General features: G+C 44.4%; 6 protein-coding genes and 1 long non-coding RNA gene across 9 annotated transcripts; all 7 read left to right on the top strand.

Moving 5' to 3' along the window:
- Positions 1–3,666: 3,666 nt before the first annotated feature.
- Positions 3,667–21,158, top strand: SLC26A9 (solute carrier family 26 member 9). The gene is made up of 21 exons (XM_059487992.1): positions 3,667–3,791; positions 4,387–4,526; positions 4,670–4,780; positions 4,944–5,119; positions 6,328–6,492; positions 7,635–7,787; positions 8,109–8,191; positions 8,828–8,975; positions 9,624–9,737; positions 10,139–10,216; positions 11,650–11,745; positions 14,780–14,886; positions 16,640–16,709; positions 16,789–16,881; positions 17,296–17,412; positions 18,215–18,366; positions 18,424–18,559; positions 19,157–19,211; positions 19,598–19,743; positions 20,538–20,615; positions 21,111–21,158. Exons 1-21 carry the CDS (start codon positions 3,667–3,669, stop codon positions 21,156–21,158), a joined length of 2,391 nt encoding a protein of 796 aa, XP_059343975.1.
- Positions 21,159–24,260: 3,102 nt separating this feature from the next.
- Positions 24,261–44,335, top strand: PM20D1 (peptidase M20 domain containing 1). 2 transcript variants are annotated; one of them, XM_059488045.1, is made up of 13 exons: positions 24,261–24,456; positions 26,252–26,338; positions 26,991–27,223; positions 28,307–28,393; positions 30,609–30,742; positions 31,172–31,291; positions 32,048–32,123; positions 32,321–32,382; positions 32,622–32,700; positions 33,704–33,775; positions 34,796–34,964; positions 38,759–38,858; positions 39,942–44,335. In XM_059488045.1, the coding sequence occupies exons 1-13, from the start codon at positions 24,261–24,263 to the stop codon at positions 40,069–40,071; spliced, it is 1,545 nt and encodes a 514-aa protein (XP_059344028.1). In that variant the 3' UTR covers positions 40,072–44,335. The 2 variants fall into 2 exon arrangements, with proteins under 2 accessions (XP_059344028.1, XP_059344029.1); XM_059488046.1 differs by lacking the exon at positions 24,261–24,456 and adding an exon at positions 25,317–25,373.
- Positions 44,336–51,964: 7,629 nt separating this feature from the next.
- SLC41A1 (solute carrier family 41 member 1) lies at positions 51,965–73,385 on the top strand. Its single transcript, XM_059488001.1, has 11 exons — positions 51,965–52,068; positions 52,363–53,435; positions 57,460–57,567; positions 62,089–62,160; positions 63,315–63,459; positions 63,552–63,698; positions 64,728–64,875; positions 64,948–65,027; positions 66,513–66,647; positions 68,532–68,680; positions 70,827–73,385. The coding sequence occupies exons 2-11, from the start codon at positions 53,100–53,102 to the stop codon at positions 71,010–71,012; spliced, it is 1,506 nt and encodes a 501-aa protein (XP_059343984.1). The 5' UTR covers positions 51,965–52,068; positions 52,363–53,099; the 3' UTR covers positions 71,013–73,385.
- A 2,065-nt stretch (positions 73,386–75,450) lies between these two features.
- Positions 75,451–84,902, top strand: RAB29 (RAB29, member RAS oncogene family). Its single transcript, XM_059488009.1, has 5 exons — positions 75,451–75,578; positions 77,891–77,962; positions 81,114–81,295; positions 83,086–83,207; positions 84,656–84,902. Exons 1-5 carry the CDS (start codon positions 75,455–75,457, stop codon positions 84,771–84,773), a joined length of 618 nt encoding a protein of 205 aa, XP_059343992.1. The 5' UTR covers positions 75,451–75,454; the 3' UTR covers positions 84,774–84,902.
- LOC132083170 (uncharacterized) lies at positions 84,842–89,180 on the top strand. Its single transcript, XM_059487737.1, has 3 exons — positions 84,842–84,869; positions 87,401–88,721; positions 89,133–89,180. Exons 1-2 carry the CDS (start codon positions 84,842–84,844, stop codon positions 88,534–88,536), a joined length of 1,164 nt encoding a protein of 387 aa, XP_059343720.1. The 3' UTR covers positions 88,537–88,721; positions 89,133–89,180.
- A 9,078-nt stretch (positions 89,181–98,258) lies between these two features.
- Positions 98,259–119,982, top strand: NUCKS1 (nuclear casein kinase and cyclin dependent kinase substrate 1). 2 transcript variants are annotated; one of them, XM_059488097.1, is made up of 8 exons: positions 98,259–98,503; positions 109,980–110,029; positions 113,626–113,731; positions 115,790–115,845; positions 116,113–116,265; positions 117,825–117,977; positions 118,979–119,128; positions 119,702–119,982. In XM_059488097.1, exons 1-8 carry the CDS (start codon positions 98,487–98,489, stop codon positions 119,899–119,901), a joined length of 885 nt encoding a protein of 294 aa, XP_059344080.1. In that variant the 5' UTR covers positions 98,259–98,486; the 3' UTR covers positions 119,902–119,982. The 2 variants fall into 2 exon arrangements, with proteins under 2 accessions (XP_059344080.1, XP_059344081.1); XM_059488098.1 differs by having other exon boundaries at positions 98,260–98,503; positions 118,982–119,128.
- A 2,490-nt stretch (positions 119,983–122,472) lies between these two features.
- Positions 122,473–129,095, top strand: LOC132083182 (uncharacterized). The gene is made up of 2 exons (XR_009419900.1): positions 122,473–125,291; positions 125,676–129,095. It is a non-coding gene; the product is annotated as an uncharacterized LOC132083182 (long non-coding RNA).
- The last annotated feature ends 7,848 nt before the right edge of the window (positions 129,096–136,943 follow it).

Here is a 136,943-nt window from a genome sequence, read left to right as displayed (position 1 = left end):
CTACAGCACTGATTTTTAATCCCTAAAATTAAGAAGCAGCTGGCTGAATGGGATATTTGTCCATGTCCAGCACTGGGATCAGTTTGGGCCCTTGTGTCACGCTTAAGGCAGGGGTCAGGTGGCTCTGCCACCAAATTTTGACTCATTCCTTGGACTGGAGCTGCTGTTCTGTGCCTACGTCAGTGCAGGAAAGTGGCTTCGTGCCAGGGGCTCCTATCAACACCAGGCAGGAACCTCAATGTGACTTTCCTCTTCCCAAGCACAGCTATCACCAGCACGGGGCAGCAGATAAGGGCTCCCTGAGTGTGTTTGCAGAATGAACTCTGGCAGAAAAGGTCTGGGCCTGGCATGCACAGCCTGGCCTGGGCCTGGCAGGGCTGGGAGCCGCCAGGCCTGGACCCAGGGGACACCCATGTCATGTTGGGACAGTGTTGGTCACCCACATCACGTTGCTGGAGCAGAGCAGCTCTGCTCTCAGGTGTTGTTTGCTCTGATATCACATCCCATTTGTGTACCCAATGAGGTCAAATCTTACATTTCTGAGCATCACTCACTGCAGGGATGGGCAGCCTGAACACTTGTGAGCTCCTGGAGCTCCTCTCCCACACTTTGTCCTTTATTTCCACGCTCAAACTGGATGGGCGATCTGGAAAAACCTGGTCCCTGCAATGCAGCAGCTGTCTGGCACTCCGCTCTCCCCTCCACACTCATGGAATTGCTCTAAACCAGCTCTGCAGCTTGCCTTGGGCTCATCCCAGCAGCTCCAGGCCCAGCTGGATTTGCCTTTTGTTCAAGGAGCAGCTCCTCGTGCTCTTCACTGCCCAAATCTCCGAGGTTTCAGCTGCTGTTTGATCTGGGCAAGGCTGTGATAAGCCAAGTCAAGAACTTGACTCTGTCCGGGACGCTGACATCACGAGCCTGTTTGTTTAAGATGGAATTTAATCATGGGGATATTTTTTCCCCTCTATACCCGCTCTGTTGATTATTTTTTTCCCCTGATTGCCAACACTTTCACTCAGCGGGGGAATTTCATTAAAGAGCTGGGATTTAATTGGCTGCTTGGGTCTGTCCAGTGGCAGAAGGGATGGAGACCAGAGAGACCACCAGGGATTATCAGCCCTCAGAAACTATTGCTGAGTCTGGATTTACAAAATATTCACCAAGGAGAACTGGAAATTCTGAGCAGAGCTGTGGGGCTGGGAGGAAGGCTGGGAACAGCCACAGGATCCTGGGAAATGTGGGGAAACCATGATTATTTATCAGAGAGGGCATGAGGAACTGGGAAAAGCCCAGGAGACTGGTCAGAGCTGTTATCCAAAGGCAAAGCTTGTCCTGGCTCTTGGAGGGGAATCTCCCACTGGGGTGGGATTGTCAGCCCTCAGAAGCTGAGTCTGGATTTATAAAATATTCACCAAGGAGAGCTGGAAATTCTGAGCAGAGCTGTGGGGCTGTGAGGAAAGCTGGGAATAGCCACAGGATCCTGGGAAATGTGGGAAAACCATGATTATTTATCAGAGAGGGCATGAGGAACTGGGAAAAGCCCAGGAGACTGGTCAGAGCTGTTATCCGAAGGCAAAGCTTGTCCTGGCTGCTGGAGGGGAATCTCCAGGGGAAAAGGAGCGGCAGGGGTGCCCTGCAGAGGGCACTGGATCAGGCACCGGTTCGGGTTTCCCCTTTGGTCCCGAGCCCCGTGGGCGCAGCTCAGAGCTGGAATCTCAAACACCGCACGGCCGGGGCAGTGTCACAGCAGAGCGCTCCTGATGGCCCCTGTGATCCCTAAAAGGGTTGATGACCTCCCTTTCCAGAGCCATTAGCTGCTATTTGCATAATGATCCTGTTGACCTAAATTCTCCCCAAAGTTTCGGCTCCTGCTCCATCCTTTCCTTCCTGCCCGGCTCTCCGCAATCCCCTCCCGTTCCCCACTCCGAGGCACAGCCAGGGCTCTCTCCAGTCCTGTGCAAGGACATTTTGCTCATCCCAGACAGGGGAGGGGAGGCTCTGGCGCATCCAGATCGCTCTGTAACCTCTCAACAACCTGGATGGTGCTTCTCGATGCATTCTCCTGCCTGAATCACCAGCTTTTCCCACCCCCTCTTCTCCTCCTGTGTTGGGCAATGACCCATTTAGATTTACACCAAAACACAAATAATTACCGAGGTGCTGGCTTTATATCTGACCACATCCTCCCCTCCCAGCCCGGGGTGATTCCCCCTCTCCTGGGCACGGGAAAATCAGGGATGTCTGGGGTTCATCATCCCTTTGCTGAGACCCAGATACCGGGCAGGACAGGTCTGCCGGGATGTTTGGGCATCTCCATCACTGCCCATGAGTTAGCAGCAGTTATCACCCCGAGCATCACTTCCTAGAGGAGCCCGGGCTCTCACCCACGGCCGGGAGCGTCGGGAAGGTTCTGGAATGCTGGGCAGCGTGGCAGGAACACCTCGGCAGGGATGCAGCCCTCAATCACCCCCTGTGCCAGTATCAACCAGCCTGGCAAAGCCTCGGTGGTGAAACCGAGCCGTGGGAAAGGTCAAGAGCCCCGCCCGAGGCAAAAAGGCACTGCCAGAGCGGGGAATTAACAGCTCTACCCCTGATGTGGGGTTAACCCTAACCCTAACCGGGGATTAACACCCCTAACCCTAACCCGGGATTAACAGCCCTAACCCTAACCGGGGATTAACACCCCTAACCCTAACCCGGGATTAACAGCCCTAACCCTAACCGGGGATTAACACCCCTAACCCTAACCTGGGATTAACACCCCTAACCCTAACCGGGGATTAACACCCCTAACCCTAACCCGGGATTAACAGCCCTAACCCGGGATTAACAGCCCTAACCCTAACCGGGGATTAACACCCCTAACCCTAACCCGGGATTAACACCCCTAACCCTAACCCGGGATTAACACCCCTAACCCTAACCGGGGATTAACAGCCCTAACCCTAACCGGGGATTAACCCACCCTAACCCTAACCGGGGATTAATGCCCCTAACCCTAACCCGGGATTAACAGCCCTAACCCGGGATTAACAGCCCTAACCCTAACCTGGGACTAACACCCCTAACCCTGATCTGGGGTTAACATCCCTAACCCGGGATTAACCCCCCTAACCCTGATCTGGGGTTAATCCTAACCCTAACCAGGGATTAACCATAACCCGGGATTAACCCCCCTAACCCTAACCTGGGGTTAACCCTAACCTGGGATTAACACCCTTTACCCTAACCTGGAATTAATGCCCCTAACCCTAACCTGGGATTAACACCCCTAACCCTAACCTGGGATTAACCCTAACTCGGGATTAACCCTAACCCTGCCCTACCGCCGGGCAATCCAGGGTCCCTTGGCACGGCACCGCTCATTAACACCGCTCATTAGCCCCGCTCATTAACACCGCTCATCAGGCCTGCTCATCAGCATCACCTCGGAGGAGCCGGGAGAGCAGCAGCCCCTGGAGCTGGGAGAAGCCACTCCCAGGACCTGCCTCTCTGCCACGGGGAAACTATTTAGGGTGGAGGAGCAGGGGAGGGCTCCAGACGCTGGAGGTGTCCGCTCTGGGCCAACTCCAGCCGCATTCTTGCCTTTGCTATTTCTATTTTTTTTTAATTTTTTTCCTTTTTTTTTTTTTTTTTCTTTTTTTTAAAAATCCAAATGATGCAGAGATGAGCCAGGCCAGGCCTCGCTATGCCATCGAACGTGCTGCCTACTCTGTCAGCCTCTTTGATGAGGAGTTTGAGAAGAAAACCAGAGCTTACCCCGTCGGGGAGAAACTGAGAAACCTTTTCAGGTAACAGGGAGTGCTTATATTATCATACCTCTCCAATTCCAGACTTAGTCAGGAATTGGAGGGGTATAATTTAGACTGGGAATCCAGATCCCATTTTTATCCTGGGGAACAGTGCTCTTCAGGGGTTTGGTGGATGAAAGGTATGGGAGAAATGCAAATTGGGCTGAAGAAAATTAAATTAGTGTCTCTTTTTTCAGCACAACTGGGTGCATTTGGAATTTGGGATCCCGTTTCCCTGTATTTTTAATAATGGGAAAAGCACAATTGGCGATGTAGGCATGTGTGGATTATTTTATTATGTTTTCCAGCTGAGATTTCCTTTTCTCAGCTGTCTGATTGAAACCAATACCACCTTAAACAAAGGCTAATAATTCTGTAAGCAAAGGTTAATAACCCTGCTGATGAGTTCCTTGGAATTCTATCTCCATTCCTCAGAAGAAGGAAGGAAATAATAGAGGAAAGAGAGGGCTCAGAATCTGGTGAGGGAGAAAGGCTGAGACATTCCCGGGCAGATCCTTCCTTATTTCCAGTTCTCCTTTCATTTTCAAATTCTCCCCCCTTCAATTCTGCTTTCATTTTTGCATCTCCCTTCCAGATGTTCAGCCTCCAGGTTCAGGCTCACCCTCTTCCGCCTGTTCCCCATCCTGGGGTGGCTCCCCAGGTACAGAATCAAGGATTACATCCTGCCCGACGTCCTCGGGGGGCTCAGTGCGGGGACAATCCAGGTGCCACAAGGTGAGTGGGGGTCCAGGAGGGAATGACAGCTCCAGCAAAGCTCTGCAGGCGATGCTGGTGCCCAGTTGGGATTTGTGTTTTACCGGTGACCCCAAGCTCTCCCTCCAGCCTGGAGCTCTCTGTATTCTCCTCGTGTTTTGCAGGGATGGCTTTTGCCCTCCTGGCCAATCTGCCTCCTGTCAACGGCCTCTACTCCTCCTTCTTCCCCCTGCTCCCCTACTTCTTCCTCGGGGGCATCCACCAGATGGTGCCAGGTGAGGAATTGCCTGCTCGGGACAGGGAAATGCTGCCTGGGGGTTTGTGGGGTCGCCGATTCTGTCACCCAAATGACCCTGACCCTGCCAAGGGCCGAGTGGAGCCCAGGAGCTTTCCAGGAATGCCCGGAGGGAGCTCCTGACCTCCCCGTGCTGCCCGCAGGGACCTTCGCTGTCATCAGCATCATTGTTGGCAACGTCTGCAACGAGCTGGCCCCGGAGTCGGACTTCCAGTACTTCAACCAGACCAGCAACGAGAGCAGAGTGAACACCACGGCCCTGGAGGCGGCCAGGCTGGAGATCTCTGCCACCCTGGCCTGCCTGACAGCCGTCATACAGGTGAGGGCCCTGCTGTGTGCCTGGGAGCCAGGCTCTCCATGGAGCAGGGATGGTGGTGGCAGAGGTGCTCAGAGAGGACAAACTTCTGGGTGGATGACGGCTCAGAATAGAGATTTTGGGGGGTTTTTGGTCTTGGGGTGGAATTCTCCATGTGGACAATCCATTACCCCTGAGTGGGGGTGGATTATGGCTCAAAGTAGAGATTTTTGGGCATTTTTGGTCTTGGGGTGGAATTCTCCATGTGGACAATCCATTACCCCTGAGTGGGGGTGGATTATGGCTCAAAGTAGAGATTTTTGGGCATTTTTGGTCTTGGGGTGGAATTCTTTATGTAGACAATCCAAGAATGGCACTCGACCCTCAATGTGGTTGGATGATGCCTCCAAGTAGAGATTTTTGGTCTTGGGGTGGAATTCTGCATGTGGACAATCCATGAATGGTACTCTTCGCCCTGAATGGGGGATCAAAATAGGGATTTTTGGGGATTTTTGGTCTTGGGGTGGAATTCCCCATGTGGACAATCCAGGAATGGTGCTCAACCCTGATTGGAGGTGGATGATGCTTAAAAATAGAGATTTTTGGGGATTTTTTGGTCTTGGGGTCGAATTCTCCATATGGACAATCCAAGAATGGTACTTAGCCCTGAATGTGGTTGGATGATGCCTCCAAGTAGAGATTTTTGGTCTTGGGGTGGAATTCTCCATGTGGACAATGCATTACCCCTGAGTGGGGGTGGATTATGGCTCAAAATAGAGATTTTTTTGGGATTTTTGGTCTTGGGGTGGCATTCTTTATGTAGACCATCCAAGAATGGCACTCAACCTTGAATACAGGTGGGTGATGGCTCAAAATAGAGATTTTTGATCTTGGGGTGGAATTCTCCATGTGGACAATCCAAGAATGGCACTCTTTGCCCTGAATGTGGTTGGATGACGCCTCAAAGTAGAGATTTTTTGGGATTTTTGATCTTGTGGTGGAATTCTCCATGTGGACAACCCAAGAACGGCACTCTTAGCCCTGAGGCGGGGTGGATTATGCCTCAAAGTAGAGATTTTTGATCTTGGGGTGGAATTCTCCATGTGGACAACCCAAGAATGGCACTCTTAGCCCTGCTGGGACACCCCTGTGTGTTGTAGACCTGTGTGTGCTCTCCCAGATGATCCCCCTGCCCCACACGGGCCCTGACCACATCTCCTCTGCCTCTCCAGCTGTGCCTGGGCTTCCTGCAGTTTGGCTTCGTGGCCATCTACCTGTCAGAGTCCTTCATCAGGGGCTTCATGACGGCGGCGGGGCTGCAGATCCTCATCTCCGTGCTCAAGTACGTCTTCGGCTTGACGGTGCCGTCTTACACCGGGCCCTTAGCTATCGTCTACGTAAGTGGGGGCTCTGCACAGCCACCTTCCCCCCCACCCCTGCCCGGGAAACGGGGCCCAGGAGAGCAGGGAAGGGTGGGGGGAAAGGGGGATCCCTGCCCCAGCAGCGTAGGTTGGATGGTCGGGGAATGGTTTCTTACAGAAAGGGTGGTAAAGTTCTGGAATGGTTCTGGAGTTGCCATGCCTGGGGGTGTTTAAAACAAGACTGGGCGCCAGGGTTGAGTTGAGGTGTTGGGGCTGGGATGATCATGAAGGTCTCTTCCAACCTGGTGGTTCTGTGATTCTGCGTTCCCTAGCGTTATCTGAGCTTGGATGTGTTTAAAACAGCCTGGATGTGGCACTGGGTGCCAGGGGTGAGCTGAGGTGTTGGGGCTGAGATGGATTTGATGATCTTTAAGGTCTCTTCCAACCCAGTGAGTCTGTGAATTCAGGGAATTCAGGGAATTCACAGGGACTGAGGAGGTGGTGGAGTCACCATCCCTGGATGAGTTTAACAAAGCCTGGATGTGGCGCTGGGTGCCAGGGGTGAGTTGAGGTGTTGGGGTTGGGTTGGACTGGATGATCTTGAAGGTCTCTTTCAACCTGGTAAATCTGTGATTCTGTGTTCCCTAGCCAGGATTATCTGAGCTTGGGTGTGTTTAAAACAAGCCTGGATGTGGCACCAGGGTTTAGTTGAGGTGTTGAGGCTGGTTTGGACTGGATGATCTTGAAGGTTTCTTCCAACCTGTTCATTCTGTGATTCTGTGAATTCTGTGTTCCCCAGCAGCATTATCTGAGCCCTGCCTGTGGTTTTAGTGAGGATTGATGGAATGGGACTGGGATCTGGGGGCTGTGAGCTGTGTTGATTTGCAGCAGCAGTCTTGCAGAGTTGTCAGCAGCAGGAACGTTTCTTCTGAGCAGGTTTGGCCATTTCTGGGATTTCCTGTGTCTTGCATGGGTGCATCCTGTGCTGATGCAGCCAGAACTGCATTAAACCACCAGGCCAGGCCCAGGGCTGGGGGCTGACCCCTCAGCAGAGCCTTTTTAGCACTGCTCACATCTCAGGGTGTTGATTGTGGTAACGAGTGCTGTCCGTTGTTCTGTCCATGTCGTCCAGGGTGTCTGGCTCGCGGTGACCCCTCCTCCTGTTCTCTCCCCTTCAGACATTCATTGACATTTGTAAAGGTCTGCCCCAAACCAACCTGGCCTCCCTGGTCTATGCCCTGGTCAGCTCTGTGCTCCTGATCCTTGTCAAGGAGCTCAACCTGAAGTACATGAAGAAGATCCGGATGCCCATCCCGATGGAGATCATCATTGTAAGTGACACCTGGGCTGTCCCTGGAGCCTCCCCTGGCCTCACAGCCCCTGCTCTCAGCAGGGCCACCGTGTAGAGCACCTACACAGTGAGTGTGACATGGTTTGGGGTCACAAACTGGGCCAGCCCCATGCTCATCCCTGCCCTGCATCCTGGTGATGCTGATGGTGAAGGAAATAACCCCTACTTGGACTGTCCTCACCTTCCCCAGCCCAAACGTGGTGCTGGTTTTGTTCTGTCAGCTCTGGGAGCGTGGCAGGGTGAATGCCCGGAGCCAGCCCAGCTCCCCCTGCTCACAGCCCTTCATTCCCTGTCCCTGCAGGTGATCGTGGCCACCGCAATCTCCGGCAGCTTCAACATGCCCGACAAGTACGGGATGCCGATAGTGGGGAAAATCAGCATGGGGTAAGAGCTTGTGCAGCTCTGACTCACCTTCCAGAGAGTTTTCCTTCCTCCTCCTCCTCCTCCAGCCTGGAAAACACCTCACTCTTCCCTGCAACCCCAGAATCCCCTTCCTGGAGTGTCAGCATGCCCTGTGACACAACCACCCCCATCCTCTGCAGTGTGGGCAGGGATTGTGTCACCCCTGAACCCTCCAGCCCTTCAACCAGCACCGTCTTGTGACGGTGTTCGCAGGGGTTCTTGGATGAGGGAAGAGATGAGAATGTTGACTCTATGTTCAGAAGGCTTGATTTATTATTTTATGGTATATATATATTACATTATAACTGTACTAAAAAGAATAAAAGGTTTCTTCAGAAGGCTAGCTAAGAATAGAATAGAAAAGAATGAATAACAAAGATCTGTGGCTCGGACAGAGAGCGAGAGCCAGCTCTGCCGTGAGTGGTCACTAAATCTGAACATCTACAGGAGATTAATCACAGATCCACCTGTTGCATTCCACAGCAGCAGACAACCATTGTTGACATTTTGTTTCTGAGGCTTCAGCTTCTCAGAAGGGACAAAATCCTAAAGAAAACGATTTTCACTTAAAGATGTCTGCGACACTGCCACAACCTCTCCCCTGTGCTCTGAGTGCAGGTTCCCAGAGCCCACCCTGCCCCTGGTGAGCAAGTGGAAGGACATGGTGGGCACGGCTTTCTCTCTGGCCATCGTGGGCTACGTGATCAACCTGGCCATGGGGAGGACCCTGGCAGCCAAGCATGGCTACAACGTGGACCCCAACCAGGTATGGCGGGGCTGGGGCAGCCAGGGGCTGCTGCCTTTGCTGTCAGGCGTGAAGGGAAGAGCTCGCAAAGACGTTCAGACGTGCCGGGCTCGGAGCAGACGTGCTGCTCCCAAGGAGGCTCCGTGGCTTTGTGCCATGCAGGGGGCGAAAGGACACGGCAGAGCCCCGGCCTGTGTGCTGGAGAGAGGCTGGAAGAGGGAAAGGAGCTTCAGGCTGGGCTCTGTGCCTTGCTCCCCCTCCAGACTGAGTGTTTTGGCAGCTTGAGGTGCGTGCGCTGCTCGGGGAGCAGAGAAAGACCTGGATTCCTGGTGTGTCACCCAGATACTCTGAGACAGAGGCAGGCCATTAAATAATCCTCTTTTGTCATCCCTGGCACGGTGGCAGCTTTCAACAACAGCCACACATACCACATGGAGCCCTGCCCTGAGTGTGTCAACAGATGACAACGTGTTTATGTGGAATTGTGCTTCCAGGTTTCCCTGCTGCACCAGGGCCTGGCCCAGATCTTACTGGAAGGAAAAAGTCTGGGATGCACTGCAGGAACCCAGAGCCTGCCCTGGCCACATAAACCAGCCTCAGGCCCTCTTGCCATGTGTGTCAGCAGGAAGGGCAGCTGTCCTTTCTGATTCATTCTCCACATCTCCACAGGAAATGCTGGCCCTGGGCTGCAGCAACTTCTTTGGATCCTTCTTCAAAATCCATGTGATCTGCTGTGCCCTCTCTGTCACCCTCGCCGTGGATGGGGCAGGAGCCAAATCCCAAGTTAGTTCCTCTTCCTCCTCCTCCTCCTCCTCCTCCTCCTCCTCCTCTCCTCTCTGCATTCCCTCTGGATCACAAAGTGCTGTAGCTGCCACACGTGCAGCTCTGGAGAAGTTTCACACACAAGTGCTTCGGGCTGCTGCTGTTAAAGCAGAATTTCCTCCCTCCCCAAGCCCATTTTGAGCCCTGATTTGGGCACAGAAGCAGAGCTCTCAACCTGCAGCCCCACTCTGGACTGGGAAGTTTGGGGTTATCTGTGAGATCTGAAAACCCCCTGCCTGTTTTCAGAGGCAAACATCCTCTCCCATAAAATGCTGCAGTGCCCAGTTGTGCCCCTGACCTCACCCAGGGGAGCTCTGAGAAGCCCTGCTGTTTGCAGAAGTGATTTTCTTCCCTCTTTGCAGGTGGCAAGTTTCTTTGTGGCTCTGGTGGTCATGGTGACAATGCTGTCCCTGGGAATCTACCTGGAGCCTCTTCCAAAGGTAACACAAACATCTGCGCAGGCTGAGCCATTGCAACACCCATCTCCACACCCAAACACGGGCACAGCCTGGCTCCAAAAAAACCCTGATGCAAACAGAAGCACGGGACAGTTTGTTCCTGGCCTGGGGAGCTGTCTGCTGGCTGGAATCACACAATCAGTCACACAGTTCCAGGCTGGTTTGGCTTGGAAGGGACCTTAAACCTCATCCCTGCCACGGGCAGTGACACCTTTCACTGTCCCAGGCTGCTCCAAACCCTGTCCAAGCTGGCCTGGGGCAGGAATGGGGCAGCCACAGCTTCCCTGAGCAAATATAAATGTAAATTATGGTGAAAGAAGCATCCAAATGGCCCTGTTCAGATCCAGGCGAGAGCTTTGTCAGCATCACCCTTGTGATGGGGCAAATTAAATTATAGTGAAATAATCGTCCAAATGACCCTGCTCAGATGCAGGTGAGATCTTTGTTAGCATCCTTATACTCTTGTGATGGAGCAAATATAAGTGTAAATTATGGTGAAATAATCATCCAAATGACCCTGCTCAGATGCAGGTGAGATCTTTATGAGCATCCTTGCACCCTTGTGATGGGGCAAATATAAGTGAGCAAATAAGTGTAATATATATATAATATATATAATAAGTGTAAATTATGGTGAAAGAATCATCCAAATGACCCTGCTGAGATGCAAGTGGGAGCTTTGGAGCATCACCCTTGTGATGGGGCAAATATAAGTGAGCAATAAGTGTAATATATATATATATATATATATATATATATAATATATAATAATTGTAAATTATAGTGGAAGAATCATCCAAATGACCCTGCTCAGACCCAGGTGAAAGCTTTGTGAGCATCACCCTTGTAATGGGGCAAATATAAGTGAGCAAATAAGTGTAATATATAATATATATAATGTATATAATATATTATATATTATATATTTTATATATAACATATAATATATATAATATAATATATAATATATAATATATAATATATAATATATATTATATATTATATATTATATATTATATATAATATATAAGTGTAAATTATAGTGAACTAATCATCCAACTGACCCTGCTCAGATGCAAGTGGGATCTTTGTGAGCATCACTCTTGTGATGGGGCAAATACAAGTGAGCAAATATAAGTGTAAATTGTGGTGAAAGAATCATCTAAATGACCCTGCTGAGATCCAGGTGAGGTCTTTGTCAGCATCACCCTTGTGATGGGGCAAATATAAGTGAGAAAATTGTAAATTATAGTGAAAATATCAGCCAAATGACCCTGCTCAGATGCAAGTGGGAGCTTTGTCAGCATCACCCCTGTGATGGGGCTGGCCCAAGGCAGGCAGGTGCTGCAGGAAAGCATCCACTGCCAAACGTGGCACATCCAGGTGTGGCTGACACCTTTCCCTGTCCTCCACAGTCCGTGCTGGGAGCCCTCATCGCTGTGAACCTGAAGAACTCCCTCAAGCAGCTGGCTGACCCCTTCTACCTGTGGAAGAAGAGCAAGCTGGACTGTGTGAGTGCCTGGGCTGGCGGGAGGCATCGCCTGGCCAGGGCTGGATGAGCGGGACAAACCCAAGACAGCCTTCAGCGGGGTTCTGGGGCTGTGAGCCCCTTGCAGGAGGAGAGTTTGGCTCTCTGGGTGAGATGGTGCTGCCCAGCTGAGCACGCTGCTGCTCAGAGCACATATCAGAGAAGCCTGAACTCTTACCTGCTGTGTTTAAATGCCAATCAAGAGCGGAGCCTGTTTGCCCAGAACTCGCCAAACCGGCCCTGCTCAATGTCTGCGAGTCACGACTTAAAAACTCACACAATGGCCCTCCAGGGCGAGGAGAGCCCTTCAGAGTGATAAGGACTCCAGGCACTGGTTGATGTATAAACCCAGGCAGGGGGTGGCGGGGGAGTGGGAACGGAATTTGGAAATGTCTGACATAAAAAGAGAGTGTTTGAACAGGACTCCCACGGCTGAGTGCCGTGTGTGGACACGGAGCCAATATCCTGTCAGGGCCCAACAAAACCCCTTATCAGGGCAATCAGGAGGAGTCCATGAAGAGCTTTCCCAAAATCCTGCTCAAACAAGTGCTGGGGAAGAGCTGGGTTATCAATTTGGGCACATCTCTGAATGGGTTTTGCTGCTGTGGGGTGAGAGGGGAGCTCTGTGGGCTCGGGCAGCTCAGCTGCTGCCCCTTTACCAAGCACAGATGGACCCCACAGGCTTCAGAGACCCCAAAACCTGGGCAGAGCCCTCAACATGGACTGATGGAGATGGATGGTGCTGCCTGAGGAACATCCTGGCAGATGCCAATGGAGTGAACGGGATTCCCCTGACCTTAATCTCCTTGGAATTTGAACTAGATTCAGTGTCCTGGCCCAAAATGGGGAGCACCATTCCTGGGTGATGTCAGAGCATTGGTGTTCATCATCTCAGTGCTGGTTGTGTTTCAGGACAGCTAATTTCAACCAATTCTAATGATGGATGGATGCATGGATGGATGGACTCATATTCCCATCCATTTTCCTCATTCATTTACGCACAAAATTAACATAAATTAAGATATTTAAGTCATCAAAGTCACCCTAATTCATCCAAGGTCAAAGCTAGCTTTTATTCACGTTGAGGATGGGATTAAAACAAGCGGGTAATGATTTTCAGAGGGGATGTTTCAATGCAGGGCAGGACTGATCTCATATGGAGTGAGATGCTTGAGTGCTAACAGATAAAAATGACAAATGGCAGAGCTCTGAGCTGGAGTGGGGCAGGTTTTGGTCTCCTCTGTCACTCCAAACCCTCTCTGTGTTCAGGCCATTTCCAGCAGGTGCTCAGGCAGTTTTCAGAGAGATTTCTGATTTTTTCTGAACTGCTCTGGCTGATAGCAGGAGCTGCTTAGGGCTGGAGCAGGGAGCAGCAGATGGTGGGATCTGCAGGAGCCCCTTCCTGAAGAGCCAGAATGATCCTTTTTGGGTAGAATGAGTGGGGTGGGCGCTCGAGCAGCCATGGAGAAACACCCTGGCTGCTTTTGTGGCTGAAAAGGAGCTGGGGCTCCTGGCAAACTGCCCAGCAAGGACGGTTCACTCTAAAACATGCAGCGACGGTAGCGTTAGAACAGCTGCAGAATTCAGGGTTTGGCCTATTCATGTTGAGCTGGGAGGGTCTGAGAGCCCAGGATTGCAGCACAGAACCATTCCCCATCCATTTTTCCCATCCACATTTTTCCCCTCTACTTTTCCCATTCATATTTTTCCCCTTTACTTTCCCCCTCCATTTCCCCCCTCCATTTTTCCATCCATCTTCACATCCACTTTTTCCCATCCATTTTTCCATCAGCTTTTCCCATCCATTTTCCTTCCTTTTTCCCATCCATTTTTTCTTATTCATTTTCCCATGCATTTTTTTCCCATCCATTTTCACACCCAGGTTTTCCATCCGTTTTCCCCGTCCATATTTTCCCCGTCCATTTTTTCCATCCACTTTTCCTATCCACTTTCCCTCCTTTTTCGCATTCCATTTCCCCATCCACTTTTCCCCATCCATTTTCCCCATTCATTTTTTCCCCTCCACTTTTTCCCCTACCTTCACATCCACTTTTCCCCATCCATTCTTCCATCAGCTTTTCCCATCCATTTTCCCTCCTTTTTCCCATCCATTTTTCCCATTCATTTTCCCATGCATTTTTTTTCACCCAGGTTTTCCCCGTCCATATTTTCCCCGTCCATATTTTCCATCCACTTTCCCTCCTTTTCCCCATTCCTTTTCCCCATTAATTTCTTTCCCTCCATTTTTTCCCCTCCATTTTTTCCCCCTCCATTTTTTCCCCCTCCATTTTTTCCCCCTCCATTTTTTCCCCCTCCATTTTTTCCCCCTCCACTTTTTCCCCCTCCACTTTTTCCCCCTCCATTTTTTCCCCCTCCATTTTTCCCCCTCCATTTTTCCCCCTCCATTTTTTCCCCCTCCATTTTTTCCCCCTCCGTTTTTCCCCCTCCGTTTTTCCCCCTCCGTTTTTCCCCCTCCGTTTTTCCCCCTCCGTTTTTCCCCCTCCGTTTTTCCCCCTCCGTTTTTTCCCCTCCGTTTTTTCCCCTCCGTTTTTCCCCCTCCGTTTTTTCCCCTCCGTTTTTTCCCCTCCGTTTTTCCCCTCCATTTTTCCCCCTCCATTTTTCCCCCTCCATTTTTCCCCCTCCATTTTTCCCCCTCCATTTTTCCCCCTCCATTTTTCCCCCTCCATTTTTCCCCCTCCATTTTTTCCCCTCCATTTTTTCCCCTCCATTTTTTCCCCTCCATTTTTTCCCCTCCATTTTTTCCCCCCATTTTTTCCCCCCCTTTTCCCCCCCATATTTCCCCATCCATTTCCCCATCCATTTCCCCATCCATTTCCCCATCCATTTCCCCATCCATTTCCCCATCCATTTCCCCATCCATTTCCCCATCCATTTCCCCATCCATTTTCCCATCCATTTTCCCATCCATTTCCCCATCCATTTTCCCATCCTTTTCCCATCCATTTCCCATCCATCTCCTTCCACATCCCCACGCTTCATCTCCTCTCTCCCTGCAGCTGGTCTGGCTCGTGAGTTTCCTCTCCGCGTTCTTCCTGAGCCTGCCCTACGGCGTGGCGGTGGGCGTGGGATTCTCTGTGCTCGTCGTGGTTTTCCACACCCAGTTGTGAGTATCTCGAGTACCTCGTGGCCCCCAGAACCGCGGCAGGTGTGCCAGGGGCAGGAGGAGGGACGGGTGATTTTTTTAGGAGCGACCTCTGGCCCGCGGAACGCGTGGCAGGAGCCCCGGGGAGTGCAGGTGTCCTGGCCGGAATGTGCAAACAGGAATGGCAGGCGCCAATTTACTGCCTGCATTCCCGCTCCCGTGCGCATCCCAGGGCAAGGGGGAGCCTCGAGGGATTTGCTTCACCCCACACAGTTCCCAGCTCACAAAAGGAATTAGTCCTTGTGGGAACCCAGCGCATTCCTCTGGCTGTCCAGGATGGCCAAGACCCCTGACAGGGGGCTCAGAGACCCTGGCACAGAGCCCAAAGCACCTGTGGGTTTGGTTATGACCCATGGAGCAAATTACCAACTTTACATGAAGATCAGCAAGCCACAACAGTTTAGGTAGAATAACAGTGAAGGTATCACGGGGTGGAAAAGTAGATTTTGGGGTTTTTGGTATGGGAGTTCAGGGGGCAAGATGGAGGGATCTGGGTGTGTCCAGCCTTTTTCCTTCTTCTTCTTGGCCTCCATCTTCTGCTGTGATGTTGGCACTTTTAGATTGGTTTAGAGTAGAAGCTCACTGTCTAACACGGGTGATAGGTGTTGGAAAGTAATTGTAAATATTGTACACATAGTTTTTAGTACAAAGACATAAAACCACCCCAAGGGCTGGAAACAATTGCCAGCTTTATTTGACGAGTTACAAGCCAATAGTGAATTAATAACAGGGTGAAAATGTAAAATTCTGGGATTTAGAATGGGGGTTCACGAGGCAAGATGGAGGGATCTGGGCGTGTCCAGCCTTTCTCCTTCTTCTTCTTGGCCTCCATCTTCTGCTATGATGTTGGCACTTTAGATTGGTTTAGAGTAGAAGCTCACTGTCTAACATGGGTGATAGGTATTGGAAAGTAATTGTAAATATTGTACACATAGTTTTTAGTACAAAGACATAACACCACCCCAAGGGCTGGAAACAATTGCCAGCTTTGTGTGAGAAGTTACAAGCCACAAGAGTTTGAGTAGAATGATAGTGAATTAATCACAGAGTGAAAATGTAGCATTTTGGGGATTTAGAATGGGAGTTCATGAGGCAAGACGGAGGAATCTGGGCATGTCCTGTTCTTCTCCTTCTTCTTGGCCTCCATCTTCTGCTGTGATGTTGGCACTTTTAGATTGGTTTAGAGTAGAAGCTTACTGTCTAACACAGGTGATAGGTATTGGGAAGTAATTGTAAATATTGTACAGGTAGTTTTTAGTATAAAAAGATAACACTGCCCTGGGGGCAGGCAGAATGCCGGGACTGTCTTGCTGGACAGACCTCGGCAGGGCAGGAGAAAATTTTTATAGATAATATACAATAAACAACCTTGAGACAGAGAAATGAAGAGCCCTGACTCCTTCTTCAAGCGCTGGGCTGGGAAAAGAGACTTTCTAAATTTTCTCGGAGTCACTCTGACAAGATAAAGATCCCAACAAGTCCTGTCTGTGTGCAGGGCCCTGGTGTGAGGTGCTCTCACAACTTTTAATCCATTAAAGCCCTTTCTCAATATTTCCCAGTCTGGCATCTCAAAATGCTGACACTTTTTTTGCCCTGTAGACTCTGCAGGGGTGAAATGTAAGAGTTTTCACAGAGCAAATGTTGGAATCCTGGGGTGGAATGTGGAGCAGAAGCAGTTTTCTTTCCCTTAATCCTAATCCCTTCTTTTCTGCAGCCGCAACGGCTCTGCCCTGGGCCAGGTGACTTCCACTGACATCTACAAGAACCCCAAAACCTACAACAAGGTGAGCTGCAGATAAAACACCCTCAGAGAAAATGCTGCTCTTTGCCACTGTTTGCTCTGAGCTCCTGTCTCTGGTGCAGGTCCATGAAGTTAATGGGATTAAAATCATCACCTACTGCTCGCCGCTGTATTTCGCCAACTCAGAGATATTCCGGGAGAAAATCATAGCCAAGGTGAGCAATCCTCAACAAATCCCTGCCTGAAGCCAGTCCCACACCACCCCTGCTCTCTCCTGTGTTGCTACACAGGGTTAATTAAGCTGTGGATGATCATGGACAATGGTCACATCCACTCTCCTCAATCCTCTCCCTGATCCCCAGGGCTGTTTGCAGAGCTCATTTTAGAGGTTGTGCCCAAATCCTGGCAGGTTCCTCCTCCAAGCTCTGCCAAAACGGGGACATCCTGCTATTCCAAGTCTCTTCCTGCATGTGCAGGTTCCCTGAGTTCCAGGAGATGTTTGGATGCCATCAGGATCACCCCACTCCAGTGCCCAGCTGGTGCCCCAGGCTGGGAAATGCCAGGGAAGGAACAGCAGCTCCTGGCTCTTGGAACAGACTTTTTAAGGGAAAAATTTCTCTTTCCCACAGACAGGGGTGGATCCTGGCAAGGTGTACTTGGCCAGGAGGAAATTTGTGAAACAGCAGGGGAAGGGCACAGCACAAGCACCAGCAAAGCTCCCAAAATTCCTGCTGAAGGAGAACAAGGTAACTCAGCTCTGAGCTCCCAAAAGCGTCCCTGTGTCCATGAGTACAGCCCCAAATCCCATCAGACAGCTCCTCTTGACATGAGATTTCCTGCACTGTTTTCCTGGCCACATTTCCTATCTCTCATCCCCTTTCCTCCCCACCTACATCTCCATTCCTCCCCAAACCTGAAGGTGCAGAACTGGGAATGACTGGGAGGCTGGAGAGGAGTCTGCAATGGGAACATGGGGAACAATCTGCAGAAACCAGGCAGCTTTGGCTTCTTTCTCTGGGGCTCTGTCAGCAGTTCAGCCCTTTCAAAGCCCATTTCTCAGTCATCCCATTTGCTTTGCAATTCTGAGCAGTTTTGCAATAAACAAATAATGTAAATTATCCTAAATCCAGCCCCAAGGGACAGCCAAGTGTGACTGTGCTCACAGGGGTTCTTGGATGAGGGAAGAGATGAGGATCTGACTCCATGTTTCAGAAGGCTGATTTATTATTTTATTATATATATTACATTAAAACTAAACTAAAAGAATGTAATTGGCCATTAATTACAAACATCTAACAAGGGTCAATCACAGATCCACTGTTGCATCCCACAGCAGCAGATAACCATTGTTTACATTTTGTTCCTGAGGCCTCTCATCTTCTCAGGAGGAAAAATCCTAAAGAAAGGATTTTTCACAAAGGATGTCTGCGACAGCCAGGCTGGAGTTAGTCCAGATTAAAACCCTTCATATCAGTGGGCAGAGGGGCAGTCACCTGCCAGGACCCCACCTGTGCCCTGCCCTGACTCTGCCCCTCTGCTCTGCCTCAGACCTTGTCTTTGCAAGAGCTCCAGAAGGACTTTGAGAGCGCCTCTCCAACAGACACCAACAACAACCAGACCACTGCCAACGGTGCCAGCATCTCCTACATCACATTCCGCCCTCCTGGCCCCGGGGCTGGGCCAGGGCAGAGCCCTGGGGAGCTGGGCAGCAGCAGCAGCGCCCTGCAGGGCACCAGCACCACCCTGCAGGGTGGCAGCACCCTCAGCGTCCTGCCCGCAGCAGACACCGACCCTGTGCTGGCAGCACCGCCCTACGTCAGCTTCCACACCATCATCCTGGACATGAGTGGGGTGTGCTTTGTGGACCTGATGGGCACAAAGGCTCTGAGCAAGGTGAGTTCTGTGCAGGGACCTTCTGCTGTCTCACATAAAGGTGTTTATGTGACTCAATTCACAGAATTCACAGAATCACTGGGTTGGAAGAGTCCTTAAAGATCGAGTCCAACCCAGCCCCAACTGAACCTCAACTGAACCCTGGCACCCAGTGCCACATCCAGGCTTGTTTTAAACACACCCAGGGATGGTGACTCCAGCACCTCCCTGGGCAGAACATTCCAGAACTTTATCACCCTTTCTGTGAAAAACTTTTTCCTGATATCCAACCCAAATTTCCCTTGGTGCAGCTGGAGGCTGTGTGCTCTGGCTGTGTCAGTTCCTGCAGACAGAGCCCAGCCCCAGCTGAGCACGGGCACCTTTCAGGAGCTGCACAGTGATGGGGGCAGCCCTGAGTCTCCTTTTCTCCAGGATAAACACCCCCAGCTCCCTCAGTCATTCCCCACAGGGTTTGTGTTCCCATTGTGTGGCTTTTCCTCTTCTGCACCTCTGATTTTCTCCTTCAGCCCCAGCACTGATAAAAGTCTTTATTCATAAACACAAAGCTGGAGCAGCAGTGGTTTTAATCCTCTCTCTCTCCCATCTCATCCCTACCAGTTGTGTTCCAGTTACCAGAAGATTGGGATCAAAGTGTTCTTGGCAAACGTGCATGGTAAGAATCCCCAAAAAACACATTTCCATGGGATCTCCCCCCATTTCTGAGCTGCTGACAAACAGCAAATCCTTTTCTGTTCTTTATTCAAACTGTGAGATGTCAGTCCTTTGCTGGACCAGCCCAGAACAGATAAAAAGAGAAAACAGAAGAAAGGAAAGAGAATCATTGTTCTCTCTGTGTGTGAAATCAATGCTTTCATTTGGGAGGTGACAAAGCTGAAACATCTCCACACTCAGCATGCAGGAAAACAGCTCCCCACACTCATTTCTGCTGCAAAGCTGCTCCTTCTGAGCCTTGCCTTGGCTTAGAGGACCCCAGACCAGCCACGCACACCTCCAGAATTCCTTCTGTGCTTTCTTCATTCAGCTGTCTCCTTTCTCCAGCCCAGGTGTACGACGACATCAGCACAGGGGGAGTCTTTGAGGAAGGAGGTCTGGACCCAAGTCACATCTTCCTGACCATCCACGATGCTGTTTTGTTTGCACTGGCCAGTATCAGAGAATTTGTCCACCCACCCATCTTGGAAGAGGTAAATTTGCTCCCCAGCCCACAGGATTCTCCTGTTTGGCTTCCAGGCTGTGTCAGCACAATGAAAAAATAACATTTTATTGCCTAAAATAACATTTTATTACCTAAAGAAGCTTCATGTTTATCTCAAGTGGTAAAGGCCTAAATCCAGGACATTATTTAATATTCCAGTTGTGTATGGGCCAAGCACCTTGGGATGGAATGGATTTCCATGGGAATTCAGAAGTGTCAATATTTTAGTGTCAATTTGTTGTACACAAACCTTTGGCTGAGAGATGAGTGCTGTGCCAGCCTGGAAGAGCCAGAGGAGCTGTTCCAGCACTGTGCCCTCAGTTTGGTGCTGGTTGGAACAGGCAAAGGCAGAATTTGGCCCCCAGTGATGAAGAAATGAAGGCAAAGCTCGTGCAGCTGGAATAGTCCTGGCATCCATGAGTGCTCCACTGGTGGGAGGAGAACAGCAGGAATTCTGAGGCAGGAATGTGGCCCATGCTGGTGGCACGGTGTCAGACAGGCTCTGTCCCCAAACAGGGGTTGGTTTATTGTGTACCAGCTGGAGCTGGCACCAGTGGCACCAGTTATCTCCCCAGGAGGAGTTCAGGTATCTCCTATCAAAGCAGAGCAATAGGAAATGCAGATAAACACCTGGAGATCAGGACATCAGGACTCCTCCTGTGTCCCTTCTCCTGGCATTTCCCTCAGACCATGGGTCACCTTCTAGGCCCGGCTTAATCATTGTTTTCACTCCTTCTGACCCTGCACTCTGCTAATTTGTGGAATCAACTCTTCCCTGCACAGAGGCCGACGCAGACAGAGCTCTACATCTACGATGAGTCTGTGGATGAGGGCAGTGCAGAGTACAAGAACCTGGAGGAGGTGAGTTGTAGTGCCAGGGGTCCCTGCAGCCATGGGAATGGGGCAGAAATTAATTGGGATTGATTAGACGGGAAATCATCTGGAAGTACTGCAGTGCTTTGGAAAGTTAATTGCAAACAGAATTTTAAATCCCTGTCTTGAGGAACTCTGGAAGGCAGCAGGATGAGGGGCAGGTAGGTCACCCCACAGGGGAGCCCTTCAATCATTCTGGGCCACACAGCTCAGGTTCAGCCAGACCTGAGGGGAACTCAGGGAACCAAATTTGGTTCATGCTCAAAAGAAGAGTCATCAGTGAAGATTTTCAGCACAGGCTTTGTAAATGCTGCAGCATTTTCACCCACATGTGGGCCTTGGGAGGAGCTCCCCTCCCTTCCCCATGCTGTCCATGCCCAGCTGGAAGCTGGAGAAGGGCCGGAGCTCCTGGGGGTGTTTGTGTGACAATGACACCGAGCTGTGGCACCAGCCCTGACCCTGCTCATCCTCTGTGCCTTTTAGGAGATGTTTGGGAGCATGTTCCACTCAGAGACCCAGACAGCTCTGTGAGCACAGCCAGCACTGGGCAGACCCTCCAGAGGAGACTCCTCCAGACCCTCCAGAGGAGACTCCTCCAGACCCTCCAGAGGAGATTCCTCTCTCTCACCTCTCCATGGAGAGCTGTGCTTCTGCCTGGGGATGCAACAGGTTTGCAACGAGGCCATCACCCTCCAGAACTGCCAGAACCTCTCCTCTCCCTGCTCTACTCAAGGCAAACTCTCCAGAGGAGACTTTTCCAGAGGAGAATCCTCTCTCCCACCTCTCTGTGGAGAGCTGTGCTTCTGCCTGGGCTTACAACAGGTTTGCAATGAGGCCATCACCCTCCAGAACTGCCAAATCCTCGCTGCTCTGCTCGTGGCAAACCCTCCAGAGGAGAATCCTCTCTCCCACCCCTCCATGGAGAACTGTGCTTCTACTTGGGGTTACAACAGGTTTGCAATGAGACCATCACCCTCCAGAACTGCCAAATCTTCTCTCCTCCATGTTCTGCTCATGGCAGACCCACCAGAGGAGACTTCTCCAGACCTTCCAGAGAAGAATCCTCTCTCCCATCTCTCCATGGAGAGCTGTGCTTCTGCCTAGGGTTACAACAGGTTTGACATGAGGCCATCACCCTCTAGAACTACCAAATCCTCCCTGCTCTGCTCGTGGCACTCAGAGCAGAGGACTCTGAGCAGGCAGAGCCGGCTGGGGCAGCAGGAGCTCAGCAGATGCCATCTGATGGATTCTCAGCTGGAGGGGACATTCAGCCACGCCTTTGTCCCTCACCATTCTCCTGCCCACCTGGAATTGCATCCCCTGGCCGTCCTGCTCCTCACCTTTCCCTCCTCCCTGTTTCCCCCACCGAGTAAAACACAAGCAAACCCTGAGAGCCTTTCAGGAGGTGTGGCAGGGCAGCTGTGCCAGCTGCTGCTGCTCTCTGATGTGCACTGACCCCCGAATTCCCCTGCGTGTCTCTGCAGCCTCTGCCTCTCCTCCTCTGTGTCCCAGCATCCCAAAAAACACTGCCTCGGACCAGTGGCACCCCAAAGACCTCAGGACTCTCTCAACAGGGCTAAATTCTGAAATATATATATTTTTTTCCTTACTAATAGCACAGGTTTGTACTCAGAAATAAGAATTATGTGCACGTTGTCCTGCCTGCCCAGTGGGTTGAATACATGAAAACGGATTTTATTTTAAAATGCTATTTCTGTTTTAAAACTCTAAAATATTACAAATATAAGCGAGCTTTAGTGTATGGTTTTGAAGTACACAGACGTTATTGAGCTGATTGCTGAAGGCTTCCTGGGCCTTTCCTGCAGCTCCCAGATGTCTCATTTTTAAGGAAAATAGAATTTCCTGAACCATCCTTGCTAGACAGCCACTGGAGGAAACAACAGCAGCAGCCTGCCAGTTTGGTTTTATGTAACATCTCAATAACCAAGCCACCATTTCTCTACCTCAATTTCTGACTATGTGGTGCAGGAGAGTAATAAAACCAAAGGAGGGCAGAAAACCCCACTAGCTGATGGTGATTACTTATTTTAATCTTAGACAACACTGGTTTCTCCAGAAATCTCCATGTATAGCTTGTTTTACAAGGTAAAAGCAAGAGATGAAGTCTCTTAAATTATCTTTGAGGGTGATTCCTCATGGCCTTTTGTATTGCCTGAGTGCTCCTTTTAAAAAGTGCTGATTTGGAAAGAAATTGGTGCAGAGCAACAAGAAACTGCCCTGATCAATGTTTTTGGGTCTCTGAGGTGGCATCAAATTAAAAGAGGGAAATTCCAGTTCCCAGCTCTACATTCAGGATTCATTACCGGAGGTTGATTTCCCAGCCTGGGGTCTGACAGGAAAATGCAGGAATCCTCAGAGCAGAGGCATGAAACAGATTGTATTTCCTGAACTTCCTACAAAAATGGGATGGGATGTCATGAGAAATGGTTTGGAAAGAGCAGAGGTGGCTCTCCTGCAAATCATGACCCAGGCAGAAGGAAATATAATTTCTGTGGCCAAATTCTGGGTCAGTTCTGGCAATAAATGTCACACCAGCAGGTAAATGGCACTGCTGGAGGCAATATGTGGCCAAAGTCATAATTCCCAAGTGCCTGGGCAGAGAATTAGGGGAGCTCAAAGTCACACTCGTGAAATATTTTCACTTCCAGTAAAATATTCCTTTTATTGCTCTTAAGTAACAGTGAGGCTTATGTGTTTTGGCTCTGAAGCCTTACTTGGTAAGTGCATGATGTATAACCAGCTCAGAAATGTTTGTAATTTATTTAATTTAATGTTGGTTTCGTTCTTTTTTCTTTTTTTTTTCCTTTTTTTTTCTTTTTTTTTTTTTTTTTTTTTTTTTTGATAATAAAGAATGTGTGAACAATCATTGTCATCTTCTGCTGACTCAGGGGCAGGATTACCATGGGGCAGCAGGAGCTGGTCCCATCTGGTATTTGGCATCCTGGGACAGTTTATGCCATGGGATAAATCTTCACATTCTGTTCAGAACAGCTGTAAAGAAGGGAATAAGAAGAGTTCCATCTTGCTAGCTGGTGGAATCAAGGAAAGAATTAGATATTTTGAAAAGCAGGATTTAAAGTTTGTCAGGAGTGGGACTGCACAACACAGAGATTCCCTGGGCCAGTCCTGGCATCCTTCTGCCTCACTTGTGGCCCCAGTGAGCCTGGGGTGGTTATTCCCCACAGGAATTCCTTTTATCCCCATATTTTGGGAGCAGCTCGCCAAAATATTGGGAAGAAATTCTTCCCTGTGAGGGTGGGCAGGCCCTGGTACAGGGTGCCCAGAGCAGCTGTGGCTGCCCCACCACTGGAATTGTCCAAGGCCAGGTTGGAAAGGGCTTGAAGCACCCAGGGACAGTGGAAGGTGTCCCTAACAAGGCAGGGATGGAAGGAGATGGGATTTACGATCCTTTCCAATGCAAACCATTCCCTAATCAGAGCTCCGCTCAGCCGCCACCACATGCGCTGCAAACTACATCTCCCAGCAGCCCCCGCGAGAGCAACCGGTTAATCCCGCCCCTGCCCCAATCCCATTGGTCGCTACGCTGACGGGTCGGGTGGCGATTGGCTCTCGGTCACGCCAATCAGCCGCGGGGGCGCGGCGGTGTCAGTGATGGCGGGCGGGCGGCGGGCGGTGACGGTGGCGCTGCTGGCGCTGGGCTCGGTGGTGCTGGCCCTGGCGGCCGCCGTCCTGCTCCGCGCCTTCGTCCTGCGGGCCCCGGCCGGGGTGCCGCGGCTGTGGGCACGGAGCGCCGGCACCGCCGCCCTCAGCGCCAGCGAGCGGCGGGAGCTTAAGGAGGCGCTGCGAGGTGAGGGGGCCCGAGCGCTGCGAGCCCCCCTCGCCCCTCCTGAGGGGGGACCCAGGGCACGGCGGGCGGGTGTGGAGGCGGCCTCTCCTCAGGTGCTTTCCCTGGAAGGAACCGGGTGTTGGCTGCCAGCAGGACTAAGGAAGTGATTGAAAATCTGTGCTGGGCACTGCTGAGGCCACGCCTCGAGCGCCCTGTTCAACTCTGGGCGCTGCAGTTCAGGAAGGGCTGGAGCGAGTCCAGGGAAGGGAGTGGAGAAACCTGAGGGAGCTGGGAAGGGAATGGAGGAGCTGAGGGAGCTGAGAAGGATTTGGAGAGTCCTGAGGGAGCTGGGAAGGGTCTGGAGAGTCCTGAAGGGTTTGGAGAATCCTGAGGGAGCTGGGAAGGGAATGGAGGAGCTGAGGGAGCTGGGAAGGGTTTGGAGAGTCCTGAGGGAGCTGGGAAGGGTTTGGAGAGCCCTGAGGGAGCTGGGCAGGGGCTCAGCCTGGAGCAAAGGAGGCTCAGGGGGAATTTCTGGCTCTGCACAACTCCTGCCAGGAGGGCACAGCCGGGGGGGATTTGGGATCTTATCCCAGGGAACAGGGACAGGAGGAGAGGGAACGGCCTCAGGCTGGGCTGGGGAGGCTCAGGTTGGACATGAGCAGGAATTTCCTCATGGAAAGGGCTGGAAGGGGCTGCCCAGGGGGGTTTGGAGCGCCCATCCCTGGAGGTGGCACTGAGTGCTCAGGGTGGGGATCGGGCACAGCCTGGACTCAACGATCCCACAGGGATTTTCCAGCCTCAGCGTTCCTGAGCTTCTCCTGAGCCAGCTCTTGCCCTGTGTTGATTTTCTCCACCGTTTCCTGCTTGTACACACAGAATTTTGCCAGACACCCGTGAAGGCGTTTCCAGACATCCCTTTGTCCCCTGCATAAGTCACCGTCGGGATTTTCTCCCTTTCTTGTTCTTGCTCACCACTGCTGTGCCCAGTGCTGGGCTCGTTGTGCTGTCTGACAGAGAACATTTGAGGGCTTTAGCTCTCAGCAGGGCTGGCACTGTGCAGGAAACCACAATCTGGCACCAAATGATAAAACCCTGTGTGTAAACCTCATACCTCGCTGGTTTGTAGGATTTATTGCCTAGCAAATTGTGTTTGCATTCTTCTTTAATGGGAAAATGAAGGCTCACAATAGATTTTTGTGCTAATTCATGAATCACACCACCTCAAAAGAATCCATAACCTCTGCTGGGAGCTGCTGTTTGGAAAGGCAGCTGGGGCTGAGTTACTCCATGTTCTGCAGGACAGGGCCTGGATGTTGGAGAGCCTGTTCAAATGATAGTGCAGACCAAAAGGGCCAACAAAAGCCCTGTGTGTTTATAAAGGTTAATTTATAAAGGTTCATTTTTATAGGTTAATTTATAAAGCACTGTGGGGGTGTAATAACCACCACAACCCGCTTAACTCTTGAGAAAGAGCCTTGGAGTGCCAACCCAGCTGCCTGTGGCTCTGGGCAATCAGCTCACCCAAGCAAATTGCAGCTGCTCCTGGGCAGGAGCATTTCTAAGGATATCATTCAACACTTCAGCATGAAAAGTGGAGTCAAATTGTCTGGGGAGATGCCTTGGCTGAGCTCTTAGGAAATGCTGGTGGCTGCAGCTGAAGCACATCAGTCTCTTTTTGATCATGGCAGCTCGTGCTGTGCTGTGAAATAATGTTTAAAGCCTGGAAAACCTCTCAGGAACATAAATGTGCTTCCAGTTTTGAAGTGCTTTGTTTGGTTTTGGTGCTGAGTGATTTCTGTTCTGTGTTTCTTTGAAGGGGCCATTAAAATCCCAACTGTGTCCTGGTCTCCAGAGGATTTGAACACAACTGCCATGGCAGAATTTGGGAGTTACATTCAGAAAGGTACTGAGCTTTCAGTCTTGGCAATTTCTGCTGCTCTGTTTTCATAAACAAATTGAAGAGAGCATGTATCATTCCTGAATATAAGAGATTTTTATATTTTTCCTGAAGAAATGTCCTGTCAGACATGAATGAAGAAATTTCCTGTCAGAAATGTCACACGTGTCACCTCTGTAGCAGTGATATCAATGGCCTCAAAAGGTTCAAAAGACTTTTTGTAATGATGGTTTTTGATCCTTGAGACGCTTAAATGCCTTAAAAAATTAAAAGAGGATGACTGCTGCTGCTTCAACCTAATTTTTGGCAGTTCCTTCGTTGTGCCCTGCAAAAGAGCTGCAGCACTGCTGAGCAAGAATTGTGGTTTTGTTTAGGAGACTTTTAAATCCCAAGTGAGATGGATTGGTAAAAGTGTGAGAAATTCTACTGCTGAGCAAGAATTCTGGTTTGTTTAGGTGACTTTTAAATCCCAAGTGAGATGGATTGGTAGAAGTGTGAGAACTTCTGTGCCCAGTCTTACTTACAGTTCCTGATGATTTACAGTTCCTTATTTACACCCCCCCTGCTGCTCCCTACCTGACAACTATGCAATAATGCTAAAATTTGCCATTATTGTTAGTTTTTCTTTCACATGTATCTTTAATTTTCTTTTTAACAGTCTTCCCAGCTGTATTTTCTTCAAAGTTCATCCAACATGAAATTGTTGGCCAATACAGCCACCTGTTTACAGTGCAGGGCTCTGCCCCTGGCCTGCTGCCCTACATGCTGCTGGCACACATGGATGTGGTGCCTGCTCCCCCTGAGGGCTGGGATTTCCCTCCTTTCTCAGCTGCAGAGCACCAGGGATTCATCTACGGCCGAGGAACGCTGGACAACAAAAACTCTGCCATGGTACGTGGGCCTGGTGATGTCCTTCCACACAGACCCAGCCTGGCAAGGCAGAGGGAGCTGCCCATCCTCTGGAATTCTCTGTGCTGTCTGTCTCTCACTCCTCTCTCTGTCGGGGGTAAATTCCTAGTTTGGATAAATTCCAAGTTTTTCCTAAAGATGGGGTGTTTTCACTCATTGTTCACTGTTACTGGAGAAAAGGAGAATCATACTGACACATACAGATGTATTTGGTTAAATGCCAGGGTAAAGTTTTAGGCCAGAGAATCAGTGGTTGTCCCATCCCTGGGAGTGTCCAAGGCACTTGGAATTCACTGTGGTGTCTCTTTCTCACCCCTCTTTCTGTCAGGGATAAATTCCAAGTTTTTCCTAAAGATGGGGTGTTTTCACTCATTGTTCACTGTTACTGGAGAAAAGAGGGTTAAAACTCCCAAAGAATCAGGAGAATCATATTGACACATACAGATGTATTTGGTTAAATGCCAGGGTAAAGTTTTAGGCCACAGAATCCATGGCTGCTTCATCCCTGGGAGTGTCCAAGGCACAGGGAATTCACTGTGGGGTCTCTCTCTCACTCCTCTTTCTGCCAGGGATAAATTCCTGTTTTGGATAAATTCCAAGTTTTTCCTAAAGATGGGGTGTTTGCCCTCATTGTTCACTGTTAACTGGAGAAAAGATGGTTAAAACTCCCAAAGAATCAGGAGAATCACACATACAGATGTATTGGGTTAAATGCCAGTTTAAATTTTTATGGCAGAAAATCTGTGGCTGCCCCATCCCTGGGAGTGTCCAGGGCACTTGGAATTCACTGTGGCTCTGGGGGCTCCTGTGCACTTTGTCCCTGACCCAGCTGCTCTGGATTTCATGTCCCTACCCTGGCTCCTGTCACAGCATTACTGAGCAAAACCCCAGCAGGGACTTTTCCAAGGAATGGGAATGGGAATATCCCAGTGGGAACTGTGGGGATCAAAGCTTAGCAGTGAACAGCACAAGGGTATGAAATTCTCTTCCATCACTCTGCATTCTGTTGTATTTATTCTCCTGATCACCCCCAGGGATGGTTCAGCAGTTGTGCTTTTCCTGCAGGGCATTCTGCAAGCTCTGGAGTTCCTGCTCAGGAGGAATTACCGACCCCAGCGCTCCTTCTACATCGGCATTGGCCACGACGAGGAGGTATTGTCTTTCCTCTCCTTGCCACCACACACTCCTGGGGTTTTTTCCTTAGAAAGCCCTAAGAACTTGAAGTGACACCTTCCATTGCATTTCTGCTCTAAACAAATAATCTGGCTGTTGAGGGCCATGACTCTCTGCCCTCTGGAATTCCAGACCCCACCACCCCTTCTCTATTGGCATTGGCCACGATGAGGAGGTATTGTCATTGTCTTTCCTCTCCTTGCCACAACACACTCCTGGGGGTTTTCCTTAGCCCTAAGAATTTGAAGTGACACCTTCCATTGCATTTCTGCTCTAAACAAATAATTTGGCTGTTTAGGGCCATGATTCTCTGCCCTCTGGAATTCCAGACCCCACCACCCCTTCTCTATTGGCATTGGCCACCATGAGGAGGTATTGTCTTTCCTTTCCCTGCCACAACACACTCCTGAGGGTTTTTCCTTAGAAAGCCCTAAGGAATTTTGAGCTGAGGCTGATTCCCACTCCCTTTGCTGTGTCTTCCTTCCCTGTGGAAGATCCTTGACTGGAACATTTTTCCCTCTCCCTGTGATGGGATTTGGTTGGGTCAGTGCAGTTTTCCCTCCTTGCAGCCCCTCATTGTGGGGGCAGGACCCAGCATCTCCTCATTGCATTTTATTTTGGGCTGTTGCACTTTGAGCCTGCTTTGGGAGGGGTGGCTCTGCTTTCTCCAATGGATCTCCATTTTCATTCTCCATTTTCATTCTACTGCCAAAGCTTGCAGCCAAAACTGACAACATTTCAGTGCAGGCCTAAATTGCAAACTATTTGTGCTCTACACAAATAATTTGGGTATTTGGAGGCATGATTCTCTGCCCTCTCTAGAATTCCCTGCCCTGCCTTTCCTTTTGTGTTGGCATTGGCCATAATGAGGAGGTATTGTCTTTCCTCTCCTTGCCACCACACACTCCTGGGGGTTTCCCTTAGCCCTAAGAATTTGAAGTGACACCTTCCATTGCATTTCTGCTCTAAACAAATAATTTGGCTGTTTAGGGCCATGATTCTCTGCCCTCTGTTCAGTGCAGGCTGAATTTGGTTTGCAAAGTGCAAATCCATCTGTGCTCCACACAAATAATTTGGCTGTTTAGGGGCCTGATTCTCTGCCCTCTCTGGAATTCCAGACCCCTCTGCTCCTTCTATGTAGGCCTTGGCCACGATGAGGAGGCATTGTCTTTCTTCTCCTTGCAACAACAAGCTGTTTGCATTGTTCCTCTAGGTAACAGGGCTTCATTTTGAAACACTGTTTAGCTGGAAGGTCTTTCCTGTTTTTCTTGGTTCTGTGGGGAGATAATGTGTCAGGCCCCAGGTCACGGTTCTGGATTGATTGTTTGGCTTGGAGTGGCATTCACAAAGGGTTTGGTGTGATGGGCAAAGGGAAGAGAACATTGGAGGTGTCACTTCAAATTCTTTTCTGCAAGGAAGGTGCAGCAGGAATCCCATTTTGGAGACAGGAAAAGCTGGGTTGAGTTTCACATGGTTGTAGGAAATGTTCAGGAAGAACTGGCAAATACATTCCAGTGGTACAGAGAGACAGGAGAGGTGGGTTTGGTTAGGCACTGTCAAAATATAAAGACAAATAATTATTAACAGTTGAAATAAATAGATCTGCAGTTGCTAATCAGTGGAGTTTACAGCTCAGATATCAAAATGAAAGCAGCAGTCACTGGTTCACAAAGGGTTTGGTGTGATGGGCAAAGGGAAGAGAACATTGGAGGTGTCACTTCAAATTCTTTTCTGCAAGGAAGGTGCAGCAGGAATCCCATTTTGGAGACAGGAAAAGCTGGGTTGAGTTTCACATGGTTGTGCCAGGAAGAACTGGCAAATACATTCCAGTGGTACAGAGAGACAGGGGAGGTGGATTTGGTTAGGCAAATATAAAGACAAAGAATTATTAATAGTTGAAATAAATAGCTCTGCAGTTGCTAATCTGTGAGTTTACAGCTCAGATATCAAAATGAAAGCAGCAGCCAGTGACTCATCAATAAATGCACTTCTCATCATGGCTATAAATTCATCTGCTATCAGGCCATTAACAATCTCCAATTAATTTTCCTGGAAGATTCTTTTATGCTGCTCTGGAGCTGTTCCCTGGGGGATTTCATGCATTCCTTGTGCTGTAGCCAACAGCAAGGTGCTTTCCAGTTTTCCTGCCAGTGTTTTGGGTGGATGTGATCAGTTCTCTGCCTGGACTGCACAGGTGTCTGGGCTGAAGGGAGCAAAGAGAATTGCAGCTCTGCTGGAAGCCAGAGGAGTGAAACTCTCCTTCCTGCTGGACGAGGGGAGTGCAGTGCTGGACGGCATCATTGCAGGGGTGAAGAAGCCAGTGGCCATGTAAGAGTTGTGATTATTTTATTCCTTAATTCACACCAGAGTGTGATTCATTTTCAGTCATTAATTAGTGCTAAATGACATTGTTGATGTCACTACAGAATGTTTTCAGGATGTTGGTGCTGCTGGAGCTGCAGCAGAGGCACAAAGTGCAAGGCAGGGACCTTCAGCCTCTCCTGCTGTCCATCACACTCGTGCTGACAGAGGCACAAAGTTCCTCTGAGCATTTGAATTCACTGCAGAATCAGCCCAGCCATCAGTCCTGCAGAGATCTAAACACTGTGTTAATGATTTCTTGTTGCTGCTTGAGTGGTTTTTATCATACTAAAACTATGCAAGTAGTTGTTTTTATCTACAGTCTGTGTGTGTGTGTGTTTGGAATGACATTAGTCATTTATTTGTTAATTAATTGATTAATTTATCATTGTCCAGGATTGCTGTCACAGAAAAAGGTTCAATGACACTGAACTTCACAGTGGAAAAGGAGCCAGGGCATTCATCCTTTCCCCCTAAGGAGACAAGTATTGGCATTCTGGCAGCAGCCATGTCCAGGTGAGAATTTCCCTGTCACCCACTGCCAAAAACAGTCAAAAAACCTCCTGAATCACTGATATGTGACTTCTTAAATAATTGTGTCCAGAGTCTTTTTCAAACTGCTGTTCTATATTTGCAATTGCAGTTTGGAGCTCACTTTGAAGGGCAGGAATGAAACTCCCAGCCAAGGGACAATTGCCAGGTGTCTGCAGAGTCTTTGCACTTCAGCTGTTCCAAGTGTCAGCCAATTCTTTAAAAGCAAGACAAATGCTGTCTGCCCTGATTTCCTCTGTAGCAACAGAGATTCCTTTGTTTGGGTGGCAGGATTTCTCTGGAATTTGTTCCTACCTCAGCTGGGAATTCTCCAAGCCAATGAACACAGAACAGAGTCATAACGTGACTGCAGAAATCACCTCTCTACATCTCTGTGTGGATACCAAATTGGCTAAGAAATACATATTTTAGGAAAACTGAGTTTGTCCAGACCTGGTGGGATTTGTGTGCTATTTTTCTGGATTTCCATGTATTTATAGCAGCCAGGTTTTGGGATTTTTGCTGCTGTTTCTCGAAGGAAATCTTTGCATGTGACTGGAATGCCCAGAAATCTGTGGAGCTGTGCTTGCAGTCATTACCAGGAGAGCAGAGTGTGATTGCATCTCCAATAACAGACACATTTCACAAATCAAATTCCTGACATCCTTCTGGAGCAACAGCAGCCAGAGAGTTGTTTTTTAACCTTTTCAGTGGTGCAAACTTTAACAATTTGTTTTGTAGGCTGGAGCAGAATCCCTTGCCCAACCTGTTTGGCCACGGCCCAGAGCTCATGACCATGGAGCACCTTGCAGCAGAGGTGAGGAGCCAGCCAGGTTTCATTCCCAAATTTCCATAAGAAATTGAAGAATTTAGTTGTGTAAAAAGTATACAAAAGCTGGTTTTCCTCCCAGATTATTGTTCCTGCTGGAATTGTTTTGTGTATATTCAAGTGACTCCACTGTGCTCTTGGCAAATAAAAACTTTCTGATTTTTGGTTTTGTTTCTTCCCTTTAGTTCAACTTTCCTCTCAACATCATCATGAGCAATTTGTGGCTGTTCTCACCTATTGTCAGCAGGTAAGAAAAGAGATCCTTGATAAACATCCCCAGCCTCTCACCCTTAAAAGATGAAGCCATTTCTAATCTTGCAGGAAATCAGTTATTTTATAGTTTAGATAATTCAGTGGTTTCTTGTTAATAACCACTTTGTTAATTGAATAAGCCATCATTCAGCTGTGAAATAAATTACGGTGTTTAATTTTTAGCGATTTTTAAGTTATTTGAAAAATTGTGTTTGTTTGTTTCTGTTTTTGTAGAGTCCTTGCCTGGAAACCTTCCACCAACGCCTTGATCCGAACAACCACTGCAGTCACCCTGTTTAATGCAGGAATCAAGGTGCTTCCATTTGGGTTTTTCTCCATGTAATTATGATGAGACAATTAGGACATTTAATTTCCACCCCTTTAAATCCAGTTCTAAGATCAGTGTTGGCCCTGTATGGTGTCTAATTCTTACTTCAGATCTAGCTTGGATTTGAAAATCAGTTGAAAATCTTTCAGAATTATCTGATCTCTGTCCACCTCTGTTAAAATTGTTAATATTTCAGCATAGACAATAAAATGTGGTTTGTGCATTATCCTACAAAGTATCAGAGGCAAGATTTGAAACTCACACTCACAAACACTTCCCTGACCCAGACATCTGCAGCACAGCTCTGGGGTTTGCCTGAAGTGTGTTAAATGTGCACCTTGGACTGAGAGATAACAGCCAGATCCTGCCCTGATAAGGAGGTGGAGCTGTCCAGAAATCCTGGAGCCCTGAAACACGGCCAGGATGTGTTTGGTGTGTCCCTGAAAAATCTGAGTGAAAAGGGCAGGAAAGGATGCAGTGGCTGAACAGTGACACGGAGTGGCCAGGAGGGAAGTGACACCCTGGCTCCTTGGCGTTTTTTCTAAAGATTTCATATGGTTTTGTTTAGCAAAGTTTTAAATATTCAGTCTGTAGATAAGAAGAATTATGTGTTCAATAAAAATCAGTTGTTAGCAACTTATATGTACCTAAATATGAAGCATGTAGTGTGACAATGAGATGAAAATATCACTTAAAAAAATCCAATTTCAGAATTTCTCAGTATAAATTTTCTGAAGGGAGGCAGCTTAGCTCAAGATAAAAACTTCTAGAGAAGTAACAAATAACTTAATTTCTGTTGATTTCATGAATATTTCTTTGTGTATTTATCTGCATTTTGGATAGAATTTACAGTGTAAGAGACATCACACTTGGTGGAAACACTGGAGCACCCGAGGCCTGAAGTTGTTTGAGCAGTTCTGAGTTTTCAGCTGGCATTTTATTCTGATTTTCCCTTCCTTTTAAACTTTGACCTTTCCTTTTTTTCCAGGTGAATGTCATCCCTTCCTCTGCCAGAGCCACAGTGAACTTCAGGATCCACTCAGCTGAGACAGCTGCTGAGGTAGCCCTGGGCAGAGCTCAGATCTCAGCCTTTGTGCCCCAGGGATTGTGGATCCTCTGGGATATTTTGTGCCCCAGGGAATGTGGATCCTCTGGGATATTTTGTGCCCAGAGCACGTGGATCCTCTGGGATATTTTGTGCCCCAGAGCACGTGGATCCTCTGGGATATTTTGTGCCCCAGGGAATGTGGATCCTCTGGGATATTTTTATGCCCAGAGCATGTGGATCCTCTGGGATATTTTTGTACCCCAGGGATTGTGGATCCTCTGGGATATTTTTATGCCCAGAGCACGTGGATCCTCTGGGATGTGGAATGGGTTTGTGACCTGGGACAGTTTGGGGATCTTGCACACCTCAGGGGATCCTCTGGGATACGTTTGTACCTCAGGGATTGTGGATCCTCTGGGATATTTTGTGCCCCAGGGATTGTGGATCCTCTGGGATATCTTTGTACCCCAGGGAATGTGGATCCTCTGGGATATTTTTATGCTCAGAGCATGTGGATCCTCTGGGATATCTTTGTACCCCAGGGATTATGGATCCTCTGGGATATTTTTGTGCCCCAGGGAACGTGGATCCTCTGGGATGTGGAATGGGTTTGTGACCTGGGACAGTTTGGGGACCTTGCACACCTCAGGATGTCTGACAGGCCTGTCCAGCCCAGAGCAGCTGGAAGTGTTGTCAGTACAAAACCTCTTCCCTCCCCAAGCCTTTGCTGGAAGTTTCTCTCTCTGGGAGCTTTTCTGGATTATTTGGGTGCCATAATCCCCCAGAGCAGCAGGCTGAGCTCCTGCCTGCCAGGGCTGAAGCAGTTCAGGAGCACCTTGAGCACCTTGAGAGATTTAAAAACCCAGCTGAAGTGTCAGAAGAGGAACTGACACACACTTCCAGGCTGTGTTTGCAGCCACAAACTGACAGTGCACAGACAGAGGTTTTCTGGAGAGCTGAACATCTGCAGATGTCTCTGAGGGCTGATTTCTCATTCCTTGTGCTCCTTTGGTGTGTGTGTTTCGCCCCCAGGTGCTGGAGGCAGTCAGGAGCACCATTGCTGATGACAGAGTGAAGATTGATGTGGTGGAGGCCTTTGACCCCCTGCCCATCAGCCCTTGGGACGAGCAGACATTTGCAATCCACATTTTTCAAAAAACCATCCTGGACATTTTCCCAGATGTTGACAGTGTGGTCCCAGGTGACAGCAGGCACATGATGATTATTGTTTCCTCTTCTGCTTTTCCCTTCTTTCCATTTGCTGTGTCCTCCTCCACCCCAGCTGTTAACTGCTGGAAACAGCTGCTTTTTCCTCTTTTTATTCCCTTCCCTCTCCATGCTTGAAAAGTTGTAATGTTGTTTTTTAGTAGTGGAAGTAAAAAAGCAAACAGGAAGCTGCCAGAAACAATGAACCTTGAATTGGGTTTTCTACACATACAAAGGGATCTCTTCAGGGAAGAAAGGAATTGTGAGGGAGAGGAGGAGGTCTTGCTTCAGTTCTTCTTTTATTTTCATAGCTGCCAAAGCCATTCCTGCTTTTCTGCATTGTTCCTTATAATCCCAGCCCCTTCCCTTTCTGCAGCTCCTTCCCAGCTCTGCAGTTGTTGGGTTGAAATTTGAAGTTTGCATTTTTGGGGAGGTTTGAAGTTTGCCTTTTTGGGAAAGTTTGAAGTTTGCATTTTTGAGGAAAGTTTGAAGTTTGCATTTTTGGGGAGTTGGAAGTTTGCATTTTTGGGGAGGTTGAAGTTTGCATTTTTTTGAGAAGTTTGAGGTTTGCATTTTTGGAGGAGTTTGAAGTTTGCATTTTTGGGGAGGTTTGAAGTTTGCATTTTTGGGGAGTTTGAAGATTGCATTTTTGGAGAGGCTGAAATTTGCATTTTTTGGAAGTTTGAAGTTTGCATTTTTGGGAAGTTTGCATTTTTGGGGAGGTTTGAAGTTTGCATTTTTGGGAAGTTTGCATTTTTGGGAAGTTTGCATTTTTGGGGAGGCTGAAGTTTGCATTTTTGGGGAGGTTGAAGTTTGCATTTTTGGGGAGGTTTGAAGTTTGCATTTTTGGGAAAGTTTGAAGTTTGCATTTTTGAAGAAAGTTTGAAGTTTGCATTTTTGAGGAAAGTTTGAAGTTTGAATTTTTGAGGAAAGTTGGAAGTTTGCATTTTTGGGGAGTTGGAAGTTTGCATTTTTGGGGAGTTAGAAGATTGCATTTTTGGGGAGGTTGAAGTTTGCATTTTTTTGAGAAGTTTGAGGTTTGCATTTTTGGAGGAGTTTGAAGTTTGCATTTTTGGGGAGGTTTGAAGTTTGCATTTTTGGGGAGTTTGAAGATTGCATTTTTGGAGAGGCTGAAATTTGCATTTTTTGGAAGTTTGAAGTTTGCATTTTTGGGAAGTTTGCATTTTTGGGGAGGTTTGAAGTTTGCATTTTTGGGAAGTTTGCATTTTTGGGAAGTTTGCATTTTTGGGAAGTTTGCATTTTTGGGGAGGCTGAAGTTTGCATTTTTGGGGAGGTTGAAGTTTGCATTTTTGGGGAGGTTTGAAGTTTGCATTTTTGGGAAAGTTTGAAGTTTGCATTTTTGAAGAAAGTTTGAAGTTTGCATTTTTGAGGAAAGTTTGAAGTTTGAATTTTTGAGGAAAGTTGGAAGTTTGCATTTTTGGGGAGTTGGAAGTTTGCATTTTTGGGGAGTTAGAAGATTGCATTTTTGGGGAGGTTGAAGTTTGCATTTTTTTGAGAAGTTTGAGGTTTGCATTTTTGGGGGAGTTTGAAGTTTGCATTTTTGGGAAGTTTGCATTTTTGGGGAGTTTGAAGATTGCATTTTTGGAGAGGCTGAAATTTGCATTTTTTGGAAGTTTGAAGTTTGCATTTTTGGGAAGTTTGCATTTTTGGGAAGTTTGCATTTTTGGGGAGGCTGAAGTTTCCATTTTTGGAGAAGTTGAAGTTTGCATTTTTGAGGAAAGTTTGAAGTTTGAATTTTTGAGGAAAGTTTGAAGTTTGCATTTTTTGGGAGTTAGAAGTTTGCATTTTTGGGGAGGTTGAAGTTTGCATTTTTTTGAGAAGTTTGAAGTTTGCATTTTTGGGAAGTTTGCATTTTTGGGAAGTTTGCATTTTTGGGGAGTTTGAAGATTGCATTTTTGGAGAGGCTGAAATTTGCATTTTTTGGAAGTTTGAAGTTTGCATTTTTGGGGAAGGTTGAAGTTTGCATTTTTGGAGAGGTTGAAATTTGAAGTTTGCATTTTTGGGAAGTTTGCATTTTTGGGGAAGTTTGAAGTTTGCATTTTTGAGGAAAGTCTGAAGTTTTCATTTTTGAGGAAAGTCTGAAGTTTTCATTTTTGAGGAAAGTTTGAAGTTTGCATTTTTGGGGAGGTTGTGCCAAAGCATTCTTGTGTTGAGTTGTGTGTTTGGCTCCTGGAGGACAGAATGTTCTCCAGCATGCACCAGTCACTGTTTCCAGTGATGCTTTTGGTGCAGGACTGTTATAATTTGCTTTTCCTCTCTCCTGGGGAAAGGTGGGGCACTTTTTGCACCTCACTTGTTCCTCCCCTGTCTTTATATGCATATCTACCTGTATATCTGGATTCAAGCTTTTAAGAAAATGCAGATACTCCCACAGGGATGCAGAATGTAAATGATTTTCCCATTTAATAGAGTTATGAACCTTGCAGCAGTTTAGTGGAGACTGAAGCAGACTTGCAGCAAGTTAGCAAAGTTAACAAGTGCATGCTTGTGTGTACATCCAGTATTCCAAATATTCCACACTGCACCCACTGAGGGCAGCCCAGCATTTTTTATCCATTGCAGTGTGTGAATTAATCTGAATTCCCCATCTACTTCAGATTTAGCAGCAGTGGTTTATTACAGCGACTTGATGAGGTCTTCATGGTGAGAGAGAAGGACGAGAATCTTGTTTGATGATCAGAAGGCTGGATTTATTGATATATGGTATATAATACATTGTTGGAGATTTTCCCTCAGACATGGCTTGAAGGAAAAAGACCATGAAAAAATACAGCTGATGGAGAAGTAAAAGGCAGCTGTGAGGAGTAAATTCTCAAAGCCTGTTTCTGTAAACAACAAGATTCTCAGGCATGTTTATGTAAACAACAGAAGTTCTCAGGTTGTTTTTAATAACAAGTAAATATCTTGTCCTTGGATAAGGTATGGGAAAGCAAAAGTGACAAACACGAAGGCCTTGAGAACCTTTCCTACCAGGGTTCTCAGGCAGTTTTCTCATAACAGGTGAACATTCTATCTTTGGCTGTTTTGGGAAAGTAAAAGTAAGTTTGGAGAACACAAATCTTGGTATTGAAAACAAAAGGAGGGGTTGATGTGTAATCTCTGACCTGTGGTGAGCTGGAATTTTGCAATATGGATGAAGTTAATTAACACTGTTATAAAAGGTGGCTGATTTGATCCATAAATCGGAGTTGATCAACAAAGATGGGTCATCTCCCTTCCCTTTCAACAATACATGATAACTATACTAAAAAGAATAAAGAAGAGAAGTTGCAGAGGCTGCTAAGCTAACAATAGCATAGAAAAGAATCTAAAAACAAGAGAGTTCTCTGTCACTGTGTTCCAGGGAGCTTGCCCTGTGATTGGCCCTTAATTGTACACATGGAACATGGACCAATCACAGGTGCATCTTATTGAATGCCACAGCAGCTGATAATCATTGTTTATATTCTCTTCCTGGGGCCTCAGCTTCCCAGAAGATGAACAAGTCTCAAAGAAAGGATTTCTATGAAAAAATGTCTGCGACATTTGTGTGTACATCCAGTATTCCAAATATTCCACACTGCAGCCACCGAGGGCAGCCCAGCATTTTTTACCCATTGCAGTGTGTGAATTAACCTGAATTCTCCATCTGCCTCAGCTTTAGCAGCCGTGGTTCAGTGAAGTCATTACATTCATTTTCTAAAATTATTTTCATAAGGTGGGATTTTTAGACCTTAAGTCTGAAATAAACCTGGTGGCAGCAGACCGACCCTGAGCTTTGCTTTGCAGGCACGTGCATTGGGAACACGGACAGCAGGCACTTCAGCAACGTCACCAAGGCCATCTACAGGTTCAACCCTCTGCTCCTGGCACAGCATGATCTCCCCAGGTACTGAGCTCTGCACCTGCCCTGGGCCCAGGCAAAGAGGAGATCCCTGAGCAGAACAAACCCAGCCTTGTGGACCTCCCATGCCTCCATTTCCTGCGGATTTGGGGATGGAAATTCCCTTGGGATTGTGTCAGCTGGCTCTTTATTCCTTCAAATTGAGGCAGGACACATTGAGGGGTTTGGTTCTGTGGTGCTTTGGATCCTTTGTGTGCTGCTGGCTCTTTATTCCTTCAAATTGAGGCAGGACACATTGAGGGGTTTGGTTCTGTGGTGCTTTGGATCCTTTGTGTGCTGTTCTGGTAGGTGGCCTTGTCCTGCAGATTTATCACTGAATTGATTTGAAATTTCCTGAAGTTATGTGATAACAACATCACCATGCAAAGGATTGTTTGCTTATTTAGATTTCTCATTTTATTGAGGTGCAGATGATGCAGGAGTGGAGTGTTCTGGCTGTGCAGGAATGGCCAAGAAATGGATTTTTTCAAGATTAGATTTTTAGATTTTTTCCAAAGTTAGCTGTTGAGCTCTGAGCCTTTGAATCAGAACATTTGGGTTGGTTACAGTGCAGTTTTTGGGCTATATTGCTGTGTTCTTCTGTTGGTTACAGAGCAGTTTTTGGGATATATTTCTGTTTTTCTATTGGTTACAGTGCAGTTTTGGGCTGTTTTTCTGTTGGTTACAGTGCAGTTTTTGGAATATATTGCTGTGCTTTTTGTTGGTTACAGTGCAGTTTTTGGTCTATATTTCTGTGATTTTTCTGTTGGTCACAGTGCAGTTTTTGGGTTATATTTCTGTGATTTTTCTGTTGGTTACAGTGCAGTTTTTGGGTTATATTTCTGTGATTTTTCTATTGGTTACAGTGCAGTTTTTGGGTTATATTTCTGTGATTTTTCTATTGGTTACAGTGCAGTTTTTGGTCTCTATTTCTGTGTTTTTCTGTTGGTTACAGTGCAATTTTTGGGCTCTATTGCTGCATTTTTCTGGTTTTCTTTATGAAGCCAACAGCCAAGCAAGGTGCTGCCTTTGTGCAATTGTGTCAGAAATTCCACCTGACCTAAAAAATGTCTTTTTTTTTTCTTTCAGGATCCATGGCTTGAATGAGAGAATCTCCATTGAGAATTATGAGAGGCAGGTGGAGTTCCTCTTTCAGCTGATCAAGAACTGTGACATCGAGACCCTTCCAGAGCCCCACGCCAACTCCCACGAGCTCTGAGAGATTTTTGGGAGGAGCAGCTGCAGGTGGACTCTGGGACAGGGCCTGAAGATGGAATTTTGGAATTTTGGGTTTTGTTTTATTGTGGTTTACATACAGATGGGAAAAGTGCAGGTTGTGTGATAGGAATGTGGCCAAATACAACAACTAACCCTGATTTCTGCTCTCTGTGCTCTGATGTGCAGCATTAATCTGGCACTAATTTTTTTCAGCTCTTTAAACCTCTGAAATTGGTAATCACTAAAAATCTGAGCTATACCCAGCAGCCACTCACACTAGAAGCTGACTCACCCTGTGTGCCTCTGACAAACTCCTTTTTGATGGTGAATGGATCTTTCTCAGGTGAGGATTTTTCCAGAAGCCCACAGGGAGGGTTTGTGGTGTGCTGAAAGGGTTCCTGGCACTGCTGCAGCCACACTGAGGGGTTCTTGCACTGCTGCTGGGCTCTGCTGCTTCCCAGGGCATTCTCCCCTGGCTGCACTGATTCCTGGCTCTGTTTTCAGGTACTCCAGAACTTCTGTGTTTTTGTGACTGAGGAGGTGCTGAAAACTTTCCTGTCCATCATTTTAGTGCTGATTTTGTTCCCTCTCTGACTCGGGGTGTGTTGTTCAACTGTGTGTCAGAATAAGGGATTGCAGCTTTGAATGAGGAATTAAATCCCTGTTGTCTGCTCATCTCTTTTCTCACTTTATGCTTCTCCTTTGTTCTTCTGAAAACTTAATTTTGAAAGATTTGAAACCTTTCAGTTTCTCCCAGTTCAGTGTTCACTCCCATGGCTGCAATGATTCCTGACTCTGTTTTCAGGTACTCCAGAACTTCTGTGTTGTTGTGAATGGGGAGGTGCTGAAAACTTTCCTGTCCATCATTTTAGTGCTGATTTTTGCTCCCTCTGTGACTCAGGGTGTGGCTCAGGGTTTGTTGTACAGCTGGATGTCAGAAGAAGGGATTGCAGCTTTAAATACCTCTTGTCTGCCCCTCTCTTTTCTCACTTTGTGCTTCTCCTTTGTTCTCCTGAAAACTTAAATTTGAAAGATTTGAAACCCTTCAGTTTTTCCCAGTTTAGTGTTCACTCCCATGGCTGCACTGATTCCTGGCTCTGTTTTCAGGTACTCCAGAACTTCTGTGTTGTTGTGACTGAGGAGGTGCTGAAAACTTTCCTGTCCATCATTTTAGTGCTGATTTTTGCTCCCTCTCTGACTCAGGGTGTGTTGTGTTACTGTGTGTCAGATTAAGGGATTGCAGCTTTGAATGAGGAATTAAATCCCTGTTTTCTGCTTGTCTCTTTTCTCACTTTATCCTTCTCCTTTGCTATTCTGAGAACTTAATTTTGAAAGATTTGAAACCCTTCAGTTTCTCCCAGTTCAGAGGGCTCACAGGTTTGTTCCTTCACTGCCAGTGCCAGCAATTTCCACTTTCCTGCTCAGCTTTTTGGGAATCCTGGGGAAGGCAGGCCATGGATGCTGACTCTGCTTCATCTTGCACTTCTATGTCGGCACTGAAGGCTTCAGCATTCCTTTGGCCTTGGCAGTTGGGGTTGCTAGTATTAGTTAGGCAAATAATTTATTTAATCAGTTAAAATTAAATTAATTTTATCAATAAATAGCTAACAAAGTGATGTTAACCAAGGAAAAGCCTGAATGCTGGGGAAGGCAGGCCATGGTTTAATTTTTCTCTTCCTGCCTGCCTGTGTCAGCACTGAAGGGTTCAGCATTCCTTTGGCTTTGACAGTTGGGGTTACCAGTATTAATTAGACAAATAATTTATTTAATTACATTAATTTTATCAATAAATAGTTAATAAAGTGATGTTAGCCAAAGAAAAGCCTGGATCCTGGGGAAGGCAGTCCTTGGGTTCATCTTGCACTTCTTCTATGTCGGCACTGAAGGGTTCAGCATTCCTTTGGCCTTAACAGTTGGGGTTACCAGTATTAATTAGACAAATAATTTATTTAATCAGTTAAAATTAAATTAATTTTATCCATAAATAGTTAGCAAAGTGATGTTAGCCAAGGAAAAGCCTGAATCCTGGGGAAGGCAGGCCATGGTTTAATTTTTCTCTTCCTGCCTGCCTGTGTCAGCACTGAAGGGTTCAGCATTCCTTTGGCTTTGACAGTTGGGGTTACCAGTATTAATTAGACAAATAATTTATTTAATTACATTAATTTTATCAATAAATAGTTAATAAAGTGATGTTAGCCAAAGAAAAGCCTGGATCCTGGGGAAGGCAGGCCATGGTTATTTTTTCTCTTCTTGCCTGCCTATGACAGCACTGAAGGGTTCAGCATTATTTTGGCCTTAATAGTTGGGGTTACCAGTATTAATTTAGACAAATAATTTATTTAATTAAGTTAGTTTTATCAATAAAAGTGATATTAGCCAAAGAAAAGCCTGGATCCTGGGGAAGGCAGTCCTTGGGTTCATCTTGCACTTCTTCTATGTCGGCACTGAAGGGTTCAGCATTCCTTTGGCCTTAACAGTTGGGGTTGCCAGTATTAATTAGACAAATAATTTATTTAATTAAATTAATTTTATCAATAAAAGTGATGTTAGCCAAAGAAGCCTGGGGAAGGCAGGCCATGGGTGTTGACTCTGTTTCACCTTGCACTTCCTGCCTGCCTGTGACAGCACTGAAGGGTTCAGCATTCCTTTGGCCTTGGCAGTTGGGGTTGCCAGTATTAATTAGACAAATAATTTATTTAATTACATTAATTTTATCAATAAATAGTTAACAAAGTGATGTTAGCCAAGGAAAAGCTTGGATCCTGGGGAAGGCAGGCCATGGATTCATCTTGCACTTCTTGCCTGCCTGTGACAGCACTGAAGGGTTCAGCATTCCTTTGGCCTTGGCAGTTGGGGTTGCTAGTATTAGTTAGACAAATAATTTATTTAATCAGTTGAAATTAAATTAATTTTATCAATAAATAGCTAACAAAGTGATGTTAGCCAAGGAAAAGCCTGAATGCTGGGGAAGGCAGGCCATGGATGTTGGCTCTGCTTCATCTTGCACTTCCTGCCTGCCTGTGACAGCACTGAAGGGTTCAGCATTCCTTTGGCTTTGACAGTTTGGGTTACCAATATTGATTAGACAAACAATTTATTTAATTAGTTTAAATTAAATTAATTTTATCAATAAAAGTGATGTTAGCCAAGAAAAAGCCTGGATCCTGGGGAAGGCAGGCCATGGTTTATTTTTTCTCTTCTTGCCTGCCTGTGTCAGCACTGAAGGGTTCAGCATTATTTTGGCCTTAATAGTTGGGGTTACCAGTATTAATTAGACAAATAATTTATTTAATTACATTAATTTTATCAATAAATAGTTAATAAAGTGATGTTAGCCAAAGAAAAGCCTGGATCCTGGGGAAGGCAGTCCTTGGGTTCATCTTGCACTTCTTGCCTGCCTGTGTCAGCACTGAAGGGTTCAGCATTCCTTTGGCCTTAACAGTTGGGGTTACCAGTATTAATTAGACAAATAATTTATTTAATCAGTTAAAATTAAATTAATTTTATCCATAAATAGTTAGCAAAGTGATGTTAGCCAAGGAAAAGCCTGAATCCTGGGGAAGGCAGGCCATGGTTTAATTTTTCTCTTCCTGCCTGCCTGTGTCAGCACTGAAGGGTTCAGCATTCCTTTGGCTTTGACAGTTGGGGTTACCAGTATTAATTAGACAAATAATTTATTTAATTACATTAATTTTATCAATAAATAGTTAACAAAGTGATGTTAGCCAAAGAAAAGCCTGAATCCTGGGGAAGGCAGGCCATGGATTCATCTTGCACTTCTTGCCTGCCTGTGTCAGCACTGAAGGGTTCAGCATTCCTTTGGCCTTTACCGTTGGGGTTACCAGTATTAATTTAGACAAATACCAGTAATTTAGACAAGTAATTTATTTAATTAAATTAATTTATTAATAAATAGTTACCAAAGTGATGTTAGCCAAAGAAAAGCCTGGAAGTGTGCCAGTGCCTTGCTGCAGGGACCAGTGCAGCACCTCCTGCTGCACACGTGTCTGTTTTTCAGAGCTTCAGTAATGCACTGGAATGGGTGGATGTTCTGCTCTGAATTCATACTGTGAAATGTGCTGGAATGTACAGGAAATCCCCTGAAATGTGTCCTGAAAAACACTGATGGAACTGTGATCCCAATTCTTTCCATTCACTTATTTGTTTGTGTTTGATCTTATCACTGTGGCCAGAGGGCTCCAACTGTATCACTGAATAATTGAAACAAAACTGACAGTTTCATCTAATAAAATGAGGAATGGGAATTCTTTTCTGATGATTATTTCTTCTTTTTATGTAGCTGTGAAGTCATTTCCACACCTGAGCAATCCATAAAGTTTCCATCAAAACAAACCCACCTATTTTCCAACCAGATTTAATCTTTGCTGCCTTTTCTGCACTAAATCAGCTCACCCTGGGCAGGCATTGTTGGGCAGTAAATAGTTTGCATCTTTTCTGCTTTGCTGCACTCTGTGATTTGTTCAGGCACGTGTCTGTGGCTCTTTTGTGGAGGTGTCACTGCTCCTGTGAATAAAAATCAGTTGTTAAGCAACTTCCATTTACCTAAATATAACGTGACAATGAGGTAAAAATATCACTTAAAAAAATCCAGAGTCTCAGAATTTCTCACTATAAATATTCTAAAGGGAGAGAGCTTAGCTCAAGATAAAAACTTCTATAGAAGTTAACAGGTAACTTCATTTCTGTTGATTTGACAAATATTTCTTTGTGTATTCTATTGTGCAGGCGCAGCAGAAGTGATGTGTCAGGGCACAGCACTGACTAAAACACAGCCCTGGCAGTGGGAGGTGCACAGAAGGGTTTGTTGTTGTTTTTTCTCTGGCAAATCTCTGTAAAACTGAGTTTAAAGCCTTTGCTTTGCCTGTGGCTGTAGGGGGGCAACAACAGCTGACGGTTGTGCTGCCAGGCAGAGGGAAAACAGAGAGAAAATGGGAAAAAATCCCATGGGAGAGCACAGGTTGTGAAAATCCTGACTTGGGTGGTGCTGTTGAGGTGTGGAAGGAGGAATTTCTTGCCTGTTGTGTCCTAAAGACACAAAGCATCTTTATATTCTGTAATTTTCCCCCAGCCAAAACCCCCTCAGCTCTGTTTTTGTGAGGATTGTTTCTTTAAAGGAAGAAAATTCATTTTGCTGCTGGAGGAGCAGTGAAGGGCAGAGGGTGCTGGGAGGGCAGGGCTGGGTTTGGCAGTTCCTGTGTGAGTGTGAGCTTTGGGATTGAGCTGGGGCAGCTCCTGTGAGAGTGTGAGCTTTGAGATTTGGCTGGGTTTGGCAGTTCCTGTGTGAGTGTGAGCTTTGGGATTGAGCTGGGGCAGCTCCTGTGAGAGTGTGAGCTTTGGGATTTGGCTGGGGCAGCTCCTGAGTGAGTGTGAGCTTTGAGATTTGGCTGGGTTTGGCAGCTCCTGTGTGAGTGTGAGCTTTGGGATTGAGTTGGGGCAGCTCCTGTGTGAGTGTGAGCTTTGGGATTTGGCTGGGGCAGCTCCTGTGTGAGTGTGAGCTTTGGGATTTGGCTGGGGCAGCTCCTGTGTGAGTGTGAGCTTTGGGGCAGCTCCTGTGTGAGTGTGAGCTTTGAGATTTGGCTGGGGCAGCTCCTGAGTGAGTGTGAGCCTCAAGATTTGGCTGGGGCAGCTCCTGTGTGAGTGTGAGCTTTGGGATTGAGCTGGGGCAGCTCCTGTGTGAGTGTGAGCTTTGGGGCAGCTCCTGAGTGAGTGTGAGCCTCGAGATTTGGCTCCTTGCAGAGCTCATTAAGGGCAGCTCCTCAGCCTGGCCTGGCACCTTGCGGTGCTCTGCAGAATTTCAGTGACCCCTGAGGTTGCAGCAAAGTACTTTAAACACCCCCTGCCCTGCAGGATCCACTGGGAAACACCACATTCCCATCTTTCCCCATTTCCCCATCCCTCCTGATGATTATCCCTGCTTTTCCCACGGGGCAGCTTTGCCTTTGTGCTCTTTAAGCCTCTTTATTTTATCACATTTGTGCCAGCTCGTGGTTGTGTGATTGTTCCAGGGAGTCACTCAGTGCTTGGTGTCTGCACAGATCCCTTCCCACCCCGTTTCCCTGTTCAGGAGATGTTTCTGAAAATGTCACTTTTCCTAAGTGGAGTGTGAAATTCCCAGCAATAACAACAATAACATGAATGATGCATTTGCTGTAAGATCACCTCCAAGCTTGCATGGCGTGAGCATAAAAATCTTTTCATAAAAATCCTTTCTTTAGGATTTTTCCCTCTTCTGGGAAGCTGAGGCCCCAGAGAAAGAATGCAAACATTGATTATCTGCTGCTGTGGAATGCAGCAGGTGCATCTGTGATTGGCCCATGTACAATTAAGGCCCATACACAATTAATTGTACACAATTAATTGTGTACAATTAAGGGCCCATCAAAGACTGAGCTCTCTCTGGGAGAATCAGGGAGAGCTCCTTTGTTGATTCATTCTTTTTCTATTCTTAGCTTAGCAGCTTTTCTCTTTATTCCTTTTGGTATAGTCTCAATGTATAAGACTATACTAATTATTAGACGAGAATCTTGACTTCATGATCAGAAGGCTGGATTTATTAATTTATGATACTATATTAATTTATTATTAATTTATCTATTATTTTTAAATGTTATTAAATTTTATTTTATAAAATAAATTTTTTATTTAATTTTTTATTTAAATAAATATTATTTTAAAATAAATTTTTATTTAATAATTTTTTAATTTTTACTTATTAATTTTAAAAATTTATTAAATAAAAATTTTAATTTTAATTTATGATATTATTATGATATAAAAATTAATAAATCCAGCCTTCTGATCATGAAGTCAGGATTCTCATCCATCTCTTCACCCCTGAAGAAGCCTTGCAAGGCCAGCAACAAGCAGTTACTGGAGAGAGCCAAGCACATGATGAAAACACAGATTAATGACTGCAGGAGCTGTTCTTTTTGTGTTGCAGTGAGTCACCGTGCCTGGAGCAGGGAGAGCAATTACTCTGACTCAGAGAGGGAAGGAAGAGCCTGAATTTCTGCTCTGAGTTCAGGTAACTCAGTCATAATCAACTGAGATATTATTGGAGCACTGTGTTAGCCCAATTCCAATGTTTATTACATCCATAACAACTTCATTTTTGCCCTGTTTCCCCCAAATCTGCACAGTTGATGTTTTTGTGCCAGCACTGACTCCGAGTGGGCTGTGTGAGGTTCTCAGACTGCTGAGGGCCAGCAGAGCTGGGCCCTGGGGAGGAGGTCACATCCCACACCTGCATTTCCAAAGAAAGCTCTGTTGCTGGGCTCTCTGTGACACAGCCTGGGTTATTTTCAGCCCCAGGTGGCCGTGGGGAGCTGAGGCTCAGGGCTGCAGGAACAAGGTGTTTACAGAGTTGTTTCCTCCAGCTTTGCATTTGACACTTGCAGTCTTGGCTCCTCTTTTGCTGCTCCATGGAGCTGCTGAAATCCATTTTCTGCATCAGGTGCAGTGAAAATTCCCCTGTCTCAGTGCTGTGGAGTTGGGCATGCCCTGAGAACCTGCTCGGCCACACCCTGTGCTGACAGAGAGGAGCATTCCTCACCTGCAGCTCAACCTGTGGCCCTGGATTCTCTCATTTTCAGTGCTCTTCGTGCTGCTGCACAAATCCCTGCCCATCTCTTCACTCCTTGCTGGTGCTCTGCAACTTTTAGAGAATTTTTGTCCCTTCAGTCCTGAATTCAGGCTCTTGAAATGAACCCTTTGCAGATGTGCTGCTGTGAGCTCTCTGCACCATGTGCCACCATCTGAGGGTGCAGCAGTGCTGCCCAGGGGTTGATTTTCCTGGCTGGGCAGCCTGGGGAGGGCTGTGTGACACCGGAGCAGGGGCTGGGCTCAGCTTCCCGCTCCCACAGAGATAAAGGGCTCGGGCTGCTGGGGAAGGGAGGGCCCTGCTCCCTGCAGATCCCTGTGCTGATTGCAGAGCTCGGAGCTGGGCTGGGGGGCCCAGAGGAAGCTGCAGTCACTCCTCAGCAGGAAGGAAAATGACCACATGGAAGGGTGGTTAGAGCAAGGGGGCAGGGGACAAAGGGAAAATGCTCTTTGCCACTCGGGGCTTGCTCACAGGGCAGGGGGGTCTTAAAAGTGACATTCAAACCATGCAGCTTTTCCCAGGGTGCTTTTCATGCCTCTTTTAGTGGATGTTTTTAACCCAGCACAATGGTGTGGTTTATTGCAGCCCTTTGTGTGGTTTATCTGAGCCCAGTAAATGCTCAGATCACTTGAGCACTGTGCCTGGCCTTGCACTACAGAGATGATCCCATGGAGAGGCCTGGCTCAGATATTCTGGATCTGATATCCTGATATCCTGAAATTCTGATATCCTGATATTCTGATATCCTGATATCCTGATATTCTGATATCCAGATATCCTGATATCCTGATATTCTGATATCCTGATATCCTGAAATTCTGATATCCTGATATTCTGATATCCTGATATCCAGATATCCTGATATCCTGATATTCAGATATCCTGATATCCTGATATTCAGATATCCTGATATCCTGAAATTCTGATATCCTGATATCCTGATATCCTGATATTCTGATATTCTGATATCCTTCCCCTTGGATTTTTAAATGTTGGTACTGCAGGACTGCCTTGTTATATCTAAACACGTTAATCCAAAATCCTCTTTGGGATTTTGGGAAGTGAGAGTGTCTTGGAGCAGGAAATAGGGGGAATTAAGAGATTATTGTGTATTTTTTAATCATGAATCTCTGACCTGGCCAGCTTTGTGCTATCAGTGTTTTCTTCAGGCTAATTCTGACTATAAATGAATTCTCTCTCAGCCCATAAGTGGAACAAAGCTGCCATGTGAGGCACATCCCCAGGTGTCCCTGTCCCTGCTGCCCCACCGGATCTGCTGACCTTGTGCAGCACAGGAAAGCCAGGCCCAGGTGCTCTCACATGGTCCCACCCCAGGGGCTGCCCCGTGTTTGTCACAGCAGCCCCAGCACGTGGGGGACACAGGAACACAGCTGGGACCTTGGAAAAAGGGATGGACATGGGTTTGTTTGCTTCCAGGCTGGCAGAACAGGAATTCCTGAGCTGCGTTTGTGCCCCAGCCCAGGGCCGGCTGCTGACGTGGTTCCCTGTCCTGGTGAGCTGCTCCTGCCCTGCAGTGACATCTGAAGGGACAATCCTGCTCCATGACCTGCTCAGGTTTGTTTCCTGATGAGATTCTCCTGCTCCATGACCTGCTCAGGTTTGTTTCCTGATGAGATTCTCCTGCTCCATGACCTGCTCAGGTTTGTTTCCTGATGAGATTCTGGCAAGGAATTAAGGACCCAGTTCCTGTTGCCCTGATTTTTTAAGATTTTCTAAGCCTTCTGATGTTGACATTCTTGTAGCGAACTTCCTCACACCCTTTCTGTAAATAACTCATTGTTTTGCATTCTTTTATAGGAGAGGAAAAATTTGATGGACTGTTGGTTTGTCCAGTGTCATTGGAGAGGTGGCACTGTCACCCTCCAATCCACTGTCAGTTTTAGCAAACTATAAATGTTAGTCAGAAAATAAACTTTCCCTTTTCTTCACCCTGAGAGCAGCAGCGTGTGCTCGTGTTGTTTGGTGTCCTACAGTGACAATTCCCTCAGGATCCTTGCTGGGGCTCCCCTGAGGCTGTGGTGGAGCCAGGACAGGGAGCAAAGGCACCTCTCAGGGCACTGACACTTCTCTGTCAGGATTTTTTAAGTGATTTTGGCCAAACTGGATTTTCCTGTGAATCCCTGAGGCCATTCCTGAGTGCTGGGCACTTCAGCAGCGCCAGCACCACGTGGGCACCACATTCCAGGAGACATTCCAGCCTCCAGCACAGCTCAGTGCTCAACTCCTTCCTTTCCAAAGGTTTTTTGTTGCTTTTGCTACCTGCTCCCTGCAATTGGAAACCCAATTTCCTGCCCTTTCATCCTCTGCTTTTTTTTTTTTTTTTATCTCAGCCTCGCTGGGGGAGGTTTTTATCTATTTCTGTTTGCTTGTCTCAGGCAGCTTTTGTCCCCGCAATTTCCACTTCCTGATCCGCAGCTGGGGAGCAGTGAGGTCACATTTGGGTGCATTTGTTGTTTCTGGGGAGGTGAGGGAGGAACTGGAGGCTCCATCCTGGGGGAGTGATGGATTTTCTGAGTCAGGAAGGAAAGGTGAAGGTGGAAGCAGAGCCTTGCAGCCAGGTTTGGAGAGAGGAGGATGGAGGGAGGGTTTGGAGCTGCATGGAAGTTGGCTGTGGCTGGAGTTGTGGCTGTGGATGTCTCCAGTTTTCCATGAGGTTTCTTTGCTGCTGAGAATGAGTGAAATGACCCCAAAGGCTCCTCATCCCTGAAATCCCAGAATCCCTGGATGGTTTGGGTTGGAAGGGACTTTACACTCCGTCCTTTCTAGGGAAGGAGTTTTCTAGATCCCTTTTGGGGTCTATTCCACCCCTGCCATGGCAGGGACACCTCCCACTATCCCAGGGTGTTCCAAACCCTGTTCAGCCTGGACTTGGGATGCAGGGACAGCCCCAGCTGCTCTGGGCACCTCCCAGGGAGGAATTCCTTCCCAAATCCCATCTAACCCTGCCTCTGGCAGTGGGAATCCATTCCCCTTGTCCTGTCAGTACAAACAATCCCTTCTCAGTGCTGCTCTCTCTGTGCTCTTCTGCTCCACAGGTTTCTCTCATCCTCTTCTCCCAAAGCACCAGATCTTCCAGGAGAACACCTCGCTGTGCCCAGTTTGTGACGGGAGCAGACAGAACTGGAGCAGCTCTGGGTCACAACAAATCCTGCCTCTGTTTCCTTGAGGAACGAGTGAAGCCAGCAGCTCCAGGCCGTGTCCCCGTGTCCATGTGGGATTGTGCCCTCCCCTTGCCCCCCACATTTCCAGTGTCCCTCATTGGCCCAGATTGTGTCCCCAAGGCCCCAGGCTGGGCTCACATCATCCCCCTGAGCAATAACTCGCTGCTGCCTGTTTCCTGGGAGGAAAGGAAAGGCAGGAAGGAAAAACAACGGCTCAAAATTTCCACTCATGACAAGAAAAAAAAAAAAAAAAAAAAGGGAAATAAAAGGAAAGCATGAATCAGAGGAGCTGGTTCATTCAGGAACACAGAACTCCACAGAGCAACAAGGACCTGACCTCTGTAGCAGCGTAGCAGGAGTTTGTGTGCTCTTTATTTATTTGTTGTGGGACAGTTTGGCATAAACAGAGGCTGAGTACGTGACAGTATTGCTGAGCTTCTGTTCAGAGACCTGGAACCCAGTGGTGCTCCTTGGGCTGGATCCAGCTGTGTGTCCCTGGAAGGGGGTCCCTGGAAGCAGCCCTGGGGGTGGCATTGTCGGGGTGCCACCTGTGAGCTCCCTGTCTCCAGAGGGGCACAACGAGGCTTCCCCAGAGAGGGATCCACGGAGGTGAGAGCAGGGAAAACATTGGGGGGATGGATGGATGGAGGGATGGATGGACGGACGGACGGATGGGTGGATGGACGGATGGATGGATCCATGGATCTCTGGATAGAGGGATAGATGGACGCATAGAGGGATGGACAGATGGACAGACGGAAGGATGGATGGAAGAATGGACGGCATGGTGGATGGAAGGACGGCAGCGCGGACAGGCAGCACGGACAGACAGGCGGACAGACAGGCGGACAGACAGACGGACAGACAGACGGACAGACTGACCGCTCCCGCCCGGTGTGGGCTCAGCCGCACGTGACCCACAGGCCCCGCCCCCGCGCCGCCAAAGGGGCGTGGCCTATCCGCACAGCGGGGACGCGCTCCGCGCCGGGGGCGGGGCCAGACGTGACGCCACGCGGGTCGGACCAATGGGAGCGCGGCGCGGCGGGGCGGGCGCGGCCGCCATTGGCCGGCGGTGATGTCAGGGCGGCGCGGGGCGGGGCCCGGCGGGGCAGAGCGCGGGGCGGCGGAGGAGCCGCGGGTGCGCAGCGGGAGCGGAGCGAGCGGCACCGGGCGCTACCGGCACGGCGGGGACTCGGTACCCGCACCGCGGGGCACGGCGGGGACACGGGCGGCGGTACCGTGGGGGCCGGCCGGGGGCAGCCCCGCTCCGCATCTCCGCGGAGCTGGCGGCTCGCGGGGCGCTGCGGGAGACGGGAGGAGCCCCGGGCGCGGGGATCGCCCTGCGGGTCCCTCCCGGTGCCCGCACCCCCCGGCTCAGCCGCTGAGGGTGCCCGGGGGAGAGGTGGGGGTACGGCGAAGGTTGGAGGGAACGGATGGAGCGGCTGCCCCGGGACCCCCCGGAATATCGGCTTTCCCCCGTGTGTTTCAGGTGACGGGCGAGCTGTCGGAAACGCGCGTTGTGTGCCAGGCTGCCCCAATGCCAGCCCCCACCCTGCAGCCCGGCCGGCTCCGTGAGTAACCAACCCTCGCTGGGAGCTGCTGTTGGTGCGAGTAACAGGAACTGTGCTGGCCTCGTGCTGCTGAGGAAGGAGGAGGAGGAGGAGGAGGGCGGCAGTGACACTCGCAGCCTGCTGGAAGCGCTGGCTGTGCTGGCAGAAAGCCGCAGGAGCCTTCGGAGGGGAATCCTGCAGAGGGACGGTGCTGCTGGCAAAGCCCTGGCAGCAAGAAGAGCCTGAGTGGGATCATGTCTGAAAGCCAGTCCTCTCCTTCAGTGTTCCTTTAAGTTTCAGCATCCTTTACTTCATCTGTTTTTCCCTCTGCCCCGTCACATCTGCTGGAAGAAATCTGGGAGGAGATGCACTAAGGCATCACACATCTGGGGAGGAGAGCTCGGATCGTGCACAGGGCGCTGGAAAGGAGCAGAACAGGGGGAACTGAGCCATTCCCAGCTGCTGCCGTGTCCCCTGTGCTCCGCGTCCCTGCTTGATGGGGATCGCTGCCGCAGCAGCAGGCTCCGCACTCCCGGGCGGGCGAGCAGCGCTGGCACAGCTCCCTCCTGGATGCTGGCAAGGCCGTGTGGATAAGCTGCTGGCAGAAGATCCCTCCTGGAGCAGCTGCTGGCTGTAGGCCCAGCGAGCCAAGGGTCGGGAGAGCGTGTCCTGCAGCATGACATCCACGCTGGAGCCCAAGGATCCCCCCCAGGCCAACGGGGACTGCGGGCAGCCCGCGGGGCCCGAGCATTTCCTGCGGCCCGAGGGCACCGCCGTGGACCTGGTGGTGCTGGAGTCCCGAGCCAACGCCAAAGGGGTGAGGGAGGAGGATGCTCTGCTGGAGAACGGCAGCCAGAGCAACGAGAGCGATGACACCAGCACGGAGCGGGGCCCTGAGCCCCCCTCGCCCCTCAAGGAGACCTCGTTTTCCATCGGGCTGCAGGTGCTGTTCCCCTTCCTGCTGGCTGGATTTGGCACGGTGGCTGCTGGGATGGTGCTGGACATTGTGCAGGTAGGGCTGGGGTGGGGCTGGACATGGTGCAGGTAGGGCTGGGGTGGGGCTGGACATGGTGCAGGTGGGGCTGGGGTGGTGCAGGTAGGGCTGGGATGGTGCTGGACATGGTGCAGGTGAGGCTGGGATGGGGCTGGACATGGTGCAGGTGGGGCTGGGGTGGTGCAGGTGGGGCTGGGATGGTGCAGGTAGGGCTGGGATGGTGCTGGATGTTGTGCAGGTAGGGTTGGGATGGTGTAGGTATGGCTGGGGTGGTGTAGGTAGGGCTGAGGGGGTGCTGGACCTCGTGCAGTTAAGCCTGGACATGGTGCAGGTGGGGCTGGACATGGTGCAGGTGAGGCTGGGATGGTGCAGGTGAGGCTGGGATGGTGCTGGATGTTGTGCAGGTAGGGTTGGGATGGTGTAGGTATGGCTGGGGTGGTGTAGGTAGGGCTGGGAAGGTGCTGGACCTCGTGCAGTTAAGCCTGGACATGGTGCAGGTGGGGCTGGTGCTCCCCTGGCACTCTGCAGGGCTGGGTGGGATAAAGGAACAATGAAGGAATAGCCAAGGAATGCCAAGGCTGCAATGAAGGAATGCCAGGGCTGCTTCAGCAGCAGGGAGAGGGAGAACAGTTTATCCCTGGTGTGCGGGGTGGGGAGGGGGAGATGGGGGAACCCTCCAGCTCCTTGTCCCAGCCCTGGCTTCGTAAATTCAGCTCAGTTAAATTAATGAGATGGAAGAGAAGTGAGGAATGAAGGAAGGAGAGGGCACTCAAAGGAGAAGGTGCGGCCTGGGAGCTGAGACAGCTGGAGACAAAACCCTTCCCTGCTGCTGCTGCCTGGTGCCACCCCAGCCCTGGGACACCCCAGGTGCCACCCCAGCCCTGGGACTGGCTCCTTTGTCCCTTTCCCACTCAGGTGCTGGCTCTGCCAGGTTAATGCTTCCCTGTGTGTGTGCCAGGCTCATTCCAGAGCTTCCTGCGCCATTCCTTGTGCCCTGGAGCCACCCAGACATGACAGGGGTGCTCCCCCTGGCACAGGCTGTGCTGGTGACTCCTAGGAAAGGCCAGCAGGGAGCTGGCAGCTGCCCCTGGATGGAAACCGAGGTGTTCCCTGTGGGAATGTGCCAGCCTGGCTGTGTTTGCATGTGGGAACGCTGCCTCTGCAGCCTGAGCTGCTCCCCCCAGGTGTGCCTGGCAGCAGAGCAGCTTCTCCTGGGCAGAGCCTCCCATCTCTGGGGCACAAACTGGGCTTTGAGATGGGGACACATCCACTTGGGCAGCACAAAACTGGGCTTTGAGATGGGGACACATCCATTTGGGCAGCACAAAATGGGCTTTGGGATGGGGACACATCCACTTGGGCAGCACAAACTGGGCTTTGGGATGGGGACACATCCCTTTGGGCAGCACAAACTGGGATTTGAGATGGGGACACATCCATTTGGGCAGCACAAACTGCTCAGCTTGGGGCTGCTGGGCTCTGGGCAGACAAGGCCTGGTGGTGTGGGCAGCGCGAGGCTCCGGTGCCAGCCCCTGTGCCAGGAGGGCAGAGGGTTTCTTTGGGGTTTGTGGGTGCTGTCCTGCCCACAGCAGCAGTTTCCCCGCGTGCCTTTGAGCTCTGCTCGTCGTGGTGGGACCTGCCGGGACAGCTGGGAAGTGACTCCAAACAGGAAAGGCTGGACGGGGGAAATTATTCCAGAATAGCTTTACTGGAATCGTTTTCTGAGGGAAAAAAAAAAAAAAAAAAAAAAAAAAGGATATTTCAAGCGTGTTTTCCCTTCATAAGGTCCCTGCCTGGCTCTGCTGGAAGTTCCCCACAGTGATTTGAGCCCAAGCTAAAGTTTTTCCTGGAGCAGGCGCTGCCCTTGTGGGCAGTGTTGACACATGGTGTTCATAATGTCAGGTCTCATCTTTCATACTCCAAACTGCACTGAACTCTTCAGCACTTTCACAGTTTTTGTCAGCAGTTATTTGCAATTCAATCAATTACACAATTAATTATTCCTTGACAAAGTTCACCTTCAGGATGCCCTTTTAGAAAATCAGGATTTGAAGGAACAACAGAAATTTGAGAGCTACAATAGAAGGGGCTGGGAGGCTCTGGCCCAGCCCTGTGCTCTGGTTCCTGTGGCCTTTAGGAGTAAAACTTTGTAATTGCTGTGGAATTCCCACAGCAGCTCAGCCCTGTGTTCCCCTGCCCTGTTCCTGTGGCCTTTAGGAGTAAAACTTTGTAATTCCTAATTACAAATTCCTAATTACAGCAGCTCAGCCTGTGCTGCCAGCAGCTCCAACTCCCTTTAGCCTTGGAATTCAATTCCCATGGCTGGGAAGGGGGATGGAGGATTTTTCCAGAACCTCCCAGGTCCAGCTCACCCCTCCAGTGCTGCATGGGATCCTGGGCAGATCCTGAAGAATTATTTATTATTATGATTATGTCATTATTATAATCATTACTAGTATTGTTATATTATTTTATTATTTTATTGTTATATTGTGTTATTATGTTGTTATATTATTATTTAATTATTGTGTTATGTAAAGGCTATGAGCCTTTGCTGTGTCTTGCAAAAATATATATAATATTATATTATTATACTATATAATTAATATATTATTATATATTATATATAATTACATAATGTATATTATTATATTATAAATATAAAATATATATTTTATATGTAAAAATTCTATATTATATATGTTATATATATCTATATATAACATATATATAATCTTATATAGATAAAATATATATAAAATATATATTTTATATATATATAAAATATATATTTTCTATATCAAATTTTATACAGAAAAATTTTATATAATTTTATTATTCTGCATTATTATATTAATATATTATTTTATCAATAAAAGATATTATATATAATTCCATATGTATATAATTATATATATAATTTCACATGTAATTTTTTTATATTTATAAAATATTATACTATATCATTAGTATATGAATATATTATAATATATAATTCTGTAATGTATATAATTATATATATAGTTTAAATATATATATATAAAGTTTTTATATATATCTGTATATATCTATATATCTATATGTATATATATATCTATCTATATATATCTATATATCTATATATATCTAAAGTTTTTATATATATATATATATAAACTATTTATATATATATTTAAACTATATATATAAATATATATATATATATATATATATATATATATATATATATATATATATATATAAAAATTCCAGAGTGGCAGCAGGGAGGGCACTGGGGGTGCTCGGGGCAGTGCCAGGGGGGACAGGGAGGGTGGCACTGAGCCAAAGCCAGGGCTGGCACCAGCCACGGTGAGATGGGCTGGGTTTGTTGAGTGTGTTTGGGTGAGATATGTTGGTTTTATTGAATGGTTTGGTGAGATTTGCTGGTTTTATTGAATGTCCTTTGGTCAGAGATTTCCTGGTTTTATTGAGTGTGTTTGGTCAGAGATGGGCTGGATTTATTGGATTGCTTTGGTGAGATGTGCTGGATTTATTGACTGTGTTTGATCAGAGATTTTTTGGTTTTATTGAGTGTGCTTTGGTAAGATTTTCTGGTTTTATTGAATGTGCTTTAATGTGAGATTGGCTGGTTTTGTTTAATGTAATTTGGTGAGATGTGCTGATTTTATTGGGTGTGCTTTGGTCAGAGATGAGCTGAATTTATTGAATGTGCTTTGCTAAGATTGGCTTGTTTTATTGAGTGTGCTTTGGGTGGATTTCCTGGTTTTATTGAAAGTGCTTTGGTCAGAGATTTGCTGCTTTTATTGAGTGTGCTTTGATGAGATTTGCTGGTTTTATTGAGTGTGGTGAGATGTGCTGGTTTTATTGAATGCCCTTTGCTGGTTTTATTGAATGTGCTTGGGTGAGATTTGCTTGAATGTGCTTTGGTGAGATGTGCTGGTTTTGGTGAGATTTCCTGGTTTCACTGAATGTCCTTTGCTGGTTTTATTGAATCGCTTTTGTGAAATTTCCTGGTTTTACCGAATGTGCTTTAACCTTGCAGCACTGGGACGTCTTCAAGCAGGTCACTGAGGTGTTCATCTTGGTTCCTGCTCTGCTGGGGCTGAAGGGCAACCTGGAGATGACGCTGGCATCGCGCCTGTCCACAGCTGTGAGTGCCCAGGAGCTGGGGAGGGACAGGGACACCTCCTCTGTGTGTGTGAGGGTAAAATGCCCAAATTTCCCCGTGTGGGTGACCCCAGGCACCAGAGCCGGGGTCCAGCTGTGCTGGGGAGGTGTTCACACCCTGCTGGCTGATGGGGTGTGAAGGGTTAATGGTGCTGGAGCTTTGCTGCCAGCTCAGGGGCTGTGCTGGGGCTGGCATCCAGCTGTTCCAGCAGGAGCTGGGCACAGGAATGTCCCCCCAGGGGCTGGGATCCAGCTGTTCCAGCAGGAGCTGGGCACAGGAATGTCCCCCCAGGGGCTGGCATCCAGCTGTTCCAGCAGGAGCTGGGCACAGGAATGTCACCAGGGCAGGAGGGGACAGCTGGGAGTGACAGGGTCTGCAAGGATGGAGGTCACAGCTGGGTGTTTGTCCTGCTGGGATTCACCCTGGCCATGGAGATTAATCAAAAATTGGGTTGAATCAAATGTAGGGTTGAATCAAGTATAGGGTTGAATCAAGTATAGGGTTGAATCCAATGATCTATTAGCACTTGTTTGTTTTATTTACTTCCTTCTGCCATGCAGATTTGCCTGTAGATCAACCAAAAATCAATGTTTAGGTTGCTTTAGCCAAGTCAACAGGCTCCAACACCGTGTTTAACCATTTGTAGCCCAGACAAACCCTTTGTGGCCTGTTTGGTCAATGTGCAGTGGCCAGTACCAAGCTGTGACAATTATTGGTGTGAGGCTGCCAAGGACACAAATCCCATAACCGAATTCTGCTGGGCTCATTCCCTTCCTCTGAGCCTGCCCTTGCTGCAGGAGAAGGCACAGCAGAGCTGCACTGGGTGATATCTGCATCTCTGGTAGAGGAAGATCTCTCCCTCCCTTTTCCTCCTCCCTTTTCCTTCTCCTCCTTCTGCAGGGGCAGAGGCTGAGCTTTGTTCACCCCTTCTCTCTGAAACAAACAATCCAACAAACAATTCCCTTTGTTTGTGTCCCTCTCCCTTGTTGGCATCCTTGCTCTCCTGGCCCCAGGGCCCCTCTCCCTGCTGGGCTGCTCAAGGCACTGCTTGGGCACTGTTGTCCCTCGTGTGTCCCCTCCTGGGGCACTTTTGGGGCAGTTTTGGCACAGGAAATGCAGAATTTTGCCCCATCTGCCCTGGGGACACCAGCACAGGCTCCTGTCCTGTCCCCAGGCTGACCCACAGAGGCTTTGGCCTCTGCCTTCCCTGCTGTGCTCCTCAAATCCTGGAATTAGAGCTGCAGACGCCCCCAGGAGCCTCCCCAGGCCTGGTGGCACAGGAGGGTCTCTGCTCCCAGGTGGGTGGAGGGAGCTCCTCCCTGCCCACAGCTCCTGGCGTTGGTCCCAAAAAAATTTCCGAAAAAAATCTCCTTGTTTAAGATTTTTCTTCTAAGAAGCTGAGAGGCTTCAGAGGAAAAAAAAAAAAAGGAAAACAATAATTATCTGATTTGCTTCTCCTGTGTTTTGCTCCTTTGGAATGTGTTTGGAGATTGAAATTCGCGCGAAACCAACAATTCACATGAAACCAGCTACAGGTGATTGTTTCATTGGTTTAATGTGGATTGTTTTGACTTATTGGCCAATTAATGCCAAGCTGTGTCAGACTCTGGAAAGAGTCCCAAGTTTTCATTGTTATCTTTTTAAGCTTTTGTAAGTATCCTCTCTGTATTCTTTAATATAGTTTAGTATAGTATTCTTTAATATAATACTAAAAAATAATAAATTAGCCTTCTGAAAACACATAGATTTATCATTCCTTCCCTCATCTGGGCACCCCACAAATACAATACAAGTGTTACACTCATATTTTCCAAAAAGTCTCTTTGTTGAAGATTTTTCTTCTAAGAAGCTTCAGAGAAAAAGGAAAACAGTTATTTCATTGTTTTTTCTGTGTTTTGCTGCTTTGGGATGTGTTTGAAGATTGTTTATCTAACAGGTGATTGTTTAATTAGTTTAATGTGAATTGTTTTGATTTATTGGTCAATCAGGGCCAATCTGTGTCAGACTCTTTACAGAGTCGCAAGTTTTTATTATTATCTTTTTAACCTTCTGTAAATATCCTTTCTGTGTTCTTTAGGATAGTTTAGTATAGTATTCTTTAATATAATATTTAAAAAATAATAAATTAGCCCTCTGAAAAGAGTCAGATTTATCATTACTTGCTTTGTCTGGGCACAAATACAATCCCAAACTCTCTCCACAGCCTGGAGCCCTTTCTCAGGCTTTGGGTTCCCAATTAGTGCTGCCTTAAGGCACCTCAGAAATCCCTTTCACAATTAAGAGGCAAAGCTCCCCCATTAGTTAAAGGATTAAGGGAGGTTATGCTAATCCCAGCCTAATTGCCATGGCGCTGGAATTTTAAGGTCAGGCTTCTTGTGGAGCTCAGATTCCTCTGCTGGATCTGCTGCTCCACTTTTTGTTGCTTTTCCCCCATTCCTTCCTCCTCTGTGCCCAGAATTTGCCCCAGAGGTGGGAGCATCTCAGTAAAGCACGTCCAGCAAGGAGAGCAGGGGATTAATTAATCGATTAGTTAATCAATTTCTGGATTTCTTGGTTTTATTTTCCACCTGAGAGGAGGAAATTGCTGCTGTTTTGCACAAGCTTAGGATGCAGTTCTGTAGGTTTTTGAGTCATAGCGTTATTAGCTAAGAAAGCTCACACTGTAGCATGAGTCCATAAGATGAAATATTTAAAGATTGGGTCAAAAAGCACAAATACCCTTGTTGGCAATGTTTTATTGGTCAATAAATCCTTAAAAGGTTTTGTAACTAAGGGTTTTGAGACCCTCTGAGCCATGCAGTGAAGATGTGAGCTGAATTCACCCTTCCTGTGAAAAATAAATCCCATCATCTAAAAAACTCAGAGGTTCCCTCTCTAATTCATTCAAAATAGATTCCTTCAAAATGCATTTCCCACTCCAGTGTTTGAGCCTCTCCCTTGTTTCCTGAGTTCCTCAGCTTCTAATGATGCAAATTGGGTATAAATTTACCCAATTTGGTATAAATTTACCCATTCTTCCCATAAAGACGCCGGAGGTGGCAGGAGGAGCAGAGCTCGTGCCCTGCAGCGATTCCTCTGCCTTATTCTGGACCCTACACCAGGAATTAAAGCCCTTTGCACCTGCTGTCCTGGTTGGTGTCGCCCACAGCGATGTTTACTGGGTTATTTTTCAGTCCTGCTCAGGCTCTCCCTGTGCCAGGTGCCCCCTGTGCCAGGGCTGTGTCCCCACGTGTCCCCAGCCTTGTTTGCTCGGCTTTTCCTGGAGCAGGAGCTTTCCCTGGCTCTGCTGCTGACCTGGGGCAGCCTGACCCGGGGCCAGCAGAGAGAAATGCAGTTTGTGGCTGCAGGGGCGTCGCTGGCATTTTATGGAAAATCCTTTCCTTGGCAGTTTTCCTCCTGAGAAGCTGAGAGGCCTCAGGAACAAAATGCAAACAATGGTTATCTGCTGCTGTGGGATGCAACAGGTACATCTGGGATTGGCCTCATGGGGTTGTTTTTAATTAAAAATGGTTTTAATTAATGGCCAATCACAGTCCAGCTGTCTCACGAGATTTTATTATCATTCTTTTCCTTTCCTTTCAAGCCTTCTGATGAAATCCTTTCTTCTATTCTTTTAGTATAGTTTTAGTATCTCAATAGAATAGAATGAATTACAATATAATAGAATTACAATATAATAGAATTACAATATAAAATGTAATATAAATACAATATAAAATGTAATAAAAATACAATATATAATGTAAAATAAATACAATATAATATATATACAATATAGAATATATATACAATATAGAATATAAATACAATATAAAATATAATATATACAAGGCAATATATATTATAATGTAATTATAATATATTATAATGTAATATATATTATAATGTAATATATATTATAATGTAATATATATTATAATGTAATGTATTATATACAATGTAATATAATTATAATGCATATTATAATATATATTATAATGTAATTATGATATAATATAATATAATATAATATAATATAATATCATATCATATCATATCATATAATGTAATATCATATAATATAATGTAATATCATATAATGTAATATCATATAATATAATGTAATATCATATAATGTAATATCATATAGTATCATATATAACATAATATATAATATATAATAATATATAATATATAATATATAATATATAATATATAATATATAATATATAATATATAATAATTATCAGCCTTCTGAAACATGGAGTCAAGATTCTCATCTCTTCCCTCATCCTGTGAACACCACCACGCAGGGGCACAGAGAGATCTTGTTGATTTTGCAGCATTCCCATCAGATTTTTGGTTGGTGACGCCAAAATTTTTGGATTTTTGGTTGGTGTTGGTTCCCCTTCACACTCCCTTTTCTGCTGAATTGTTCTCCTGAGGGTTTGAGTCCCCTCCTGCTCCTGGCAGGCAGGGATTTGGCTCTTGGCAGGTGTAATGGTGTCTGGTTTTCTCTTACAGGCTAATATTGGCCAAATGGATTCACACAAAGAGCTCTGGAAGATGATTACAGGGAACATGGCTCTGATACAGGTGAGCAGAGGGAAGGGGAATATTCACAGCATCTCCACGGATGAGGCAGCCGCTTCTCTGGGCAAGCTCTCACAGAATTCACAGAATGACCAGGTTGGAAGAGACCTTGCAGATCCTCGAGTCCAACCCAGCCCCAGCACCTCAACTCAGCCCTGGCACCCAGTGCCACATCCAGGCTTTGTTAAACACCCCCAGGGGTGGGGACTCCACCACCTCCCCGGGCAGAACATTCCAGAACTTTATCCCTCTTTCCATGAAAAGCTTTTCCCTGCTGTCCAACCTGCATATCCCTTGAGGCTGTGTGCTCTGGCTGTGTCAGTCCCTGCAGACAGAGCCCAGCCCCAGCTGAGCACGGGCACCTTTCAGGAGCTGCACAGTGATGGGGGCAGCCCTGAGTCTCCTTTTCTCCAGGCTGAGCACCCCCAGCTCCCTCAGGGCTTCCTCACAGGGTTTGTGTTCCAAACCCATCTCCAGCCTCGTGGATGTGCTCAAGCTCTCCCCAACCCCTGGGACTGTCCTGGTGACCCTGTGCTTTCCATTTCCAGGTCCAGGCCACCATGGTGGGACTGTCTTGGTGACCCTGTGCTTTTTATTTTCAAGTGCAGGCCATGGTGGGACTGTCCTGGTGACCCCGTGCTTTTTATTTCCAAGTCCAGGCCACCATGGTGGGATTGTCCTGGTGACCCTGTGCTTTCCTTTCCACATCCAGGCCACCATGGTGGGACTGTCCTGGTGTCCTGGTGACCTTGTGCTTTTCATTTCCAGGTCCAGGCCATGGTGGGACTGTCCTGGTGTTTTAGTGACCCTGTGCTTCCATTTCCATGTCCAGGCCATGGTGGGACTGTCCTGGTGTCCTGGTGACCCTGTGCTTCCATTTCCATGTCCAGGCCATGGTGGGACTGTCCTGGTGTCCTGGTGACCCTGTGCTTCCATTTCCAGGTCCAGGCCGTGGTGGGACTGTCCTGGTGACCCCGTGCTTTTTATTTCCAAGTCCAGGCCACCATGGTGGGACTGTCCTGGTGACCCTGTGCTTTCCTTTCCACATCCAGGCCACCATGGTGGGACTGTCCTGGTGTTTTAGTGACCCTGTGCTTCCATTTCCAGGTCCAGGCCATGGTGGGACTGTCCTGGTGACCCTGTGCTTCCATTTCCAGGTCCAGGCCACCGTGGTTGGTTTCCTGGCCTCGATTGCAGCCGTGGTGTTTGGGTGGATCCCAGATGGGCACTTCAGCATGGACCACGCTGTCCTGCTGTGTGCCAGCAGCGTGGCCACTGCCTTCATCGCTTCCCTGGTCCTGGGTGAGAGTCCCCCCTCTGCTGTGCCCCTCCTCCTGAAATATCAACCTCCCCTTGGCCTTATTTTGGTTTTTTTGGCCTCTTTCTGGCTGCAGGCATGATTATGATCGGGGTGATCATTGGCTCCAAGAAGATGGGGATCAATCCTGACAATGTGGCCACGCCGATCGCTGCCAGCCTGGGGGACCTCATCACCCTGGCCCTGCTCTCAGGGATCAGCTGGGGGCTCTACAAGGAGCTGGGTGAGCACCAGCAAAAAGCTCAGGCTCTGCCTGCTCCTTGCTGTGTCCCCCTCTCGTTTCTTCACCCTCTTCCTCTGGAATTTTCCTTGGGGTGTGTGGGGTTCCTGCTCTGGAGCTCCCTCAGTTGGGCCTGGTTCAGGTTAGGGGAGGGGATGGAGCTTCTCACTGCCTTGAACTCCTCCTCCTCTCCAGGTGAGGTGTCAGGGAGAGTTCTTTTTTCCTCCCTTTTCCTTTGCTTTCCTTTTCCTTTCCCTTTTCCTTTCCCTTTTCCTTCCCCTCTTCCTTTCCCCTTTTCCTTTCCCCTTTTCCTTTCCCCTTTTCCTTTCCCCTTTTCCTTTCCTCTTTCCCTTTCCCTTTTTCCTTTCCCCTTTTCCTTTCCCCTTTTCCTTTCCTCTTTCCCTTTCCCTTTTTCCTTTCCCCTTTTCCTTTCCCCTTTTCCTTTCCCCTTTTCCTTTCCCCTTTTCCTTTCCCCTTTTCCTTTCCCTTTTCCTTCCCCTCTTCCTTTCCCCTTTTCCTTTCCTCTTTCCCTTTCCCCTTTCCCTTTCCCCTTTTCCTTTCCCCTTTTCCTTTCCCCTTTTCCTTTCCCCTTTTCCTTTCCCCTTTCCCTTTCCCTTTTTCCTTTCCCCTTTTCCTTTCCCCTTTCCCTTTCCCTTTCCCTTTCCCTTTCCCTTTCCCTTTCCCTTTCCCTTTCCCTTTCCCTTTCCCTTTCCCTTTCCCTTTCCCTTTCCCTTTCCCTTTCCCTTTCCCTTCCTCCCTGGTGCTCAGCCAGGTTCATCCAGGGCTGAAGGGATCAGCACTGGGAGATGCTGCCCAGGAGTGGGAAGCAGGGGTGAGAGCTGGAATTGCAGAGATCTCACTGAGATCTGCTGGTGAACCCATCCAGGTGTTTCACAAGGGACAGCTGTGACAAGGAGCCACCACATCCTGCAGCCTCCAGGCTGCCCTGGACTGTCCCTGCTCCTCCTGGAGCTCCTGAGGGACGTGGCCTTGATTTTTCTGCTTCTTTTTCTCCTTCTCCCCCCTGCCCAGAGAGCAGAGCCTACATGAACCCCTTGGTGTGCGTCTTCTTCCTGTCACTGCTGCCCATCTGGATCATCATTGCCAGGAGGAATTCTGCCACCAGGGAGGTGCTGTACTCGGGCTGGGAGCCTGTCATCATCGCCATGGCCATCAGCAGGTGAGCCTGGCCCTGTCCCTGTCCCCAGAGCCCCCCGGGTGAGCCCAGCACTGACTCCTGTCTGCCCTGCAGCGTCGGGGGGCTCATTCTGGACAGGACGGTGTCGGACCCCAACTTTGCTGGCATGGCCGTGTTCACCCCGGTCATCAACGGTGAGTCCGGCCTGCCCTGGGCTGCAGCTCTTGGCAAACTGGGATTGGGTGGGATTTCAGGACACTCATTCTCTCCTGGGGCACACCCTGTGCCACCCTGTCACCCTCTGCTCTTGGAAAACTGGGGTGGTCTGGGATTTCAGGACACTCATTCTCCTCTGGGGCACCCTCTTTTCCCCCCCTTCCTTCCTTTCTTTTTCCTCCCTTCCTTTCTTTTCCCCTCTTCTTTTCTTTCCCCCCTTCCTTTCTTTTCTTTTTCCCCCTTCTTTTCTTTTGTTTTTCTTTTTCCTTTTCTTTTTCTTTTTCTTCTTCTCTTCTCTCTTCTCTTCTCTTCTCTTCTCTTCTCTTCTCTTCTCTTCTCTTCTCTTCTCTTCTCTTCTCTTCTCTTCTCTTCTCTTCTCTTCTCTTCTCTTCTCTTCTCTTCTCTTCTCTTCTCCTCTCTTCTCTTCTCTTCTCCTCTCCTCTCCTCTCCTCTCCTCTCCTCTCCTCTCCTCTCCTCTCCTCTCCTCTCCTCTCCTCTCCTCTCCTCTCCTCTCCTCTCCTCTCCTCTCCTCTCCTCTCCTCTCCTCTCCTCTCCCTTCTTTTCTTTTCCCCCTATTCTTTCTTTCTTGGTTTCCATGTCAACAACCTTGGTGGGAAATTCTTTCAGGAGTCAACATGAATCCTTCCCCCTTCCTTCCTTTTTTCCCCCCTTCCTTCCTTCTTTCCCCCTCTTCCTTCTTTTCTCCCTTCCTATTCTTTCTTTCTTGGTTTCTATGTCAACAACCTTGCAGCCTTGGTGGGGAATTCTTTAAGGAGTCAACAAGGATCCTTTCCCCCCCCTTCCTTTGTTTTCCCCCTTCCTTTTTTCTTTTTTTTTTTTGCCCCCTTCCTTCCCCCTGCCCCCCCCCCATCTTTTTTTTTTTTCCCTTCCTTCTTTTTCCCTTATTCTTTCTTTCTTGGTTTCTATGTCAACAACCTTGGTGGGAAATTCTTTCAGGGGAAAACATGGATCCTTCTCCTCCCTTCCTTCTTTTTCCCCCCCTTTCCTTCTTTTTCCCCCCCTTTCCTTCTTTTTCCCCCCCTTCCTTCTTTTTCCCCCCCTTTCCTTCTTTTTCCCCCCCTTTCCTTCTTTTTCCCCCCCTTCCTTCTTTTTCCCCCCTTTCCTTCTTTTTCCCCCCCTTTCCTTCTTTTTCCCCCCCTTTCCTTCTTTTTCCCCCCCTTTCCTTCTTTTTCCCCCCCTTTCCTTCTTTTTCCCCCCCTTTCCTTCTTTTTCCCCCCCTTTCCTTCTTTTTCCCCCCCTTTCCTTCTTTTTCCCCCCCCTTTCCTTCTTTCCCCCCCTTCTTTTCCTCTTTTTCCCCTCTTCTTCCCTTCTTGGTTTCTACATCAACAGCCTTGGTGGGAAATTCTTCCGGGCTTAAACATGGAAGAACTCCAGGGGTAAACACGGGACAAAAACTCTTCTCGGACTTCTCAGTGGCTCACAGAAATTCCCCTGTCCCACAGGTGTGGGTGGCAACCTGGTGGCAGTGCAGGCCAGCCGCATCTCCACCTACCTGCACATGAGTGGGGAGCCTGGAGAAGGCCCTGGCACGGCCCCTCGCAAGTGCCCCAGCCCCTGCAGCACCTTCTGCAGCTCAGGTACAGCCTGGGGGCAGGGCCGGGTGCCAGCTGGGCACAGCAAAGGGGGCACAGCCCTGCCCGGGTCAGGCTGGGGCTGCCCTGCCCCATCCAGGGCTCTGCTGGGGGGAAATGTGGCTGTGGGGTGGCCTGGCCTGGAAGGGGTGTCTTGGTTTGAACACACAGGTTCTGCTAAGAAAGGCAGGAAATGGGAAATGTAAATCCCCTCCCTCTGAGTTATTATTATTATAAATTTGAAAATAAGAGGCTCTCAGGCAAAGATATGGGAATAGGAATAACAGTTCTTTATTTAATCTTGAGCTGGAAGGGGATTTGTGGGTGTCTTGGTTTGCACAGACAGGTTCTGTTCAGGAAGGCAGGAGGTCCCCCTGAAATGGGAAATGTAAACCCCCTCTGTCCAGATTATTATAATTTTAAAATTAAGAGGCTCTCAGGCAAAGATATGGGAATAGGAATAACAGTTCTTTATTATCCTGAGCTGGAAGGGGTTTTTTGGGTGTCTTGGTTTGAACACACAGGTTCTGCTAAGAAAGGCAGGAAATGGGAAATGTAAATCCCCTCCCTCTGAATTATTATTATTATAAATTTGAAAATAAGAGGCTCTCAGGCAAAGATATGGGAATAGGAATAACAGTTCTTTATTATCCTGAGCTGGAAGGGGATTTGTGGGTGTCTTGGTTTGCACAGACAGGTTCTGTTCAGGAAGGCAGGAGGTTCCCCTGAAATGGGAAATGTAAACCCCCTCTGTCCAGGATTATTATAATTTTAAAATTAAGAGGTTCTCAGGCAAAGATATGGGAATAGGAATAACAGTTCTTTATTATCCTGAGCTGGAAGGGGTTTTTTGGGTGTCTTGGTTTGAACACACAGGTTCTGCTAAGGAAGGCAGCAAATGGGAAATGTAAATCCCCTCCCTCTGAGTTATTATTATTATAAATTTGAAAATAAGAGGCTCTCAGGCAAAGATATGGGAATAGGAATAACAGTTCTTTATTTAATCTTGAGCTGGAAGGGGATTTGTGGGTGTCTTGGTTGGAGCAGACTAAGGAAGGCAGGAGCCTCCCCTCCTCTGAATTATTATAATTTTGAAATTTGGGGCTCTCAGGCAAAGATATGGGATCAGGAATAACAGTCCTTTATTATCCTGAGCTGGAAGGGGATTTGTGGGTGTCTTGGTTTGCACAGACAGGTTCTGTTCAGGAAGGCAGGAGGTCCCCCTGAAATGGGAAATGTAAACCCCCTCTGTCCAGATTATTATAACTTTAAAATTAAGAGGTTCTCAGGAAAAGATATGGGAATAGGAATGACAGTTCTTTATTATCCTGAGCTGGAAGGTGAATTGTGGATGTCTTGGTTTGAACACACAGGTGTGTGCTAAGGGAGGCAGGAGGCCCCCCTGAAATACGAAATGTAAACCCATATATTTATATATTTATATTGTATAAAATATATTAAATATCTATTTTCTATATTTTATATTAAAATATATGTTACAATAATTTACAATTATTTACAATGAGTTATTTTTACAATAATTTATAATTTATAAATATAATTTCTTTATATATTATATATTTATAAATATATTTATATATATTTATATATATAAATATATTTATAAATATATTTATATATTATATAAATATATAAAATATGCAAACCTATATATGTATATTTATATATATTTTATATATTTATATTTTATATAATATATTAAAATATATTTTATATTAAGAATTTAAAATATATTTTACAATAATTTACAATGAGTTATTTTCGCTACAAGAACGTAAACATCAGAAGGTGTAGAAAATCTTAAAAAAATCAGGGTGTGACACTTGGGCACTTGCAGGGTGTGAACGTGCCCTTCTGTGCCCTCTGCAGACGTGAACTCCCGCTCTGCCCGCGTGCTGTTCCTGCTGGTGGTGCCCGGGCACCTGGTGTTCCTCTACACCATCCACTCCATGCAGGGGGGACACACCACGCTCACCCTCATCTTCATCGTCTTCTACATGACAGCAGCGCTGCTCCAGGTGAGCTGGGAGCCTCAGGGGACACGGGTGGCACCTGCTCAGGTGTGCCTGTCCCTGCCCAGAGATCCTGTGCTGGGCAGAGGGGTCCCTCAGGAATTCCTTCCTGGGCACCTGAGCGCACAATTCTTCCATCCTGCCATTCCTGGGGACTTTAAAATCTGCCTTTTGTCTCTTTTTAAAATCTTTTTGGTAGCCAAAGTGTCCTAATCTGTCCTGAGGGGTGATTTGGCAATTTGGAAAGCCCTGGTGATGAAGAGGATGTGGAATTTTGCAGGAATGTGTGCCCTGTGCCGCCCTTTGCCCTGGCATTCCCTGGGGCTGGGGGAGCCCACAGGGCTGTGAGGGACACACAGGCCCAAAGCTTGGGAGGACCCACTGCAGATTTTGTTGTGCCCATGGGGTTAATTGTGCCCACGGGGTTGTTATCCCTGTGGGGTTAATTGTGCCCATGGGTTTAATTATGACCAGGGGGTTAATTGTGGCCCATGGGGTTAACTGTGGCCTGTGGGATTGTTGTTCCCATGGGGTTGTTGTTAATGTGGGGTTGTTGTGTGCGCACGGGGTTAATTGTGGTCCATGGAGTTGCTGTGGGGTTAATTGTGGCCATGGGGTTGTTGTGGCCCACGGGGTTAATTGTGCCCATGGGGTTAATTGTGGCCTGTGGGGTTGTTGTGGGCTGTGGGGCTGTTGTGGCCTGTGGGGTTAAATGTGGCTATGGGGTTGTTGTGGGGTTAATTGTGCCCATGAGGTTGTTGTGGGGTTGCTGTGGCCTTTGGGGTTGCTGTAGCCCATGGGGTTAATTGTGCCCGTAGTGTTAATTGTGGCCATGGGGTTGTTGTGACCTTTGGAGTTGTTGTGGCCACAGGGTTGTTTTGTTCTGGCCCTGCGCTTGTTGTGGCCCATGGGGTTAATTGTGGCCATGAGGTGGTTGTGGCCATGGATTGTTATGTTAATTGTGGCCATGGGGTTGTTATGAGATTAATTGTGGCCCATGGGGTTGCTGTGGCCTTTGGGGTTGTTGTGGCCCATGGGGTTAATTGTGCCTGAGGGGTTGTTGTGGCCCATGGGGTTAATTGAGCCCACGGGTTTGTTGTGCCCATGGGGTTATTGTGGCCCACGGGGTTAACTGTGGCCGTGGGGTGGCCCCTGGGGTGGTTGTGGCCACAGGGTTGCTGTTTCCACAGGGTGGATGTGGCCCATGGGGTTACTGTGGCCTATGAGGTGGTTGTTCCCATGGGGTTGTGCTTCCCTGGGCCAGGCAGGGCTGCCGTGGGGTTTGCAGGGCCGCAGTGGGGTCACAGGGCCGCAGTGTGGGGCTGCAGGGCTGCAGTGGGGTTTGCAGGGTTGCTGTGGGGTTTGCAGGGCCGCAGTGTGGGGCTGCAGGGCCGCAGTGGGATATTCAGGGCCGCAGTGTGGGGCTGCAGGGCCGCTGTGGGATATTCAGGGCCGCAGTGGGGTCACAGGGCCGCAGTGTGGGATATTCAGGGCTGCAGTGTGGGATATTCAGGGCCGCAGTGTGGGGCTGCAGGGCCGCTGTGGGATATTCAGGGCCGCGGTGTGGGATATTCAGGGCCGCAGTGTGGGATATTCAGGGCTGCAGTGGGGTCACAGGGCCGCAGTGGGATATTCAGGGCCGCAGTGTGGGATATTCAGGGCTGCAGTGTGGGGCTGCAGGGCCGCAGTGGGATATTCAGGGCCGCAGTGTGGGATATTCAGGGCCGCAGTGGGATATTCAGGGCCGCAGTGTGGGATATTCAGGGCCGCAGTGGGATATTCAGGGCCGCAGTGTGGGGCTGCAGGGCCGCTGTGGGATATTCAGGGCCGCAGTGGGGTCACAGGGCCGCAGTGTGGGATATTCAGGGCCGCAGTGTGGGGCTGCAGGGCCGCAGTGTGGGATATTCAGGGCCGCAGTGTGGGATATTCAGGGCCGCAGTGTGGGATATTCAGGGCCGCAGTGTGGGATATTCAGGGCTGCAGTGTGGGGCTGCAGGGCCGCAGTGGGATATTCAGGGCCGCAGTGGGGTCACAGGGCCGCAGTGTGGGATATTCAGGGCCGCTGTGGGATATTCAGGGCCGCAGTGTGGGGCTGCAGGGCCGCTGTGGGGTCACACAGGGGCTCAGGGCTGTGCTACCGTGGCTCTTGCAGGTGCTGATCCTGCTCTACATCGCAGACTGGATGGTGCACTGGATGTGGGGCAGGCACCTGGACCCCGACAACTTCTCCATCCCGTACCTGACAGCCCTGGGGGACCTCATTGGGACGGGGCTGCTGGCCCTCAGCTTCCACGTGCTCTGGCTCATCGGGGACAGGGACTCCGATGTTGGGGATTAAACCTCCCTGCTCCTCCCTTCCCACAGCTCTCCTCCTTCCATTTGTTGTTTCTTTGCTTCTCCCCCTCCTGTTCTGCCACCCCCCACCCCCTGGAAGATTTCACCTTTGATACTGGATTCTCATTATTTTCAATGGGAATTTTACCTGGTTTATATTTCAAGCCAAGTTTATAAAAAAAGAAAAATCTTATCTAGTTTTGGGAAGGACAGACAAACAAACAAACAAAAAGTGTAACGAGACAATCACTAAGTGCAATTTTTGTAGCAGTTGTGTCCGAACCAAGGTTCCAGTTAAGTTCCTGCTCGATCAGGTCATGCAGGGAGCCCCCCCTGCCTCCTCCCTCGAGGTTCAGGGCTGTTTTTTTCGCTTCATAAGCGTTTTTTAAACCCTGCAGGTGGAGCTCAGGTCTGCCCAGCTGAGCTGGCACCTTCCAGCCAAGCACACCCTCACGGCCCAGGGCACGGGGTACCCCTGAAAGGAGGATCCAGCCTGGGCCCACACCCAGAAATGGGGAGTGTCTGTGAGGGGGGATGAGGAGGATGGTGAGGAAGGCTCCTGTGTTCAGCACAGGAATGTGAGTGAGCAGGCTGGGCTCTGCTGGCAGCTCCAGGCTCCTTTTTGCCACCCACCCCAGAGTGCAGCATGCTGCTCCTGCCTTGGCTCTGAGCCTGGCCTAGAGGGACTGAGGACCCTCCTCACCCATCACCATGACCATCCTCCTGCCCAGAGATCCCTCCTGGTGCTGCTCCATTCCCTGGCTGACCTTCCCAGAGGGGTGGATGGACAAACAGCGCCAGGGTTTTGTGCCCAGGTTTCCTTTTGTGCTGTTGAGGGGCTCCTTGCAGGCAGGAAAAGCCACCCAGCATCTCCCCAAGCTGAGCCTGGGCTCTCCCAGCTGGGCAGGAGCATTTTGCTGCTGGTGTCTGTCAGGGAAGGACATCCATGGGACAATTCTGCCAGCTGGAAATGCAGATCACACACAGGGGCCTGGCTCTTGGAGCAGGAACAGGAACCAACCCCCTGCCCTCGCGTAAAATCTGGGATTTTTGGGGCAGGGTTCCCTCCTCTGCTGCTTCCCCTCCTGCTTTTTGTGGAATTCCTGCTCTTCCCCTTAGGCCATGCTGGGAGGGCAGGAAAAACCCACAGCAAGTGCAGCCAGAGGGGCAAACCAAGACCAAAGTTAGGCCAGGCTCAGTGGGCCAGGCCAGAGCTGGGCCCGGCTCCAGATCATGCTGATGGAAAGGAGGATGAGGATGAAGGAGTTCTGGATTTTTGGAAAGGAGGGTCAGGATGAAGGAGTTCTGGATTTTTGGAAAGGAGGGTCAGGATGAAGGAGTTCTGGATTGCTGGAAAACAGGGTCAGGATGGAATTCTGGAAATCCACGGAGCAGATGGAGCCAAACCAGAGCTCCAGGCTGCTCCAGGCCCTCTCTGGAGCTCTGCAAGCTGCTCCAAGCTGCTCCTCCTGAGCAGGTATATTTATTTTTGAGGTGATTTCCCCCTTTTTTCTCTTGCTAATCCAGCATCAGGCTCAGTTTCCCTCCTCCTGTGCTCCATGTCCTGTGTGGGAGCAGCTCTGATCCTCCTCTGTCCCCTCTGGTGACATTTCTCAGTTTTCCTTTGGCCAAAACTGTGCCCAAAGGAAAAAACCCAACCACAAAACAAACCCTGTCCCTGCTGTGCTGAGCTCTCAGCCCAGGGAATCCTGGAATATATAATTTTCCTGGAATATTATATTTCCTGGAATATTTCCTGGAATATTATATTTCCTGGAATATTATATTTCCTGGAATATTATATTTCCTGGAATATTATATTTCCTGGAATATTATATTTTTTTGGAATAATATTTTCTGAAATATTTCCTGGAATATTCTCAGCTGTTCACCTGATTTCTCTGCCTGATGTTGAGGAATATAAATGCAAGATTTCCTTCTATTAACACTTCAGCTTTTATGGATACAAAGAGAAGCTCTGCTGGCTTTTTTTTTGGTGTCACATCACCACTTAATCCCCCAGGAGAAAATTCCCTAGAGGAGGAATCTGCCTCTCATGGTGGGGCTGGGGGGGTCTGTACATTAAATATGATCAAAGGTTTGCTTGGGGAATGGTCAGGGAAGAATTTCATTTAAAACTGAGGAATATTGATGGAAAAACAAAACAAAACCAAACCAAACTCTTCCCGCTGGTTGCACTCCAATGCATGCCTACTCTACAGCTGCCTGCAGATGAAAATCCTGGTTTACTCTTTTATTAAAGGAAAAAAAAAAAAAAAAAAAAAAGACTGTCTTAATTATTTATAGTTCCTATAACTGACAGATGTCGACCTAATGGATAAATTATATTTGGTTAAATAAAGATGACATTTATTTATGTGGACTGTGGTGGGTTTTTTTTCCATCAGGTTGAAGGCCCCACTCAGGTTTTGAGGTTTATTTGAGCTCGGGGTGAGTTTGAGGTTTATTTGAGCTCTTTTTTGATAGGAGAGTTACGAAAATCAAATAAAGTGCTGGGCATGAGGCAAACTGGGATTAGTGAGAGTGCCAGGTGACCTTGGGCAGGTCCTGGCAGCCCCTGGGGGCTCCCAGCAGGAATTCAGGTGTTTGTTCAGCATCCAGGCCCTGCTGCCACGTGGCCTTTGCCTTTTCCTGCTGATTTTGTGGTATAAAAGGGAATGTAAAAGGGTAAATAAGAGTTCTGCCCCTTCTGGGGTGCAGAAAAACCTCTGGAGTTGCAGGAATTGGTGTTTCCCTGCAGGGCTGTGCCTCCAGAGCAGGGTCTTGGTGCAGAATCCCGTGGGGTTGTGAGGTTTTTAGGATGAGGAGAGAGAATGCGATTTTAAGTTTTCAGAAGGCTGATTTATTTTATATTTTATGATGTTTTACATTAAATTATTATGTTTATAATATTATATTGAAAGAAATTATATACTAAAACTATACTAAAGGAAGGATGCATCAGAAGGCCAGAAAAGAATGAATGATAACCTATGACGGGCTCAGAGAGTTTGACACAGCTGGCTGTGATTGGCCATTAAATTAAAACAATTCACATGCTGGGTAAACAATTTTCTAAATTGGGGGTGTACGGGGCTGGGTCTGGGGGTGCACAGAGCAGGATCTGGGGGCACAGGGGTGCATGGGGCTGCCTCTGGGACTACATGGGGCTGGATTTGGGGGTGCACAGAGCAGGATCTGGGGGTGCAGGGGGTTGGATCTGGGGGTGCGTGCACAGAGCAGGATCTGCTGCCACAGGAAGTGCACAGAGCAGATCTGGGGGTGCAGGATCAAGATCTGGGGGCTCACAGAGCAGATCTGGGGGTGCAGGATCAAGATCTGGGGGTGCACAGAGCAGATCTGGGGGTGCAGGATCAAGATCTGGGGGTGCGTGCACAGAGCAGGATCTGCTGCCACAGGAAGTGCACAGAGCAGATCTGGGGGTGCACAGAGCAGATCTGGGGGTGCAGGATCAAGATCTGGGGGCGCACAGAGCAGATCTGGGGGTGCACAGGCGATGTGCAGGGCTGGATCTGGGGGTGCACAAAGTGGGTCTGGGAACACAGGATGTGCAGGGCTGGGTATGGGGGTGCACAGAGCAGGATCTGCTGCCACAGGGGGTGCACGGAGCAGATCTGGGGGCGCACAGAGCAGGGTTTGGGGGTGCAGGGGGCTGGATCTGGGGGTACACAGAGCTCGGGGCTCATCCTGTCTGGGGTTGCGCAGAGCAGATTTGGGGGCGTACACAGCAGGATCTGCTGCCACAGGATGTGCAGGGCTGAACCTGGGGGCGCACAGAGCGGATCTGGGGGCGCACAGAGCTGGAGATGTGCAGGGCTGGATCTGGGGGTACACAGAGCAGGATCTGGGGGTGCATGGAGTGGATCGGGGGGTGCATGCAGCAGGATCTGTAGGTGCACAGAGCAGGATCTGAGGGTGCACAGAGCTGGAGATGTGCAGGGCTGGATCTGGGGGTACACAGAGCAGGATCTGGGGGTGCACGGAGTGGATCGGGGGGTGCATACAGCAGGATCTGAGGGTACACAGCAGGATCTGAGGGTGCACAGAGCTGGAGATGTGCAGGGCTGGATCTGGGGGTGCACAGAGCAGGATCTGAGGGTGCACAGAGCTGGAGATGTGCAGGGCTGGATCTGGGGGTGCACAGAGGAGGATCTGAGGGTGCACAGAGCAGGATCTGAGGGTGCACAGAGCTGGAGATGTGCAGGGCTGGATTTGGGGTTGCACAGAACAGATTTGGGGGTGCACAGCGCAGATTTGGGGGCACCCAGAACAGGATCCGCTGCCACAGGGGATGTTCCGGGCTCCATGCAGCGCCGGCCCCGGCGGAAGGCACCGAACTACAGATCCCGGCAGCCCCGGCGCTGCCCCGGCTGAGGCTCACATGAGCGAGCGGGGCCGGGCCGGGCCGGGCCGGGCCGGGCCGGGATGGGGCAGCGCGATCGGATGTTCAAGGTGCTCGTGGTGGGCGACGCCACGGTGGGCAAGACCTCGCTGGTGCAGCGCTACGCCAACGACAGCTTCAACCGGCACTACAAATCCACCGTGGGCGGTGAGCGCGCCGGGCTAACGGGGATACCGGGGGGTATCGGGGAGTTCCTTGGGGTTACCGGGGGTTACTGAGTGGCTACCGGGGGGTTCCCAGGGGTTACTGGGGCGCTACCGGGGGGGTCCTTGGGTGTTACCGGAGGTGTTACCGATTGGTTAGCGGGGGGTTCCCTGGGGTTACCGGGGGTTCTCGGGGGGTTACCGAGTGGTTACCGGGGGGGTTTCCTGGGTTTACCGGGGATGCCCTGGGTTTACCGGGGGTTCCCGGGGTTCCTGGGGGTTATCGGGGGGTTTCCGGGTGGCTATCGGGGCTAACCGGGGGGTCCTTGGGGGTTACCGAGGGATTACTGGGGGTTTCCGGGTGGTTATTGGGGGGTTACCGGGGGGTCACTGGGGGTTACCGGGTGGTTATCGGGGGGTCACTGGGGGTGCTCGGAGGTTACCGAGCGGCCCCCGGGGTTCCTGGGGGTTCTCGGGGGGTTTCCGGGTGTTACCGGGGGGTCCTTGGGCGTTACCGGGGGTTAACAGGGATCACCGGGGGGTTACTGGGGGTGCCCTGGGGTTCCCGGGGAGTCCTTGGGGGGTTCTCGGGAAGTTTCCGGGTGATTATCGGGGGTGCCCTGGGAGATCCCTGGGGTTACCGGGGGCTTCTCGGTGGTTACCGGGGGGTTCTCTGGGGTTATTGGGGGTTACCGAGTGGCTTTCGGGGGTTCCTTGGGGGTTCCCGGGATCCGGCACCATTCCCATCCCGGCGCATCCCCAGCCCGCACCGTGCCCCTCGTCCTGGCAGAGCTCTCCCCTTTCCCCCCTCTCCCTCCGTCCTCCCCGGGCTCTGGGGTTGGGAGTTTGGATGGGAACGGCCGTGTACCTTCTCTGGTTTATGGGCTGTTAACTCGCAGACCCTCTTCCCTGAACCACCCGGGGATTCTGTCCCCTCTGCCCGGCTTATTTGGGGTGCCCCTATCCCTGGGAATAACCACCCCAGGAGCTGTAAGATGGATAGGCTGAGGTTATGGACTCAGTTTATCCCAGTAAAACCAGCAGCAATGCTAGTTTGGCATTAACTATACAGCCTTGAAGCCCTCAGGATCATTTGTCCCTCTGCCAGGATTATTTGGGATGTCCCATCCTTCTCCCAACTCTTGGAATAACCACCCCAGGAGCTGTAGGATGGATAGGCTGAGGTTCCAGGCTTAGCTTATCCCAGTAAGACCATCAGCAGTGCTGGTTTGGCATTAATTGAACAGCCCTGAAGCCTCCAGGAGCTTCTCCCTGGCTCATTTGGGGTGTTCCAGCCTTCTCCCAGCCCTTGGAATAACCATCCCTGGAGCTGTAGGATGGATAGGCTGAGTTTATAGGCTCAGCTTATCCCAGTAAAACCAGCAGCAGTGCTGGTTTGGCATTAATTGAACAGCCCTGAAGCCCTCGGGAGCTTCTGTCCCTCTGCCTGGCTCATTTGGGGTGCCCCTACCCCTCGGAATAACCACCCCGGGAGCTGTAGGATGGATAATCTGAGGTTCCAGGCTCAGCTCATCCCAGTAAAACCATCAGCAGCGCCGGTTTGGCTTTAGTGAAACAGCCTGGCCTCATTGCTGAGGGGTCAGCAGCTCTTGGGAAGCTCTGGGAGAAGGAGGCTGGGAATGGGGCTGAGCAGGATTTGGGTTCTTTGTGTGAATGAATAACCTGGAAGGAGCAGGAGCTGCCAAGGGTTTACCCAGGAAATCTCCCCAAGGACCCAAAGTCGAGCACAGCTGTTTAAATCTTCTTATTCCTGAGCTGAGAGGGGATGGATTAGAGGTGCCAGCTCCAGAGAGGCACAGAGCTCTGCTCTCTCCCAGCAGGAAACGCTGCAGGCTGCTTCCTGGGACTTTTCCTTTTGTGCTTTCTTCCTGCTTTTGGTCAGTTCCAGCCCAGCTGGGTCTGGCTGCCAGGTTGAAACCCTGACACATCTGAGAACAGCACAGGGCTTCCCCTTCTGACTCACTGGTGACAGCAAAGATGGGGTGATTCAGCTTGGAAGGGACCTCACATCTCTGACCCCATAAACAGGGACACCTTTCCCTGCCCTAGGTTAATTTGGGGTGATTCAGCTTGGAAGGGACCTTACAGCACCACTGACCCCATAAGCAGGGACACCTTTCCCTGTCCCAGGTTGCTCCAAGCCCCGTCCAGCCTGGAGCTGTGCTTGGGCTGCTGACCCTGGTGCAGGATTTGGGAGGGCTCTGGGAGATGCAGGAGCAGCCCCATGGTGCAGAATGGCCCTGAGCAGCTTTCCTTTCCTTTCCTTTCCTCCCTGCTTTTTTGGGAATTCTCCAGTGGATTTTGCCCTGAAGGTGGTTCAGTGGTCGGAGTCGGAGACGGTTCGGCTGCAGCTCTGGGACATTGCAGGTATTTGCAAGGTTTTTTCCATGTTCTCAGTGTTTTGGCCTTTTTTGCCCTTTCCCTTTCCTTTTCCCCTTTCCCTTTTCCCTTTCCTTTCCTTTCCTTTCCTTTCCTTTCCTTTCCTTTCCTTTCCTTTCCTTTCCTTTCCTTTCCTTTCCTTTCCTTTCCTTTCCTTTCCTTTCCTTTCCTTTCCTTTCCTTTCCTTTCCTTTCCTTTCCTTTCCTTTCCTTTCCTTTCCTTTCCTTTCCTTTCCTTTCCTTTCCTTTCCCTTTCCTTTCCTTTCCTTTCCCTTCCCTTCTTTTTCCTCCCCTTTCCTTTCCTCCTCTCCCCTTTCTTCCCATTCCCTTTCCCCTTTCTTTCCCCCTTTCTCTTCCTTTTTCTTCCTTTTCCTTCTCTCCAAAAATAACTCCCAGCTGCCTGTGGATTCCAGGGCCAGGACTGCTCTGCTTTGCTGCCTCCAGCCTGCTGCATTAATTTAAATATTTAATTAAAAATCCACCTGCAAGGAATGCCCGCAGTAATTCCTGCTGGGCCTTTCCCCTCTGTTCCAGAGCAGAGGGAATGTGGAACTGGCTGGACATGAGACTGCTCAGCTCCAAATTTTGGGTTAAAACCAGAATTTCTGGCACGAGACACGCTCTGAGTGACAGAACTATAAAAGCTGGAGTGGACAATGAGCTGGAGAGGGGCAGAGAGAGGAATTTCCCAAATTCCCTGGCACCAGGAGAGCTGTGGGCAGCAGCAGCAGCTCTGAAATGGCCCCTGTGGGTGTGGAGCAGGGAGGAGAGCAGGGCTGTGGTTTCCTCTGCCTGGGATCCTTAAAATGGCATCAGGAAGGAGAAGTTGGCAGAGTCAGCAGTGCAGCAAGAAACTTTCGGTTTTGGCCCCAAAAAGGAGCTGGAGGTGGGGGAGCAGAGCGGGCACAGTGCCCTTGTGGTGCCCAGGGGGCCTCAGGGCACTGGGATACAGGGGAATAATGCAAATATTGGGGCATAGGGTTTTATGGGAATAATGGAAATATTGGGGTGCCCCATCCCTGGGCACTGGGATACAGGGGAATAATGCAAATATTGGGGGTGTCCATCCCTGGGGACACCCTGAGTTCCATGGGAATAATGCAAATATTGGGGCGCTGGTTTACAGGAGAATAATGCAAATATTGGGGTGTCCCATCCCTGGGGCACTGGGTTCCATGGGAATAATGGAAATATTGGGGTGTCCCATCCCTGGGGCACTGGGTTCCATGGGAATAATGCGAATATTGGGGTGTCCCATCCCTGGGCACTGGGTTATAGGGGAATAATGCAAATTTTGGGGTGTCCTATCTCTGGGGACACCCTGAGTTCCATGGGAATAATGCAAATATTGGGGTGCCCCATCCCTGGGGGTGTCCCAAAGCACTGGGACAGGGGAAGGGGCCCTGCCTGTTGGGTGATCTTTGGTCACTTTTAACCCAAACAAACTTGGTGTGTGTTTTGTGGGTTTCTCTGTGGGTTTGTCTGTATTTAGTGTGTTTTTATGTGTTTCTGTATGTGTTTTTGTGTGTATTTTGTGTGTTTCTCTGTGGGTTTGTATGGTTTTTGTGTGTTTCTCTGTCTTTCTGTGTGTGTTTTTGGGTGTATTTTGTGTGTTTCTCTGTGGGTGTTTTTGTGTGTTTCTGTGTGTTTCTATATGGTTTTTTGTGTGTTTCTGTGGGTTTGTACAGGTTTTGTGTATTTCTCTGTGGATTTGTATGGGTTTTGTGTGATTTTGTGTGTTTGTATGTGTGCTTGTGTGTTTCTCCATAGGGTTTTGTGGGATTCTCCGTGGATTTGTATGGATTTTGTGTGGGTTTGTGTGTTTCTGTGTGGGGTTTTGTGTGTTTCTGTGTGTTTCTATGTGGGGTTTTGTGTGGTTTTGTTTGTTTTTGTGTGTTTCTCTGTGGGTTTTGTGTGTTTCTATGTGTGGTTTTCTATGTTTCTCTGTGTGTTTGTATGGCTTTTGTGTGTTTCTGTGTGAGGTTTTGTGTGTTTTTCTGTGTTTCTCTGTGTGTTTGTATGGCTTTTGTGTGCTTCCCTGTGGATTTGTACAGGTTTTGTGTGTTTCTCTGTGGGTTTCTCTGTAGGTTTTCCACGATTCCATGACCTGACCTGTGTCTAGCCCAGAGATTCCCAGGCAGCCCACACCCCAAAATCCCCCCAAAAAAACACACCAAAACCACCCCACAAACACACAATCTACCTGCACAACCCCCAAAATACCAACTCTGGCTGGGCTTTTTCTCTGGTCCTGACCCCGAAAGGGTCATGTGGTTTCTGTGTGTGGTTTTGTATGGTTTTTGCGTGTTTCTCTGTGGGGTTTTGTGTGTTTTTGTGTGTTTCTCTGTGGGGTTTTGTGTGTTTTTGTGTGTTTCTCTGTGTTTCTGTGTAGGGTTTTGTGTGTTTTTATGTGTTTCTGTGTGGGGTTTTGTGTGTTTTTGTGTGTTTCTCTGTGGGGTTTTGTGTGTTTTTGTGTGTTTCTCTGTGGGGTTTTTTGTGTGTTTCTCTGTGTTTCTGTGTAGGGTTATGTGTGTTTTTATGTGTTTCTCTGTGGGGTTTTGTGTGTTTTTGTGTGTTTCTGTGTGGGGTTTTGTGTGTTTCTCTGTGTTTCTGTGTAGGGTTATGTGGGGTTTTGTGTGTTTCTCTGTGTTTCTGTGTAGGGTTATGTGTGTTTTTATGTGTTTCTCTGTGGGGTTTTGTGTGTTTTTGTGTGTTTCTGTGTGGGGTTTTGTGTGTTTTTTGTGTGTTTCTCTGTGGGGTTTTGTGTGTTTCTCTGTGGGGTTTTGTGTGTTTTTTGTGTGCTTCTCTGTGGGGTTTTGTGTGTTTCTGTGTAGGTTTGTATGGTTTTGTGTGTTTCTGTGTGGGGTTTTGTGTGGTTTTGGGTGTTTCTCTGTGTGTTCCCCTGTGGGTTTGTACAGTTTTTCTGTGTTTCTCTGTGACTTTTCCACGATTCCATGACCTGACCCCTGCCCAGCCCACACCCCAAATCCCCCCACTAACCAGAAATCCTCACTGCCAGCTGCAAAACCACCCCCCAAACACCCAATCTACCTAGACAACACCCCACAAACACCCAATCCACCTGCACAACCCCCCAAATTACCAACCCTGGCTGGGTTTCTCTCTGGTTCTGACCCAAGGGCAGGAACGTTTCACCTCCATGACCCGCCTGTACTACAGGGAGGCCTCAGGCTGTGTCATCATGTTTGATGTCACCAACAGCAGCACCTTCAGCAACAGCCACAAGTGGAAGCAGGACCTGGACAGCAAACTGGTGCTGCCAGATGGGAGCCCCGTGCCCTGCCTGCTGCTGGCCAACAAGGTGGGCACCCTGCCCGGGATGGCATTTTTGGGGGGGGTTTTGCGTGGTTTTCTGTGGGCTTCTGTGGTTTTTGTGTGTTTCTCTGTGGGTTTGTATGGGTTTTGCGTGTTTCTCTGTGGGTTTTGTGTGTTTCTCTGTGGGTTTCTATGGTTTTCTCTGTGGGTTTCTATGGTTTTCTCTGTGGGTTTGTGAGGGGTTTTTTGTGTTTTGGTATGTTTCTCTGTGGGTTTGTACGGTTTCTGTGTGTTTCTGTGTGGGTTTTTGTGTGTTTTTTTGTGTTTCCCTGTGGGTTGGTATGGTTTTTGTGTGTTTCCCTGTGGGTTTGTATGGTTTTTGTGTTTCTCTCCACGTTTGTGTGCTTCTCTGCGAGTTTGTACATTTTTTGTGTGTTTCTCTGTAGGTTTGTGTGTTTTGTATGTTTCTCTGTGTGGTTTGGCATGGTTTTTGTGTGTTTCTCTTTGTGTTTTTGTGTGCTTGTGTGTTTGTTTCTCTGTGTTTCTCTATGGATTTGTATGGGTTTTGGTGTGTTTCTCTGTGGGTTTGTATGGGTTTTGGTGCGTTTCTCTGTGGGGTTTGTGTGTTCTGTGGGTGTTTGTATGGTTTTTTGTGTGTTCCTCAGTGTGTTTGTGTGTTTCTCTGTGGGTTTTTGTGTTTCTGTGTGGGGTTTTTGTGTGTTTCCATGGGTTTTGTGTGTTTATTTTGTGGGTTTGGAGCGCCCGTCCCTGGAGGTGGCACTGAGTGCTCAGGGTGGGGATCGGGCACAGCCTGGACTTGATGATCCCACAGGGATTTTCCTGGAATTCTGTTCTGAGGCAACAACTTTGCCTCAAAGCATCAGGAAATCCTGGAGAGCTCTGGGCCAGGCTCTGCCTCCATGTCCATCCTGTTGGCATCAGTGCCACCATGGTGCCACCACACCTGTGCCACCTCCCCTGGGCAGGGAGCCTGGGCAGGTTTGGGATGTAATGGGGTTGGGGAGGCAGATTTGGGATGGGATGAGGTTGGAGAGGCAGATTTGGGACTTGACGAGGCTGGGGAGGCAGATTTGGGATGGGATGAGGTTGGGGAGGCAGATTTGGGGTGAGAGATGAGTTTGAGGAGGTAGCTTTTGGATGGGATGAGGTTGGAGAGGCAGAATTGGGATTTGATGAGGTTGGGGAGGCAGATTTGGAATGAGATGAGCTTGAGGAGGCAGATTTGGGATTTGATGAGTTTGAGGAGGCAGATTTGGGATGAGGGATTAGGCTAGGGAGGCAGATTTTGGATGGGATGAGGGATTAGGCTGGGGAGGCAAGTTTGGGATTTGATGAGCTTGAGGAGGCAGATTTGGGTTTTGATGAGGTTGGGGAGGCAAGTTTGGGTTTTGATGAGGTTGAGGAGGCAGATTTGGGATTTGATGGGGTTGAGGAGGCAGATTTGGGATTCGATGAGCTTGGAGAGGCAGATTTGAGATGGAACAAGGTTGGAATCTCCATTCCAGGCGTGCCTGACCGAGGTGTGTCAGCACCTGAGATATCAGATAAAGAAATTTCTGCTTGCAACACCCCAGGGAGAGCCTTGCCCTGGGAGCTGGCAGGGCTGAGCTGCCTCCCAGGGCCCTCCCAGCTGCAAAACCGGGGAGAAATTCCCAATTCCCAAAGGACCCATGGCCGCCCCATCCCTGGGGCTGTCCCGGCTCATATTTATTTAATTTATAAATTATTTAATTTATAAATTAAATTCAAATGCCTCCAACTCAAACCATTGTGGGATTTTGTGCCCCTAAAATTCCCCGTTTTTCTGCCTTGCAGTGTGACCTTTCCCCGTGGGCAGTGACCAGGGAGGAAATCGACAGGTTCAGCAAAGAAAATGGATTTTCAGGGTGGGTGGAGACGTCTGTGAAGGAAAACAAAAACATCAACGAGTCCATGAGGTAGGAGCAGGGCCTGGGGCTGCGGCCTGTGCTGTTTGAGGGTCCCCAGGGTGAGGGAATGGATGAAAATCTTCACTCCGTGTTTCAGAAGGCTGATTTATTATTTTATTATATTATATATTGTATTATATTTATGATATATTATATTATGGTAATATATTATGGTAATATATTATGGTAATATATTATGGTAATATATTATATTATATTATATTATATTATATTATATTATACTATACTATATTATACTAATAGTATGTTATGTTATAATATTACATTATAATGTTATGTTATATTATGTATAATTATATCTTTATAATATTTATAATTATATGATTTAATTATATATAATGTAATATAATATGACAATATTATATTATATTATATTATATCATATAATATCATATTATATTATATTATATTATATTATATTATATTATATTATATTATATTATATTATATTATATTATATTATATTATATTATATTATATTATATTATATTATATTATATTATATTATACTATTAGTATGTTATGTTATAATATTACATTATAATGTTATGTTATATTATGTATAATTATATCTTTATAATATTTATAATTATATGATTTAATTATATATAATGTAATGTAATATAGTGTAATGTAATATAATGTTATATTATATTATATTATATTATATTATATTATATTATATTATATTATATTATATTATATTATATTATATTATATTATATTATATTATATTATATTATATTATACTATATTATACTATATTATACTATATTATACTAATAGTATGTTATGTTATAATATTACATTATAATGTTATGTTATATTATGTATAATTATATCTTTATAATATTTATAATTATATGATTTAATTATATATAATGTAATGTAATATAATGTAATGTAATATAATATGACAATATTATATTATATTATATTATATTATATCATATCATATCATATCATATTATATTATATTATATTATATTATACTAATAGTATGTTATGTTATAATATTACATTATAATGTTATGTTATATTATGTATAATTATATCTTTATAATATTTATAATTATATGATTTAATTATATATAATGTAATGTAATATAGTGTAATATTATATTATATTATATTATATTATATTATATTATATTATATTATATTATATTATACTATATTTGCTTTTTATTTATTTCTTTTCTGCACTGCCCAACTCTACAAATGCATTCCCCACACTTCTGAGCTTTGCTTTTTTCTTTTTTTTTTATTTTAATTTTTAATTTCTTTTCTGCACTGCCCAGTGCTGCTGATTCAAAAAAAAAAAAAAAAACCCAGAAAACCAAAATAAAAACAAAACAAAACACCCCGAAAAAAACCCCAATAAAACCCCCCAAAAAAAAGCCCCAAATCCAACTCAGTAATTTTTTTTTCCCCAGGGTTCTGATTGAGAAGATGATGTCCTCACCCTCAGGCGATGGCAGCTGCTGCTCTGCTGGCTCTGGGGATTACATCAACATCAAGGAGAGCTCTCCTCCAGGCTGGGCCTGCTGCTGAGGCTGCTGGCACTCTGTGCCCTCATCATCATCATCATCATCATCATCATCATCATCATCATCGTCACCATGGTCGCCTCTCCCCGGACTGTCCCTGGTTTGGGGTTTTTTCCTGGGATTTTGAACTCTTCAGTGCTGTTTGCTCAGCACAGCCCTGTGCAGGGCCTTGGAGCGAGGGGTGGAGGAAGAGGAGGGGGAATGTTCCTGATTTGGGAATGTTCCTGATTTGGGAATGTTCCTCATTTATTAATATCCTTCATTTGGGAATGTTCCTGATTTGGGAATGTTCCTCACTTGGGAATGTTCCTCATTTATTAATATCCCTGATTTGGGAATGTTCCTGATTTGGGAATGTTCCTCATTTGGGAATATTGCTCATTTATTAATATCCCTGATTTGGGAATGTTCCTCATTTGGGAATATTGCTCATTTATTAATATCCCTGATTTGGGAATGTTCCTCACTTGGGAATGTTCCTCATTTATTAATATCCCTGATTTGGGAATATTCTTCATTGAGAGTATTCCTCATTTGGGATATTCCTCATTGGGAGTATTGCTAATTTGGGAATATTCCTCATTTGAGAATATTCTTCATCTGGGATTATTCCTAATTTGGGAATGTTCCTCTTTTTGGGAATATTCTTCATTTGGGAATATTCTTCATTTGGGAATGTTCCTCTTTTTGGGAATATTCTTCATTTGGGAATATTCTTCATTTGGGAATATTCCTCATTGGGAATATTCCTCAATGGGAATATTCCTAATTTTAGGACTAACCCTCATTGGGAATATTCCTTATTTGGATTATTCCTGATTTGGGAATAATCCTCATTTGGGAATATTCCTCATTGGAAATATTCCTCTTTATGAATATTCCTCTTTGAGAATATTCCTCATTTTGATTATCCCTCATTTGGGAATATTCCCCATTTTCTGTGCTGCTCTCATGGAGAGAGACAATCCATGTCCAAGCAGTGCCTTGGGTTACACTGAATTTTTTTTTTTTTTTTTTTCATTTTGAGCACTTCCCCTCTTGGCAGTGCTGGCCTGGGCTGTCAGAGGGGTTTTTTAACTTTCTGCACCTTTACCCCCTCCCTTTTGGGGACCTTGCAGCAATTTCCTCCCTCCCTGCTCTGGGCTGGAGGGAGCAGCACATCCCAGCATGTCCCACCAGCACGTCCCAGCCCATCCCAGCACATCCCAACATGTCCCAGCACGTCCCAGCCCGTGCCAGCCCATCCCAGCACATCCCAGCCCATCCCAGCCCATCCCAGCACGTCCCAGCACATCCCAGCACGTCCCAGCCCATCCCAGCCCGTCCCAGCCCATCCCAGCCCGTCCCAGCCCGTCCCAGCCCATCCCAGCCCATCCCAGCACGTCCCAGCACGTCCCAGCACGTCCCAGCACGTCCCAGCCCATCCCAGCCCGTCCCAGCCCGTCCCAGCCCATCCCAGCCCGTCCCAGCCCATCCCAGCACATCCCAGCACGTCCCAGCACGTCCCAGCACGTCCCAGCCCATCCCAGCATGTCCCACCAGCACGTCCCAGCCCATCCCAGCACGTCCCAGCCTATCCCAGCACGTCCCAGCACATCCCAGCACGTCCCAGCACGTCCCAGCCCATCCCAGCACATCCCAGCACATCCCAGCACATCCCAGCACGTCCCAGCCCATCCCAGCACGTCCCAACATGTCCCAGCCCATCCCAGCCCATCCCAGCCCATCCCAGCCCGTCCCAGCCCATCCCAGCCCGTCCCAGCCCATCCCAGCATGTCCCACCAGCACGTCCCAGCCCATCCCAGCACGTCCCAGCACGTCCCAGCCCATCCCAGCATGTCCCACCAGCACGTCCCAGCCCATCCCAGCACGTCCCAGCCCATCCCAGCACGTCCCAGCACGTCCCAGCCCATCCCAGCACATCCCAGCACATCCCAGCCCATCCCAGCCCATCCCAGCACATCCCAGCACGTCCCAGCCCGTCCCAACATGTCCCAGCACTTCCCAGCACGTCCCAGCACGTCCCAGGATGTCCCAGCACATCCCAGGATGTCCCAGCACGTCCCAGCACGTCCCAGCACGTCCCAGCCCGTCCCAGCCCGTCCCAGCACGTCCCAACACGTCCCAACATGTCCCAGCACGTCCCAGCACGTCCCAGCCCATCCCAGCACATCCCAGCACGTCCCAGCACATCCCAACGTGTCCCAGCACATCCCAGCACGTCCCAACGTGTCCCAGCACATCCCAGCACTTCCCAGCACGTCCCAGCACATCCCAGAACATCCCAGCCCGTCCCAGCACGTCCCAGCACGTCCCAGCACGTCCCAACACATCCCAACATGTCCCAGCACGTCCCAGCAGAGCCCCAGAGCTGCTGAGGATGAGGAGCTGGGTGTGCATCAGCACTGTGCAGTTCTGGGGGGGGACCTGGGACCTGGGGCAGCACAGCCCCACTGCCCTGTGAGCAGAGACCCCAAAATTTGGTCAGGAATTGCTGAGTCCTCCCTGTGGAGCACAGACCACAAAATTTGATCAGGAGTTTCTCCTGCCCTTCCTGGAGCAGCAGAATCCTCACTATTTGGGTTCTCCCTGTGGAACAGAAACCCCAGAATTTGGTCAGGAATTGCTGAGTCCTCCCTGTGGAGCGCAGACCACAAAATTTAGTCAGGACCTCCTCCTGGAGCAGCACAATCCCTACTCCTCTGTGGAGCAGTTTGTGTGGAGCAGAAACCCCAAAATTTGGTCAGGATTTTCTCCTGCCCTTCCTGGACCAGCACAACCCTCATTATTTGGGTTCTTCCTGTGGAGCAGAGACCCCAAAATTTGGTCAGGAGTTGCTCGGTCCTCCCTGTAGAGCAGAAACCCCAAAATTTGGTCAGGAATTGATCCTTCCCTCCCTGGACCAGCTGGGTTCTCCCTTTGGAGCAAGGACCCCAAAATTTGGTCAGGAGTTGCTGGGTCCTCCCTGTGGGGCAGAAACCCCAAAATTTGGTCAGGATTTTCTCCTGCCCTTCCTGGAGCAGCACAACCCTCACAATTTGGGTCCTCCCTGTGGAGCAGAGACCCCAAAATTTGGTCAGGATTTTCTCCTGCCCTTCCTGGACCAGAACAACCATCACTATTTGGGTTCTCCCTGTGGAGCAGAAACCCCAAAAATTTGGTCAGGAGTTGCTGGGTCCTCCCTGTGGGGCAGAGACCCCAAAATTAGGCCAAGAGTTGCTGGGTCCTCCCTGTGGGGCAGAAACCCAAAAATTTGGTCAGGATTTTCTGCTGCCCTTCCTGGAGCAGCACAACCCTCACAATTTGGGTTCTCCCTGTGGAGCAGAAACCCCAAAATTTGGTCAAGAATTGCTCTGCCCTTCCTGGATCAGAACAATCCCCAGTCCCTTGTGAGCAGAAACCCCAAAATTTGGTCAGGATTTTCTCCTGCCCTTCCTGGAGCAGCACAACCCTCACAATTTGGGTTCTCCCTGTGGAACAAAACCCCAAAATTTGGTCAGGATTTTCTGCTGCCCCCCGTCTGGGCTGTAATTCCCTTTTTGTGGCCCCACACGGGCCCTTTTTGGGCCATCCCAAAATGCTTTTGGCAAGTGCTGCTCAATTGCCTTCCCAGGAAACAGCTCCCTAAAAACCCCCCTGCTGCTTTATGGGGCTGGGAAAGAGGAGGGGAAAAAGGATTTTATGGGATAAAAGGAAATTCCCATTTCCCCCTGCTGCCACATTCCCCAAATAATGAGGGTGGACAGCAGTTCTGCCCAAAAAATTGATATTAATTGAGGAGAATTTATAGGAAATTCACTGTATTTTCTGCTCCGTGATTTTCTGAGGGAACACAATCACCCTGCTCGTGGTCTGGGTTTGGATTTTAGCAAAAACCCTTCAATAATTTGGAATTTTTTACCTCCTTGACTGGGAAACAGGACTAGAAATGGTCCTGGTTTTGCTGAATTCGGTAAATTATTTCTTTTTTTATTCTGTTTTATATAAATGGAGGAGTTTGTAAAACAGGCACTCTTCACCCTCAGTTTTAGTGGGCCTGAGGAAGAGGAAAAACACAGATTTTATGGGATAAAAGGAAATTCCCATTTCCCTCTGCTGCCACATTCCCCAAATATTGAGGGTGGAGAGTTCTGGCCAAAAATTTTATATTAATTGAGGAGAATTTATAGGAAATTCACACTTCAGGAATGGAATTTTGGGTGTTTAGTTCTGGATTTTCTGCTCCGTGATTTTCTGAGGGAACACAATCACCCTGCTCGTGTTTTGGGTTTGGATTTTAGCAAAAACCCTTCAATAATTTGGAATTTTTTACCTCCTTAACTGGGAAACAGGACTAGAAATGGTCCTGGTTTTGCTGAATTAGGTAAATTATTTTTTCTGTTTTATATAAATGGAGGAGTTTCTAAAACAGGCACTCTTCACCCTCAGTAAAAAATCTGCTTAATTGGGCCTGAGGAAGAGGAGGAGGAAAAACACAGATTTTATGGGATAAAAGGAAATTCCCATTTCCCCTGCTGCCACATTCCCCAAATAATGAGGGTGGAGAGCAGTTCTGCCCAAAAAATTGATATTAATTGAGGAGAATTTATAGGAAATTCACTGTATTTTCTGCTCCATGATGTTCTGAGGGAACACAATCACCCTGCTCGTGGTTTGGGTTTGGATTTTAGCAAAAACCCTTCAATAATTTGGAATTTTTTACCTCCTTAACTGGGAAACAGGACTAGAAATGGTCCTGGTTTTGCTGAATTAGGTAAATTATTTTTTCTGTTTTATATAAATGAAGGAGTTTCTAAAACAGGCACTCTTCACCCTCAGTAAAAAATCTGCTTAATTGGGCCTGAGGAAGAGGAGGAGGAAAAACACAGATTTTATGGGATAAAAGGAAATTCCCATTTCCCTCTGCTGCCACATTCCCCAAATATTGAGGATGGAGAGTTTTGCCCAAAAAATTGGTAAAAAAATGGAGGAGAATGTGTAGGAAATTCACTGTATTTTCTGCTCCATGATGTTCTGAGGGAACACAATCACCCTGCTCGTGGTTTGGGTTTGGATTTTAGCAAAAACCCTTCAATAATTTGGAATTTTTTACCTCCTTGACTGGGAAACAGGACTGGAAATGGTCCTGGTTTTGCTGAATTCGGTAAATTATTTCTTTTTTTATTCTGTTTTATATAAATGGAGGAGTTTGTAAAACAGGCACTCATCACCCTCACTAAAAAAATCAGAATTTTCAATCTCTGGAGCTGAAAAGAATTTCAAACTGAACAATGAGGGTTCAAGAAATTTAGAATTATTTATGCTTAACTATTTTAATGCAAAGCTGGAATACCTGGGGTGTGCAAATATTGCAAAATTTAGGGTTAGAGGTGTTAAAAAATAAATATTTTTTTGCACAAAACATAAGTTTCTCCACAGGGAGAAGTGGTTTGCAACAAAATGGAAGCGCCTTGATGAATTTTACTTCATTATCTTAAATATCAACAAAAAAAACAACACAAAAAACCCCCAAAAAAAGAATAAAAAATGGCTTTTAATCCTATAAATATTTAATGCAAGAAATATTTCTATTTCTTTTTAGAACACAAGAGAAGTGCCTAATTTTTAAAATGTTTTTCTTTACGATTCAGGTGTTATTTGTGGATTTTTGTATTTGAAATATTTCAGCCAAGAGCAGCTGAAAATTCCCAATTCCTGCTCCATCCATGGAGCTCCAGCAGAGAATGAAATAATCCTAAATTATCCTAAATTTTTTCTAATTTTTCCTACTTTTTTTTTTGAAATTTATATGAAAAATCCTAATTTTTTTTATTTTTTCCTAGAATTTTTGGTAGGAAATATCCTAAATTTTTTTGTGATTTTTCCTACAATTTTTTGATAGGAAATTTATATGAAATATCCTAAATTTTTTTGTAATTTTTCCCACAAATCTGACATTATTCGTATCATCAATTATGGAGTGGGAAGGAATTGAGAGGTGCCACATTTTAAGGGATTCGGGATAAAATTGTAATTATTTTACAAATTCTTAAACCCCAGAATTATTTTTTAAATTATTTTTTAAATTATCATTAGATTTAAAATTTTAAAACCCAGACTTATTAAGAATATTATTAGAAAATTATTATTATCTTAAAAACATTAAAACAATTATGTGAAAGTCATTATTTAAAAATTACATTTAAAAATTTTGAAACCCCAGAATAATTTTTAAAATTATTTTTTAAATTATTATTATTATATTTAAATTTTTAAACCCTGAATTATTAAGAATATTATTACAATTATTGTTATATTAAAAATTTTAAAACACAGAATTATTTAAAAGCTATTATTAAAAATATTATTATATTAAAAATTTTTTAACCCAGAATTATTTTAAAAATTATCATTATTTTTAAAAATTTCAAAACCCTGAATTATTAAGAATATTATTAGAAAATTATTATAATATTTTAAAAATTTGAAACCCAGAATTATTGAAAAGTTATTATTAAAAATATTATTATATTTCAATTTTTTAAAACCCAGAATTATTTTAAAAATTCTCATTATTTTTAAAATTTTCAAAACCCTGAATTATTAAGAATATTATTAGAAAATTATTATAATATTTTAAAAATTTGAAACCCAGAATTATTGAAAAGTTATTATTAAAAATATTATTATATTTCAATTTTTTAAAACCCAGAATTATTTTAAAAATTCTCATTATTTTTAAAATTTTCAAAACCCTGAATTATTAAGAATATTATTAGAAAATTATTATAATATTTTAAAAATTTGAAACCCAGAATTATTTAAAAGTTATTATTAAAAATGTTATTATATTATAAAATTGGTTTTTTAGAATAAAAATTGGGTTTTAGAATGAAAATTGGGTTTTATAATGAAAATTGGGTTTTATAATAAAAATTGGGGTTTATAAGGAAAATTGGTTTTTAAAATAAAAATTGGGTTTTATAATAAAAATTGGGTTTTATAATAAAAATTGTGGTTTAGAATGAAAATTGGTTTTTAGAATAAAAATTGGGTTTTATAATAAAAATTGTTTTTTATAATAAAAATTGGTTTTTAGAATAAAAATTGGGCGTTGCTGGCTGGGGGTTGTTGTTCTGGTGTCTCAACAGTGCTAAGAAATGAGTTTATATGTTGAAATTAGGAATAAAAAGAATAAAAATAAAGTAAAAATAATGTAAAATATGTGGTGTGGAGTGCCCTGCGTTGCCAGGAAAAGAAATCCCTGTGAAATATCCCAAAAAACCAACAAAAAAAACAACAAAAAACCCCAAACAAACAAACAAAAACAGAAAAAATAAAACAAAGCCAAACCAATAAAATAGCAAAAAAATCCCAAATGCACACTCAAAAATCCCAAATAAAATCCCAAATGCACACCCAAAAATTCCAAATAAAATCCCAAATACACACCCAAAATCCCAAATAAAAATCCCAAATAAAAATCCCAAATACACCCCCAAAATTCCAAATAAAAACCCCAAATACACCCCCAAAATCCCAAATAAAAATCCCAAATAAAAATCCCAAATACACCCCCAAAATCCCAAATAAAAATCCCAAATACACACCCAAAACCCCCAAATATACACTCAAAAATTCCCAATAAAAAAATCCAAATACAGACCTAAAAAACTTGAATAAAAAATACAAATACACACCCAGAAAACCCAAATAAAAAACCCAGATACACCCCCAAAAAATTCCCAAACGCTCGCCCCAAAAAATCCAAATACACACCCAATAAACCCGAATAAAAAATGCAAATATACCCAAAAAAATTCCCAAATACACAGCCAAATAAATCCCATATACACAGCCAAAAAACCAAATAAAAACCCAAATACACAGCCAAAAATCCCAAATACAGACTTAAAAAAACCCAATAAAAAACCCAAATAAAAAACTCAAATACACATCCAAAAACCCAAATAAAAAACCCAAATACACACCCCAAAAATACCAAATACAGACCTAAAAAACCAAATAAAAAACCCAAATAAAATCCAAATACAGATCCCAAAAACCCCAAATAAAAAACCCAAATTCACACCCAAAAAATCCCAAATACAGAATTAAAAACCCCAAATAAAAAATCCAAATTCACAGCCAAAAATCCCAAATAAAAAATCCAAATACACACCCAAATAAATCCCATATACACAGCCAAAAAAAACAAATAAAAAACCAAATACAGACCCAAAAATCCCAAATAAAAAACCCAAATTCACAGCCAAAAACCCAAATAAAAAACCCAAATAAAATCCAAATACAGATCCCAAAAACCCCAAATAAAAAACCCAAATTCACAGCCAAAAAATCCCAAATACAGAATTAAAAACCCCAATAAAAACCCCAAATACACAGCCAGAAAAATGCCAAATACACACCCAAAAAACCAAATAAAAAACCAAATAAAAAACCCAAAAAATCCCAAATACACACCCAAAAACCCCAAATAAAAAACCCAAATACACAGCCAAAAATCCCAAATGCACACCCAAAAATCCCAAATACAGAATTAAAAACCCCAAATAAAAAACCCAAATACAGACCCAAAAAAATCCCAAATGCACACCCAAAAAATCCCAAATACAGACCTAAAATCCCAATAAAAAACTCAAATACACACCCAAAAACCCAAATACACAATTAAAAAATCCAATAAAATCCCCAAATACACAGCCAAAAGCCCAAATAAAAACCCAAATAAAATCCAAATACACACCCAAAAAACTAAATAAAAAATCCAAATACACACCACAAAAAATCCCAAATACACACCCAAATAAATCCCATATACACAGCCAAAAAACCAAATAAAAAACCCAAATTCACAGCCAAAAAATCCCAAATGCACACCCAAAATCCCAAATAAAAAACCCAAATACACAGCCAAAAAAATCCCAAATACAGACTTAAAAACCCCAAATAAAAATCCCAAATACACAGCCAAAAAATCCCAAATACACAGCCAAAAAACCAAATAAAAAATCCAAATTCACAGCCAAAAAATCCCAAATACAGATTTAAAAACCCCAAATAAAAATCCCAAAATTCACAGCCAAAAAAATCCCAAATACACACCCAAAAAACCCAATAAAAATCCCAAATACAGACTTAAAAACCCCAAATGAAAAACCAAATACACAGCCAAAAATCCAATAAAAAACACAAATTCACAGCCAGAAAAATCCCAAATACACACCCAAAAAACCAAATAAAAAACCAAATAAAAAACCCAAATAATCCCAAATACACGCCCAAAAACCCCAAATAAAAAATCCAAATTCACAGCCAAAAAATCAAATAAAAAACACAAATACAGACCCAAAAAAAATCCCAAATACAGACCTAAAATCCCAATAAAAAATCCAAATTCACAGCCAAAAATCCCAAATAAAAAACCGAAATTCACAGCCAAAAAATCCCAAATACACACCCAAAAAACCAAATAAAAATCCCAAATACAGACCCTAAAAAACCCAATCAAAACCCAAATTCACACCCAAGAAAACCCAATAAAAATCCCAAATCCACACCCAAAAACCCAATCAAACCCCAAATAAAAAACCCAAATAAAATCCAAATCCACACCCAAAAACCTCAAATAAAATCCCAAATCCCCACCCCACAAAAATCCCCAAGCAAAGAAACAAAACCGAAGAAAACCCAATTAAAAACCCAATTAAAAACCCAATTAAAAACCCCAATTAAAATCCAAATACAGATCCCCAAGAAACAAATAAAAAACCCAAATACACAGCCAAAAACCAAATAAAAAATCCAAATTCACAGCCAAAAAATCCCAAATACACACCCAAAAAACCAAATAAAAAACCCAAATAAAAACCCAATAACCCCAAATAAAAAACCCAAATAAAATCCAAATACAGATCCCAAAAACCCCAAATAAAAAACCCAAATACACAGCCAAAAAAAAGAAATAAAAATCCAAATTCACAGCCAAAAAAATCCCAAATACACACTCAAAAAACCAAATAAAAAATCCAAATTCACAGCCAAAAATCCCAAATAAAAAACCAAATTCACACCCAAAAAATCCCAAATACAGACCCAAAAAACCAAATAAAAATCCCAAATACAGACTTAAAAACCCCAAATAAAAAACCCAAATTCACACCCAAAAATCCCAAATCCACACCCAAAAACCCCAAATAAAAATCCCAAATCCACACCCAAAAAACCCAATCAAACCCCAAATAAAAAACCCAAATAAAATCCAAATCCACACCCAAAAACCTCAAATAAAATCCCAAATCCCCACCCCACAAAAATCCCCAAGCAAAGAAACAAAACCGAAGAAAACCCAATTAAAAACCCAATTAAAAACCCAATTAAAAACCCAATTAAAAACCCAATTAAAAACCCAATTAAAAACCCCAATTAAAAACCCCAAAAATCAAATTAATTCCCCAGAAATATCCTCAATTCTTTTGGTTTTTTGTGCTGCAGGTGGGACAGAAAAATGGGAAATTTGTCAGCCCCAGTGGGGTTTAATTAAAAATCAATTAATAAATTCAATATTAATTCATTAATTCAGTGTTAATTAATTAATTTAATATTAATTTAATTTTATTAATTAATGTTATTTAATTAATTAAAATGTTATTTAATATAATTAAAAGATAAAATATAAACAATTAATTAATTATTTAATTAATTTATTTAATAATAAAATTAATTAATATTAAATAATGTTAATTATTTAAATATAATTTAAATAATTAAAAATTTATTTAATATTAATTAATTTTATTAATTAATTAATATTTCCAGCAAGGAATTCCTTGATGCGGTTTCTGCTCCTTCCTCCTCTGGCTCCTCAGTTCAGTGTCTCAATTTTAATTTTAATTTTAATTTTAATTAATTTTAATTTAAATTTTAATTTCAATTTTAATTTCAATTTCAATTTTAATTTTAATTTTAATTTTAATTTAATTTTTAATTTTAATTAATTTTAATTTTAATTTATTTTAATTTTAATTTATTTTATTTTAATTTCAATTTCAATTTTAATTTCAATTTCAATTTTAATTTCAATTTTAATTTTAATTAATTTTAATTTTAATTTTAATTTCAATTTCAATTTCAATTTTAATTTTAATTTCAATTTTAATTTTAACTTTAATTTCAATTTTAATTTTAATTTCAATTTCAATTTTAATTTTAATTTATTTTAATTTTAATTTTAATTTTAATTTCAATTTCAATTTTAATTTTAATTTATTTTAATTTTAATTTCAATTTCAATTTCAATTTTAATTTCAATTTCAATTTTAATTTATTTTAATTTTAATTTCAATTTTAATTTTAATTTCAATTTCAATTTTAATTTTAATTTTAATTTATTTTAATTTAAATTTTAATTTCAATTTTAATTTCAATTTCAATTTCAATTTTAATTTCAATTTTAATTTTAATTTCAATTTCAATTTTAATCTATTTTAATTTTAATTTCAATTTTAATTTCAATTTTAATTTTAATTTCAATTTTAATTTCAATTTTAATTTCAATTTTAATTTATTTTAATTTAAATTTTAACTTAATTTTAATTTTAATTTTAATTTTAATTTCAATTTCAATTTCAATTCTCTTCATTTTGGGCCTCTTCACTCCACAATCCGCCAGAATTCCCAAGGAATTCCACAGAAACTCCAGCAGGGCGTGGAATGAAATAAAATGATCCAAAAATTGAAATTTTCCCAATAAATCTGACCACGTTTGTACCATGGAATGCAGAATAAAATGTAGAAAAATCGGATTTAAATGTATAAAAATAGGATTTAAATGCATAAAAATAGGATTTAAATGTATAAAAATCGGATTTAAATGCATAAAAATAGGATTTAAATGTATAAAAATAGCATTTAAATGTATAAAAATCGGATTTAAATGTATAAAAATCGGATTTAAATGCATAAAAATCGGATTTAAATGTTATTTTTATTCAAATGGAGGGATGAATATGCAAAGACCACAATGCCAAGCAAACGTGAGGAGCTGCATATTAATGAATATGGAATAATCTTAATTTTTTCATGGTTTTTTAATGGATTTTTTCGAACAAAAATGAGGAATTTTAGGGGTTTAAATGGAATTTTAAGTGTAAAAATTAAATATATTCATTGGGATCTGCACGAATGGCGCTGGATCGCACAGGGAAAATGGTGCTGGGGAAAAAAAAACCAAAATTATAATTTCTCCTAAAAATCTGATCGTATTTGTATCATCAAACCATCTTCTCCCCTCATAAAAATAGGATTTAAATGGATTTAAAAATAAGATTTAAATGTTATTTTTATTCAAATGGAGGGATGAATCTGCAAAGACCACAATGCAAAGCAAAAGTGAGGAGCCGCCATTTTAATGACTGTGGAATATTTTAATTTTTCATGGTTTTTTAATAGATTTTTTCTAACAAAAATGAGGAATTTTTGGGGTTTAAATGGAATTTTAAGTGTAAAAATTAAATATATTCATTGGGATCTGCACGAATGGCGCTGGATCGCACAGGGAAAATGGTGCTGGGGAAAAAAAAACCAAAATTATAATTTCTCCTAAAAATCTGATCGTATTTGTATCATCAAACCATCTTCTCCCCTCATAAAAATAGGATTTAAAAATCGGATTTAAATGTTATTTTTATTCAAATGGAGGGATGAATCTGCAAAGAACAAAATGCAAAGCAACAGTGAGGCGCCGCCATTTTAATGACTGTGGAATATTTTAATTTTTCCATGCTTAAATCATCTCCTTTTCGAACAAAAATGAGGAATTTTGGGATTTCTGGCGAGTTTCAAGTGCAAAAAAATCCAAAATTTTCACTGCACTTCGCAGAATTGCGCATGGGTTAAGAGCTGACATGCACAGGGGGAAAGGGCGATGTTGATATCAGTGCTGGTGTCGGAATTTGCCGCTGACACCGAATTTTTACATTTTTTATTAATTACAATTAACGCCACCGAGCGCGCGCCCGGGGCCGCCTTTTCCCTCCAAAACCGCGCCGGGCCCGCGCGGCGAATCTGCGGATCGGGCCTTGAGGCGCCGCAGCGCCCTGGAAAATTACCGGAGAAACGGGAAAAAATTGCAGCGTGCTGCCGGTGCTGGGAGGACGCGGTGGGCGCGGGGGGAGCGGCGGGACGGGGCGCGGAGGCGCCGCGGTAACACCGGGAGCCCGTGGCGAATCTGCCGCCGGGGCTCTCCCGCGTGCGGGCCGCGCTGCCCGCCCTCCCCGCGGGGACAGTGGGCGGGACCTGCGCACCGTGATGGTTCGAACGAACCAATGGGGTGCGAGCTCTCTCTGCTTATAACCAATCAGCGGCGGAGGGGGGGCGTGGCCGGCGGGGTCGGCGGTACCGCCCCCCCGCTCGCATCCTCTCGGCGGGGCGAGCGCGACCATTTTGCGGGGGGGAGCGGCGGGAGCGGGTCCGGCACCGACACCGGCACCGCCAGCGGGATCGGGGAGCGACACCGCGATCGGCGCCGGGGCCGGCATCGGGGAGCGGCACCGGGGGCGGCGGCGGCGCCTGACGGGGGAGCGGCGGCTCCGCAGGCGCGGCCTGAGGCGCTGGGCCCAGCGCTCCCGCTCGCTCCGGGCGGCCTCAGCGGCCCCGGCGGCCTCAGCGTCCCCGTTAGCTCCGCGCCCGGCCCCGCGCGGCCCGCAGCGCCGGGAGGATGTCGCGGCCCGTCAGGTGAGCGCCGGCGGGCCGAACCCGCGCAGGGCAGGGCGGGCAGGCCTCGCTCGGGGCAGGCCGTGCGGGTTTCTCCTCTATTTCCCCTTGTTTCCCCCCCGCTAACTTGGCACGGCCACCGCCATCCCCGCCGCATTTCTCCCCGCGCCGCTCTCCCGCGGCCGGGGGGGGCCGCGGCGGGGCTGCCCCGCGGCCGCTGTCCCACATTTTGTAACGGGGGAAAAGCGAATTTTTTTCATCGCCGCCGCCGCCGTGACCCACTTGGCGCGGGGCGGGCGCCGCTCTGGCCGCCATCCGCGGCCCCCTCCGGGCGGCGGGGCCGGGCCGAGCACGCTGCCGGGGGAGGGGACGCGGTGCCATCCGGCGAGGGTCCGGGGCACGGGGGCTGTGCATGGGGAACCACGCGTAGGGGAGGAGCCGCCGGGAGCCGCCCCCTCGGTGCGAGCGCCGCTCCTCACGCCCTGCTCCGCCCGCCGCGCGCTCCGCCATCGCCTTCCCGCCGCTCTTTTCTGTCTTTTTGGTTTTATTTCTGAGCGTTTGGCAGCCGGGCTGTGCTGGCGAGGTGGGTATGGGGGTGTTGGTGGGGTGGGATGGAGCGGGGTGGGTTTGGGGATGTGCGGCGTGGGGAGGAAAGGGCTGGAGCTGTCTCAGGGTGGGTATTTGGGGAATATTCCCTCAGTGTTTGGGATATTTCTTCCCTCAGAGGGTGCTGGGCACTGTGCAAGCTCCCCGGGGAATGGGCACAGAGCTCCGGGAGAGTTTTGACAACGCTGGGTGTGGGCTCGGATGGAGCGGGCTGGGTTTGGGGATGTGCGGCGTGGGGAAGGGAAGGGCTGGAGCTGTCTCAGGGTGGGTATTTGGGGAATATTCCCTCAGTATTTGGGATATTTCTTCCCTCAGAGGGTGCTGGGCACTGTGCAAGCTCCCCGGGGAATGGGCACAGAGCTCCGGGAGAGTTTTGACAACGCCGGATGGAGCGGGCTGGGTTTGGGGATGCGGTGCCTGAGGGAAGGGCTGGAGCTGTGTCAGGGTGGGTATTTGGGGAATATTTGGAAGAAATATTCCCTCTGTTTATTCCCTCAGCGTTTGGGATATTTGTTCCCTCAGAGGGTGCTGGGCACTGCCCAGGGATTGGGCACAGCCACAGAGCTCCGGGAGAGTTCGGGTGGGCTCTGTGGGGAGGATGGATCGTGGTGGATGTGGGGATGTGTGGCATGGGAAAGGGAAGGGGTGGAGCTGTGTCAGGGTGGATATTTGGGGACTATTTGGAAGAAATATTCCCTCAGGATTTGAGGTATTTTTTCCCTCAGAGGATGCTGGGCACTGCCCAGGCTGCCCAGGGTATGGGCACAGCCACAGAGCTCCAGCAGAGTTTGGACATTGCTGGGTGTGGGGTGGGATGGAGCAGGGTGATTTTGGGGAGTGGGTGCTGAGGGAAGGGCTAGAGCTGTGTCAGGGTGGGTATTTGGGGAATATTTGGGATATTTCTTATCTCAGAGGGTGCTGGCACTGCCCAGGTTCCCCAGGGACTGGGCACAGCCGCAGAGCTCCAGCAGAGTTTGGACAGCACTTGGTGGGGTGGGATGGAGCGGGGTGGATGTGGGGATGTGTGGCATGGGAAAGGGAAGGGCTGGAGCTGTGTCAGGGTGGATTTTTGGGGACTATTTGAAAGAAATATTCCCTCAGGATTTGAGGTATTTTTTCCCTCAGAGGGTGCTGGCACTGCCCAGGGACTGGGCACAGTCACAGAGCTCCAGCAGAGTTTGGACATTGCTGGGTGTGGGGTGGGATGGAGCGGGGTGGTTTTGAGGAGTGGGTGCTGAGGGCAGGGCTGGAGCTGTGTCAGGGTGGGTATTTGGGGAATATTTGGGATATTTCCTCTCCCAGAGGGTGCTGGCACTGCCCAGGTTCCCCAGGGACTGGGCACAGCCACAGAGCTCCAGCAGAGTTTGGACAGCACTTGGTGGGGTGGGATGGAGCGGGGTGGATGTGGGGATGTGGTGCCCGAGGGCAGGGCTGGAGCTGTGTCACGGTGGGTATTTGGGGAATATTTGGGATATTTCCTCTCCCAGAGGGTGCTGGCACTGCCCAGGCTGCCCAGGGAATGGGCACAGCCACAGAGCTCCAGCAGAGTTTGGACATTGCTGGGTGTGGGGTGGATGTGGGAATGTGTGGGATGGGAAAGGGAGGGGCTGGAGCTGTGTCAGGGTGGGTATTTGGGGAATATTTGGGATATTTCTTATCTCAGAGGGTGCTGGCACTGCCCAGGTTCCCCAGGGACTGGGCACAGCCACAGAGCTCCAGGACAGTTTGGACGTTGCTGCCAGGGATGCCCAGGGTGGGATTTTGGGGTGTCTGTGCAGAGCCAGGAGCTGCTCTGGATGATCCCTGTGAGTTTTTCCCCTCTCAGATATTCTGTGATTCCCTTGTGTGCCAAACCTTTACCAAAGAGGTGACAAAAAAGTGAACTCTGATTTAAATTGGCTTTATAGCAGAGGTGTGAGGTTTCCCACGGTGTTCTTGTCATGCTCTGGAATTTCCTCATTCTCAAGTGATTGCTTGGGGTTTGATTCCATTCCCAGTTGGGGTTTGCTCCCATTCCCAGTTGGGTTTGATTCCCAGTTGGGGTTTGATCCCATTCCCAGTTGGGTTTGATTCCATTCCCAGTTGGGTTTGATTCCATTCCCAGTTGGGGTTTGCTCCCATTCCCAGTTGGGGTTTTTGCTCCCATTCCCAGTTGGGTTTGATTCCATTCCCAGTTGGGGTTTGCTCCCATTCCCAGTTGGGTTTGATTCCATTCCCAGTTGGGGTTTGCTCCCATTCCCAGTTGGGGTTTTTGATTCCATTCCCAGTTGGGGTTTTTGATTCCATTCCCAGTTGGGGTTTTTGCTCCCATTCCCAGTTGGGGTTTTTGATTCCATTCCCAGTTGGGGTTTGCTCCCATTCCCAGTTGGGGTTTTTGCTCCCATTCCCAGTTGGGGTTTTTGATTCCATTCCCAGTTGGGGTTTTTGATTCCATTCCCAGTTGGGTTTGATTCCCAGTTGGGGTTTTTGATCCCATTCCCAGTTGGGCTGGCCTGTGGATGTTGGGTGTCTTGGCTAATTTAATTTAAAAATACAAACTAATTGTGACAATGCCATGTCTGTACATTGAGGGCTGACAGCATTTGTATTTAAGTAATATCTCTCATAACTAAAAATAAAAATGGGACCCAGGAGTGGCTCAGGGATGGGGGAGCTCCCAGAGCGGTGCTGGTGTGACTCTGCTGCCTCAGGGGATGCCTGGAGATTTCCCCAGGTAAGGAGGAAAAGCAGTCTTGAAAATTCTTTAAGAGCAGAGCCTCTGAGCTTGCTGGAATTAAGTATTTGTTGTGAAAGTTTCAAAAACAAAAATTCAAATAAAACACCTCTGTCCACTCCTGGAATGTTGTGAGAGGTCTCCCTGCTCTCAGGCTCTGCTCTGCAGGAAAATAAACCTGGCACGGGGCAGGACAGATGGAGCAGTGCCTTATCTCCTGGATTTGATAACCCTTGCAGGGCAAAAAAGGGAAATATTCAGTAAATATTCAATAGAAATGGATTATATTGCTCTGCTAGCCAGAAAACCCTGCCTACAGATTTAAATCCATTCCTAATTTAATGCTGGAATGAAGTTTTTTCTGCCTGATTTTTGGTGAAATGGAAGCCTGGTGAAAAGTTTTACATCAGAGTGAGATGTGGAGTTTTCTTCTGGTGAGTGCTCTTTGAATTAATTGGTGTTTTCTGCTGGTTTTGGTGGAATTTTTGTGCACCTGAAGCAGTGAAATTCATAAAATTCATCTAAATCCCAAGTTTTTACTGGGCTTGTTGTGAAAATTTGACCTAATGGACGTATCAGTGCCTTATCTCCTGTATTTGATAACCCTTGCAGGGCAAAAAAGGGAAATATTCAGTAAATATTCAATAGAAATACATTATATTGCTCTGCTAGCCAGAAAACCCTGCCTACAGATTTAAATCCATTCCTAATTTAATGCTGGAATGAAGTTTTTTTTGCTATTTTTGGTGAAATGGAAAAGTGAAAAATTCTTTAATGTGGAGTTTTCCTCCAGTCAGTGCTCTTGGAATAAATTGGTGTTTTTGCTGGTTTTGGTGGAATTTTTGTGCACCTGAAGCAGTGAAATTCATAAAATCCATCCTAAATCCCGAGTTTTTACTGGGCTTGTTGTGAAATTTGACCTGATAGATGCATCAGTGCCTTATCTCCTGGATTTGATAACCCTTGCAGGCCAAAAAAGGGAAATATTCAGTAAATATTCAATAGAAATGGATTATATTGCTCTGCTAGCCAGAAAACCCTGCCTAGAGATTTAAATCCATTCCTAAATTAATGCTGGAATGAAGTTTTTTTACTGATTTTTGGTGAAATGGAAAAGTGAAAAATTCTTTAATGTGGAGTTTTCCTCCAGTCAGTGCTCTTGGAATAAATTGGTGTTTTCTGCTGGATTGTGGCTGAATTTTTGTGCACCTGAAGCAGTGAAATTCATCAAATCCATCCTGAATCCCAAGTTTTTACTGGGCTTGTTGAGAAATTTGACCTGAGACTGTCAGAAAAAGGCAAGGAGTGAAAACTAAAGAAAGCTGAAATTATTGAATTTCTGCAGCTCTTGGGTAACTCTGCTGAAGTGCTGCAGAAAGAGCTGGGGCTGTTTATGGGGAAAAATTCAATTAAATTAAATATTTGGAGCTGCTATTTCTATATTTATATATATTTTTTTAATATATGTATTTATTTATGTTGTATATATTTTAATATATTTATATGTATATTTTATATATTTTTATATTTTACTACTATACTTTATATCTACTTTATATCTACTTTACATCTACTTTATATATACTTTATATATACTTTATATATACTTTATATATACTTTATATATACTTTATATATACTTTATATATACTGTATATATACTTTATTTATACTTTATTTATACTTTATTTATACTTTATTTATACTTTATATATACTTTATATATACTTTATATATACTTTATATATACTGTATATATACTTTATTTATACTTTATTTATACTTTATTTATACTTTATTTATACTTTATTTATACTTTATATATACTTTATATATACTTTATATATACTGTATATATACTTTATATATACTTTATATATACTGTATATATACTTTATATATACTTTATTTATACTTTATATATACTGTATATATACTGTATATATACTTTATTTATACTTTATATATACTTTATATATACTTTATATCGACTTTATATCATCTTCATATCGACTTCATATCTAACTTTATATCCACTTTATATCCACTTTATATATTACTTTATATCTACTTTATATCTACTTTATATCTACTTTATATCTACTTTATATCGACCTTATATCTACCTTATATCCACTTTATATCCACTTTATATCCACTTTATATATCTACTTTATGTTTACTTTATGTTTACTTTATGTTTACTTTATATTTACTTTATATTTACTTTATATTTACTTTATATCTACTTTACTTTATATCCACTTTATATCGACCTTATATTGACTTTCTATCGTCTTCATATCTAACTTTATATCCATTTTATATCCACTTTATATCCACTTTATATCCACTTTATATCTAATTTATATCCACTTTATATCTAATTTATATCTAATTTATATCTAATTTATATCTACTTTACTTTATATTTACTTTATATATACTCTATATCTACTTTATATCTACTTCATATCTACTTTATATCTACTTTATATCTACTTATATATTACTTTATATCTACTTTATATATAACTTTATATATACTTTATATTTACTTTATATCTATTATATATCTACTTTACTTTATATATACTTTATATATACTTTATATATACTTTATATATACTTTATATATACTTTATATATACTTTATATATACTTTATTTATACTTTATATATACTTTATATATACTTTATATATACTTTATTTATACTTTATATATACTTTATATATACTTTATATATACTTTACTTTATTTATACTTTATATATACTTTATATATACTTTATATATACTTTATATCGACTTTATATCATCTTCATATCGACTTTATATCATCTTCATATCGACTTCATATCTAACTTTATATCCACTTTATATCCACTTTATATATTACTTTATATCTACTTTATATCTACTTTATATCGACCTTATATCTACCTTATATCCACTTTATATCCACTTTATATCCACTTTATATATCTACTTTATGTTTACTTTATGTTTACTTTATGTTTACTTTATGTTTACTTTATATTTACTTTATATTTACTTTATATTTACTTTATATCTACTTTATATCTACTTTACTTTATATCCACTTTATATCCACTTTATATCGACCTTATATTGACTTTCTATCGTCTTCATATCTAACTTTATATCCATTTTATATCCACTTTATATCCACTTTATATCCAATTTATATCTACTTTACTTTATATTTACTTTATATATACTCTACTTTATATCTAACTTTATATCCACTTTATATCCACTTTATATCTAATTTATATCCACTTTATATCTAATTTATATCTAATTTATATCTAATTTATATCTACTTTACTTTATATTTACTTTATATATACTCTATATCTACTTTATATCTACTTCATATCTACTTTATATCTACTTTATATCTACTTATATATTACTTTATATCTACTTTATATATAACTTTATATATACTTTATATTTACTTTATATCTATTTTATATCTACTTTATATATACTTTATATACTTTATATATACTTTATATATACTTTATATATACTTTATATATACTTTATATATACTTTATATCGACTTTATATCGACTTTATATATACTTTACATCCACTTTACATCCACTTTATATCCACTTTACATCCACTTCATATCCACTTTATATCCACTTCATATCTATTTTTATATCGGTGTATATTTATATATATTTATATATTTTTATATGTATTTTTATATATTTTTTATATTTTCAGCCCAGACCCAAACCTGTCTCTGTGCTGAGTCCCGAGTCCAGTTTTTACCCAAATTTAACCCCAAAGTTTGGGTTTGGGTCCCTTTGTGTCCCCAGGTGCCACCTCCTGGTGCTGCTTTAAATCAACCCCCTGGAAATTTAATTATTATTTAATTATTCCTTAACTGCTTTAATGATTGCTGCAGAAATAATTTCATTGTTCAAAACCCTGAAATGCTGAAAACCTTCCAGAACTGGAGTGAGGAGTCAGCCCAGACCAAATCTCTGCGGTCTGAACTGGCTGCCTTGATCAGCAATTAATTAATGCTAATTAATTAATTGACAGTGAATGCAGCGTGAACGTGCTGGGAGGAGGAGGAGGATGAGGAAGGATCCTGGTGCTGGGTGGAGTTTAATTTTGAAATTAAATTGAATTATTGGCTGCCTTCATTATCAATTGAAATTAAATGGAATTATTGGCTGCTTTCATTATCAATTGAACTTATATTGAATTATTGGCTGCTTTCATTATCAATTGAAATTAAATGGAATTATTGGCTGCCTTCATTATCAATTGGAATTAAATGGAATTATTGGCTGCCTTCATTATCAATTGAAATTAAATTGAATTATTGGCTGCCTTCATTATCAATTTAAAATAAATTGAATCATTGGCTGCCTTCATTATCAATTGAAATTAAATTGAATTATTGGCTGCTTTCATTAGCAATTGAAATTAAATTGAATTATTGGCTGCTTTCATTATCAATTGAACTTATATTGAATTATTGGCTGCTTTCATTATCAATTGAAATTAAATTGAATTATTGGCTGCTTTCATTATCAATTGGATTTAAATTGAATTATTGGCTGCCTTCGTTATCAATTGAACTTATATTGAATTATTGGCTGCTTTCATTATCAATTGAAATTAAATGGAATTATTGGCTTTTCATTATCAATTGAAATTATATTGAATTATTGGCTGCCTTCATTATCAATTGGAATTAAATGGAATTATTGGCTGCTTTCATTATCAATTGGATTTAAATTGAATTATTGGCTGCTTTCATTATCAATTGAAATTATATTGAATTATTGGCTGCTTTCATTATCAATTGGATTTAAATTGAATTATTGGCTGCCTTCGTTATCAATTGAACTTATATTGAATTATTGGCTGCTTTCATTATCAATTGAAATTAAATGGAATTATTGGCTTTTCATTATCAATTGAAATTATATTGAATTATTGGCTGCTTTCATTATCAATTGAAATTATATTGAATTATTGGCTGCCTTCATTATCAATTGGAATTAAATGGAATTATTGGCTGCCTTCATTATCAATTGAAATTAAATTGAATTATTGGCTGCCTTCATTATCAATTTAAAATAAATTGAATCATTGGCTGCCTTCATTATCAATTGAAATTAAATTGAATTATTGGCTGCTTTCATTATCAATTGAAATTAAATTGAATTATTGGCTGCTTTCATTATCAATTGAAATTATATTGAATTATTGGCTGCTTTCATTATCAATTGAAATTAAATTGAATTATTGGCTGCTTTCATTATCAATTGGATTTAAATTGAATTATTGGCTGCCTTCGTTATCAATTGAACTTATATTGAATTATTGGCTGCTTTCATTATCAATTGAAATTAAATGGAATTATTGGCTGCTTTCATTTCCTTGGGTTGGTGTTTTATGGGGCAGTTACCTTGGAATAAAACAGCTGGGATTGATATTTTATCAATAGAAGAGTCGGGATTTGATGCTTTATCAATAAAAGAGTTGGATTTGATATTCTATCAATAAAAGAGTTGGGATTTGATGCTTTTTTAATAGAAGAGCTGGGATTTGATATTTTATGAATAGAAGAGTTGGGATTTGATGCTTTATCAATAAAATAGCTGGGATTTGATATTTTATCAATAAAAGAGCTGGGATTAGATATTTTATCAGTAAAAGAGTTGGATTTGATATTTTATCAATAAAAGAGCTGGGATTTGATATTTTATCAATAAAAGAGCTGGGATTTGATATTTTATCAATAAAAGAGCTGGGATTTGATATTTTATCAATAAAAGAGTTGGGATTTGATATTTTATCAGTAAAAGAGTTGGATTTGATACTTTATCAATAAAAGAGCTGGGATTTGATATTTTATCAATAAAAGAGTTGGGATTTGATATTTTATCAATAAAAGAGCTGGGATTTGATATTTTATCAATAAAAGAGTTGGGATTTGATATTTTATCAATAAAAGAGCTGGGATTTGATATTTTATCAATAAAAGAGCTGGGATTTGATATTTTATCAATAAAAGAGTTGGGATTTGATATTTTATCAATAAAAGAGCTGGGATTTGATATTTTATCAATAAAAGAGTTGGATTTGATATTTTATCAATAAAAGAGCTGGGATTTGATGCTTTATCAATAAAATAGCTGGGATTTGATACTTTATCAATAAAAGAGCTGGGTTTGATATTTTATCAATAAAAGCTGGGATTTGATATTTTATCAATAAAAGAGTTGGGATTTGATACTTTATCAATAAAAGAGCTGGGATTTGATGCTTAATAAAATAGCAGGGATTTGAGATTTTATCAATGGAAGAGCTGGGATTTGATATTTTATCAGTAAAAGTTGGGATTTGATATTTTATCAATGAAAGAGTTGGCATTGATATTTTATCAGTAAAAGAGTTGGGATTTGATATTTTATCAATAAAATAGCTGGGATTTGTACTTTATCAATAACAGCTGGGATTTGATATTTTATCAATAAAAGAGCTGGGATTTGATGCTCTATCAATAAAAGAGTTGGGATTTGATATTCTATCAATAAAATAGCAGGGATTTGTACTTTATCAATAAAATAGCAGGGATTTGTACTTTATCAATAAAATAGCAGGGATTTGTACTTTATCAGTAAAATAGCAGGGATTTGTACTTTATCAATAAAATAGCTGGGATTTGTACTTTATCAATAAAATAGCTGGGATTTGTACTTTATCAATAAAATTTGGGGTTTGCTGGACACGGTGCTGATGGAATCCCCAATTCCCCTTTGTGGCTCTCAGTAAATTCCAAACCCAGCTGGGTGTTCTGGTTCCAGGCTGCTGGAATTCGCTCCCAAAGCTCCTGAAATGAAAATTCCCAAAGCTTTAAACCAGGGACAAACGGAAAATAAACCTGGGGAGAGGCAGGAACTGCACAGGGAGAGTGCAGGGTGTGGGATTTGTAATCTTTGTGTGTTTATCAAAAAGAAAATTCACATTCTGAGGCTGTAATCAGATTATTAGAAACTCTCCTCAGGAAAATGCTGTTTGTGCTTTAATATACTTATTAATTAATTATTAGTTACACATATCCTTTGTGTTCATTCTGGCTGCAGAGCTGCCTGAATTACCAAAGTTTTTTTGGGATATTTTTGGGCTCCAAATGCAGCTCTAAATAAATAATGTGATATTTCTTTGTTATTCCTTAAAACTTTATTAACCCTGAAGGAATTAATTCCTAATTTTTTCTCCTTTGTGTATTTATCAAAAGTAATATTCATATTCTGAGACTGTAATCCAGATTATTCTAAAATCTCCTCATGAAAATGCTATTTATGCTTTAATATACTTATTAAAGTATATTAATAATTATTAATTACACATATCCTTTGTGTTCATTCTGGCTGCAGAGCTGCCTGAATTCTCAAAGTTTTTTTGGGATATTTTTGGGCTCCAAATGCAGCTCTAAATAAATAATGTGACATTTCTTGTTCCTTAAAACTTTATTAACCCTGAAGGAATTAATTCCTAATTTTTTCTCCTTTGTGTATTTATCAAAAATAATATTCATATTCTGAGGTTGCAATCCAGATTATTCTAAAATCTCCTCATGAAAATGCTAATTATGCTTTAATATACTTATTAAAGTATATTAATAATTATTAATTACACATATCCTTTGTGTTCATTCTGGCTGCAGAGGTGCCTGAATTACCAAAGTTTTTTTGGGATATTTTTGGGCTCCAAATGCAGCTCTAAATAAACAATGTGACATTTGTTGTTCCTTAAAACTTTATTAACCCTGAAGGAATTAATTCCTAATTTTTTCTCCTTTGTGTATTTACCAAAAGTAATATTCACATTCTGATTCTACAATCCAGATTATTCTAAAATCTCCTCATGAAAATGCTAATTATGCTTTAATATACCATTAAAGTCTATTAAGAAGTATATTAATAATTATTAATTACACATATCCTTTGTGTTCATTCTGGCTGTAGAGCTGCCTGAGTTACCAAAGTTTTTTTGGGATATTTTTGGGCTCCAAATGCAGCTCTAAATAAACAATGTTTCATTTCTTATTCCTTAAAACTTTATTAACCCTGAAGGAATTAATTCCTGATTTTTTCTCCTTTTTGCAGGAACAGGAAGGTGGTGGATTACTCCCAGTTTCAGGAATCAGATGATGCTGGTAAATTCAATTTTTTTCCTTAATTTCCCCATTATTCCATGCACATTAATGAATGTTCTGTTCTAATCCCACCCTCAGCTGCAGCTCTGAGGAGTTTCTGTTTTTCACAGCCTGAGCTCTTAATGAGCATCTGAAAATGGAATTATTCTCATATGCTTAAATTAAATTAAATTAAATTTTTAAAATTTTTAAAATTAAATTTAAAAATTCAATTTTTCCTTAATTTCCTCATTATTCCCATGCAATTAATGAATGTTCTGTTCTAATCCCACCCTCAGCTGCAGCTCTGAGGAGTTTCTGTTCTTCACAGCCTGAGCTGTTAATGAGCATCTGAAAATGGAATTATTCTCATATGCTTAAATTAAATTTTAAAATTTTTTTAAATTAAATTAAAAATTCAATTTTTTTCCTTAATTTCCTCATTATTCCATGCACATTAATGAATGTTCTGTTCTAATCCCACCCTCAGCTGCAGCTCTGAGGAGTTTCTGTTTTTCACAGGCTGAGCTGTTAATGAGCATCTGGAAATGGAATTATTCTCATATGGTTAAATTAAATTAAATTAAATTTTTAAAATTTTTAAAATTAAATTTAAAAATTCAATTTTTTCCTTAATTTCCTCATTATTCCATGCATATTAATGAATGTTCTGTTCTAATCCCACCCTCAGCTGCAGCTCTGAGGAGTTTCTGTTCTTCACAGCCTGAGCTCTTAATGAGCATCTGAAAATGGAATTATTCTCATATGGTTAAATTAAATTTTTAAATTTTTTTAAATTAAATTAAAAAATTCTTTTTTTTTTCCTTAATTTCCTCGTTATTCCATGCATATTAATGAATGTTCTGTTCTAATCCCACCCTCAGCTGCAGCTCTGAGGAGTTTCTGTTTTTCACAGCCTGAGCTGTTAATGAGCATCTGAAAATGGAATTATTCTCATATGCTTAAATTAAATTTTAAAATTTTTTAAAATTAAATTAAAAATTCATTTTTTTTCCTTAATTTCCTCATTATTCCCATGCAATTAATGAATGTTCTGTTCTAATCCCACCCTCAGCTGCAGCTCTGAGGAGTTTCTGTTCTTCACAGCCTGAACTCTTAATGAGCATCTGAAAATGGAATTATTCTCATATGGTTTGTGTTAAACCAACAATGGGGATAGAAATGTTTTTATTTTTATTTCATTCTGGGATTGTTGTGGTGCCTGGGGCTGCTGGCAGCTCCTTGCTCTGTTCTGGGCTCCTTGGTGCCACTTTTTGCACAGAAAAATGTGGTTTTTATTTATTTTATGGCTCTGGTTGAGCCCACATCATCAGGGATTTAGGGGGGATTGGAGTTAAAAAAAAATAATGTGTGTGAATTAAAATAGTGCTGGGCCACATTTGGAAAAAATGGGAATTAAAATCCTGGATCCCATTGTAAATAATGTAATCTGTGTGGATTAATAAAATATTGCTGGGTCATATTTGGAAAAAATGGGAATTAAAATCCTGGATTCCATTATAAAGTAATGTAATCTGTGTGAATTAATAAAATAGTGCTGGGTCATATTTGGAAAAAATAAGAATTAAAATTCTGGATCCCATTGTAAATAATGTAATCTGTGTGGATTAATGAAATATTGCTGGATCACATTTGGAAAAAATGGGAATTAAAATTCTGGATCCCGTTGTAAATAATGTAATCTGTGTGAATTAATAAAATAGTGCTGGGTCACATTTGGAAAAAATGGGAATTAAAATTCTGGATCCCATTTCTAAAATAATCTGTGTGAATTATGAAAATATTGTTGGATCACATTTGGAAAAAATTGAACCGCTGAATTCAAATTCTGAAACCCATTTCTAAAATAATAGAATTTGTGTGAATTAACATTTTTGGATCCCATTTCTAAAATAATGCAATCTGTATGAATTGATAAAATATTGCTGGATCACATTTGAAAAAAATGTGAATTAAAATTCTGGATCTCATTTCTAAAATAATAGAATCTGTGTGGATTAACATTTCTGATTCCCATGTGTGAAATAATACAATCTGTGTGAATTAATAAAATATTGCTGGATTACATTTGGTAAAAATGTAATTTCTGAATTGAAATACTGGATCCCATTTGTAAAATAATATAATTGTGCAGATTAACATTTCTGGATCTCATTTCTAAAATAATCTAGTTTGTATGAATTTACAAAATAGTGCTGGATCACATTTGGAAAAAATGTAAACTCTGAATGAAAATTTTGGATCCCATTTTGAAAATAATCTAATCTGTGGGAATTAACAAATTATTGTTGGATCACATTTGGAAAAAATGGGAATTAAAAATCTGGATCCCATTGTCAAGTCATGTAATCTGTGTGGATTAACAAAATATTGCTGGATCGCATTTGGAAAAAATGGGAATTAAAATTCTGGATCCCATTTCTAAAATAATGTGTGTGAATTATGAAAATATTGCTGGATCACATTTGGAAAAAATGTAATTTCTGAATGAAAATTCTGAAACACATTTCTAAAAAATTAATATAATCTGTGTGAATTAACAAGATATTGCTGGATCACATTTGGAAAAAATGTAATTTCTGAATGAAAATTCTGGATCCCAGTCTGAAACAATATAAACTGTAAGAATTAATAAAATATTGCTGGATCACATTTGGAAAAAAATTGAATATCTGAATTAAAATACTGGATCCCATTTGTAAAAAAATAATATAATCTGTGTGAGTTAACATTTCTGGATCCCATTTCTAAAAAATGGGATTTCTAAAATAATCTGTGTTAATTACCAAAATAGTGCTGGATCACATTTGGAAAAAATGTAATCTCTGAATGAAAATTCTGAAACACATTTCTAAAAAATTAATATAATCTGTGTGAATTAACAAGATATTCTGGATCACATTTGGTAAAAATGTAATTTCTGAACGAAAATTCTGAAACACATTTCTAAAAAATTTATATAATCTGTGTGAATTAACAAGATATTGCTGGATCACATTTGGAAAAAATTGAATATCTGAGCTAAAATTCTGGATCCCATTAGAAACAATCTAATCTGTGTGAATTAACAAAAATTTTCTGCAGTGTTTTGAGTTCTTGGAAGATAACCTCAATCTAGGTTTGCATTGATGATTAAAATGAGACAAATATGCAGAATTGTTAATTGCAGTGCTTTTATTCATTAAATATTGTGTAAGAATTGTGAGTTGTGCTGGAAATTCCAATTTCATGTCATCCTTTATCCCCTGCCAGCAGTGGGTGCTGTTAGAGCCATGCAGAAATACATCTAAATCCATTTTTGAATGGATTTCTAGAGGAACTAAATGCAAAATAAATCCTGTGACGTTTGGCTGTACAGAACATTTCCACGGTGCTGTGACCAGCAAAGCTCAAATCAGTGATTTCACCCAGGACTTTGCTTCTCTCAACATTTTCTTGAAATTTTACTTTGCTGTGTAAAAAAAAATTTCAACTTTATGAGAATTTTCCTTTTGCTGTGCATGAAATGCTGAGTTTGAGCTGCATCTGAGCAGGGCTGAGTTTGCTGGGGCTGAGTTTTACCCAAAGCCCAAATTTGTGCTGTCTGTCCTGTGCAGATGATGATTATGGAAGAGATTCAGGCCCCCCATCCAAGAAAATCCGCTCATCTCCTCGAGAGGCCAAGAACAAGAGGAGATCTGGCAAGAATTCCCAGGAGGACAGGTAAAAATGGCAAATTTTATTTCTTGGCAACATTTCCTGTGTGTGGGGAGAGGAATTGCAGTGACATTGGGGGCTGAGACAGAAATCGTGTGGGAAACTCTTGTCCATCACTGGGAATGGGATTTGGGCACAAAAATTGGCATCTTCAGGTGGGTCAGGGTCAGATGCAGCTCCTGCAGCCTCTCTGGGCATCCCTGAGGTGCTCATCTCCCTCAGAGGAGATCTGGGAAGAACTCTCAGGAGGACAGGTAAAAAAATACAGTTTTTATTTCTTGGTAACATTTCCCAGAGCTTGTCCTGTGTGTGGGGAGGAGCCATCTTGAGGAGGAGTGGGATTGCAGTGGCATTGGGGGCTGAGACACTGGGGTGAGACAGAAATCGTGTGGGAAACTCATGTCCATCACTTGGACAAAATTGGCAAAAATTGGCATCCTCAGGTGGGTCAGGGCCAGGGGCAGCCCCTGCAGCCTCTCAGGGCATCCCTGAGCTGCTCATCTCCCTCAGAGGATAAAAACAAGAGGAGATGTGGGAAGAACTCTCAGGAGGACAGGTAAAAATGGCAAATTTTATTTCTTGGCAACATTTCCTGTGTGTGGGGAGTGGGATTGCAGTGAGACTGGGGGCTGAGACACTGAGGTGAGACAGAAATCGTGTGGGAAACTCTTGTCCATCACTGGAAATGGGATTTGGGCACAAAAATTGGCATCCTCAGGTGGGTCAGGGCCAGGGGCAGCCCCTGCAGCCTCTCAGGGCATCCCTGAGCTGCTCATCTCCCTCAGAGGATAAAAACAAGAGGAGATCTGGCAAGAACTCTCGGGAGGACAGGTAAAAATGGCAAATTTTATTTCTTGGCAACATTTCCTGTGTGTGGGGAGTGGGATTGCAGTGAGACTGGGGGCTGAGACTCTGAGGTGAGACAGAAATTGTGTGTGGAACTCTTGTCCATCACTTGGACAAAATTGGCAAAAATTGGCATCCTCAGGTGGGTCAGGTGCAGCTCCTGCAGCCTCTCAGGGCATCCCTGAGCTGCTCATCTCCCTGAGAGGATAAAATTTCAATTTCTATTTCTGGGAAGGAGATCTGGGAAGAATTCTCAGGAGGACAGGTAAAAAATACAGTTTTTATTTCTTGGCAACATTTCCTGTGTGTGGGGAGTGGGATTGCAGTGACATTGGGGGCTGAGACACTGAGGTGAGACAGAAATCGTGTGTGGAATTCTTGTCCATCACTGGAAATGGGATTTGGGCACAAAAATTGGCATCCTCAGGTGGGTCAGGGCCAGGGGCAGCTCCTGCAGCCTCTCAGGGCATCCCTGAGGTGCCAGGGATGGGTGGCACTGAGGGCAGGGGACATCTGGAAGTTTTCTGGCTCTTTGTTCCTCATTTTGGGTCATCCATAAACAGAACCTGCTTTGGGAGCTGAGTTGCTCCTCGGTGCTGCCCTGCTGAAAAGTGAAATTTTCCTGTGGAATCTCCATTTTGCAGTGCTCCCAATGATTGCTACAAGAGTCTTGAAATCTTTTTTTTTTTTTGTTTTTTATGACAAATTCCAGCTTCAGGGATGCTGGTTCTGAAGGTCCTTGAGGGTTCTGCCTGCTGGTTCTTGTTCTGTCACCCCAAGATGTCTTTTATTTTCTAAATGAATTAAATTATCAAATCATTTGAGAAAGCTTAGGTCAGACTTATGTCAATTAAGAGCAAGAATTTAAACAATGACATGAAGACAAGTGCTGACTTACAATCTGTCAGGATAAAGGATAATATTTCATTTATAGAGTCCATATAAACCATCAGAATTGTAACTAAACTGGAAACCTTGTGGGTTGGTTCACCTCAATCTGATTATTTCCAGATTTAACTTTTTTTGTGATTCACAATTTGAATTTTATCTTCCCAACCCTGACAACTCCACAGCCAGCTGAGTAATCCTGAAGCATGTCCAGAAAAAGTGAAAATTCTCAGCTTGGACATCATTTTCTCTTTCAAAGTTTTTATTTTCCACACAAGAGGGACTGAAATCAAGGACAAACACTCAGATTTCTCCTTGTGTTGTTTGCAGTGAGGACTCAGAAGACAAAGATGTGAAGACCAAGAAAGATGATTCACACTCAGCAGGTAACTGACAGCATTATCCTGATTTTGTACCTTTAAGTCATATCAATTCAGGAGTAGAATTTGAGACAGAAATTAAATTATTCTGATTTAATTTTGATTTATTTCAAGTCATACGTTGCTTCTTCTGCTGTTACTTCCCACCTTGCTTTGGGATAATTTTTTTTCTTTTTTGTGTTATGTGCTGATCCTATAAAATTTGGATAAATTGATCCTTTCCCTGCGGTTTTTATCCAGAAAAATCCAAAAATTTTCACCTTTTGCTTGCAGATGAAGATTTTGGCAGCGAGGACGACGACGTGGGAGCCGACGACGGCAAAGCCGACAGCGACTACGAGAGCTCCCAAAAAAGCAAAAAAGGAAAAAAGGCCAAACCAGACAAGAACAAGAGAGCAGCCTCCAAATCCAGGAAAAGGCCTGCAGGTAAGAAGGAAAAAAAATGGGGAAAAAATGAGGAAAAACATGAGGAAAAATGGGGGAAAAAATGAGGAAAAATGGGGGGAAAAATGAGGAAAAATGGGGAAAATATGAGGAAAAATGGGGAAAAAATGAGGAAAAATGGGGAAAAAAATGAGGAAAAATGGGGAAAAATGAGGAGAAATGGGGGAAAAATGGGGAAAAATATGAGGAAAAATGGGGAAAAATATGAGGAAAAATGGGGAAAAATATGAGGAAAAATGGGGAAAAATATGAGGAAAAATGGGGAAAATATGAGGAAAAATGAGGAAAAATGGGGGAAAAAATGAGGAAAAATGGGGAAAAAATGAGGAAAAATGGGGGAAAAATGAGGGAAAATGGGGGAAAATATGAGGAAAAATGGGGGAAAATATGAGGAAAAATGGGGGAAAAAAGAGGAAAAAAGGGGAAAAATATGAGGAAAAATGGGGGAAAATATGAGGAAAAATGGGGAAAAAAGAGGAAAAAAAAGGAAAAAAATAAGAAAAAAATGAGGGAAAAAGGGAAAAAAAAAAAAAAGGAGGAAGAAAGGGGGGAAAGTTAAGAGAAAAGGGGAAAAGAAAAGAGGGGAAAAGGAAAAAGAGGGGAAAAATAAGAAAAAAGAGGAAAAAAAAGAAGAAAAAAGAAGGGAAGAAAAAGAGAAAAAAAGGAGGGAAAAAAGAGGAAGGAAGAGGAAAAAGGGAAAAAAAGAGAAAAGAAGGGAAAAAAGAGGAAAAAAAAGGGAAAAAATGAGGAAAAAAGGAAGAAAAGGGAAAAAAAGAAAAATAGAGGAGGAAAAAGGGAAAAAAGAGAGGGGAAAAAAGGGGAAAATGGGGAAAAATGAGGAAAAATGGGGTAAAAAATGAGGAAAAATGGGGAAAAAAGAGGAAAAAAAATAAGGAAAAAATGAGGGAAAAAAGGAAAAAATGAGGAGAAAAGGGGAAAAAAAGGAGGGAGAAAAGGGGAAAAGAAAAGAGGGAAAAGGAAAAAGAGGGAAAAATGGGGAAAAAAAGAGGAAAAAAGAGCAGAAAAAAAAGAAGAAGAAAAAAGAACGAAAAAAAAGAAAAAAAGGAGGGAAAAAAGAGGAAAAAGGGAAAAACAGAGGAAAGAAGGGAAAAAAAGGGAAAAAATGAGGAAAAAAGGAAGAAAAGGAAAAAAAGAAAAAAGAGGAGGAAAAAGAGGGGAAAAAGAGGAGGAAAAAAGGAAGAAAGAGGGAAAAAAGGGGAAAAAAGAGGAAAAAAGGGGAAAAAAGAGGAAAAAGGGGGAAAAAAGAGGAAAAAAGGGAAAAAAAGAGGAAAAAAAAGGAAAAAAAAGAGAAAAAAAAGGAAAAAAAAAGAGGAAAAAAGGAAAAAAAATGAGGAAAAAAAGCAAAAAAATCACTTACTTTGCAGAGGATCTTTGTTGGGTGGGTATTGATGAGGTTGAATTCTCCCCACAGTAACTCAGTGCGTGTTTCAACCCCCTGATAAAAGCCCTAAAAACACTTTGCTGCCTCGTGGGGAGTTTTCTGCTCTTTCCTCAGCCCAGTTTGGGGTTTTTTCCTGCAGAGGACAGCGAGGATGAGAAGGAAGATCACAAAAATGTTCGTCAGCAGCGGCAGGCGGCCTCCAAAGCGGCCTCCAAACAGAGGGAGATGCTGATGGAGGATGTGGGCAGTGAGGAGGAGGAGCAGGAGGATGATGAGGCACAGTTCCAGGAGAGTGAGTGAATGGGATTGGAAAATGGGACAGCAAAGGGGACACAAAGTTTGATTTTGGCTGGGACCCTGAGAGTGGAAGTTGTGCTCCTCATTTTTCTTGTTGTGCTCCAAGTTTGCAGCAAAGGTTTGTGTGTGTTCCACAAAATTTGTCTTCACAAATGGGTAAAATGGGTAAGATTTAAGTCATCAAATACTTAAATTATATTAATGTGGCTGTGGCAATTTGAAAGTTGGAATCTGTCATGAATTTTCACCATTTATTGTCCCTGCCAGCTTGCTTGGTGGGAGATAACCCAGTGCTTCAAAAGTGCTGTGGAATTTTTGCTGTCTCACAAAATTTGTGTCCCATAAAATTTATCTTCACAAACGGGTAAATCTGTTAATCCCATCCCTGCTTTTTAATCCAGAATGAGATTTAAGTCACCAAATACTTAAATTATAGAAATTTGAAAGTTGGAACCCCTCATGAATTTGCACCATTTATTGTCCCATTTATTGTTTGGTCATGTTCAGTGGGAGATTACCCAGCGCTTCAAAAGTGCTGTGGAATTTTTGCAGCCAAAAGTTTTTAAGGTTTAATGACAGATTTTAGGGTATAAACAGAAAATTTAAATAACTGAAGAGTTCACTCAATGAATCTGTAAGACAAGAAACTTCATCTTGGTGCCTTTTCCGTGCAGATTTTTTTTTTATTCCAGGGATGTGTGTTTGTGTTTTCCAGAGATCTCTTTTTCTTCCTAATTTTTGGGGTTTTTTTATTTTCTAGATCTATTAAGCAGCCCTAAAGTTTAATTGTAAACTTCTCAATAATTTTTTCTGCTTTTTTCTGTCTCTGTGGCAATGCTATTGTAAAACCCCCTCGGATTTTAGCCCAGCAGATCAAAGGGAACCCACAAAGCCTCAGAGTTTATCCACAATTCCACTGGCAGATCTCAGCTGTATTTTCCCTTCCTTTTTGGTTTTTTTTTCCCCAAAAAAACTGAAATTTCCTTCTGCTTCCAGCAGATTCAGGAAGTGATGAAGACTTCCTCATGGAAGATGATGATGACAGTGACTATGGCAGTTCAAAAAAGAAAAACAAGAAAGTCTCCAAGAAATCCAAGCCAGAGAGGAAAGAAAAGAAAATGCCCAAGCCCAGGCTAAAGGCTACAGGTGAGTCTGTGCAAATTCAATTCCTCAATTTAAAATCCTCATTTTCTTTTTGCTCCACAGGTTTGGTTGAAATCTTGAGGTCCACAAAAATGTTGGAAATGCCAAGATTGAAATCAGCAGGATGGAATAATGAGCTGGCTTTAATTCTTTATTTAGAGGTTGATTTGGTATCTGTGCCTCTAAATCAACCTCTAAATGAAGAATTAAAAATAGGAGTAAAAACTCATGAAAACTTTCCCTGCTGAGGGGCTGCATTCTGACTTTTTGTGTCTCACAGCCAAATAACAATTTGTGACTTTGTGAAATGGGAACCAGAGGAAAACTGGGTGCATTTCTGCAGGAAATTCAAATTACAGCAATGTTGGGCAAGAGCTGTGTCCATTTCTGATGTCACATCCAGCAATTAACCACCTTTAAAATCTCATTAAATTGCTCTTCAGCTTAATTAAGAGTGCTAAAACCACTGTGGGTATGGCCAAACTTCTGAATTATTTAAAAATCTCAATTTTTTGGGGGGGGAGGTTTTTTTTGCCTTTTCTGCTTCTGAATTTTACAAAGTTTTTCTTTTTCCAGTGACCCCCAGCCCAGTGAAAGGCAAAGGGAAGGCAGGTCGCCCCACAGCTTCCAAGGCAACAAAAGAAAAAACCCCATCCCCAAAAGAAGAGGATGAAGAACCTGAAAGTCCCCCAGAAAAGAAAAAATCAGCCAGCCCTCCACCAGAAAAATCAGGGGATGAGGGCTCTGAAGATGAAGCACCCTCTGGTGAAGATTAAAAGGCAGTTGAGAGGAAAAAAAAAATCTTTGTTTAAAAAAAAAAAAGAGGAAAAAAAAAAAGAAAAAGGAAAAGAAAACAACACTTAGGGGTAGAACACGGTTTTGGCTGTGGCTTGACTCATGGGCTTTGAATGCTATCTTTATTTTCAGCTGGTTAATCCAGTGAAATTCTTTTTTAATAAGAGAAAAACCCTTCTCAACAGTGAGATTTTCAAGTCAGAATGTTCTCTGTTGGCCATTCTGTTCTCCCTCCCCTGCCAAATCTGAAAAGCCATTTGAGACAAATTAGAACAAACCATTGGATTTCTGTTCAATATTGGATTTCTATTCAATATTGGATTTCCATTCAATATTGGATTTCCATTCAATATTGAATATTCAATATTGGATTTCCATTCAATATTCGATTTTTATTCAATATTTGATTTCTTTCCAATATATGATTTTTTTTTTCAATATATGATTTTTTTCCAATATTTTATTTTATTTTTTTTTCCCAAGGGATACTGCAGTTGTGAAGCAATAAGGTTTGAGACTGATCTGTGGAAAAAAACCATATTTACAAATCCTCAAGTAGAATTAGATTTATTTTCCCCAGTGCTGGTAAGAGCTGTTTAAAATTATTCTTCTATATTTGGAATATATGGAGGAAAAAAAAATAATCAAGTTTTGTTTGAACAGATTTAAGATGAGTTTAGTCTCAGCAAAAATAATTCCGGAGGAGGATGGAGCACAGGGAGGAATCCTGTGTTTTTTGGATTTAGGCACGTTTTTCATGGAAAACAATCAAGAAATTCTGAGATGCTCCAGTGTCTTTGATTTTATAAAAAATCCTTCAGATGTTTTGTCTCTGCTGGATAGAAAGCTCTTAACTGCAGCCCATTCCAGAGAAATTCAGATTTTCAGCCTTCAGCTTTCCCATGTCCACTCACCCTTTTATTCCTTCTCTAGAGGGGCAGAACAGGGAGGAGAAATTGGAAAATCATTTTGAAACCTGCTGTCCATTGGGTATGGTGGGAAATGGTTTTATTATGGATTTTTGCAAGGAAAAAAAACCTAAAATAGCAGATAATGTGAAATGAGATTGTTCAGCTGTTGGGGTGAGCAGAGGATTGCCCTGAGCCAGCCCTGGGTGTTCCTTCCCTTCCCTTCCCCTTCCCCTTCCCCTTCCCTTCCCTTCCCTTCCCTTCCCTTCCCTTCCCCTTCCCCTTCCCCTTCCCCTTCCCCTTCCCCTTCCCCTTCCCTTCCCTGTGCCCTCACAGAGCCCCGGGGATCATCGCTGGCATGGGGGGCACAGCGGGCACTCCCTGTGCCCACCCTGCTCCTGTGGGCTCTGTAGGGCCAGCTGCCCTCATACCTGTGGGGTCAGCTCCCCTTTTTCCTGTAGGGTCTGTGGGATCTGCTCGCCTTCTGCCTGTAGGATCAGCTCCCCACCCCTCCTGTGGGGTCTGTAGGATCAGCTCCTGTCCCTGCCTGTGGGCTCTGTGGGGTCAGCTGCCCTCATACTTGTAGGGTCTGTGGGGTCAGCTCCCCTTATACCTGTAGGTTCAGCTCTTCATCCCTCCTGTGGGATCTGTGGGATCTGCTTCCCTTGTGCCTGTAGGATCAGCTCCTCCTCTGTGGGGTCAGCTCCTCAACCCTGCCTGTGGGATCTGCCCCTCTTCTGCCTGTAGGATCAGCTCCCCACCCTTCCTGTAGGGTCTGTGGGGTCAGCTCCCCTGCTCCGGTGGGGTCTGTGGGGTCAGCTGCCCTCATACCTGTGGAGTCTGTGGGGTAAGCTCCTCTTTTTCCTGCAGAATCTGTGGGATCTGCCCCTCTTCTGCCTGTAGGATCAGCTCCCCACCCCTCCTGTAGGGTCTGTGGGGTCAGCTCCCCCTTATTGCCTGTGGGCTTCGTGGGTTCAGCTCCCCTTTTACCTGTAGGGTCTGTGGGGTCAGCTCCCCTTCTGCCTGTAGGATCAGCTTCTCACCCTTCCTGTGGGATGTGTAGGATCTGCTCCTCACCCTTGCTGTGGGATCAGCTCCCCTTATACCTGTAGGATCAGCTCCTCACCCCTCCTGTGGGATCTGTGGGATCAGCTCCTTACTTCTCCTGTGGGGTCTGAGGGATCTGTTCCCCTCCTACTTGTGGGATTTCTCCTCAGCCCTGTCTGTGGGATCTGCTCCCACCTCTCCTGTGGGTTCTGTAGGATCAGCTCCTCACCCTGTCTATGGGTTCTGTAGGATCAGCTCCTCACCCCTCCTGTGGGATCTGTGGGATCAGCTTCTCACTTCTCCTGTGGGATCTGCTCCCCTTCTGCAGTGTTTGCTGTAGGATCAGCTCCCCAACCCTCCTGTGTGGTGTGAGGAATCTCTTCCCCGCTTGCCTGTGGGATTTTCTCCTCACCCCTGTCTGTGGGATGTGTGGGGTCAGCTCCTCGCCGTTCCTGTGGGATGTGTGGGGTCAGCTCCTCACTGTTCCTGTGGGATTTGTGGGGTCAGCTCCTCACCCTTCCTGTGGGATCTGCTCCCCTTCTGCCTGTAGGATCAGCTGCTCATCCTTCTTGTGGGGTCTGAGGGATCTCTTCCCTCTTGCCTATGGGATTTTCTCCTCACCCCTGTCTGTAGGATCTGCTCCCACCCTGCTTCTGGGATCTGTGGGATCAGCTCCCCAGGTTCCTGTGGGATCTGTGGGATCAGCTCCTCACCCTTCCTATGGGATCTGTTGCTCTTCTGCCTGTAGGGTCAGCTCCTCACCCTTCTTGTGGGCTCTGAGGGATCTGTGGGATCAGCTCCTCACTGTGGATCCTCTGGGATCTGTGGGATCAGCTCCTCACTGTGGATCCTCTGGGATGTGTGGGATCAGCTCCCCCATGTTCCTGTGGGATCTGTGGGATCAGCTCCCCCATGTTCCTCTGGGATCTGTGGGATCAGCTCCTCACTGTGGATCCTCTGGGATGTGTGGGATCAGCTCCCCCATGTTCCTGTGGGATCTGTGGGATCAGCTCCCCCATGTTCCTCTGGGATCTGTGGGATCAGCTCCTCACTGTGGATCCTCTGGGATCTGTGGGATCAGCTCCCCCATGTTCCTGTGGGATCAGCTCCCACTGTTCCTGTGGGATTTATGGGATGTGTGGGATCAGCTCCCACTGCTCCTGTGGGATTTATGGGATCTGTGGGATCAGCTCCCACTGCTCCTGTGGGATCTGTGGGATTTGTCTGTGGGGTCTGAGGGATATTTTACAGGGATATTTTGCAGGGATATTTCACAGTGGGGCTGTCCCTGTGTCCCATTTTGTGCTGCCATTTTAATTTGCTTTCACCCAAGCAGCCAAACCCTTTCTTTCATTTTTAAATTTTTTTATTTTCTGCACTTCATGAACCTCCACAAACCTCAATTTCCACACCCTCAGCCACTTTCCCGCCACATTTGTTGGTGGAAACATTGAAAACTGGACCTGCCATTTTTATTTTTATTTTTTTCCTTAAACCCTCTGTGCTTTTGTCTGTTGCTCAATTTCCCTTCCAGCTTTGCATCTTTCTTGGTTATTTTTATTTTTATTTTTTATTCTTTTATCCCAGAATTCCCCATTATTAACCAGGTGACATAAGGCAGCTAATCCATGAATTTGGGATTTCTGGTGGCAGCAGATCCTGAATCCTTTTGGGATTTTGGACATTTCCTAAAGTTCTACACTAAAAATGATGGAATAATCCTACAGAATTCAGTGATTGTCCTGTGGGATTCCCTGGCTTTTATTGAGGCTGGTAAATTCCTTTTTCTTCTAAAATTAAATTTCTTTAACATTCTTAACTCTCATGGAATTCCTGTTGCAGTTACAATAAAGATGATGTTGTTTCATTGTAAATCTATTTTTATTTTTTTGAAATATTTTTATTTTCCACAACAGCATCAGGCTGCAGGGAAATCTTAAAAAAGAAATTAAAATTCCTTCTCTTTTCCCACAACTCTGCTGGATTGCTGGGAGAGCAGAAATTCCTCAACTTTTTGAGGGAATTTTTGGGTAATTCTGGGAAATTCTGGATACATTTAAAAAATAAAAATTTGGGAGTAGCAAACATTTGTGCTACTTCAACTTTTTGGGTAATTCTGGGAAATTTATTTAAAAAATAAATCTATTTGGGGGTAGCAAATATTTGTGCGAATCTCTGATTCCCAGAGTTGTTCCCCAAAATAATTCAAAAATAAAATCAATTTCAAGCTGCTTTTCTGCATTGGATTTTTTAGGATTTTCTTTAAATTCACTGTACAGGGAGAATTTAAGGAGATCTGGTTCTTCACCTGATATTTTCTGAAGTTTATTTTGAATTTCTCAAATTTATTTTGTGATTTTCACCTCAAATTTATTTTTGCTTGCTTCATTTATTTTTCCTAACACGGTTAAGAAAAATTAAGGCTGTGAAAATTCTGCTTTCTGTTATTTCAGTTCAATTTTTGGGTTATTTTATCCTTTGGCCCTTTCATTTCTGATGAAATTCAGTTCAGAATTTTCATTTGAGGTTCCCTGATGCTTTTTTCTCTCTCACAACCCAAACCCCATAAAAATCTCAAATTTTCAGGATTTTGCAACTTTTCCAAACCTGTTTTGCTGATTGGTACAAACACTTTGATCTCTGTTAGAAATTTCCCATTTTTACAGCCAGGAGCAAATTATCAAGGTGAATATTTCTATTATTTTGAATATTTTAATTTTTAAATACATAATTTTTTTCAGTTTAAAATACTTATTTTTAAATTTTACAATACATCATTTTTCAGCAGATTTCACCTTTGAAATTACCAATTTAATGGAATTAATTAATATTAAACATTCTGGAAGGAAAATCGGGACAAATTCCTTTCTTTAGGAGCACCAAGAGATTTTTACAGAGCAGAAATTTTCATTTACAGGAGGAGGAGCCTTTAAAAAGATTCTCTGTAATTCTGGAGCTTTTGCAGAGAGGTAAAATGGATTTATTCCAAAATTAATTCATTTTCCAGTTTCCAAGACCTCTCCTGGTCTTGCTTTGAAAATTCCAGAAAATTTCAGAATTTCCATCCTGAATCCAGAGCAGCACTTCCAGCTTTGGTTTCTGCCTTGAATTTCTCAAAATCAGGCAAAATCTGCAATTTTTTTGAAAATTTTCAAAATATTTCAGCTGAAATTTTGTGCTAAAAATGATTTGGTTCAGTTCCAGGGGGGTCAGGTCAGCAGGAGAATGAAAATTGAATTAAAGGGCTCAGGAAGGGCTTAAAAATGAGGAACTGAGGAGCTGTGAATTAATTTTAAATTTTTCAAGGCAGAGTGCAAAGATCTGCAATTCCTGGGAGGTTTTTTTTTTCCTTTTTTCCCCTTTTTTTCCCTTTTTAAAAAATTTTTTCCCTCACAAAGGTACAAGAAACCCCTGAGGTGAGGGAGGGAAGGAATCTGAACCATGCTGGAAGCTTCTGGAACTGTAGAAAAAAAATAACAAAAACAAAAAAACCCCCACAAAAATGGTGCTTTGCTTTTCTCTCCTTTTGTTTGTGAAGTTTTTATTTTTCCTTTTTTGCCCTTTTTAAAAAAATTTTTCCCTCACAAAGGTACAAGAAACCCCTGAGGTGAGGGAGGGAAGGAATCTGAACCATGCTGGAAGCTTCTGGAACTGTAGAAAAAAATAACAAATAAACCCCCACAAAAACCCCCACAAAAATGGTGCTTTGCTTTTCTCTCCTTTTTGTGAAGTTTTTATTTTTCCTTTTTTGCCCTTTTTAAAAAAATTTTTCCCTCACAAAGGTACAAGAAACCCCTGAGGTGAGGGAGGGAAGGAATCTGAACCATGCTGGAAGCTTCTGGAACTGTAGAAAAAAAATAACAAAAAAAAACCCCACAAAAAACCCCACAAAAATGGTGCTTTGCTTTTCTCTCCTTTTGTTTGTGAAGTTTTTATTTTTCCTTTTTTGCCCTTTTAAAAAAATTTTTCCCTCACAAAGGTACAAGAAACCCCTGAGGTGAGGGAGGGAAGGAATCTGAACCATGCTGGAAGCTTCTGGAACTGTAGAAAAAAAATAACAAAAAAAAAAACCCACAAAAATGGTGCTTTGCTTTTCTCTCCTTCTGTTTGTGAAGTTTTTATTTTTCTAACAGATCCTAAAATGCTGAAAATGACCCAAGAATTTTGAGATTTGAGGTTTGAAGGAGAATTCATTCATCTCTTGGAGAGAGGGGAGGAACTGGAGCAGATTTGGAGGGACACAAAAGTGCTGGGTGCAATTTTGGGGAGGGTTTATCTGTCACTTTTATCACCTAAAAATGATAAATTTTGTGTTTATCTGACCAAAACAAATCTGTGAGCTGCAGTTTTAGGAGGCAAATCCCAGAAATTGTCCTGAAGGAATTTTTGGGCTTTTTTTGAGCCTTTCAGAGACCTCCCCAAGCCCAGTTTAGCTCTGAATTAAATCTCACTTTTATCACCTAAAAATGATAAATTTTGTGTTTATCTGACCAAAACAAATCTGTGAGCTGCAGATTTAGGAGGTAAATCCCAGAATCTGTCCTGGAGGAATTTTTGGGCTTTTTTGAGCCTTTTAGAGCCCAGCTCAGCTCTGAATTCAATCCCACCTTCCCCACTTGAGCAGCTGAGTGAGTTTGGGGAGAGGTTTTCTGTCACTTTTATCACCTAAAAATGATAAATTTGGTGTTTACCTGACCAAAATCAATCAGTGAGCTGCAGTTTTTGAGGTAAATCCAGAATTGATAGAACACAAATGGTCCTGGAGGAATTTTTGGGCTTTTTTGAGCCTTTCTGAGCCCAGTTCAGCTCTGAATTCAATCCCACCTTCCCCCCTTGAGCACTGAATGGTTTTTCATGGCACTCTTGAGTTTGGGGAGAGGTTTTCTGTCACTTTTATCACCTAAAAATGATCAGTTCTGTATTTATTTGACCAAAATCAATCAGTGAGCTGCAGTTTTTGAGGTAAATCCCAGTGCTGATAGAACAGAAATTGTCCTGGAGGAATTTTGGGCTTTTTTGAGCCTTTCAGAGACCTCCCCAACTGATATTTTATTCCATAATTCAGCCCAGCTCTGAATTGAATCCCTTCCAACTTAATTAGCTGAATGGTTTTTCATGGAACTCTTGTGTGAATCTGGGGAGAGGTTTTCTGTCACTTTTATCACCTAAAAATGATAAATTTGGTGTTTACCTGACCAAAACAAATCTGTGAGCTGCAGTTTTTGAGGTAAATCCAGAATTGATAGAACAGAAATTGTCTATGAGGGATTTTGGGGCTTTTTTGAGCCTTTCTGAGCCCAGCTCAGCTCTGAATTCAATCCCACCCTTCCAACTTGATCAGCTGGATGGTTTTTCATGGAAAACTCTTGCTGTGTGAATTTGGGGAGAGGTTTTCTGTCACTTTTATCACCTAAAAATGATAAAATTTTGTGTTTACCTGACCAAAACAAATCTGTGAGCTGCAGTTTTCAGAGGCAAATCCCAGTGTTGGTGGAACAGAACCAGGAGGGATTTTTGGGCTTTTTTGAGCCTTTCTGAGCCCAGTTCAGCTCTGAATTCAATCCCTTCCAACTTGAGCAGCTGAGTGACTTTGGGGAGAGGTTTTCTGTCACTTTTATCACCTAAAAATGATAAAATTTGGTGTTTACCTGACCAAAACCAATCTGTGAGCTGCAGTTTTCGGAGGCAAACCCCAGTGTTGGTGGAACAGAACCAGGAGGGATTTTTGGGCTTTTTGGAGCCTTTGGGAGCCCAGCCCAGCCCTGAATTCCATCCCCTTCCCCTCAAGCCCTGGATGTTTTTGTGTCGCCCTCGCTCAGCCCGGGGTGGATTTTGGGGCGCCCAGCTCGCTCAGTGTGGCCGGGGATTTTTATAAATATATTTTGGGGTGAGGGGAGGGAGGAGGGAGGATGCACATCCCCAAATCAGCTTAAATGTGTGTAAAAAAACAAAAAAAAACCCCAAATTTTCAATTTTCGGTGCGGGAGCGTCTGCCATCCCTTTGTGTTCTCAGCGTTTGTGACTTTTTTTTTCTTTTTTCTTCTTTTTTTTTTTTTTTCTTCTTCCCCCCCACCCCCTCCCCTCCTCTCTCCCCTTCCTGCAGAAGCAATTGTTACAAAAAACAAAAAAAAAAAAAAGAAAATTGTAAATAAGAGCTACGTAATTTTTTTGTTGTTGTGTCACAGCAAACCCTGAGTGAAGGTGGAGGAGGAGACTTGGCAGCGATTTCTGGTATGCAAAGGAATATTTTTTGTCTTGAGTATCTGCAATCCTTGTGGAGCTTTTAGAAAAACAAAATATTAAAAAAAAAAAAAAAAATCAGGCTCTTTGCAGTTCCCCTCCTCGTCCTTTTTTTTCTTTTTTTAATTTTTATTATTAATTTTTTGTTTCGTTTTGAAAAGGGGCAGCTGTGAACACACCTGGTGAGCTTTTAGAATAAAAAAAAAAATTATAAAACAAAAAAATCATCAGGCTCTTTGCAGTCCCCTTCCTTATCCTTTTTTTTTTAATTATTATTAATTTTTAGTTTAATTTTAAAAAGCAGGAAAAAAGGGGTAGCTGCAAACAAATCTGTGGGGTTGGGAACTCGTGACAACACTGAGATCTAGCATGGTACTAGGAGTTAAGTCTGAATGTAACATTAATGCTTTATTTAAAATTAAAACCACAACAAAACCGCCTTTTTTATTTTGTTTTATTTTGATTTTTTAAAAAAAAAAAGGGGTTGAAGTGAACATGAGTGTCCACCATGTTCGTGAATTTCTAGCTACAAAACCATCCATTGGTATAGAATCGTGTGCTGGTCTTTTTGTGCTGATTAATTTGGAATTATCCCCAGTCTCTGTATGTACCTGCAAAGAAAGAAAAACAAAAACAAAACAACAAAAAAAAAAAATTAATAAAATAACAAAAAATCCTGCTTTGCTTTGATTGAAAAAGGGTTCCTGGGACTGCATACCTGCTCCTGAGCTCTGTTTTAAGTCTGTGTATCCTTCGCTTGTATTTTGTATTAAAAAAAAGAACCACGAGGAAAAAAAAACAAAAAAATAATGAACCCTTTATTGTTCAGCATGTTGGAATTGTGCCCCCCCCCCCTTCTTTTGTTTTTTCTCCTTTTTGGAATATATTAAGCAAACTCATTCTTCTGTACCTTTTATTTTCTTTTGTAAACTTTTTGGTTTTGTTTAAAAATGGCTTTATAAAAGGGCTTTTATAACCCATGGGCGCGGCTGCTGTGGTTTCTGTGCTGCTGCGAGTGGGGATCGTCCTGTGAGAGGGGAAAATTCTTCATTTTCCACATTTTGGGGTGAAATCCTGGGAATTCGCTGGGGAGGTGAAGCTGCTTCGGGCCAGGTGTGATTTTTGAGAAATAATCCAGAAAATTCTGCTTTTCCAGGCTCTTCTGCAGTTCTAAATTGAGATTTTAAGGTCCAAAACAGATGCAAGGAGGGACAAAACCCGTGGAATGTCGTTTTCCAGAATTTCTGAGGGATTTGGGGTGAAATCCTGGGAGTGCTGTGAGGAGGTGAAGCCGCTTTGGGCTGATTTTGCCACCATTGAGAACTGAAGGGGGAGAATTAAATAATCCCAAATTAAATCATTAAATAATTAATTAAATAAAAGGGGAGAATTAAATAATCCCTGCTTTCCCCAGGCTCATTTTGGAGTTAAAAATTGAGATTTTAAGGCCCAAAACTGAGATGAGAGGAGGGACAGAACCCTTGGAATGTCATTTTCCACATTTCGGGGGGAAATCCTTGGAATTCTCTGGGGAGGTGAAGCTGCTTCGGGCCAGGTGTGATTTTTGAGAAATAATCCAGAAAATTCTGCTGTCCCCAGGCTCTTCTGGAGTTAAAAATTGAGATTTTAAGGTCCAAAACTGAGATGAGAGGAAGGACAAAACCCTTGGAATGTCATTTTCCAGGATTTCTGAGATTTTTGGGGTGAAATCCTGGGAATTCCCTGGGGAGGTGAAGCTGCTTTGGGCCGACTTTGCCATCATTGAGAACTGAAGGGGGAGAATGAAATAATCCCAAATTAAATCATTAAATGACTAATCAAATAATAAATAATCCGTGCTTTCCCCAGGCTCTTCTGGAGTTATAAATTGACATTTTAAGGTCCAAAACTGAGATGAGAGGAGGGACAAAGCCTTTGGAATGTCATTTTCCAGGATTTCTGAGAGTTTTGGGGTGAAATCCTTGGAATTCTCTGGGGAGGTGAAGCTGCTTTGGGCCAGGTGTGATGTTTTAGAATTAAAAAGGGAGAATTAAATAATCCAGAAAATTCTGCTTTCCCAGACTCATTTTGGAGTTCTAAATTGAGATTTTAAGGTCCAAAACTGAGATGAGAGGAGGGACAAAACCCTTGGAATGTCATTTTCCAGGATTTCTGAGAGTTTTGGGGTGAATTCCTGGGAATTCCCTGGGGAGGTGAAGCTGCTTTGGGCCAACTTTGCCACCATTGAGAACTGAAGGGGGAGAATTAAATAATCCCAAATTAAATCATTAAATAACTAATCAAATAATAAATAATCCCTGCTTTCCCCAGGCTCTTCTGGAGTTAAAAATTGACATTTTAAGTCCAAAACAGATGAGAGGAAGGACAAAGCCTTTGGAATGTCATTTTCCAGAATTTCTGAGAGTTTTGGGGTGAAATCCTGGGAATTCCCTGGGGAGGTGAAGCTGCTTTGGGCCAGGCGTGACCTAAAACGGGAGAATGAAATAATCCAGAATTAAATAATTAAATAACTAATTAAATAAAAGGGGACAATTAAATAATCCCTGCTTTCCCCAGGCTCTTCTGCAGTTCTAAATTAAGATTTTAAGGTCCAAAACAGATGAGAGGAAGGAAAAAGCCTTTGGAATGTCATTTTCCAGGATTTCAGAGGGATTTGGGGTGAAATCCTTGGAATTCTCTGGGGAGGTGAAGCTGCTTCGGGCCAGGTGTGATTTTTGAGAAATAATCCAGAAAATTCTGCTGTCCCCAGGCTCTTCTGGAGTTAAAAATTGACATTTTAAGGTCCAAAACTGAGATGAGAGGAGGGACAAAACCCTTGGAATGTCATTTTCCAGGATTTCTGAGATTTTTGGGGTGAAATCCTGGGAATTCCCTGGGGAGGTGAAGCTGCTTTGGGCCGACTTTGCCATCATTGAGAACTGAAGGGGGAGAATTAAATAATCCAGAATTAATAATTAAATAAAAGGGGAGAATTAAATAATCCCTGCTTTCCCCAGACTCATTTTGGAGTTATAAATTGAGATTTTAAGGTCCAAAACTGAGATGAGAGGAAAGACAAAGCCTTTGGAATGTCATTTTCCAGAATTTCTGAGGGATTTGGGGTGAATTCCTGGGAATTCTCTGAGGAGGTGAAGCCGCTTTGGGCCGGGTGTGATTTTTGAGAACTGGAAGGGGAGAATGAAATAATCCAGAATATTGCGTTTTCTCCAGGCTTTTCTGGAGTTATAAATCAATATTTTAAGGTCCAAAACCAATTTGAAGGAGAGATGAGAGGAAGGACAAAGCCTTTGGAATGTCATTTTCCAGGATTTCTGAGAGTTTTGGGGTGAATTCCTGGGAATTCCCTGGGGAGGTGAAGCTGCTTTGGGTCGATTTTGCCATCATTGAGAACTGAAGGGGGAGAATGAAATAATCCCGAATTAAATCATTAAATGACTAATCAAATAATAAATAATCCCTGCTTTCCCCAGGCTCTTCTGGAGTTAAAAATTGAGATTTTAAGGTCCAAAACTGAGATGAGAGGAAGGACAAAACCCTTGGAATGTCATTTTCCAGGATTTCTGAGATTTTTGGGGTGAAATCCTTGGAATTCTCTGGGGAGGTGAAGCTGCTTTGGGCCAGGTGTGATTTTTTAGAATTAAAAAGGGAGAATTAAATAATCCAGAAAATTCTGCTTTCCCAGGCTCTTCTGCAGTTAAAAATTGAGATTTTAAGGTCCAAAACTGAGATGAGAGGAAGGACAAAGCCTTTGGAATGTAATTTTCCAGGATTTCTGAGAGTTTTGGGGTGAAATCCTGGGAATTCCCTGGGGAGGTGAAGCTGCTTTGGGCCGGGTGGGATTTTGCATTTTGGATTTTCCCGATTTTGGCTCTTTTTGATGCGCGGTCGTGCCCGGTCTGTGCCAGCAGGGGGCGCTGGAGGGCGAGGTGGGACCTCGGGAATGGGATTTAAAAAATCCCTGGAATTGGGACAAAAAAATCTCAGGAATGGGATATAAAACCTCTGGAATGAGATTAAAACCTCTGGAGTGGGACAGAAACATCGAGAACGGGATAAAAAACCTTTGGAAATGGGGTAAAAACCTCGCCGGAATGGGATAAATCCTCTGGATGGGATAAAAAAATATCTCTGAAATGGGATTGAAAAAAATCTCAGGAATGGGATAAAACCCCTGGAATGAGATTAAAACCTCTGGAGTGGGACAGAAACATCTAGAATGGGATAAAAAACATTTGGAAATGGGATAAAAACCTCGCTGGAATGGGATAAAAAACATCTCTGGGACGGGATAAAAAATCCCTGGAATGGGGTGAAAACCTTTGGAATGGGATAAAAAAAAAATCTCAGGAATGGGACAAAAAAAAATCTCAGGAATTGGATATAAAACCCCTGGAATGAGATTAAAACCTCTGGAATGGGATAGAATCATCTAGAATGGGATAAAAAACCTTTGGAAATGGGGTAAAAACCTCGCCGGAATGGGATAAATCCTCTGGATGGGATAAAAAAATATCTCTGAAATGGGATTGAAAAAATCTCAGGAATGGGATAAAACCCCCTGGAGTGGGATTAAAATCTCCGGATTTTAAAAACTTCTGGCATGGGATGAAAACATCTGGGGTAAAATCCTCTGGATGGGATAAAATAATCTCTGGAATGGGATAGAAACATCTGGAATGGGATAAAAAACCTTTGGAAATGGGGTAAAAACCTCGCTGGAATGGGATAAAAAACATCTCTGGGACGGGATAAAAAATCCCTGGAATGGGGTGAAAACCTTTGGAACGGGATAAAAAAAAAATCTCAGGAATGGGACAAAAAAAAAAAATCTCTGGAATTGGATGAAAACATTTGGAATGGGATAAAACCACCTGGAATGGGCTAAAAAAAAATCTCAGGAATTGGATCAAAATCTCTGGAATGAGATGAAAACCTCTGGAATGGGAGAAAGAAATCCCTGGAATGAGGTGAAAATCTCTGGAATGAGGTGAAAATAATCCCTGGAATGAGGTAAAAATCTCTGGAATGAGGTGAAAATCCCTGGAATAAGAAGAAAATTTCTGGAATGAGAAGAAAATCTCTGGAATGAGGAGAAAATCTCTGGAATGAGGTGAAAATCTCTGGAATGGGAGAAAAAAATCCCTGGAATGAGCTGAAAATCCCTGGAATGAGGAGAAAATCCCTGGAATGAGGAGAAAATCTCTGGAATGAGGAGAAAATCCCTGGAATGAGGAGAAAATAATCCCTGGAATGAGGTAAAAATCTCTGGAATGAGGAGAAAATCTCTGGAATGGGAGAAAGAAATTCCTGGAATGAGGTGAAAATCCCTGGAATGAGGAGAAAATCCCTGGAATGAGGAGAAAATCCCTGGAATGAGGTGAAAATCTCTGGAATGAGGTAGAAATCTCTGGAATGAGGTGAAAATCCCTGGAATGAGGTGAAAATCTCTGGAATGAGGAGAAAATAATCCCTGGAATGAGGTAAAAATCTCTGGAATGAGGAGAAAATCTCTGGAATGGGAGAAAGAAATTCCTGGAATGAGGTGAAAATCTCTGGAATGAGGAGAAAATCCCTGGAATGAGGTGAAAATCTCTGGAATGAGGTGAAAATCTCTGGAATGATGTGAAAATCCCTCGAATTAGGTGAAAATCCCTGGAATGAGGTGAAAATCTCTGGAATGGGAGAAAAAAATCCCTGGAATGAGGTGAAAATCTCTGGAATGAGGTAAAAATCCCTGGAATGAGGAGAAAATCCCTGGAATGAGGAGAAAATCCCTGGAATGAGGTGAAAATCTCTGGAATGAGGTAGAAATCTCTGGAATGAGGTGAAAATCCCTGGAATGAGGTGAAAAAAATCCCTGGAATGAGGTGAAAATCTCTGGAATGAGGAGAAAATAATCCCTGGAATGAGGTAAAAATCTCTGGAATGAGGAGAAAATCTCTGGAATGGGAGAAAGAAATTCCTGGAATGAGGTGAAAATCTCTGGAATGAGGAGAAAATCCCTGGAATGAGGAGAAAATCTCTGGAATGAGGAGAAAATCCCTGGAATTCCATCAGAAACTGGCGCTGGGCACCTCCCGGGGCACATGCCGGGGTAAATTCCTGTTCTGTGCTTGTGGAAAAATCGGAATTTTGCCTCTGGGGTGAACGTGGGAAGCGCTGATTGCTCTGGGCTGGGGCTGGAGCTGCTCTGGGACGATTCCCAAAGGAAAACGTGGAAACCCTGCTTGGAACCCTCTGCCAGCAGGGATTTTACTCCATTTTAGCCCATTTTTAGCTCATTTTTAGCCCATTTTTACCTCATTTTTAGCTCATTTTAAACCCACTTTAGCTCATTTTTAGCCCACTTTAGCTCATTTTTAGCCCACTTTTAGCCCATGTTTTGCTCATTTTAGCCCATTTTTAGCTCATTTTTTGCTCATTTTTAGCTCATTTTTAGCCCATTTTTAGCTCATTTTAAGCTCATTTTTAGCCCATTTCAACCCATTTTTAGCTCATTTTTAGATCATTTTTAGCCCATTTTTAGCTCATTTTTAGCCCATTTTAGCCCATTTTTAGCTCATTTTTAGCCCATTTTACTCCATTTTTAGCTCACTTTTTGCCCATTTTTATATCATTTTTAGCTCATTTTTGCCCATTTTTAGCTCATTTTTTGCTCATTTTAGCCCATTTTAAGCCCATTTTTAGCTCATTTTTAGCTAATTTTTAGCCCATTTTAGCCCATTTTTAGCTCCTTTTTAGCCCATTTTAAGCCCATTTTTATCTCATTTTAAGCCCATTTTTAGCTCATTTTTAGCCCAATTTTAGCTCATTTTTAGCCCAATTTTAGCCCATTTTTAGCCCACTTTTTAGCTCAATCACCCCAAAATATTCTTTGCATTTCTCCCTCCCGTGTGGATGGAGCAAACCCTGCCCAAAGCCTCCTCAAGAACATTGAATTTCCCCTCCAAAAGCTCAATTCTGCTTTCCAAATTTCCCTTCCCATTCCCTGTGGCTGAATCTTGCTGAGGAGCCGGGATTTTATTTGAATTACCCGAACGATTCTTTATTTCAATTCTCTCTTTTATTTCAGCTTTCTGCCGGGGGCAGATGACACCTCCGGCACGGCCACATTTCCTGGTCGCCCTCTCCTTTTTCCTGCTCGATTTTTGGGGAGATTTTGAGAAGATTTTGGGGTTTTATTATCAACAACTGCCTGTCCTGCCCACAGGGCTCTGGCTTTGCTCGTTACAACCCTCAGATATTTTGATTAATTGCTGTGGTTTCGGTTGAAATTTCTCTTTTCCTCCTCTTAACATCCAGCCAGCACTGAATTTTTTATTATTTTTTCAAAATTCTGGTGGATTTTATCCAAGCTGAACGCATTTCTGAAGGTGAGATGATTGTGGTGTTTCTGCTTCGCTGAAGGAATCATTTCTCCATAATCCAATTTACTGTCATTTCTTTTTCCCTAAACTGCTCCTATTTTATTCTTTATTTTCATTAATTTCACCTCTGAAATTATGACACTGAACTTGAAGCAGCTCCTGCTGCCCCAAACAGTTCAGGCCATTAATTTGAAATTAATTAATTAATTAAAGCCTCAGAGGAGGCCTCACATTTGGAAGCGCCTCGGTTCTTTATTTCTATTCCCATTAAGGATTTTACACTTTTTATTAAAATCACTTCGGGGACTTTAAAACATTTTCCCCTTTTTGGACAGCAAGGCGCCAGAAGGAAAAAAGAAAATTTCCTTGGGTGCAAATCCTTGTTCTGACTCCTGAATTTCCTTTTCCCCACACCAAGGGATGTGAAAAAAGGAAAATAAATTTTTGGGAGGTGAAACCTGGGATGAATCGGATAGCAAAAGAAGTCTTCCTGGTGCAAACAGAAGGGGGAGATGTGGGATCTCAGCACCTCAGGACGGAGGTGCAGAGAGGCCGAGAGCACCCTTGGGGGGCTCGGGAGTCCCGGAATGTTGCCAGAAGTGTCTGGTGGCTGCACTTTGATCCGACACGGGAGACGACACCTGTGTGAGGATGGGAGGAATTCACTGGGTGAATGGTGAAGGGATGAGTTAATTAGAGAGCGGAGCCCGGCCTGGCTGGATCCATCCGATCGGCGCTGGGATCTGATCAGGCCCCAGCAGCTGAGGCAGCCCCTGGCTCCGCATTTCCTCTGCCTGATAAATAATTCCGCTTCACAGATCCCCACAGTGGCTCAATGCTGACTTATTCTGGCCCTATTTCAGAAAAAAATGATCCATTTTTAAGCTTTTTAAGCCCAGGACCGGGTCTAATTAAACCATCAGTGTAAATTAGGCCAGGCTGTTGTTTGGGTGTCTGTGGGATCTCAGCACCTCAGGACGGAGGTGCAGAGAGGCCGAGAACACCCTTGGGGGGCTCGGGAGTCCTGGAATGTTGCCAGAAGTGTCTGGTGGCAGGGCTTTGATCCGACACAGGAGACGACACCTGTGTGAGGATGGGAGGAATTCACTGGGTGAATGGTGAAGGGATGAGTTAATTAGAGAGCGGAGCCCGGCCTGGCTGGATCCATCCGATCGGCGCTGGGATCTGATCAGGCCCCAGCAGCTGAGGCAGCCCCTGACTCTGCATTTCCTCTGCCTGATAAATAATTCCGCTTTACAGATCCCCACAGTGGCTCAATGCTGACTTATTCTGGCCCTATTTCAGAAAAAAATGATCCCTTTTTAAGCTTTTTAAGCCCAGGACCGGGTCTAATTAAACCATCAGTGTAAATTAGGCCAGGCTCGTGTTTGGGTGCCCAGGTTTAGGCTCCCTGCACTCTGAGCTCCTCGTGGAGCAGAGGAAAATGAGGAAATAAAATCT

The sequence above is a fragment of the Ammospiza nelsoni genome, chromosome 23 (assembly GCF_027579445.1).
Source record: "Ammospiza nelsoni isolate bAmmNel1 chromosome 23, bAmmNel1.pri, whole genome shotgun sequence".
Taxonomy (NCBI): domain Eukaryota; kingdom Metazoa; phylum Chordata; class Aves; order Passeriformes; family Passerellidae; genus Ammospiza; species Ammospiza nelsoni.
The sequence above is the reverse complement of the archived record's forward strand: the minus strand, read 5'-3'. Positions and strand labels throughout refer to the sequence as shown.

Bases quoted from the DNA above. Each gene is read 5' to 3' on its own strand.
- SLC41A1 (XM_059488001.1), top strand. From the start codon at position 53,100: ATGACATCCACGCTGGAGCCCAAGGATCCCCCCCAGGCCAACGGGGAC. The intron at 65,028-66,512 runs GTGAGTCCGGCC...CCTGTCCCACAG, and splicing joins GTTCACCCCGGTCATCAACG to GTGTGGGTGGCAACCTGGTG. The intron at 68,681-70,826 runs GTGAGCTGGGAG...TGGCTCTTGCAG, and splicing joins TGACAGCAGCGCTGCTCCAG to GTGCTGATCCTGCTCTACAT.
- PM20D1 (XM_059488045.1), top strand. From the start codon at position 24,261: ATGGCGGGCGGGCGGCGGGCGGTGACGGTGGCGCTGCTGGCGCTGGGC. The intron at 26,339-26,990 runs GTACTGAGCTTT...TCTTTTTAACAG, and splicing joins TGGGAGTTACATTCAGAAAG to TCTTCCCAGCTGTATTTTCT. The intron at 32,383-32,621 runs GTAAGAAAAGAG...CTGTTTTTGTAG, and splicing joins TTCTCACCTATTGTCAGCAG to AGTCCTTGCCTGGAAACCTT.
- SLC26A9 (XM_059487992.1), top strand. From the start codon at position 3,667: ATGAGCCAGGCCAGGCCTCGCTATGCCATCGAACGTGCTGCCTACTCT. The intron at 16,710-16,788 runs GTGAGCTGCAGA...TCTCTGGTGCAG, and splicing joins ACCCCAAAACCTACAACAAG to GTCCATGAAGTTAATGGGAT. The intron at 16,882-17,295 runs GTGAGCAATCCT...TCTTTCCCACAG, and splicing joins GGGAGAAAATCATAGCCAAG to ACAGGGGTGGATCCTGGCAA.
- NUCKS1 (XM_059488097.1), top strand. The intron at 116,266-117,824 runs GTAAGAAGGAAA...TTTTTCCTGCAG, and splicing joins ATCCAGGAAAAGGCCTGCAG to AGGACAGCGAGGATGAGAAG. The intron at 119,129-119,701 runs GTGAGTCTGTGC...TTCTTTTTCCAG, and splicing joins GCCCAGGCTAAAGGCTACAG to TGACCCCCAGCCCAGTGAAA.
- RAB29 (XM_059488009.1), top strand. From the start codon at position 75,455: ATGGGGCAGCGCGATCGGATGTTCAAGGTGCTCGTGGTGGGCGACGCC. The intron at 81,296-83,085 runs GTGGGCACCCTG...TCTGCCTTGCAG, and splicing joins GCCTGCTGCTGGCCAACAAG to TGTGACCTTTCCCCGTGGGC. The intron at 83,208-84,655 runs GTAGGAGCAGGG...TTTTTTCCCCAG, and splicing joins AACATCAACGAGTCCATGAG to GGTTCTGATTGAGAAGATGA.
- LOC132083170 (XM_059487737.1), top strand. From the start codon at position 84,842: ATGGTCGCCTCTCCCCGGACTGTCCCTG. The intron at 84,870-87,400 runs GTTTGGGGTTTT...GGAATTGCTGAG, and splicing joins CTCTCCCCGGACTGTCCCTG to TCCTCCCTGTGGAGCGCAGA.